This window comes from Panthera onca, chromosome B4 (assembly GCF_046562875.1).
Source record: "Panthera onca isolate mPanOnc1 chromosome B4, mPanOnc1 haplotype 2, whole genome shotgun sequence".
Lineage (NCBI taxonomy): Eukaryota > Metazoa > Chordata > Mammalia > Carnivora > Felidae > Panthera > Panthera onca.
The window spans coordinates 42,316,376-42,424,871 of NC_138345.1; the positions used below are offsets into that span (position 1 = coordinate 42,316,376).

At 43.4% G+C, this 108,496-nt stretch overlaps 1 protein-coding gene across 10 annotated transcripts; it reads left to right on the forward strand.

Annotated features, from left to right (window-relative positions):
- The first annotated feature begins 3,514 nt into the window (after nt 1-3,514).
- On the forward strand, nt 3,515-92,266 carry SLC2A3 (solute carrier family 2 member 3). Of its 10 annotated transcripts, none has more exons than XM_060658479.3 (12): nt 3,523-3,644; nt 5,539-5,616; nt 26,995-27,093; nt 78,208-78,300; nt 78,821-78,981; nt 80,882-81,122; nt 81,378-81,540; nt 82,239-82,426; nt 86,786-86,890; nt 87,263-87,364; nt 87,826-88,029; nt 89,729-92,266. In XM_060658479.3, the coding sequence occupies exons 2-12, from the start codon at nt 5,596-5,598 to the stop codon at nt 89,945-89,947; spliced, it is 1,596 nt and encodes a 531-aa protein (XP_060514462.1). In that variant the 5' UTR covers nt 3,523-3,644; nt 5,539-5,595; the 3' UTR covers nt 89,948-92,266. The 10 variants fall into 10 exon arrangements, with proteins under 10 accessions (XP_078306245.1, XP_060514462.1, XP_060514465.1 ...); XM_060658476.3 differs by lacking the exon at nt 3,523-3,644 and adding an exon at nt 3,820-4,083; XM_060658477.3 differs by lacking the exon at nt 3,523-3,644 and adding an exon at nt 3,820-4,077.
- The last annotated feature ends 16,230 nt before the right edge of the window (nt 92,267-108,496 follow it).

The window sequence follows — 108,496 nt, forward strand, 5'->3', positions numbered from 1 at the left end:
AAAGGACTCTGAGCCAGAACCAGCAAAAGAAGGAAGCAAAGTGTGTTTCACACTTTTTTATTTTATAAACCAATCGGGATATAATGGGGAACAGAGAACTTTTGATATAGTGACATAAAGACATTACCAGGGTGCCTGGGTGGCTCAGTCTGTTGAGCGTCCAACTTTGGCTCAGGTCATGATCTCACGGTTCGTGGGTTCGAGACCCATGTCGGGCTCTGTGCTGGCAGCTTAGAGCCTGGAGCCTGCTTTGGATTCTGTGTCTCCCTCTCTCTCTGCTCCTCCCTTGCTTTCTCTCTCTCTCTCTCTCTCTCTCTGTCTCTCTGTCTCTCTGTCTCTCCCAAAAATAAAAAAATAAATAAATAAAAAAAACATTACCAACTATCTTCTACCATAACCATCATTTCACAAGAGAATTAACATCTTTAATTTTTTTTTTTTTTTTTTTTTTTTTATGAAATGAAAGAGAGACAGAGTGCGAGTGGGGGAGGGTCAGAAACAGAGGGAGACACAGAGTCCTAAGTAGGCTCCCGGCTCTGAGCTGTCAGCACAGAGCCTGACGCAGGGGTCGAACTCATGAGCCTCGAAAATCATGCCCTGAGCTGAAATCAGTCGCCTAACCAACTGAGCCAGCCAGGCCCCTGAGAATTTACATTTTTAATACAAAAAAGACGGGAAGGCTATACTCTCAGAATTTAAGAACTGGATAAATTTCACTTCCCCCAAAAAAGAAATACTACCTCGTTCCTTCCTTTCTCAAGAAACATCTTGTTTCAGTGTGACAGAGCTGCGAAGCCACTGAAGTAGTATAAGGTCACTGCCAGTGCAGAGAAGAAACTTAGCTTCTCGTCCAGTCTGTTCCAAGACTTACCGAACAACCTTAGGGCGTCTGGGTGGCTCAGTTAGTTAAGCCTCCAACTCTTGATTTTGGCTCAGGTCATGATCTCACATTTCATGAGGAGTCTGGAGCTGGGCTCTGTGCTGTCAGCACAGAGCCTGCTTGGGATTCTCTCTCTCTCCCTCGCTCTGCCCCTTCCCCCTCAAAATAAATAAACCTTTTTTTTTTTTTAAGTTAAAAAAAAAAAGACTTAGAAAAAATGTGGAAGGAGCAGTTTCTAAAAGGAACATATTCTAGGAAAAAATTGTTAATTAAAAAATTAAAAAGGCATTAGACTAATGGAACCCTTAGTTCCCTTACAGTTCTAAAAGTCCATTATTCAACTTTTTTCTGGACTCCTAATTACCCTCTCCCTGGACTTCAGCTTGTAGACTCTACTAAGGCCAACTCATCCCCTTCAGTGACCTAGATTTAATAAAGAAAAGCACAGATTTTTTTTTCCATGTCATTCTTTTTGTTCAAAAGCTACCAACTGTCAATAAAACATAATCCAAACTATTCAGCTTGGCATTCAAGGCCTTCCTCAACCTGATCCTAATCCCTACCTGATCCATAATTCCCTAACTTTCAGAGAAGAGCTGGTATCGCCTGACTAGGTGCTTTTGCTACTATTTTCCCTCATTTTATTTCAACTAATACTCATTGAGCTTACTGTGCATCTTCCACGCACCAGACTGTGTTAGAAGCTTCAAGTTTAACAATGAATCAGGCCTAGCCCCTGTTGGGGTGACCACCCATCCCAGGTTGCCCAGGACTATCCTGGGATAACTGGGACACTTGATCACCCTAGCCCCTGTCCACAAGAAATTATAAGGCTCTTAAGACCCCTTCCAACTCAGACACTCTGCCTAGATGCATATTCTTTCCCCCAACTTTCTTCCAGAGTAATTATTTGGGATTTCCTTAACAATTAGCATAGTATCAAAGACTATTCCTAAGCAATGACTTTTATGTCTGTAGCACCGCCTAGATTATAAACTCCTGGAAGGCACAGACATCCTTCCCGGACTCCACAGTGCCTACTAGTGCCTTTAGATAGTGACAATAAAAGGGATGCATGTTGAATTGAACAGAGAAGTTGGACAAAGTAATTTGTCAGGCTTTTTTGTTCTTTGTGTTTTAGCAGCAGCCATTTTTTTTTAATGTTTTATTTTTTGGGGGGGGGCTGTGCACGCAAACGGGGGAGGGGCAGAGAGAAGGGGACAGAGGATTGAAAGGGAGCTCTGTGCTGACAGCAGCGAGCCCGATGTGGGTCTCGAATTCAGGAGCCAAGAGATCGTGACCTGAGCTGGAAGTCAGGAGGCTCAACCCACTGAGCCACCCAAGCACCCCAGGCTTTTTTGTTGTTGTTGTTCTCCTTTGAAAACTTCTACAAGTGAAGCAGGTAAGGAAACATTTTTCATTGGATGGTTGTTTTTATAAAGTTAACAGCACTCAGACCAAGTGACAGAACATACTCCAAAAGCCCTTCCAGTCCAAATCCCCCAAAGGGTAACCACGATCTAGATTTATGACACCAGAGATGAGTTTTGCTGTTTTTGACCTTTATATACACACAACCGTTGACTACATTCTTTGCACCCCGATTTCTTTTACTTAACTTTGCGAGACTCATCCATATGGCTGCGTGCCACTGTAGGACATTTGCTCTCAGGGCTTTATTACACTCTCATTGAGTGACTATACCACCATGTACTTATCCATTCTTCTCTCAATGACGTTTGGATTATTCCCAGTTTTGAAGCTATTAGGGACACTGCTGAGATGAACACTTTGGTACCTGGTTTTTTTTTTTTTTGGTGAACATGTATATGCATTTATGTCAAAATACCTTGCAATGAAACTGTTGGGTCATAGGCTAGGCCTAGGTTCTGTTTTAATAAATACTGCTAAATAGTTTCCCCAAGTGATTGCACCCAACTGATCAATGTATACTCCCCTGGACAGTGTATGAGTTCCTGATTCCTCATCCTCCCTCCCACGACTGACATTCCCTCTTTGTTCTCTTTTCCTCCACCTTCATTTTAACCCTTCTGGTGGGTGTGCAGTGGTCTCTCAAGCAGTTTTAATCTGGGGTCCCCTGAGGACCAACTCAGCTGCACACTTTTCACGCGTTTATTGTTCATTAGGACGGTCTCTTTTGAGAAGGGCAGTATAGATCTGTAAAAAAAACCCAAAGCCAAAAAAACCACCTTGTCACTGTTGCCTCGCCTCTTTACTAAAGGCCAAACCACCATGGGGAGGCTCCAAATAATTCCAGGTTAGGTTCGGGGAAGAATAATGTCTCTAAAACTTTTGTGTATCTGTCTCTTGGCCCCTCCCCTCCCCTGGGGAGCACCCAGAAAAAGGCAGCAGGGGACGACCTTTATTACTCCTAAGCCCCAAACTCTGAAGAGTCCTTTCTGGGAAGCGGCAAGGTAGACAGTTGGACTTCCCATCAGAAGACAGCTAATGGGGCCAAAAGAACTACCAGGAATTGCCGCCCCCCCCCCCCAACCCCGCCTTCTCGGCAAGCACTCAGGCCCGCCCCGCAGGGATATCTGGGGGCATCATCTCCGGGGCGAGGGGGCGGTGAGGGGGAACGGGTATCTCTTAAAGCAGAAATGTTAACACCCTCTTAACGGCGACATTGAGGATGGCGGGGCCCAGCGCCGTTTCCCCGTAAAGGGTCGCCCCTGCTGCCTCCGTCCTAAGACGCGGGATGGGGCTTGCGGCGGAGGCCCGGGCTGGTCAGTTTGATGCGGAGGTGAGAAGCAGGGCTGGGGCGGGCCAGGCTGGGGCTCGGGAGCGGGGCCCCTGCGCCGCCCGCGGGGGGGGGTGGGGGGGGGAGCATGCGTCTTCCTTCCGGAGGGAGCCGGATAAACGAGTCACGTTTTACTACCACATCAACGGATCCGTCCAAAAAGAATCCTTAGCATTTGGTAGCAGCGCGGGCCTCCTAACGGCCGCTCAGCGAGCGCGGCGGAAGCGCGGTGGCGCCGTCGCCGTCGCTGCCACTCCCGGGCGCGGCGGCCTGGGACCAGCGGGAAAGCGTGGCGGGCCCTGAAGATGGGCGGTTGAGCCGAGCCGCAGGGCCCAACTGCAGTTGCCGGGTCCGGGTGGTGGGCGCGCTGCGCTGTCCCAGTGGCCCTGCTCCCGTGGCCCGCAGGTGGGAGGACCGGCCCGCGAGCTGGGACCAGGTGAAGGTGGGTGGTGACCCAGAGTTGGGGTGGGCTGAAGGAGAAGGGGTCCTGCGGCACTGCAGAAACTGGCAAGTCGTCTCAGAGCATTGGAAAGAATACTGATTATTTCCTGAGCGCCTATTATGTCCCAGTCCCTGCTCTAAGTGCTAGGAAGCCTACCGGGAACCAGGTGGGAACAATGGCCCTGGCCTCCTGGAGCTTATATTCTAATGAAGGGACAGACACGAAAACACAGAGAGACGATGATAAATCTTATGAAGAAAATGCACAGTGAGGAATGGGGAGGGGACTGGTGTATTAACCTGGGCGAGGGAGAAGGGGTCGCATGTCAAGTCAGAGGAAGGTGATGGGGTGGGTCTGGGAAGTCTTTTCCAAGGAAGTGTCTTTTGACCAGAGACCAGAAAGAAGTGAGGAAGCCTCCAAGAATGATTCAGGCCGAGGGGACTGTGTTGACCTTGAACGGTGTCTACCAGGAGTTTAACTGCTATGCAGATGAGATTAGCTTTGTAGGTGAAATCTGGAATTTTCTTAGAAAATTATGGGTCATCCATTCATTTAGTGCTTTATTCCTTAAGTGTGAGAGAAGGAGAGTAAGGCCTGGTGCCTTGGCAATACACTCTTAATAATTTTGTTCCAGTGGAATGCATAGACTAAATTTAGAACTTCCATTTGTTTTCCGGAAGAGATCACCTGAATGAATTTTGTTCGCGTTCCTCTGTTTCTGGTTTTGTTCCCACTTCCTCCCCTGCGCCCCATTCCCCAAAAGAGATAAGTAGCAAAGGGAAGGGAGAGAGAAGAGGCTGGGGTAAGAAGTCTGAAGAGCAAAATGGGAAGGAGAAGTCACAAGAAGGCTGTGGGAGAGTCAAGGGAATGATCTGTCCTAATAATTCTCTGCCTCCTAAGCTCAGGAAATACTGGTGCTCCAACATCCCAGCCAATCCCCACAAGTATACACCCGCCACAGGAGAGGAAGGAACAGACTCAGACATGACTCCACCGCAGCTCACTGGAGCAGTTTAGGCCAAAGGTGGCTCATTTCAAATATTTTACATTAAGTGGCAAAATAAGCCACGTTAAATCAAGGAATTTTGTAACAGCAAGATTACCTAACCCCCGCTTATTTTGCTGATGGAGAAACTGCTGGTTGGTGACAGAGCAATGACTCAAAATGTAGAGGTTCCATTTTTACCACATCCACGTCTGTCCCTTTTCTCTCCCCTGGAACCCTTAACTTGATAAAATTCTTCCCACTGGCTGCCGAACCAGTGGAAAGAGCTTTGTTTGAAGACCCCAGAGTGGAGTTCATCTAACACATCGTTAGAATCACATGAGGTTTCACTTTCTTCCACAACTATTTATTGGTATGCCCGATGGCCAGCGGGCTAAGTCATACTTTTAGCTCTCAAGGAGTTTTAAGTTGATAGAGCGAATAAATAACTAGCCAATTGCAATTTACAGGAAGCAGTACCTTGAAGAGGAAGTGGAGGGAGAGTCAATTCTTAGTATAGCAGAGAGATGGAGAGCAGCAAACAGGATGTGAGTATTGAGAATGTATTTCAGATTGGTGTCCAACTGTTTTGTCGTGGTTATGTTAATACCGATCATCTCCCTAAACTTTTGTTGTCTTGATCATGTATGACATACCCGAGTGGTGGTGGGAGAGACGATTGCAGCCCATAGACTTGGTCCGTTCCCACATTCTCTCTACTCAACAATCAATGAGCATTTGCCACTTGGGGTGTTTTGTGCTTTGATGTCACCGAGAACAATTAGAAGGACAAAATATCCGTTTCAGCACTGTAATGGCAAATAGGCCTTGGTAAAATTATACGCAAGCGGTCTTAGAGGAATGTCCTTGCAAAGAGCTGTGGCTGTGTAGATGTGAAGACTGATACGATATATGAATGTACAATAATAGGAACTCTTCTTATAGAGCAGGCTCTAGAGTGTAACTGAAGCCTGTCAGTTACAAAGCATCGCGGTAAAAATCCCCAAAAAGGTACTAAGTCACGTTTGACCCTTTGGAATGAGATGGGGGTAGGGTAGACATCATTTGGTGGCTAAAATTACATACTGCCTGAAGTGAGTGGTTTACCGCATGTGATCACATCTAGAAAGACTAAATAAGGTCGCTTCTGGGAATTCTTTGGTACCTTGCATGGCTGGCATTTCAACCTGCCAGATTTTCTCCTGAACTTTTTAATAGTCTCGCTGAGGGAAGAAAACCCGGGGAAGCAATTGCTCTTCCTTAGCATACTTTCCAAAAGATGAACATTTTGGAAAATTTTTAAAGTCAACCCATTTTATTTATTTTTTTTATTTTATTTTTTAATGTTGATTTATTTTTGACAAAGAGAGAGACAGAGCATGAGCGGGGGAGGAGCAGAGAGAGAGGGAGACACAGAATCCAAAGCAGGCTCCAGGCTCTGAGCTGTCAGCACAGAGCCCGACATGGGGCTCGAACCCACAGACCGCGAGATCATGACCTGAGCCGAAGTCGGACGCTCAACCGACTAAGCCACCCAGGCACCCCAGTCAACCCATTTTAAAAGATGATGCATTTATATGACAATTATTAAGACTATCTTTTTAAGTTTATTTTTATTTATTTTGAGAGAGAGAGAGAGAGAGCAAGTGGGAGAGGGGCAGAGAGAGAGGGAGACAGAATCCCAAACAGGCTCTGTGCTACCAGCACAGAGCCCAGTGGGGGGCTTGAACCCACGAACTGAGAGATCATGACCTGAGCCAAAGTCGAGCTGGACCCTTAACCGACTGAGCCACCCAGAGGTCCCTGTTAGGACTATTTTAGAAAGACATTAGAGGAAGCTCTGTAAGAGCAAGATATGAAACACAGAAATTAGAATGATTATTTTTTTTAAATTATTTTTAAAAAACCTCTATACCTATCAAGAGCAAAGCCAGTGTGCCCCTGCCATCCCAGACCCCTACCCAGCTCCCCCTGCCACGTATTTATTTAATTTAATAATTAGATTTGACTCCTTACTTTGTTTTCCATTTCAAAAATCACAGGACTGTCTACCTCTGTTAATTGTGGGCTTCTATTTATGCTGACCTTGTCATTATTAACATACCATATATCACGGGAACGCCTGGGTGGCTCAGTTGGTTAGCGTCCGACTTTGGCTCAGGTCCTGATCTCACGGTTCATGGGCTCAAGCCCCGTGTCGGGCTCTGTGCTGACAGTTCAGAGCCTGGAGCCTGCTTCCGATTCTGTGTCTCCCCCTCTCACTGCCCCTCGCCTGCTTGTGCTCTGTCTCTCAATAATAAATAAACGTTAAAAAAAAATTAAAAAAGATACCATATATCATGGTTGTTGTTTTAATTTAAAAGAAGTACATGCCCACAAAACCTCGCAACAATACGGAAATCAAAGGACAAAGTCTCTTAAGTTTTGGTGGTAAATAAGGATAAGCAAAGGTTTAGATGGTTGTTTGTGTTGTTACTGGCATTAAAAACAGTGACTTTTCTTTTGACATGGTCATTTTGACATAGCCAGATATAAATGGCTCTGAAAGTTTGTCCTATTTCATATCTATTAGCTACACTACAGTTAGCTCTTTGCATGACATCTCTCTTTGCCAATTATTGTGACAGTTAAATTAGATCATATGTTCTAAGCTCTCGGCAAGGCATTGGGCTATGGAGGGAAACATCCAGTTCTTCCCTACTATGATTGTCTCCTGTGGGTCTCATTACTACTCACATAAAACACTTCAGTTCTGGTCACATGTGTAGAGGTTTTTCCTCACACCAAACAATTTTCTGTGACACCACTTGGTTGTCCTACAGTTTAATTCAATGCGGACACTATACCTGGAGATAGTGTCAGATTCTACAGGTTAGGGACTCAGTCCCATTAGACCTCCCCATCACACACACACACGCTTCAGAAACCAGTGAAGCCCTGGTTATACCTGTACTTTTTTTTTTTTAATGTTTATTTATTTTTGAGAGAGAGAGAGACAAGAGTGCGAGCAGGGGAGGAGCAGAGAGAGAGGGAGACACAGAATCCAAAGCAGGCTCCAGGCTCTGAGCCATCAGCACAGAGCCCGACTCGGCACTCGAACTCACGAACCATGAAATCATGACCTGAGCTGAAGTCCGACTCAACCAGCTGAGCCACCCAGGCGCCCCTATACCTGTACTTCTGGCCAGTTGACTGTAGATCAGAATTCCAAAGTCCCCCTCTTTGGGTTTGACTAATTTTCTGGAGCAGCTCACAGAAGTCAGGGAAACGCTTGTGTTTACCAGTTTATTAAAGAATATGATAAAGGATACAGATGAACAGTCAGATGAAAAGATACATAGGGCAGGTCTGGGGGGTTCCTGAGCGTAGGAGTTTCTATCCCCCTGGAATTGGGGTGAGTCACCCTCCCAGTGGACATGTATTCACCAGCCCGAAAGCTCTCTGAACCCCCTACTATGGGGATTGTGTGGAGCTTCCTCACGTAGGTGTGATCAATTATTAACTCCATTTCTAGCCCCTCGCCCTGCTCTGGAGGGTGAGGGGGTAGGGGTGAAAATTCCAAGCTTTTAACCATGGCTTGGTCTTTCTGGTGACTAGCCCCCATCCGGAATCCACTCATTAACCTGAAGAGTCACCTCTTTAGAACAAAGGATGTTCCGAGTGCTCTCACCACTCAGGAATTTATAAGGGTTTTAAGATCTCCGTGTCAGGGACAGGGTCAAAGACAAATATTAGAACAATAGGTGCTCGTAATGTTCTTATCACCTGGGAAATCACAAAGGTTTTAGGAACTCTGTGCCAGGGACTGGGCATATAGGAAATATTAAATAATTGGGAACTTGCCGTTATTGAAATACATTGATTTGTGGGGCAGATGTTATTATCTAGAGATAAGTTTTCTAGGTCACACAACTAGACAACTAGAGCATGCTACAGCTGGCCTATGATCGGTGTCTTTATACCATAACCCTCTTTCTTTCCTTTTGTTTTACATTGTTCTAGTAGACAGATCAAGAGGTTCAGAATTCAAAAGCAATTAGGAGAAACCAATCACAGTGTTAAAAAGATAACCTACATTATTATTCACCCACTGGGTTTTAGTTTAGGCTCAAGAGGAGATCGAGAAGGAATATGGAGTTAGAAAACTAAACCTAGGGGCGCCTGGGTGGCTCAGGCGGTTGAGTAACCGACTCCTGATTTCAGCTCAGGTCACGATCTCATGGGTTTGTGAGTTCGAGCCCTGCGTTGGGCTCCGCGCTGACAGTGAGGAGCCTGCTTGGGATTCTCTCTGGGTCCCTTTCTCTCTGTTCCTCCCCCGCTTGTGCTCGCTCGCACTCTCTCCAAAATAAATAAATAAACTTAAAAAACAAAACAAAACCTAAATCTAAAGACTGTCAAACATCCTTGCCCTCTAGCCCTATGTAACTCTTCAGCTTGTTATGTTAGGAAATGCCATGAAGGTATGGAGGTACATAAACATCACTTATACAAACTATGATGGGAATGAGATATATAGTTCTTTTTTTTTTTTTTCATGTTTTATTTATTTTACGAGAGAGAGAATGCAAGCAGGGGAGGGGCAGAGGGAGAGGGAGAATCCAAGGCAGGCTCCACACTGTCAGCACAGAATCCGATGCAGGCTCAATCGTCAGACACTTAACCGACTGAGCCACCCAGGCACCCTGGAAGTGATACATTCTGTGAGGGAAAATGAGCAAGGGCACCCGGGTGGCTCAGTCGGTTACGTGTTGGACTTCAGCTCCAGCGGTTCGTGAGTTCGAGCCCCAAGTGGGGCTCTGTGCTGACAGCTCAGAGCCTGGAGCCTACTTCTGATTCTGTGTCTCCCTCTCTCTCTGCCCCTCCCCTGCTCATGCTCTGTCTCTCTCTCTCTTCTCTCTCTCTCTCAAAAATAAATACACATTCAAAATTTTAAAACAAATTAAAAGAAAACAAGGTAAAGACATAGATGTTGGAATAAGAGGGTAGGGTTGCATATTCTAAATACTGTGGTCAGGGAAGGGCTGTCCAGCATGAATTCAAGCAGAAACCAGAAGGACAATAAGGAGCGAACCATGAGAAGATCTGAAGAAAGCGTTTCAGATAGAGGGAAGACTAGATGTAAAGGTCCTGGAGTAAAAAGGCTTAGCAGATTAGAGCAGGGGGTCCATAAAGTTTTTGTAAAGAGCCAGATAGCAAATATTTTAGGCTTCGTAGGCCCTTTGTCTCTTTTACAACTATTCAACTCTGCTGTCATATGTTAAAGCAGCCAGAGACATTATATAAACAGCAAGGTTGTGTTATAATGAAACTTCGTCTTTATAAATCTTTTTTTTTTAATTTTTTTAATGTTTATTTATTTTTTTTTAACGTTTATTTATTTTTGAGACAGAGAGAGACAGAGCATGAACAGGGGAGGGTCAGAGAGAGGGAGACACAGAATCTGAAACAGGCTCCAGGCTCCGAGCTGTCAGCACAGAGCCCGACGCGGGGCTCGAACTCGCAGACCGCGAGATCATGACCTGAGCCGAAGTCGGCCGCCCAACCGACTGAGCCACCCAGGCGCCCCAATGTTTATTTATTTTTGAGAGAGAGAGACTGAGCGTGAGTGGGGGAGGGGCGGGGGGGGCCCGGGGAGGACACAGAATCCGAAGCGGGCTCCAGGCTCTGAGCTGTCAGCACAGAGCCCGATGCGGGGCTCAAACTTACGAACTGTGAAATCATGACCTGAGCCAAAGTTGGACACTTAGCTAACTGAGCCACCCAGGTGCCCCAGCAAGAATTTTTTTTTTCAATGTTTATTTATTTATTTGGAGAGAGACAGAGAGCACGAGTGGAGAAGGGGCAGAGAGAGTGAGAGAGAAAATCCCAAGCAGGCTCCAGGCTGAGCATGGAGCCCAATGCAGGGGTCAGTCTCACAACCTTGAGATCATGACCTGAGCTGAAATCAAGAGCTGGATGCTTAACTGACTGAGCCACCCAGGTGCCCCCAAAAGGCAAGAATTTTTTAAAATGAACATCTTGAGAACCATCTCCCTGCTTGCGAAATAGAACCTTATAGGTAATGTAAGAGTCTCCTCTAGCTTCTTACCATGCTAGACGTCTCCATGTTTCTGAATTTTTGTCTGTCTAAGTGAAAGTCTTATTAAGAGATATGATGGTATGGATATAGTAGAAAGGGAAAATTTGATGATATAAGGGAAATACTTTCCGGTCAGAATTCTTGAGTAAGGTAAGAGGGAAAGGGATCCAGGTCTCTAGCCGAGAGGCTGGCCTCACCAGATGGGAGCAGGAGACACAAGCATTTCAACAGGGAGTGGAGGGGAAGAGGGGGGGCTGAGTGTTTGGATTCAGACACGGTCAAGTTAGTAGACTTCGTAGTGAAGTAGAAAGATGAGGAATTTCTCGTCTCCAGTTTTCAGTGAAATTAGAAAGGAGATTATCACTTGAAGAGTGAGGAAAAGGTGTGAACTTGTTTTCTTACAGAGTAGGGAGTGAACTGATTTCAGACAAGAAAGCTTTGTGGGGCGCCTGGGTGGCTCAGTTGGTTAAGCCTCCGGACTGGATTTTGGCTCAGGTCATGATCTCATGGTCTGTGAGTTTCAGGCCGGAGTCTGGCTCTGCTCTGGCAGCACGGAGCCTGCTGGGGATTCTCTCTGTCTCTCTGCCCCTCCCCTGCTCGTGTTCTCTCTCTCTCAAAATAAATAAGCTTAAAAAAAGAAAGAAAAAAGAAAGCTTTGCAGAACAGTGCTGAGAGCCCACTTAAGATCATCACCTAATCTAAATTAATCCCCTAAGCAGGGTTGTGGATTTTTCCCCAGCCATTTGTTTAGTTAGTGAGTGCAAGCAAGCAGAGTAAGTACAGTTGGAATTAACCAAGGGCTGGGATCTTACCAAGGAATACAACGGGAGGGGAAGGAGTGCCAGAGTCGCAGGTTGTGCAAAGGAGCCTGTAGAGGGACGAATGAAATGATTCAAGCTGGGTGATGTCGCAAATAAAAACCGAAAAGTGCTCATCAGTGAAAAGTTGATGGGGTCGATGGCTTAGAGATCCTACTTGTATTATGAATTGTTAGGGGCGCCTGGGTGGCTCAGTCGGTTAAGCATCCAACTTCAGCTCAGGTCATGATTTCACACTCTGTGAGTTCGAGCCCCGCGTCAAGCTCTTTGCTGACAGCTCAGACCCTGGAACCATCTTCAGATTCTGTGTCTCCCTCTCTCTCTGCCCCTCCCCTGCTCATGCTCTGTCTCTCTCTGTCTCAAAAATAAATTAAAAAAAAATATTAAAAAATTTATGGGGCACCTGGATGGCTCAGTCGGTTGAGCATCCGACTTCAGCTCAGGTCATGATCTCACGGTTTGTGGGTTCGAGCCCCGCGTCGGGCTCTGTGCTGACAGCATGGAGCCTGGAGCCTGCTTTGGATTCTGTGTCTCTCTCTCTCTGTTCCTCCCCTGCTCTCACTGTCTCTCTCTGTCTCAAAAATAAATAAAATTAAAAAAAAAAAGAATGCAGAGGAGGTGATGGACAGTGTGAGATGCAAGAAAGAGGTTTTGGAAGGAATACGTCTATCATTAATGGCCAGGCCTGGGGTGTCACCATGGGATTAAGTGACTGAGGTGGGTTGGAAAATAAAATGACTGGAAATGAGTAGACAAGGAACTGAGAGCCCAGCACATTGTTTCCAGGGATGACAGAGTGCCTAGGAATGATGATGGTAGGAGGGGTGTAACCAAGAGAGTGAATCAGGTTTTAAAATGTCCAGGGAATGAGGGGAAGTAAGCCAGGAGATCAGCAGATGATTACAGTATCCTGATGGCATGTACCTCAAAGGATCCGAGTCTTGAGAAACTAGACGATAGAAGTTGTTTGGAAGTGACACTGTAGAGCTTCGTTAAGAATTACAAATGAAATGCTAACCCGGGCCGTAGTACTTTGACGGGAGTGAGAAACTCTGACTCGAAAGTTCAGAAAGGGGCTCATGGAAAAAATGGCATTTACGGGGGACTTTGAAAGGTGAAATGAATTTTGACAGAAATCGCTTTGGAAAGATATCGCCAGCCAGAGAAAATATTATTACGAAAGAAGAGGGAGTTAACACCGACTGTTCCGCCCATGACTGGTGTTTCTGCCATCGGGCCTGTTGCCGTGTTGTTAACTGCGGTAGGGTGTCAGTAGGCCACTAGGTGGCAGTGCATATCCTTGAGGATGTACAGCCCTCCTTGGGACTGTGGGTTTTTGTGAAGGCTGGAAATGAAAATCTAGCCCCAGCACTGCCGAGGGGAGGCAAGTGATGTGTGGATTGGTGTATTTAGTAAGGCTTCAAAGTGTTGTCATGGTCTTAGCATTAAAGGGGCAAAGCCGTCAAGAGAATAAACTTGAGAACATTTAGGCAAAAGATCAGGAAGAAGATGAAAGGAAGCTGTCTCAAGACAAAGGTATGATGTGTCAGAAGTAAAGGCCGCACTTTCTTATACCATACACAAAAATAAACTCAGTGAATGAAAGACCTGAATGTGGAAACTGAAGCCATAAAAACTTCTAGAGGAGAGCATAAGCAGTCATGTCTTTGACATCAGTCAGCCTTAGCAACATTTTCCTAGATCCGTCTCCTCCGGCAAGGGGAACCAAAGCAAAAATAAACTCTCGGGACTACACCAAAACAAAAAGATTTCCACAGAGAAGAAAATCACCAACAAAACGAGAAGGCAACCTACTGACTGGGAGAGGATGTTTGCAAATGGAGATGTGGTGTCTATATACAATGAAATAGTACTCTGCCATGAGAAAAGAAAGATCTTGCCATTTGCGAAAACACGGATGGACCTAGTGGGTATTATGCTAAGTGAAATAAGTCAGAGACAAACAAATACCATATGATTTCACTTCTACGTGGAACCTAAAACACAAATGAACAAACAAAGCGAAAGTGGACACACAGCGACAGAGAACACACTTCCGGTTTCCAGAAGGGAGGAGAGCACGAGGATGGGCAAAACGGGTGAAGGAGAGTGGCAGGGACAGGCTTCCAGTGATGGAATGAATCCATCATGGGGATGAAAGGCACAGCTTGGGGAATAGAGTCAACGGTATGATAACAGTGTCATATGGTGACAGATGAACTTCACTTCCTGTGGTGAGTGTAGCTTGTCATTCAGACTTGTGGAATCACTTTGTTGTATACCTGAAACTAGTGTAACACTGTGTGTCAACTCTACTTAAAAAAAAAAAAAAAAAAAGAAGTAAAGTCCCAAAGAAGGAAGCACAGAGAAGGGAAGAGACTTGCAGACCTGTGGTAACAGGGCGGGAAGTGGGTACCAGAGCAATACTGAAAGACAGAAGCAGTGGTCTCCTCCTCCTCCTAATTTTTTTTTTTTTTTTTTTTTTTTTACTTATTTACTCACAATTTGGAGAAGTTTTGAAAAACTACATACCCTTCTTACACATTTTTAAGTTAACAGCTAAGAAAAATTTTCGATGTTTAAATAGCTTCCGGGGATTAATTTTTCTGCTGTCTAGTATATGAAATACGTGCTTTCAGGGCCAATGCTGGACTTTCCAGTGCCTTTGTGCAAATTTGGAAATGAATTCCCTGGGGAAAAAAAAAAAGAATGGGCAGATTTTCTAGGGATGGGGCCCTGTGCAAAGAAAAAAGGCGCATCCCCTGTTGGCCAAGGAGCAGGGCCTGGCCAGTGGGATGCAGACTATATTTCAGCCTCTACTTACCCCAGGAAACTGCACAACTGGGTTTCACCCTCCACCTGCCGCTCAACCACACAGCCATCCACACGGCCTTGTAGATTTTTTTGGCGTATAAAAACCTTTGCAGAAATACAGACTAAATGGAAAAGCCAGGAAGCCCATTCACACTTATGTTCTGTCAAAAAAAGTCTTAAGTTGTTTCATTTCAAATAAAAATGCTAATTTATATCCCTGTGTCAACCATCATACTTAGTTCTAAGACAAACAGATGCTGTGGAACTTTGCTTCGGGTTTCTTTGCCAGTTGCTGCTTCTAAAACGTCAGCACACTTAAGACTCACTTGGAAGAGTCACTTGTTAATACAAATTTCGTGGTCCCACCCTACTGGCATTCTGAGACTCGGCAGGTCTAGGGAGGAGCTGGACATTTGCTTGTCTTCCAAGCTCCCAGGAGATGCCCACGTGGTCCCTCCATGGATGATCACACTTTGAATAACACTGGATGAAATAAGGCATTGGCTGCTTTAATATTTCCCGTCAATGCCATAATGACTGTCACAGTGCTGTCCCTGAGGAGCGATGTGCTCTCAGATTTTGCCTGTTGCACCACTGTAAAAATTTAAGATAGGTTAGAGATTAGCTTTTCTCTTGCCGAGTAGGTGAAAGTAGTGACAAGTGGGAAAGAAAAAAGAGCAAACCTTTTTTTTTTAAGTTTATGTATTTATTTTGAGAGAGAGAGACAGAGAGAGCCTGTGTGTGAGCAGGGGAGGGGCATAAAGAGAGGGAGAGACAGAATACAAAGCAGGCTCCATGCTGTCAGCATAGAGCCCAACTCGAGGCTCGAACCCATGAACCATCAGCTCATGACCCGAGCCAAAGTCAGATGCTTAACAGGCTGAGCCACCCAGGTGCACCAAACTAGGCACACATTCTTAAGAAAAGCAGTCTTATGAAAGAAAACACATGAAAGTTGGAGATCAGGAAAATTTTTCATTAAAAATGGGTTGGAAGGGCTAAGTGAAATAAGCCATACAGAGAAAGACAGATACCATATGTTTTCACTCTTATGTGGATCCTGAGAAATTTAACAGAAACCCATGGGGGAGGGGAAGGGAAAAAAAGAGGTTAGAGTGGGAGAGAGCCAAAGCATAAGAGACTCTTAAAAACTGAGAACAAACTGAGGGTTGATGGGAGGTGGGAGGGAGGGGAAGGTGGGTGATGGGTATTGAAGAGGGCATCTTTTGGGATGAGCACTGGGTGTTGTATGGAAACCAATTTGACAATAAATTTCATATATTGGGAAAAAAAATGGGTTGGAAGGGAAGGAAGGGGTGAGTAGGTCCTGCGTAGGGGATTTTGGAGGCAGTGAAACCATGCTGTATGATACAGAGGGGAGATACAAGTCATTATACATTTATCCAAACACCAAGAGTAAACCCTAATGTAAACTGTGGACGTTGACTGATAATGATGTGCCACTATAGGTTCATCAACTGTAACAAATGTAACATTCTGGGGAGGGATGTTGGTAATGGATCTTGAAACAAACAAACCAAAAAACAATAGGGGCGCCTGGGTGGCTCAGTCGGTTAAGCCTCGGACTTCAGCTCAGGTCACGATCTCATGGTTCATGGATTCAGCCCCTCATCAGGCACTGCGCTAACAACTGAAACCTGCTTCCTGAACCCTGTTTTGTATCCTGTGTCTCCTTCGCTCTGTGTCCCTCCCCCACTCGCGCTCTGCCTCTCTCTCTCTCTCTCAGAAATAAATAAACATTAAAAAAGAAAATTAAAAAAAACAAACCAAAAGCCCTGTCATCAGAAAATAAATAAGCACTGCAATTGACATAACTATCTTAAAAGGGTGTAACTCATGTTGGGTTGCCTAATGTCCAGAGTGGGAGGTAAGGGGTTACCCAAGGAAGTGATGAAGTCATTTTACTGAGCAAATGACACTCTTCGATTTCCAACACTACAAACAAAGAGAAAGGCCTCTGAGGGAAAGTCCACCTGTGGGATGAACTGTCTACTGACCTCTGGCAAGTAACCTTCACTTCCGGGGCTTTGTGGCCCTCGGCACCAACAGCTCAGAACTTTACGATTTCCAAAGCACTTTAATGTAGGTTATTTAATCCTCTCAATAACTCCATGCCTAGCTCTGATGCTACAGAACTAATCCATAAAGCACAAATCAGCCAAGGTATACAGGTTTATAATAGGCCCTTTCACTTTATACAATAAATTCTTTCAAACATCTGAAGCTGCAAAGTATAAAACGAATTCTTTGTCATAATGGAAGCTATTGTATGCTTAAAACATAACAATTTATGACTTTTTCGATATCCACTAGCAGATTTTCTTTTATAATTATGTTTCATTCACTACCAAGTATTTTTTCCTATTTTTCATTGCTATAGCTGAGAGAGATGGACGGGGGCAGGGAATGACCCAGAAGTATGGTGGGTGACTGGGATAATGTACACGTGTAATCGACACAGATAATTGAAAATTAATAGCATCATATTCCTCAGCCTAAGAAGGCACGGAGAGCTTTTATTTACTGATAATTGCATTAGGTACTTTGCCACTTTTTCCGATTTAATCCTCTTGACAATGTATGAGATGGAATAGAACTTCAGCTCCCTGGTTACGGTTGTTGCCAGAGAAAATAGTTTTTCCGTGTAGGTATGTCTCAAACATTGCATGGGCACATTAACACTATAAAAAGTATTCATTATTCATTTGAAATTCAAACGTAACAGCATTCTGTTTGGTTTTTGCTAAATCTGGCAACTCTTCCTGTTTCTGTTACCCCTCATGCTTAGAATGAATTACTTTTCTTCAAAAAACACATTGCAAAAAAAAACCCACTTTGCAACACATTACAGTCCTTCAACGAATTGCCTACCTAATAAAGGCCTATCTCAGAGATACTGCAGGTGCAGTTCCAGCCAGCACAGTAAAGCGTATATCACAATCAGCTAAGTCGGATGAATTTTATGGTTTCCCGGTGCATATAAAAGTTATACGTACACGATACTATAGTCTATTAAGTGTGCGCTAGCTTCATGGCTGAAAAACACAATGTACATTCCTTAATTAGAAAAATACTTCAGGGGGCTCCTGGGTGGCTCAGTTGTCAAGCATCCAACTCTTTCAGTTCCGGTCATGATCTCACAGTTCATGAGTTCCAGTCCCACGTGGGGCTGACAGGCAGAGCCTGTTTGGGATTCTCTGTCTCCCTTTCTCTGCCCCTCCCCGGCTCATGCACTCTTGCTTGCTTGCTCTTTCTCTCAAAACTAAATAAACATTTTTTTTTTTTTTAATACCGTAGGGGCACCTGGGTGGCTCAGTTGGTTAAGTGTCCGAATTGTGATATTGGCTCAGGTCATGATCCCGGGGTCATGGGATCGAGCCCTGCATTGGGCTCTTCACTGAGTGTGGAGCCTGCTTGAGATTCTCTCTCTTCCTTCTCCTCTCCACCCCGCTAAAATAAATTTTAAGAAAAAAAGTTCTTTAGGGGTACCTGGGTGGCTCAGTCTGTTGGGTGTCTGACTTCCGTTCAGGTCATGATCTCACGGTTTGTGAGTTCAAGCCCCGCATCGGGCTCTGTGCTGACAGCTCGGAGCCTGGAGCCTGCTTCGGATTCTGTGTCTCCCCCTCTCTCTGCTCCTCCCCTGCTCATGCTCTGTCTCTCTCTATCTCTCAATAATGAATAAACGTTTAAAAAAATTATTAAAAAAAGAAAAAAAAGTACTTTATGGCTTAGAAATGCTAACCATTCTCTGAACTTTTTGCTGGTGGAGGGTGTTGCCTTGATGTTGATGACTGATCAGGGTGGTGGTTGCTAAAGAATGGGGTAGTTATGGCTCTTTCTTTCTTTCTTTCTTTCTTTCTTTCTTTCTTTCTTTCTTTCTTTCAATAAGTTGTAGGCCCAATGTGGGGCTTGAACTTAAGAATCCTAGATCAAGAGTTTCATGCTCAGGGTGCCTGGTGGCTCAGTTGGTTAAGCGTCTGACTCTTGACTTCAGCTTAGCTCATATCTCAGTGTTTGTGAGATCAAGCCCCACATCAAGCCTTGTGCTGACAGCATGGAGCCTGCTTGGGATTCTCGCCCTCTCCGACTCTCTCTGCCCCTCCCCTTCTAGATCTCTCTCTCTCTCTCTCTTTCTCTCTCTAAAAATAAACTTGGGGAAAAAAAGAGTTGCATAGTCTACCAACTGCCAGATGGGCACCCGTGGCATTTTCTTAAAATAAGAAAACAGTGAAGTTGGCCCCATTGATTGACTCCTTTCACAAATGATTGCTCTGTAGCATGCGATGCCGTTTGATAACATTTCACCCACAGTACAACTTCTTTCAAAATTGGAACCAGTCCTCTCACACCCTGCTGCTGCTCTATCAGCTCAGATATATGTAATGTTCGAAATCGGTTGTGGTCATTTCAACAGGCTTCACAGCGTCTTCAACAGGAGTAGATGCCATCTTGAGAAACCACTTTCTTTGCTCATCCGCGAGAGGCAACTCCTCATCTGTTCAAGGTTTATCTTGAGATTCCAGAAACTCGGTCGCAGCTTCAGGCTCCACTTCCGATGTAGTTCTCTTGCTGTTTCTACCACACCTGCAGGTCCTTCTCCACCGAGGGCTTGAACTTCTCAAAGTCATCAAAGAGATTTGGAATCACCATCTTCCAAACTCCTGTTCACGTTGATACTTCAACCCTTTCCCACGAATCACAGATGTTCTTAATGGCATCTAAAATGGTAAATCCCTTCCAGAAGGTTTTCAATTTACTTTGCCAAGATCCATTGGAGGAATCACTGTCTCTGCTAGCTAAAGCCTCACAAAATGTATTTCTTTTTTCTTTTTTTCTTTTACTTTTTTTAATGTTTATTCATTTTTGAAAGACAGAGAGAGACAGAGCACAGGCAGGGGTGGGCGGAGAGAGAGGGGGACACAGAATCTGAAGCAGGCTCCAGGCTCTGAGCTGCCAGCACAGAGCCTGACGCGGGGCTCAAACCCAAAAGCCATGAGATCATGACCTGAGCCGAAGTCGGACGCTTAACCGACTGAGCCACCAGGTGCCCCACAAAATGCATTTCTTAAATAAGACTTGAAGTAGACTTATTCTTCGATATGCGCCCTGCAGAATGGCTGTTGTGCTAGCAGGCGTGAAAACAGCAGGAATCTCATCGGACATCTCCATCGGAGCTCCTGGGTGACCAGGTGCGTTGTCAATGAACAGTCGTGTTTGGAAAGAAGTCTTTTCTTCTGAGGAGTAGGTCTCAGCGGTGGGTAAGATATTCAGTAAACCATGTTGTAAATAGATGTGCTGTCTTCCAGGCTTTGCTCTTCCAGTTACAGAGCACAGGCAGAGTCGAGTTAGAATTCTTGAGGCCCTGGGACTTCCAGAATGTGCACGAGCACTGGCTTCAGCTTAGTCACCAGCCGCATTACCCCTTGCAAGAGAGTCAGCCTGTCCTCTGAAACTTCGAGGCCAGGCACCGACTTCTCCTCTGTAGCTATGAAAGTCCTAGGTGTCATCTTCTCTCCGTAGAAGGCCGTCTGTCTACACTGAAGTTCGGTTGGCTGTTTAGCGTGGCCGCCTTCATTAATTATCCGAGCTAGGTCTTCTGGACAAGTTGCTGCAGCTTCTACGTTAGCACTTGCTGCCTCACCGTGCACTTTTATGTTATAGAGATGACTTCTTCCCTCAAACCCCCTGAACCAACCTCTGTTAGCTTCAGACTTTTCTTCTGCGGCTTCCTCGTCTCTCTCAGCCTTCATTGGATTGAAGAGACTTAAGGCCTTGCTCTGGATTAGGCTTCGGCTTAAGGAAATATGATGGCTGGTTTGATCCTCTATCCAGACCTCTAAAACTTTTTCCATTATCAGCAATAAGGCTGTTTCATTTCCTTATCATTTCTGCGTTCACTGGAGTAGCACTTTTCATTTCCTTTTCATTTCCGAGAATTTTTCCTCTGCATTTATAACCCTTTGATGCAAGAAGCCTGTCTGAACTTTGAACATGCCTTCCTCACTAAGCTTCATCATTGCTAGCTTTTGATTTAAAGTGAGAGATGTGCAACTCTTCCTTTCACTTGAACAGTTAGAGACTATTGTAGGGTTATTAAGTGGCCTAATTTCAATATTGTCGTGTCTTGGGGAATTTGTGTCTTGGGGAGTAGGGAGGCCCAAGGAGAAGGAGAGAGTTGGGGGAATGGTCAGTCAGTGGAGCAAGTCAGGACGCACACATTTATCCATTAAGTTCACCATCTTATATGGCACGGCTTGGGGCACCCCAGAACAATTACAGTAGTAATATCAAAGATCACCGATCACAGGTCACCAAAAGAAGTATGATAATAACGACAAATTTTGAAATATTGTGAGAATTACCAAATGTGACAGAGATATAAAGTGAGCAAATGCTGTTGGAAAAATGGTGCCAATAGACTTGTTCAACACACTGTTGCCACAAACCGTCAGTTTATAAAAAACACAGTATCTTCAAAGCACAATAAAGCAAAATGCAATTAAAAAAAAAAAAGGTATGCCTGTAATTTTGTCCTACTGACGATTATATTGGCAGAGGAGCCAAAAGTTAGAGGCAGAGGGTTGTTAATGCTTTAGATAACTTTTACAGGACTCTACTGCGGGAACTGTAGGAAATCCCAGAAATTTACTTCTACTATTCCAAGATTTTTCTGAGGCTCGAGTCCTCAGTCCTAACTTCAGTGGAGAATGATTTATTTCTCTTTATGGATCAACCTGATGAATAGACATGTTGGTGAAATCTTACAATGAGAATTGTAAATTTTTTAAATTGGAAGAGACTTTACAGATCATGTAATTTTTGCAGTTTCCAGAACCGGGCTCTGACTCTCTCTTTATTTTTTTTTTATTTTGTTAAGTTTATGTATTTTGGGAGAGTATGAGAGCAAGCACAAGTGGCAGAGGAGCAGAGAGAGAGGGAGAGGGGATCCCAAGCAGGCCCAGTGCTGTCAGTACGGAGCCTGACATGGGGTTCAAACTCAGGAACCATGAGATCATGGCCCGAGCCAAATCAAGCCTCAGACATTTAACCGGCTGAGCCACCCACGCGCCCCTGACTCTGATTCTTAAGCAAGAGCCATTGTCTCCAGGACTTTGCAGGTGGGGTTTCCCATGCCTACTGCCAGGGAGTGTCAGCACACCTTACCTTTCCCCTCTTCTTGCCTATGCTCCCTCCCAGACACCTCTCCCTGTCTGAGTACCAAACATTCCAAATGTTTTTTGTTCTTAGGTTGTAATATGTTATCTATGGCTCCAAAGTGGCGGTGATAAAGGAGAAGGAAAGTGATATGGAACAATCAGAGATGAAAATAAACATGCCCCAGACATGAGACAATCCCCTTGGTGAAACTGTGACAGGCCTGAAGAAGTCTAGTTCTTCCCAGTGAGGGAGAGAGAGACAGGAGAAGGTCAGTCTGCACAGGCTCCTTGTAGTGGCTAAACGTGAGGTTATTCTTCCAAAACCAATAGGATTCAAGGCTGTGAATGCTAAAGGACAGTAAATGTCAAGTTAGTCAGCACCTGATCTCTAATGAATATGTAACCTTGCCTTTGTTGTGGAGAAACGAACTGAGATTAGCTGAAATATTTTCTAAAAGACTTTCTTCTACAAGGAGGGTCACCAGCTCTCAGAAAGGGTTTTCTCCATGATCAGATAGGACATGTCTAGAAGCTTACAGTGGCTTTAATCCATAATACATCTCTATGGGTATACAGAGATTAGTGCCAAAGACTCAATATATAATAGTTGATCAGTAAATGTTTATTGAATAAACACCCCCAGGTCAGGTTCTGTATTATTTTTCCTGCTTTGTCACAACTATTTCTATGGATTATTTTTGTTGTCTGTAGTTTAGGAAAAACAAAATCAAACAAGTAATCATACCATCTGCCTCTCAGGGAAATTTACTTGAAAATAGAGGTTTACATCAGATGTACGTATTAAGTCCTTTCATGCCTGATATTCTTTTTTTTTTTTAGATTTCATTTATTTAAAAAAATATATTTAAAAAAATTTTTTTTAATGTTTATTTATTTTTGAGACAGAGAGAGACACAGCATGAGCAGGGAAGGGGCAGAGAGAGAGGGAGACACAGAATGTGAAGCAGGCTCCAGGCTCTGAGCTGTCAGCACAGAGCCCGACGCAGGGCTCGAACTCACGAACTGTGAGATCATGACCTGAGCCGAAGTCGGATGCTTAACCAACTGAGCCACCCAGGCGCCCCTAAAAAAAAATTTTTTTTAATGTTTATTCATTTTTGAGAGACAGAGAGAGAGACAGAGCATGGGTGGGGGAGAAGCAGAGAGAGAGGGAGACACAGAATCTGAAGCAGGCTCTAGGCTCTGAGCTGTCAGCACAGAGCCCGACTCAGGGCTTGAATTCACTAACCTGATCATGACCTGAGCTGAAGTTGGACGCTTGACTGACTGAGCCACCCAGGCGCCCATGTAAGATTTATTTAAGTAATCTCTACATCGAGTGTGGGGCTTGAACCACAACCCCGAGATCAAGAGTCGCGTGCTCCTTTGACCAAGCCAGCCAGGCCCCCAATCTTTACCTGATATTCTGAGCCCACCTTCCAGTCATCACCCTCTGTTAGTATGAAAGCCCCTAACTAGTTTTAGTAATCTTAGTAATCTTGCTAAAATTTGTGCTCATGTTATTAGAGTGCTGAACCTGCTAGCTGTCTCTGGTACTCAGAATAAAGTCCAAACTCCTTCACCTAGCATATTAAGCCTTTTGTGATATGATCCCTACTTAACTTCCCGGCCTCTTCTCATCCCTTGGCCCTCTACACTTCAGCCATGCAGACATTTTGGCAGGTTCACAAACATACCATACTCTATCCTTCGAGATCTTTCTCACACGGTACCCTCAACCTAGAACACTATTTTCTCCTATCTCTCTCCCTCCTAAATTGTCAGGCCTTCAGGTCTTTCTCAACTTATCTTCTCAAAGAGGAAACCTTCCTGGTCACTACCACACCCTTCCTTCTGCCTGAATTTTGTATCTCTTCCCCAAGTCCCCCATGCAAGACCGGAAGTCATGCACTGCTGAGGGTGGGGGGGGCGGTTTATTCACATAACTCTGTCGTGCATGGTGACATGGGGTGTGCAGACACGATCTGCACAGTCATGTGGGGTCATCATGGGAGTTGATGAGTCTTTTAAGTCTCCCGTGTTTCCATCTCTCATAAGTCTGATAATTCAGTACTGACACGGCCTATTGCCATTCTGCCCCACACGAGGGCTCCTTTACAATTCTAGGCCCTGTACTGAGTGCTGGGAGAAAACGAAGGGAAACTAAAGAAATTAATGTGTATATTCAATTTTAAAACATAACAAGGTTGTGGATAGTCCCATAATGGAACTGTAAATGTCAAAAAAAAAAAAAAAAGTTCTGTGTAAGTACTCCAGAGAGATTATTGTTTCTGGGCATTGGAAAGAGCACAAGTGGAGGGACATTTGAGCTGGGCCTTGAAGGGATGGCCACTGGCAGATACAGTAAATAACCATGTTTCAGACAGAGAAAATATAACACAAAGAGTATAAAGGTAGTCTGTGTGACCCGATTAGATAGGAGTGAATGAGGAGGCTGGAAATAAAGTCAGTGGTGGAGGGTTTTGAGTGCTTCATTAATCAATATGAATTTTATATTGTAGGCAGCAGTCATTGAAGAGGTTTGGTACAACCAGTGATATAATTAGTTCTGTTTAAAAATATTTTTCACTATTATTTTTTACTACCAAACAAAGCACACCTATTCTTTTTTTTCTCTCTTCATTTGTTCCACAAAAATATATATCAGATAAAGCAAATAATCCCACTCACTAGAGTTAACCATTTCGTATAATGCTCCATATTTTTCCTGTGCACATGTGCATGTGTTTATGTATAACTTATTCATTCCTAAGAATGAGATCATTCTCGTCTTTTATGTTTATTTATTTATTTATTTATTTATTAACGTTTATTTATTTTTGAGACAGAGAGAGATAGAGCATGAACGGGGGAGGGTCAGAGAGAGAGAGGGAGACACAGAACCTGAACCAGGCTCCAGGCTCTGAGCTGTCAGCACGGAGCCCGACACCGGGCTTGAACTCACGGACCTCGAGTTTGTGACCTGAGCTGAAGTCGGCCACCTAACCGACTGAGCCACCCAGGAGCCCCTATGTTTATTTATTTTGAAAGAGAGAGAGCACATGCACACACGAACAGGGTATGGGCAGAAGAGAGGGAGTGAGAGAATCCCAGGCAGGCTCTGTGCTGTCAACGCAGAGGTTGATGCAGGGCTCAGTCTCACAAACCTTGAGATCATAATCTGAGCCACGATCAAGAATCCCGATGCTCCACTGACTGAGCCACCCAGGCACCCCAGAAAGGAGATCATTCCAACCATGCTTTTGGCCACTGCCTTTTTGGAAGTAATAAGTATCTTCTATGAGGAGGCAGATCACACAAACATGATCAACTGCAACAAAAACGTGAGCATATGTAACTATATCCTACTTCACTAATAACATTCAACATAGAAATGATACCCTATTTTTACCTATGAGACGAGACAAATTTAAAAGAATGATCAATATTTAGTTTTGGCAGGGATATAACAAGACACTCTTTATGGATGTGGTGGGAATAAGAATCAGGACTTTAGGAAAGGGAAACCTAGCAATTCTATTCAGAATTTAAAGTATATCTACCTTTGAGGGACACCTGGGTGGCTCAGTCAGTTAAGCATCTGACTCTTGATTCCGGCTCAGGTCATGATCTGGCGGTTTGTGGGCTCAAGCCCTCCACCGGGCTCTGTGCTAACAGCGCAGATCTCTGCTTGGCATCTTCTCTGTCACCCTTTCTCTCTGCTCCTCTCCCACTCCCAAGCATATGTGCGTGCTCTACCTCTCTCTCAAAATAAATATGCTTCAAAACTTTTAAAAAAATCTGTATCTACCTTTGAAATAACAATGTCGTATCTGTAAACTTTTCCTATAAGATTCTCTGAGAGACGTTCATAGTATAAATGCACAAAGACGTTTATTGCAGACTTATTTGCGATAGAAGTGCATCCTAAAGGAACGATAAATTGTGGTGTCCCCTACCATATTATGGGCTACTGTGTAGCATATCGAAATGTACTGATACAAAAAGAATGTAGAAACCGTTCTACAAATCGTACATCTAGACAAGCAGAAAGCATGGGTATGCATTCGTCTATAACGTGTGTATGTATATGTGTGCTCATGTGTTGTGTATTACACCCCCAAAGTTGAACCCTTGTTAATGTCTATAACGTCTGTATGTATATGTGTTGTGTATTACACCCCCAAAGTTTAACCCTTGTTAATCTTGAAATTGAACAGGAATGCAGTGAGTCTTTCACTTTTTACTTTTCATATTTTTAAGTAAAAAAATACATTTACAAAAATGAACATACGTTATTTTAAAAATACACAGTGAAGAAGGGCACCTGGCTGGCTCAGTCAGTAGAGCATGTGATCTTGATCTCAGAGCTGTGAATTTGAGCCCTGTGTTGGGCATAGAGCTTACCTGGAAAAAAAAAGAAAAAAAGGTAAAATATACAGTGGAGAGAGGCGCCTGGGTGGCTTAGTTGGTTAAGCGTCCGACTCTTGATTTCGGCTTACGTGATGATCTCACGGTTTGCAGGTCGGAGTCCTGCGATGGGCTCTATGCTGACAGCGTGGAACCTGCTTGGGATTCTGTCTCTCTGCCCCTCCCCCACTTGTGCTCCGGTGCACGAGTATGTGCATGCTCTCTCTCAAAATAAATAAATAAAACATTAAAATATATATATACAGGGAAGAAGCATATACCTAGACATGTTTCCTTTTTTCTTTTTTTAAAACCATTTTTTTTTTAATGTTTATTTTCGAGAGAGAGAGAGACAGAGTGCAAGCAGGAGAGGGGCAGAGGGAGAGGGAGACACAGAATCCCAAGCAGGTTCCCAGCTCCAAGCTGTCAGCACAGAGCTGCACTCTGGGCTTGAACTCATGAACCACTAGATCATGACCTGGGCTGAAGCTGGATGCTTAACCAACTGAGCCACCCAGGCGCCCCTACCTAGACATGTTTTCAAGTCCATATATATACTTATATTTTATTATTTTTAATAAGGACATAGTATTTTATTGATACCTATACTATTTATTCCTTCTGCAGTTATTGAGAGCCTATTCTACGGCAGATACCAAGCCGGGCATTGAAGGAAACAACAAGCACTTAAAACAGATTAACAGAGAAGGGTCTTCTTTAGGAAGAGTGAGTAGGGAAGTCCTTTCTCAGTAGTGACATGGAAGCTGGGACCTAAAAAAAATATGCTAGCCATGGGAGAAAAAAGCATTCTTGGCAGAGGGAACATATATAGACAGCCCTAAGGTGCAAGAGAGCTTGGTGTTTCCTGGGGAATTGAAAATAGTATCGATGTAGTTGTGACTGGTATGTTAGGGAGAATATATAGTGCAAGGTGAGATTATAGGTAACATTTTTTTTTTAAGGTGGCTCCACGCCCAGTGTAGGGCTTGAACTCAGGACCCTGAGATTAAGAGTTGTGTGCTCTACTGTGCTGACAGCTCAGAGCCTGGAGCCTGCTTCAGATTCTGTGTCTCCCTCTCTCCCTGCCTCTCCCCTACTCACACTCTGTCTCTCTCTCTCAAAAATAAATAACGTATACAGGGGCGCTTCGGTGGTTTAGTTGGTAAAGCGTCCGACTTTGGCTCAGGTCATGATCTTACAGTTCATGAGTTCAAGCCCCCCATCGGGATTTGCACTAACAGTGCAGAGGCCGCTTCAGATCTTCTGTCTCCCTCTCTCTCCTCCCCTCCCCGGCTCCCACACACGTTCTCCTTCTCTTTCTCGAAATAATAAATAAACACTTAAAAAAAATAATAAAATGAATGTTTACAAACTTTACATGTATTGCAAGTGTCTATTTTCTTTTTTTTTTTTTTTTTTTAATTTTTTAAATGTTTATTGTTTTTTGAGAGAGAGAGAGAGAGCACGGGTAGGGGAGGGGCAGAGAGAGGGAGACAGAATCCCAAGCAGGCTTCATGCTGTCAGCACAGACAGGCACCCTGCAAGTGTCTATTCTCCAAAACCTTAGCCAGGCCTGGGGATTGTCAGTCATCATACTTTTTAACAATCTCGGTAGGGAGAACAAAAGCAAAAACAAAACCCTTTTTCTTTTCATTTGTTTTGTTCCTAAGTTTGGATGTCTTTTTGTTTTGGCCATTACTGAATCTTCCTGTACACGTGCTTGTTCCTGTGCTTGGCCTGTTATTGTCTTTCATTGTTCACTTTCTTTTATTGCTATGAAAGAGCTCTTTGTATATTATGAAAATTAAGCCTTTGTCATATGAGTTGCACACTTCTTTGCCAATTTTTTTAAATTTTATTTATTTATTTATTTAGTTTTAATTTTTTTATGTTTATTCATTTTTGAGAGAGAGAGATAGAGTGCGAGCAGGGGAGGGGCAGAGAGAGAGAGAGAGAGAGAGAGAGGGAGACACAGAATCAGAAGCAGGCTCCAGGCTCTGAGCTGTCAGCACAGAGCTCGATACGGGGGCTCGAACTCCTGAACGGTGAGATCATGACCTGAGCCGAAGTCGGACGCTTAACCGACTGAGCCATCCAGGGGCCCCTTAATTTATTTTAATTAATTAATTTATTTATTTTGAGAGAGAGAGAAAGAGCAAGTCAGGGAGGGGCAGAGAGAGGGGAGAGAGAATCCCAAACAGGGTGTGCACTGACCCTATGCAGGCTGATGCAAGGCTCAAAGCCGCCAGCCATGAGGTCATGATCTGAGACAAGTCGGATGCTTAACTAACTGAGCCACCCAGGTGCCCCAGTTTTTTGTTTTTTTTTTTTAATTTGATCATGTTTTATCACATAGAGAGTTTTAATTTTACGGGCACCTGGGTGGCTCAGGTGGTTGAGCACCCAACTCTTGATTTTGGCTCAGGTTATGATCTCACGGTTCTTGGGCTCAGGCCCCACACCGGGCTACCTGCTGGCAGTGCGGAGCCCGCTTGGGATTGTCTCTCTTTCTCTCTGTCTGCTACTCTCCAGCTTTCACCCCCTCCCAAAATAAATCAATAAACTTAAAAAAATGGAAAGTTTTCATTTTCTGTGGTCATGTTTATAAGGTTTACTCTTTATAACTTGCATGTTACAGGTTTTGCTGAGAACAGATCTGTATTTTAAAAAGGCGATTATAGTGATAATGAAGTATATGATTATACCTGGGGAAATTGAAGAAAATGGGACCAGTTGGTATTCACTGCAAATTGAAGCAGTGACTGACTATGAGCATGGGGAATAGAAGACAGATTTGAGGGACTTTTTTTTTTTTTAAATATAACAGCTTGATTGAGATACAGTTCATAGCATATAATTCACCTACTTAAAAAAAAAGTGTTACAATTCAAGGGTTTTTAGTATGTTCCCAGAGATTCACAACCATTAATCAATCTGAGAACATTTCATCACCCCCAAAGGGGCCCCACAACCATTAGCAGTCTTTCTGCATTCTTCCTTAACCTCTCCCAGCCCTTGGCAACCACTAAGGTACTTTCTGTCTCTCTAGATTTGCCCATACTGGACATTTCATGAATGGAACCATAAAGTACAAGACCTTTTGGGACTGGCCTCTTTGACTTAGCATATTTCAAGGCTCATCCATGTTGTAACATGTACTTCTTTCCTTTCTGTGGACAAATAATATTTAATTATACGATGATAATCCTGCATGTGTTTATCCATTGATCGCTTAATGAACACTTGGGGTTTTTTTTCCATTTTTGACTCTTATGAATGATACTGTTACGAACATTATTATATATTTTTTTATTTTGAGAGAGAGAGAGAGAGAGTATATGGCAAGCAGGGAATGGGGCAGAGGGGGAGAGGGAGAATCCCAAGTAGGCTCTGGGCTGTCAGCACAGAGCCTGATGCGGGGCTCAATCTCACAAACCATGAGATCATGGCTGAGCTGAGATCCAGAGTCAGACACTTAACCAACTGAGCCATTCAGGCGCCCCTGTTATGAACATTCATGTGCAAGTTTTTATGTGGACATAAGTTTTCAATTCCCTTGGGTATTTACATTGGAGTGAAATTGCTAGGTCATACAGTAATTCTGCGTTTAATTATTTTCCAAAGCACTGCACCATTTTACATATACACCAGCCATATGCGAGGATCCTCATTTCTCCATATCCTTGGAACAATTCTTATTTTGTCATTTTTATTATAGCTGTTCTAGTGCATATAAATTGGCATCTCAATATGAGTTTAATTTGCATTCCCTCAAAGACTGAAGATGTTTCTTGCTTATTGGCCATTGGTGCATCTTCTTTGAAGGCATGTCTGTTCAAGTCCTTTGCACATTTTTAATTGGATTATCTTTTGTTGAGTTGTAAATTCTTTTTTTTCTTTTTCTTTCTTTTTCTTTTTTGTGAGCTCTGTGCCCAATGTGGGACTTGAACTCACAACCCCAAGAGATCACAAGTCGCATGGTCTACTGACTGAGCCTGCCAGGTGCCCCGAGTTGTAATCTCTTGTATATTCTGTTTATGTTCTTTATCAGATATATGAATTATATTTTCTCATTGTATAGGTTGTTCTTTCACTTTCTTGATGGTATTCTTTGGTGTTTTGTTTTTGATGGTATTCTTTGAAACACAAAAGTTTTATGTTGATGCAGTTCACTTTATCAAATTTTTCTTTCCTTACTTGTACTTCTGATATTATAACACAAAAAGCTTTGTGTCTAACCCAAGTCAAAAGTGTTTATATTTAGATTTGTGAACCATTTTGAATTAATTTTTAAGTGAGGAAGGGATTCAACTTCATTTTTATGTTCATGGATATCCAGTTGTAATGGCACCATTTTCAAAATAAACTTTGATCTTATCAATAACTAAGCCAGTATTGAGGGACATTTTTTTTAAACTTTTTCTTTCTTTTTTTTTTTTTTTTTAATATTTCCAAGAGAGAGAGAAACAGAACATGAGCAGGGGAAGGGTAGAGAGAGAGGGGGACACAGAATCCGAAGCAGGCTCCAGGCTCTGTGCTGACAGCTCAGACGTGGCGCTCGAACTCATGAACCGCAAGATCATGACTTGAGTGGAAATTAGGTGTTTAACAAACTGAGCCACCCAGGCGCCCCTAGGGACATTTTTTTAAAGCAGACTTAAAAGTACTTGACAGTTGGAAAGTGAAGGAGACAGAAACATCAGAAATTTTAGTTTAAGAACTAAAATTAACTTCATTAACCATTAATGGTAACTTCATTAATCAAAGTGGAGAAATCAGTTGGGGGAGGAAAAGCAGAAGCAGATTTGGAAGATCTGTTTTGAGCATACTGAACTTGAGGTATTTATAGGGTATCCAGGTGGAGATTCACAGCAGGCAATTATAAATTTGCTATGGAAATCAAAAGAATGTTTGGAGTAAAAGCCAAATTTTGAAGTCCCTTCTGTGAGTGAGGTTGAGACCACTTGAGAATCGGTTCAAAGATGAACCTGATGTTTAAGAGTCATTGAAGAAGAGCCCAATGGAGAAAGAAAAAAAGTAGAAATTAGAAAAGTTGAAGACTACCTAGAAAATGGTGTGGGAGCTGAGAGAGATTGAGGTTGGGGAGGGGGGGGGCTCATTAACAGTTTAAATGATGAAAAGAAGGAGGCACCTGGGTGGCTCAGTCAGTGGAGCATCGGACTTTGGCTCAGGTCATGATCTCACGGTTTGTGAGTTTGAGCCCCGTGTTGGGCTCTGAACTGACAGTGTAGAGCCTGCTTCATATCCTCTGTCTCCCTCTCTCTCTGCCCCTCCCCAGCTTGTGCACTCTCTCTCTCTCTCAAAAATAAATAGACATTAGGGGCGCCTGGGTGGCTCAGTCAGTTAAACGTCTGACTCTTGGTTTCTGCTTTCTGCTCGGGTCATGATCTCACGATTTGTGAGTTCAAGCCCCACATGAGGCTCTGCGCTAACAGTGTGGAGCCTGCTTGGGATTTCTTCTCTCTCTCTCTCTCTCTCTCTGCCCCTCCTGTCCTCTCTCTAAATAAATAAACCTAAAAATAAAATTAAATAAATAATCTTTTTTTTTTTTTTAATGATGAAAAGAGTATGCATTGGACGATAGCTAGGAAGGCCACTGGTTTTACATTAGGTTATTCGTGTCTTTTGCATCCGAAGCTTCAACAGAGAGGTTGCAGTGGAATGTGGGGAAGAGTGCTTGAACCTTCAAGCAAAAAAAGTTTTTTCCTTTGGAAATTATTGCTAAAGACTGTACCTACCACAAGGAGGGCAGAGTGCTTTTCTTTTGCTCTAATCCTGTCCCTATACTCCAAAACTTAAAACAGCTCAGATAAGCCTTGGAAAGCAAGACTTTCCAAAGACTAGGAACGAAAAAAAGAAAAAAAGAAGATTGCAACTTACGATTAATAGATATTTCTCTCGGGGTGCCTGGGTGGCTCAGTGAGTTAAGCGGCTGACTTGGGCTCAGGTCATGTTCTCTTGACTAGTGGGTTCGAGCCCCGCATCAGGCTCTGTGCTGACAGTTCAGAGCCTGGAGCCTGCTTCCGATTCGGGGTCTCCCTCTCTCTCTGCCCCTCCCCCACTCACGCTCTGTCTCTCTCTCTCTCTCTCTCAAAAAATAAACCTTAAAAAAATTTTTTTAATACATACTTCTCTTTCAGTGAAGTGGTTCACTGAAGACTTATCTTCCTGAGAAGCTCTTGGCCTCGTTCCATTTATCAGAGGCCAACTGTCCCTTGTACCTCTTGGGAGGGTCCTCAAACACATCAAACTCAAAGTCTCAGGGAATGAGGTCCAGTTTCCTTGTACATATGTGTAAGAGCTCTGGTTTCCTTTTTCTGGACTTAACCTCTTTTCTCCAGATAAAAGAACGTCTACTTCTTTGAAGGAAACCATACCTTCTCACAAGTATGTCACCATAGGCACAGGCCGTAGCCTATTTCCATAAAATAAATAAAAGTTTCAGTCATACCAAAGATATCGCTAAGTAGCAGGTGTGTAATTTCATACAGAGGTCCGAACTTCTATGCAGACCACTAGCTATTCTGATATATGTTGATGCTGAATAGGAGAGAAAGAAATAGAAACAGGAAGTATAGAGTCCTCTTTGGAGGAATTTGACAATGGAGAGTACCTTTACAGAGTCCGCTAGAGAAGTTGAGGTATAGGAAGGATGAGAGTATTTCAGGATGTGGGTACTTTAGAATTTCATTGGTAATGGGGCGCCTGGTGGCTCCGTCGTTTGGGCGTCCGACTTCAGCTCAGGTCATGATCTCACGGTTTGGGAGTTCGAGCCCCGCGTCGGGCTCTGTGCTGGCAGCTCGGAGCCTGGAGACTGCTTCGGATTCTGCCTCTCCCTCTCTCTTTGCTCCTCCCATGCTCATGCTCTGACTCTCCCTGTCTCTCAATAATAAATAAACGTTAAAATAAAAGAATTTTTAGACTTTCATTGGTAGTAGGAAAGGACATGCAGAAGGTGAGAAATTTAAGGCAGAAAGGGGAATAATGGATGGAACAGTGTCCTGGATCATGGACGATAAGTTTGAGCCCCACATTAGGTGTAGAGATTACTTTTAAAAAGTAAATAAAATCTTTATTTATTTATTTTTAATTTTTTTTAACGTTTATTTATTTTTGAGACAGAGAGAGACAGAGCATGAACGGGGGAGGGTCAGAGAGAGGGAGACACAGAATCTGAAACAGGCTCCAGGCTCTGAGCTGTCAGCACAGAGCCCGACGCGGGGCTCGAACTCACGGACCATGAGATCATGACCTGAGCTGAAGTCAGACGCTTAACCGACCGAGCCACCCAGGCGCCCCTAAATAAAATCTTTAAAAAAGGAGAAGGACTTATTGCAATAGAGCAAGTGACAAATTATGATGGTTTTCACAAGGGTGGTGCAGTGGAGATGGGAGAGTAGAAGAAATCTGGGATATTTGGGAGGTAAAGCTGACAATACTTGCCATTGTATGAAACGTGGAAGGTGTGAGAAGGAGAGAAATCCTGAATAGCCCCTAGCAATTTGGCTTTTGCCATAGGGCAATGGTGATCATGTTTACTAAGATGGAGAAGGCTAAGGAAGGAAAACATTTGGAGATTTGGAAGAGGAATCAGTACTCCTATTTTGGCTACGCTTAGCTCAAGTTGCCTTTTAGCCACTCAGGTAAGAGAGGTAAGACAGGCAATAGATTCATGACTTTGGAAATCAGGAGGCAAGTCAGTAATGAGAAATTTACTGCCTTACAGTTACAAAGCAGCTCATTATATTTTCAATAGCTCTAATTACTAGAAAGTTCTTTCTATGATATTTGTAGTATAAATGTGATGCCTACTTCTCTCAGGATACTGAAAAGTACATATTTGGGGAAGCACACCAAATATTTGGAGAAGACGTTCATGTTCTACCCATCGTCTTCATCTCTAAGCTAAATAACCCTAGTTCCCTCAGCTTCTCTTCATTACCTTGTTTCCAAATACTTCATCATCCTGGTCACACCTTTTGTGAAGTAGGATGCCAAGGGACTTAAAGTGACCTGGATAACATATCCCAAACATAGGACCAATAGCTTTCTGACTTGCTATTCTTTCAAAACTACGTTTGGGGCCCCTGGCTAGCTCAGTTGGAAGGGCCCGCAACTCTTGATCTAGGGGTTGTGAATCCAAGCCCCATGTTGGGTAGAGAGATTACTTAAAAATAAAATCTTTTTTTTTTAATTAAAAAAAAAATGTTTTTATTTAGTTTTGAGACTGAGAGAGACAGAGCATGAGCAGGGGATGGGCAGAGAGAGAGGGAGACACAGAATCTGAAGCAGGCTCCAGGCTCTGAGCTGCCAGCACAGAGCCCGATGCGGGGCTCGAACTCCCAAACCGTGAGATCATGACCTGAGCTGAAGTAGGACGCTCAACCGACTGAGCCACCCAGGCGCCCCCCAAATAAAATCTTTTTAAAAATACGTTTATGGGGCACCTGGGTGGCTCCATTGGTTGATCATCCAACTTCGGCTCAGGTCGTGATCTCACGGTTCGTGAGTTTGAGCCCCACACTAAGCTCGCCGCTGTTAACACAGAACCCACTTCGGTTCCTCCGTCCACCTTTCTGTCTGCCCCTCCCCTCTCAACAAATAAACATTAAAAAATTTTTTAAATATGTTTGTTCACTTTTTATAATTTGTCTCTTTCTTTTCTTGCTGTCATTAGTGTGTTAGGGTCCCCTCCTGTGGCATAAGACATCTCTTCTAATTTTCTTCTAATATGTTGCCGCTTTGGACATCAGGTAAAAAAACTTACGCTCTGTATCAGATATTAACATTTTGCATTGTATGTTTGCAATGTTTTCTAGTAATCTAAAAAGAGAGAGGGGTGCCTGGGTGGCACAGGCTTAAGGTTAAGCATCCGACTTCAGCTTGGGTCATGATCTCATGGTTCCTGAGTTTGAGCCCTGCATTGGCTCTGTGCTGATAGCTCAGAGCCTGGAGCCTGCTTCTGATTCTGTGCCTCCTTCTCTCTCTGCCCCACCCCTGCTTGTGCTCTGTCTCTCTCTCGAAAAAGAAACATTAAAAAGTAATAATAAAATAAAATAAGTTAGTATTCCAAATAATTGAGTTCCAGATAGGTGAGGTCTTTCACCCAAGGATCTCATTAGAGATTTTCCAAGGGAATGGTTCTCACTCATCAGTGACTTTGCTCCCCAGGGACATTTGGTATTTTCTGCAGACATATTTGGTTGCTGTTACTGTGGCAAAGAGAATGTTACCGGTATCTAGTGGGCAGAAACCAAGGATTCTAGTAAACATCATACAATGCACAGAACTGCCCCAAAGACAAAGCCCAGAATAGTACCTAGATTTAGAAACGCTGGTCTGTGGTATTTCTCTGAATTTTTTTAAATAACCTTATTGGAAAAAAGGTTAGGAAAACCTTCGGTAAAAAAACTGACACAATGTACTTAAACTTAAATTAATTCTGCATCCAATTAATTAGTACTCCTTCCTTTTGTTGCATGCAACTATCTGTTAGTAATCTTTCTAGAATTGAAGGGGAAAATAATGAAGCCCCACGCTTTTTCACTGAAAAAAAAATTCATAACTCCAATTTCTTTTGTTTTTTAAGTTTACTTTTTCATTTTTTTAGTAATCTCTACTCCCAATGTGGGGCTCGAACTCACGACCCCGAGATCAAGAGTCACGTGCTCTTCCCACTGTGCCAGCCAGGCGCCCCTCCAATTTTTTTTGGCACCTCTCTCAGTCTCCACAATTGTTAGAATATTAACAGGTGGTCAGTGATCAAATCTGGGCATTTCTATGTGCATTTATTTAAGGCAAAATTACACTCTCACTTTTCTCCTTGCCCTTTCTAGCCTTTACTTTCTCTGGTCCATACTTTGTTCATTTTTTCCGGGAGAAAGGTCGTGTTTCTTGAGAAGAGGAATCACCCTGCTTTTCTTCTGTCATCTCTTAATATTAGATAAATAGAATACAACTTGAACTAGAGGCTTTGTTCTCCTTATCTTTCGGGTGCCCCAGTGAGGCATGCAGCTATTTTGGGATGTGGCTTTACTACTTACTACTCACTAGTTTGTTACCAGCGAGTCAGACGGCGGCAGAAGTCAGTGTCCTGTCACTGGTTGTACTTAGAGGTAGAGGTGTGGGAGACAGAAGAATGCAGTTGGGTGCACGTCCTCCGCCGTGGGAACATGCCAGTCTTCCTGGGGCTGTTTTGTTTCTTGGTATTGACTGCAGGTGTCAAGATCAAAGGGGAAATAATGAGACAAGAGTAAATTCTTCATTCTCTGAGTACCTGAAAGGAGCAGGGCTGAATCGAAACTAAAAAGTCAAAGGGAAGGGATGCCTGGGTGGCTCAGTCGATTAAGCGTCCGACTTCAGCTCAGGTCGTGATCTCACGGTCTGTGAGTTCCAACTCTATGTCGGGCTCTGTGCTGACAGCTCGGAGGCTGGAGCCTGCCTCAGATTCTGTGTCTCTCTCTCTCTGCCCCTTCCCCGCTCACACTCTGTCTCTGTCTCTCTCTCTCTGTCTCTCTCTCAGAAATAAACATTTAAAAACAATTTTTTTAAGTCAAAGGGAAGAAATAAATTCTTTCCTCAGCCATACCCTAAGACAACAGCCAGGTAGTTCTTTTTGGATGCTTCTAAATTTTCAAATTACACCTGTGTTACCACTCAGAATCTAGTGGCAAAAGTCATCCTTCCCCAGTATCTTTGTGTTTAGAGCTGGAAGTTCATTCATTCATTCATTCAGATATTTATTGAATGTGTCTATATGTACCAGGTACCTAAATGAACCAAGGAAGCTTCCAAAAATATGGAAATTTCAAGTGTATATTTGAAAGAGGAATGATAAGTGAATACCCCATTAATAGTCAAAATAGTCCTATAACTTACCACCTTTCTTCCATGGTAATAAGCCACTAAATATTTGTATAGGCTGTCTATTTGTGGAACTCTTGAGATTGCAGAGAATAAAACAGTTTGGACCATCTTTTAGAATGAGAGGCCCAAGACACAGGTTGAATGACTTTATTAATTCCTAGATGGTGGGAGCACAGCAGGTCACTACCGTAGTCTGAACTACTACCTGGATTTTCTAATGTTCAACCTTGTCTTTGCTCTGACAATAGCACTGAGAGAAGATTGTTTACAGAAAATGCAAAACCACCCCAGGTTGGTTTCTATCCAGAAAGCCTTCTGATTGCAACAATGGACAGGAAAGTGAAATGAAACAACGGAATTTGGAGTTCAGGGGTGGGGTTGAGAGAAGCAATGGAAAGAAGAGATTAGAAAAAGCAACAGAATGAGGAGACCATATTTTAGTTGGGACAAAGCATATAAGATAAAAGTGACAAGTGGGGCGCCTGGGTGGCTCAGTCGGTGAAGCGTCTGACTTCGGCTCGGGTCATGATCTCCCCGTCCGTGAATTCATCCCGCGTTGGGCTTTGTGCTGACAGCTTGGACCCTGGAGTCTGCTTCGGATTCTGTGTCTCCCTTTCTCTAACCCTCCCCCGTTCATGCTCTGTCTCTCTCTGTCTCAAAAATAAACATTGAAAAAAAAATTTTTTTTAAATAAATAAAAAAAAAAGGTGATAAGTCTGGTATCTCCGGAGTACAGGTAGTGTTGTAAAAAAAAAAAAAAAAAAAAAAGGAAAAAATGCAATAAGATTTTCCTTCATTCCACACCCAAGGGCTTACAGTCAAAATAGCATGTCTGGTATTCAAAGACTCCAGCAGTGTAGCCTGAACTTGCTTTTCCAGCATTCTCTCTCACTAGACTCCTATAGGCATCCTGCTCTTCAGCTCAACTGGTCGAAGCACTATTACCCAACCTTCCACACCAGCTTCCTACCACCATACCTCTGCCAAGGCCATTCCATTTTCCCAAAACGCCCTTCTCTCATGTCTACCTGTCTCTTACCTTACTCGTCTTTCAAGATCTACTCCAAATTCTGACTCCATGAAGACTTTCTCGATTCTTCCCGCACAAACAGAATCCTTTGGCTTCCTTCAGAACTTTTTTTATCTTGTCCCCTCCGTGGCCAGATCGTAATCAACTTCTGGGGGGAAGGGGGGCACTTTGGGTCTTCTGCATTACTCAGCCGTGCATTTTGTAGGCTCTCTCAATACATGTTTATGTGTATATCTTCATTTTTCTCAACATTGCATTTAAAAAAAAAAAACTCATTGAAATTTTTCTGTATTTAGAAACCCATTGTTTCTTACTGTTTTTATTAGATGTTGTCTTATCCAAAGATGGAGAGGTCCAAGTAAGAATGCAGCTAATGGGCAAAAAAGTAGAGTGAAATTGGAAGAGGCCAAGTTTCTGGCTAGGGAGTGGGGACAAGTCTGACTTTAGGTGAAGGGAGATATTGGAAAAGAGGGTGGGCTAGACAAAAGGAGCATTAAGAAGATGGCTTATAACCTGGGATAAATGCAAAGAAAAGAAAAGAGAGCAAGAAAGAGAAGGAATTGTAGAAAATTTGAGGTCCAAATATTTGAGATCCAAATATTGAAAAGATGGGAGGAAGAATAGTCAAGAGACTAAAAGGGTTATGTCTAAGAGAAAGAGCCCAGCCTTTGGTTGTCTTTGGGAGGTCCTTTCTGTGTGCAGGCAAGAAAAGGAAGTGAAAAACAACATAGAAGTAAGGGTGTCCTCTGTATAACCTCCCACTGGTCCCTTCGTTGGAAATAGGAATGACTCAAAGAGGTTACATATAAGGATAAATAAACGTTTTCTTGGAATTGTTGCTGTTCACGGCAAAGTTCTGTGCGAAGCTGTTTTCACCAGAATCCTGTATGATCTGGTTCAACCCCTGACTGTGTGTCTCCTCCCCTCCTGTGTGTCTATGTATATTTCAGGTCCCTGGGTTTGCTTATGTCTGTTGCCTTAGAACCTCCACTGTGTGCCTTTTACTGGGCAGTATGTCTCCACCCATTTCCATAAGTAAGTTGTTTATGGCATCTTATCACCTGTGCAGTTCCTCCTTGGACGGTATCAGGTCTTATCTGTGCCTATGTCTTTTCCTTTTGCCTTAATCTTTTATTTTTCTCTATGCACTCTCTCCTATTCCGCTTCTGTCACTGCCTTTCTTACCAACTGGCTTACTATGATTTCATCTCCATGGCAACCCCTCCCTGGGGAAGAATGAGGGGAAAGGGAAGTAAGAGAGAGCCTAGAATAAATGGACAATGAGAAGCTGGATTGGAGTTGAGGGCAACCTTCTGTCCTGGAACAGAATAGAAACAAACCATGTAGATGGATTGCAGCCAAGTCACACAAAACCTTAAGGGAACACAAATTGGGGGGGCCTGACCCCAGCCCCTGTTAGCATACTCATTCAGCAGATTCCTCCTATTTATGCCAAGCTGTCATCTGTTTTTCCTTCTCCTGTGATCCAGATGAACTATTCTTTCTTTCTCTGTTTCTAGGCTTCATAATTCTTATACAGTTATAGTGTCTGATACGTTATAACTTGACAAGTGATTTTCTTAAAGATTCACGAGTATTCACGTTGGAACTGCAAGGTGATTCTTTTGAGGTCCTACAGCTTTTGACAAGGATTCCTTCTGGACATTAAGTGATCGTTAAGTGATAATAAAGAACACTTGGAGTGGCCTTAGAAAAGGACAGAAAAATATATTTAATGATACTGTGCACTCTCGTGTAGGACCAGAATGTTAGACAAGAGGTTTATTAAGTAAGAAAGAAGATTTCACAAACCACGGGATTTGTTTTCCATAAGGAAAGTGAAGTAATGGAGTCCTTCTTTCCAGTGATCTTTAAAACCGAGTAGTTATCTGTGTATCTGTAAAGGAAATTGGCTAGATCGGTGTATCTCAAACTTTAAGCTCCTTTTTCCCACTTGCTTCCCTTGACCTTAACCTGGAGAGCTTGTTAAAAGATAAAAGTGACACCTGTGGTGACAAATTTTTGAGCCCCACCCTTAGAGACTGGGATGGTGTTGTCCTGGGGCTGGAGGGAGGGATGGTGGAAGGGGTATGAAGTTGTATTTCTAACAGGCTCCCTGGAGACGATGTAGCCGATCCCTTGATCACCTGTGAGTAGCACTGGTGTAGATGGATTCCAAAGTCAAAGAATACAGTTGACATACAGAGTACATAAACGTGTGGATATCGCCTTACTCTTGGATTAAAAGTATCTTTTTCTTGGGGAATGGAAAAGCACAGATGAGCTAACTCAGGTTTTGTTTTTTCCTGCCCATTTATTTGCAAGCTGTGATACCCATTTGACAGCTTTCTTTGCTCTGTAGAGTGACGGACAATCCCCGTTTGCTCATGGCCTTTCAGTGCCAAAACTGGGACAGTCCAGGGCAGAGTGGACATTGGGGTGATCTCTCTGTTTACACGAGGCTAGTGAAATAAGAGGACTATAAAAAGAAAAATGAATTTGACTAAGAAAATGTGGTTTCTAGTCCTAATTTACAATGTATTAATTTTATGACTTTAAATTGGATGTTTAAATTTTCCCTATTTCCGGGCGCCTGGGTGGCTCAGTCGGTTAAGTGTCTGACTTCAGCTCAGGTCATGATCTCACAGTCCGTGGGTTTGAGCCCTGTGTTGGGCTCAGTGCTGACAGCTCAGAGCCCGGAGCCTGCTTTGGATTCTGTGTCTCCCTCTCTCTCTGCCCCTCCTCCACTCTCTCTCTCTCTTTCTCTTTCAAAAATAAACATTAAAAAAATTTTTTTAATAAATTAAAAAAAGAACAACAAAATGAATTGATGATGGTAGAAGTAAGTATAGTGGTTACCTCCGGAAAGGGAGACTATAGACTGGAAGAGATGCAAGGAAACATGGGGAGCTAGAAGTGGTCTAGAATCTAGATCTCGATCTGGACAGCGGTTATACAGGTGAATATGGACGTAAATATTCACCCAGCTGTACTGGGTGTAATGTACTTAACATTAGTGCATTTTTACCTGCTTTATTATATGTAAAAAAGAAAAAAAGAAGGCATAAAGAAAGAACTCACCCTCAGTTCTGACCCCACTAGAAAACACATTCTTGTTCTTGAAATTTTTCTAACAGCCCCAACACTATCAGGCTTGGCTTTGTGACTTGAACACCTAATATGTGGATTTAGAGGTCATCTCCTTGTTCAGATATCTTGCTTTCTAGACTTGAGTAATATATGACAGTAAAGGGAAGTGGAAACCCTTTGTCACTTGGTCAGGAAGAGGGCCAGGTTTACATCAACATTGCAACAAATCTTTGTTTTTATTGTTCCTTTTCTTATTTTTCATCTTGGTGCCGGTAGGCCTACTTTTCTTAGATTGGCTTTCCCCCTACCCGCCCCCCCCCCCCCCCCCCCGGCCCCCAGCACACCCCTCATGTGTGCTGCAGGGGGAGGGGAGGAGTGGTCTTCACTTTTTCTTTGTGTCTGTCCCATCAGTAGCCTACTTTGGCATCTTTTCTCATGTGTCTCATTAAACTGAATGGTCCATGCTGACGCTTCCTTTTAAGAGTCTATTCCAGGGACTCACATCCGGTGCCCCTTGCCAAGGAGACTTCCAGTAGCTTTTACAGCTGTATTCCCAGACTTGACTTGTTTTTGAAATGTGCCTGTGGCATTCCCACTTCTGGGGAAATCTCCCTTGCATAGTCCTCTCCCGCCCTCCTTTCCTCAGCAACGATTCTGCTGTGTTTCATTCACCCTCAGCCTAGCTTAGGTAAAAAGAAAACTTTCAAAAAAAAGAAATCTATTTCTCAGAGGATTAATCAGGTGACCAAGTTGTCTGCGGGTCTAAAAAGGAGAGATTATCAGAAATATATGAGTGGAGAGATAACAGAAACCATGAGTTGTATGATATGTCCTTTCCCTTTAAAACTGTGTTGCTCTAGTTTCTTTCTTTTTTTTTTCTGTAACATCAGTGTCTGTTTCATAGAAGTTACTTAATAAATGTAATGCATGGGGAGAAATATAAGGTGCGTCTGAAAAATGACACAGTAACCACACCCAGAATCAGGATGCTAAGGGAACTTTCTGAGATACAAATCTGTGGATCAGTGTTTGCATGGGTGTGTATATCTGTCAGAAGTCATGATCTGTGCACCTAAAGTGTATGAATTGTATATATTTTATACGTAAAACTGACTTTTAAACATAGAATCAAAATGCTGCAGGGGCATTAAGAAGAATCTGTAAAGATCCGAGATCAGGAGAAGTGTGAAATGTGGAACCTACATAGAGAAGAGGGGATCAGAGGTGAGAAAAGAGCAGAAAAAATGAAAAGACCAAACCAGACATGGGGCTAAACAGACATGGTTGTCGGGGCAAAACGGAGGAATGGGGGCTTGCAGACTGACCCTGCTCAGTGATGCCGAAAGGGATGTTTGGGGATTAGTTGTGCAGAACAGAAACACCTGCCCTCGAGTTCCTGGAAATTGCAACTTTGGCCAGTGGGGTGGGCAGGCCTGCGTGCCCCTCGGGGCTTCGCGCAGCTGCGCGGCGGAGCGGAAGGGCGGGCGCGGCGGGTGGCGGGCTCGGAGCTCAGCGTCACCTTCTCGTCACTGCAGGGGACGTGCGGGGTGGCACGGCGCCCGCGGCGCGCTCTCGGCGCGCGCTCATCCTGTCCCCGCCCAAGACCTGGGAATCCCGGCGGAGGGGCCCGGCCCCAGAATCCCCCGTACACAGGGCTTGCCTCGGTGTCTGCTCTTGGGCCAGTTTTGGTCAAGGAGGGAATGCAATGAAAAGAATGAAAGTGGAAAGGGGCAGGGAGAGCTCAGGAGAAAAAAGACTGAGCAGAGTGCAAGGCTGGGGCAAGAGGCGACCTGGAAACCGGGCAGCCCAATGTGTGTGAGAAGGAGGGAGAAAGAGCAGTTAGGGGAGGAGGGGGACTGAGTTGCCATGAGAAGAGTCCGTCCGAGGAGAGCAATGATTTTGAACTGATGAAGATGCTGAGTCGTGGGGTCGCCTGGGTGGCTCAGTCGGTTAAGCGTCTGACTGGATCTTAGGTCAGGTCATGATCTCAGGGTTTGTGAGTTCGAGGGGGCAGCCAGCGTCTGGCTCAGGGCTGACAGTGCACAGCCTGGTTGGGATTCCCTCTCTCTGCCTCTCCCCTGCTCATGCTCTCTCTCTTTGCAAATAAATAAATAAACTTTAAAAAGGGCGGGGGGGGGGGGGGGTAGATGCTGGGAAGGTGTGGCATGATTGGGAGTGGAAAGCATCAAAGAAGAGAATAAACTTTTATAAGGAAATGGAGGAAACGCAAGTTGCAGGTATAAGGGCCAAGGGCAGGTTGCCCCCAAACGTGTCACTTCAACATATTGATTATTTTAAATAAAAGTGACTTAAGGGAAAAAAAACGAAACCTTACTTAAGAAAGCCTATGCAAGAAGGACACTCAGACATTCCTCTGTCTCCCTGAAAGCAGAAAATAAATCTCCCATGTCAAAGGTAGCTTCCCTGTACCAGGAGGTAAGGAGACATCCTTATCGCCAGAGGTAGGAAATTTAGAGCCCAGAAGACTGTATAAACAACCTTTGTTACTTTGTACTAATTTACTACCCCCCTCCCCCCACCCCAATTCTGTTTAAAATTCCTTACTAATTGAAGCTCCCAGTTTGCCCTGTCAATTCCTCAGATTTTTTGTCTCTTTGTCTAAACAGTGTAAAAACTGCCTACCTTTGTTATTGTTTGAGGTCTCAGTTTCATCATGGGGCCTCTGTGTGCACCTAAGAAAACTTTGGAGTTTTTTTCCCTCTGGTTAATCTGTCTCCTGTAAATTTAACTCTTAGTCCAGCTGGAAGACCTTGAAGGGTAAAGGAAGCATTTCCTTCCCTTCACAGGCAAATAGGAGAGGTTTTGCATGCTGCTTGCTCTGGACCTAGAAGTTGCCTGAGAGGAGAGCAAGTAGAAACCAGGAAAAAGAAAGAAATCGAAATCAAGGTCTCCCCTTTTCCTGCCTCAGTTGCCTTACTCTTGAGGTGTAAGTTCCTCTGTGTTTATCTTTCTTTCCCTTCATGTACTATGGAGAAAAACAAGCACCATGTTTTCAAAACGAGGTGATTGGCTCAGTTGGTTAAGTGTCAGACGCTTGATTTCGGGTCAGGTCATGATCTCATGGTCGTGGGACTGAGCCCCACGTTGGGCTCTGAAAAAAAATTAAAAATTAAAATAAATAAATAAAAACGAAGTGATTTACGTATCATGACATTCTATTTGTGAACTGTATTTTAGTTATGCACTTGGTAGTATCCTTTCATGCCACTTGATGTAAACTTTTTATGACTATGGGTAGACACATACAGCCTCTATGTGTCTTCAAAACAGTATCTATCGGGGGCGCCTGGGTGGCTCAGTCGGTTGGGCGTCCGACTTCGGCTCAGGTCATGATCTCGCGGTCCATGAGTTCGAGCCCCGCGTCGGGCTCTGTGCTGACAGCTCAGAGCCTGGAGCCTGTTTCAGATTCTGTGTCTCCCTCTCTCTCTGACCTTCCCCCACTCATGCTCTGTCTCTCTCTGTCTCAAAAATGAATAAACGTTAAAAAAATTTTAAAAAAGAGAGAAAAAACAAAACAGTATCTATCGTATTGTAGAAATTCAGTCATTAGCAAATTCAGTTCTGGGGGTGCCGGGTGCCTCAGTCGGTTAAGCATCGGACTCTTGATCTTGGCTCAGGTCATGATCTTGGAGTATGTGAGTTCAAGCCCCACATCGGGCACAGATGGCCCTGATGGCACAGAGCCTGCTTGGCATTCTGTCTCCTCCTCTCCCCCCCTCACCTGCTTGTGTTCTCTCTGTCTCTCAAAATAAATAAACTTGAAAAGAAAAAAGAAAATCCAATTCCGTTCCACCGGAGACGCATTGATTGTGCCACATTAAAATCTGAATTTGCAAAGAAATGAATTAGAATAGTCATTTGTATTACAGAATTATGCAGGGCTTCAAAAAATTATTAGAGTTTTACTTTTTCTTTATAACAAGCTCCCATAGTATATTTAAAAATATGACTCAGGGGTCTCCTGGGCGGCTCAGTCGGTTGGGCGGCTGACTTCGGCTCAGGTCATGATCTCGCAGCTCTTGAGTTCAAGCCCCGTGTCGGGCTCTGTTGTGACAGCTCGGAGCCTGGAGCCTGCTTCAGATTCTGTGTCTCCCTCTCTCTGCCCCTCCCCTGCTCGCGCTCTGTCTCTCTCTCAAAAATAAATAAACATTAAAAAAAATTTTTTTAACTGTTTAAAAAAATATGACTCAGCATCTAGCAGTGACAGAAACCAGTAAGTATAGGATCGACAGATTAATGATCTGTATTTAATAACGTGTTCTTTTTATAATGATTTACTCAGAGACCTAATTCCCCTAAGGTCCTTATTCCTCTGCTATTCACATCCCATTTCTCACCCATCACTTCATTGAATAAACGGGCAACGGCGGTGGTAACATTTTGGCTCCGGTTTCCATCCCCAACTTTTGCAACTTGCACTTCACTGGAATAAGGGGTATTAGAAGCTGGGGAAACCTCTGGCAACAGTTTAGCGCTCAGTACATTACTGTACACTCCAGCCATCCTTCCATCCTTCTCGCCTGCCCCATCTTCAGTGGTTGTGTAAAACTCAATGTGTCTGCTCCCCTTTTTGGGTGGTGTGAAGCGACCATGCAGCTAAGAAGGACAGGGACACAGGACTTGAAGATTAGCCACCAACCCATCTTTCATTAGCTGCTTTCTCTAATCCAGACCTTAGTTTTCCTCTCCCTAATAATTCGGAGGTCGCTATGTTCAAAATGGCCACTAGGCTCTGGAAAACAGTGTGGAGGTTCCTCAAAAAATTAAAACTAGACCTACCCTATGACCCAGCAGTAGCACTGCTAGGAATTTGCCCAAGGGATACAGGAGTGCTAATGCACAGGGGCACTTGTACCCCAGTGTTTATAGCAGCACTCTCAACAATAGCCAAATTGTGGAAAGAGCCTAAATGTCCATCAACTGATGAATGGATAAAGAAATTGTGGTTTATATACACAATGGAGTACTACTACGTGGCAACGAGAAAGAATGAAATAGGGCCCTTTGTAGCAACGTGGATGGAACTGGAGAGTGTGATGCTAAGTGAAATAAGCCATACAGAGAAAGACAGATACCATATGTGTTCACTCTTACGTGGATCCTGAGAAACTTAACAGAAACCCATGGGGGAGGGGAAAGAAAAAAAAAAAAAAGAGGTTAGAGTGGGAGAGAGCCAAAGCATAAGAGACTCTTAAAAACTGAGAATAAACTGAGGGTTGATAAGGGGTGGGAGGGAGGGGAGGGGAGGTGAAGGCATTGAAGAGGGCATCTTTTGGGATGAGCACTGGGTGTTGTATGGAAACCAATTTGACAATAAATTTCATATATTAAAAAAAAGAAAGAAAAAAAGAAATATTAAATGTAAAAAAAAAAAAGCAAAAAACAAAAACAAAAAACCAAAATGGCCACTAGGGATTTAAGCATTATGGTATACACTGTGTTTCTAAATAAATAAAAAGAACCAGGTGAACCTATCAGCCCCCCCCGTGAAGCAAGGGAACCCGTTTGAGAAGGCACTTTCAACACTGGTAATGTTCCTCCCATGCCCTGTTAGAAAGCATGAGAGAAAGGTGGAGAATGAATCCCTATTTCCTTTTGCATCTCCAACTTGGTAGGCCCACTTTGTTTGCATTCCCTAACAAGAAATCCCCAGGGGGTTTTTGCTACTCAAGCTGTCTGTATCCCACCCGGGTGTATTCTATTTTCCCCTTACTCTAATCCAGCTGCACTGTCCTTTGCACTCCTTCCCCTGACCTGGACCTATGTAACCCTGGGTTCTCCCGATTTAGGAACTATTTCACTTGATTCCTCCATTGTCTAACTCAGGAGCTGGCAAATTTGACCTAAAGGGTCAGATCCTAAATATTTTAGGCTTGCTGGGGCCCCGTGGTCCGTGTCATAACTATTCACCTCTGACATTGTAGTGCAAAAGCAGCCACTGACAATATGTAAATGAATGAGGGTGGCTGTGTACCCGCAAAACTTTACTTATGGATGCTGGAATTTGAATTTCATATAATTTTTTACAGTGATCTCTATGGCCAACATGGGGCGCGGACTCATGACCCCGAGATCAAGAGTCACAGGCTCCACCAACTGAGCCAGCCAAATGCCCCTGAATTTCATGTGATTTTTACAAGTCACAAAACATTATTCTTTTTAATTTTTTCCAACCATGGAAAAATGTCAAAAGTATTCTTGCTTTATAGGTGGTACAAGAACCGGCTCCCCAAATCCATTACTCCTGAAGGAGATGCTGCCTTTTTGCCCTTTGGTATTTTTTGTTGTCAGAGCCAACGCTGATGAGGAACAGGAGCTTTCTGTCCCTCACGTCGCCTCCTTTCCTGCTCTCCTCATCTCCTCTCCATCTATGAGGATCTTCTTGCTATAGCCTGAGAATAAAGACCCTTACTGCACCACTAAGGGGGGATGGCTCCCTTTTCCCACAACTCTTGAATAACCACATATCGTCAGCCTCCAGATTTATTGCACCCCAGCCATGCTTCCTGTTTATGACCAGCGGCTTAAGAAGGGATCAAGAACAAGCTCTATTTCTAGGAGGAAAGAGATGGGGGTGGGGATGGGGAAACACTGGCTATCCCAGATACTTTGCTGTAAACCTACATGGACTGTATCTTTCTTGTAATATACAGCAATATAGTGTAGAAGTACAGTCAGGCAATTAGCTTTGCCCTGAACTGTGGTCCTTAAGCAAATTACTTCTAGATTTCTCACGGGAAATCAGGATGGTAATACTAAATTTAAACTATTGTTGTGAATTGTAAACGAAGTAACATGGTAAGAACCTGGCACTCAATAAATACAGCTTCAATTACTACAGAGAAGAAAATTTGTGAGCTTCTCACATGTAATTAGAGAATCTTTGGAAAGTGTTTAGGTTCTTTTTTTTTTTTTAATATGCATACCTGTATTTTTTTTTAATGTTTATTTATCCCTGAGAGAGAGAGAGAGAGAGAGGGAGAGAGAGTGCAAGCAAGGGAGGGGCAGAAAGAGAGGGAGACCCAGAATCGGAAGCAGGCTCCAGGCTCTGAGCTGTAAGCACAGAGCCTGACGCGGGGCTCGAACTCACGAGCTGCGAGATCATGACCTGAGCCGAAGTCGGATGCTTAACTGACTGAGTCACCCAAGGCGCCCTGAAACTGTTTAGGTTCTTAAAAGTAATGAAGATCGAGACTTTCGTTTGTGATTTGCAGTAATTTCTTTATCTCTGAGCATATATATGTTCGACTCTTAAGTAGATATGTCTGTTTCTTTTTTCTTTTCTTTGTGGATGCTTACATGACAGTATATACTGGGCACTGTTGTGTGTGACTGATTTAATCTAATCCTCATAACCAATCTTGAGAAGTAGACTATTATTGCCTTCATTTTACATATGAGGAAATAGAAGCACAGTGGAGCTAACTGACTTTCCCAAGATCACACCATATAAGTAGCAGAGCTAGAGTTCAAACCCAAGATGTCTGGCCCCAGAATCCATGGTCTTAGCTACTGTTGTTTTAAAATAATTTTTTAGGGGCATCTGGCTGGCTCAGTCGGTTGGGTGTCTGACTTCAGCTCAGGTCATGATCTCACGGTTCGTGGGTTCCAGCCCCACGTAGGGCTCTGTGCTGACAGTGTGGAGCTTGCTTGGGGTTCTCTCTGTCCCTCTCTCTGGCCCTCCCCACTCACGCTCTCTCTGTCTCTCAAAAAATAAGCATTAAAAGCCTAAAGAAAGAAAAGAAAGAAATTTTTAAAGCAGAAATAAAAAGTAAAAATGTACTAAATCATATTAAAGCTAATTTGTCAACCAAATAAAAAAAAAAAAAAAAGTAAAAATGTGTGCATAACCCCAATACACATTTAAGCTCCATGCAAGCAGAGAATGGAGTTCTCCTACCACCTTGACCACAATACCCTTAGTATCTAAAACTGGGCCTGGCAACCTACAGATCCGTATGAACGAATAGATGAATTAGCCCTGACCTATATCCCATCATGGATTTTCCAGGCCATTTGTCTTTCTTCCTTATTCTTAGTATAGTATTAATTAGTTAACTAATTGATACCTCTTCCCTCTAATAGTATTAAGAGGGAGAAAGCCAAAGAATATCAATAGAAGGCCCCGAACCCTTAAAGGACCACTGAACAAGGGTCCATGAATTTAATGGACTACCTTTTTCCTTTAATTTTGCAAAAACGTGTAAACTTGTTTATTTCCAATTATCTGAAATTACCCATTTATATGTAACCGGAATTAAACTGGATTTAAAAAGCCCACCTGGAACCTAATATTTAAAGAACTGAGATTGTGATTTTAATCAGAGTAACTCTCCCACATTTGAACATTCATACGGTTACAGGATCGTAGGGACAGGCTATCAAAGTCACATTTTTTTCCACACATTTTTTAAATAGGTACATAATCATGCAATAAGTTCACATCCAACCATTCAAGAAGAACTCGGGTTTTACACACCCAGGAGATTGTACAGATTCGTGTCAAATAGGGAAGAACCAGAAAGGATGAAAAACAGCCAAAAAAGGGAGATAAAGATATTGCCTACATCCCTGGTAGCATCAGCACGAAAATACATTCCGTGGGAGGAGGGGAGAAGCAGAAGAGTAAAAAAAAACGACAGGAACCTTTGGTCACCCTTGAGTGATGGAACTGGTCGCTTAGGAGATTTGGCAGACGGTCTGCAAAGCACGTCTGCACCAGCTTACTTAGCCTCAAAACGCAAGCAGGCGGGGCTAACCTACAGGGTAGCACAGCCGAGAAGAGATTCTTGGGTTTCTGGGCCCGCCTCATCCAAATATTCCAGTGACTTCTGCTTCAATTCGGGGCTGAAAACAAGAAGGCTGGTGGCCTCAGCTATTTGAAAAGAAGATGTGTAAATTAGGGAAGCTGATTTTTCACTGCCTAGAAAGATTGCATGGCACTTGTAAATGAAGCACGTATGGGAGACATAAAATTATTATAAGTACAGTGGCTAGAACACTGCCTGGCACATCATAAACACTGGATGAAATTTGTTGAGTGCATGTAGTATGGACAGTTCTGATAAGGAGAATCCACTGTTCTCAGTTCAGCTCAAGCCCCCAGTGCCTCACACATCTCTTCCGTGATGAGTTGCTGAAGGCCAAAGCTAAAATATGTGGCTGTTTGGAGGAGTGAAGGTGGAGGTTTTTTAGTCTCTTCCCACTATGTCTGTCCTGTTAGGAGGGTTGATCATACTTCTCGCTCAAGTACCCTAATAATAAATGGCGCTGTGACTGCTTTCTCTTAACCTACCCCCTGCTAGGAGGGAATTAGAGCCTCTGGCTTGAAAAAGATCTTGTTCTTTGTGATCCCACCTGGAGCTCAGACCATCTTGGAGTGGGAGGGGAACTAACTTGAAAGCAGACAATGCCTGCGGTTTCCACACTGCAATTCCACCGATGACCCAGAAACCCCCAGATTCCTCCCCTCCCCCTTCCTACCATAGCCAATGCTTGGCAGCTCCTTCAGCTGTTTTCTGGGTCTTGTACTCCCTTTTTGAGACTGTCATAAAAGCTTATGGTCAGAAAAGTACACTGAAATGCAACTTTTGCATTGACTTTCAGGGGGATTGTGTCCATCTCAGAACCCCATATTAATAAATGCCACCCCAGAGCTTCAAACAGCCTTTTTCTTCCTAGAGAACTTGATGGATTTTTTTTTTTTTTTTTTTTTTTTCCTGAGGACCTGGCCTGTGCTGGGCAGGAGGGTCACCAAAGTTGGGGAAGTAAGTGTCCTGCTGAAAGAAGGCAGAAACTTAATTATGAAACACTGCATCAAACTGTAGTGGCATTGCTCCTTACGCCATCCACAGATTGGCCCTTGGTTATGGTTTTTTGAAAGGGTGGATATGAGTCAGTGTGAACACTTCACTTATCAGTGTTTAGTAGCTGTCTTCCTGTAAATGAGCCAGGCAGGGGTATCCTGGTGATAGTGTCAGACTAATAGCCACAAAGAGAACAAAAGACATTTATGGTTTTAGAGCATTGCCGGAGTAAACTTAAGGAACTTAAACAAAGCTCTTTGCTTCTTGCAAGCAGAAGTCTATGTTTTCTATTAGCGATTGTACAGAAGTTGACATTTAAAATACTTGTTTGTGATCCATCAGTCACACTCCTTGGTATTCACCCAAATGAATTGAAAATCTACATCCACTTGATAGAGAACTGAGGGTTGTTGGAGGGGAGGTAGAGGGGGGGATGGGCTAAGTGGGGATGGGCATGAAGGAGGGCACTTGTTGTGATGAGCCCTGGGTGTTGTATGTAAGTGATGAATCACTAAATTCTGCAACGGAAACCAGTATTATACTCTGTGTTAACTAACTAGAATTTAAATTCAAATTTGGAAATAAAATCTACGTCCACACACAAACTTGTGCATGAATATTTATAGCAGCTTTGTTTATAATTGCCAAAACTTGGAAGCAACCAAGATGCCCTTCAGTAGGTAAACAGATAACAAGCTGTGGTACATCCAATGGAATATTATACAGGGTAAAAAAGATATGACCTATAGAAGAAGAGGTAAAGAGATAAAGATAAAGATAAAGAGATAGCTCATAAAAATGAGCTATCATGGGGTGACTGGGTGGCTCAGTCGGTTAAACATCTGACTTCGGCTCAGGGTGTGATCTCATGGTTCGTGGGTTCAAGCCTTGCATCGGGCTCTGTGCTGACAGCTCAGAGCCTGGAGCCTGCTTCCGATTCTGTGTCTCCCTCTCTCTGCCCCTTCCCCACTCACACTCTGTTTCTCTCTGTCTCAAAAATAAATGTACATTAAAAAAAATTACGAAAAAAAAAGCTAGAAATGATTATGGTTAGTGAGGAAGGCATGTCAAAAACCAAGCGAGCATGAAAGCCGGGTCTCTTGTACCCGTTAGTCAAGTTACGAGTGCAAAGGAAAACTTATGAAGGAAACGAAAGCACTATGCCAGTGAACACAGAAATGATAAGAAAATGAAACAGCCTAATTACTTATATGGAAAACTTTTCAGTGGTCTGGATAGATGATCAAACCAGCCACAACATTCCTTGAGCCAAAGTCTAACCCCGAGCAAGGCTCTAAGTCTTTTCAATTCTATGAAGCTGAGGGGCACCTGGGTGGCTCAGTTGGTTAAGCCTCCGACTCTTGGTTTTGCCTCAGGTCACGATCTCACGGTTTGTGGGTTTGAGCCCCGCGTCAGGCTGTGCCGGCCTGCTTGGGATTCTCCCTCTCTCCCTCTGTCTGCCCCTCTCCCACTCTCTCTTCCCCTTTCCCTCAAAATAAATAAATAAACTTTATTTTAAAAATAAAATAAAAATCTGATGAAGGCTGAGAAAGGCGAGGAAGCCGCAGGAGAAAAGTCTGAAGCTAACAGAGGTTGGTTCAGGGGGTTTGAGGGAAGAAGTCATCTCTATAACATAAAAGTGCACGGTGAGGCAGCAAGTGCTAACGTAGAAGCTGCAGCAACTTGTCCAGAAGACCTAGCTCGGATAATTAATGAAGGCGGCCATGCTAAACAGCCAACCGAACTTCAGTGTAGACAGACGGCCTTCTACGGAGAGAAGATGACACCTAGGACTTTCATAGCTACAGAGGAGAAGTCGGTGCCTGGCCTCGAAGTTTCAGAGGACAGGCTGACTCTCTTGCAAGGGGTAATGCGGCTGGTGACTAAGCTGAAGCCAGTGCTCGTGCACATTCTGGAAGTCCCAGGGCCTTAAGAATTCTGCTAACTCGACTCTGTCTGTGCTCTGTAACTGGAAGAGCAAAGCCTGGAAGACAGCACATCTGTTTACAACATGGTTTACTGAATATCTTACCCACCGCTGAGACCTACTCCTCAGAAGAAAAGACTTCTTTCCAAACACGACTGCTCATTGACAACGCACCTGGTCACCCAGGAGCTCCGATGGAGATGTCTGACGAGATTCCTGCTGTTTTCAAGCCTGCTAGCACAACAGCCATTCTGCAGGGCGTGGACTGAAGAAGTCTACTTCAAGTCTTATTTAAGAAATACATTTTGTGGGGCACCTGGGTGGCTCAGCCGAAGCATCCGACTTCGGCTCAGGTCATGATCTCATGGTTTTTGGGTTCGAGCCCCACGTCAGGCTCTGTGCTGGCAGCTCAGAGCCTGGAGTCTGCTTCAGATTCTGTGTCCCCCTCTCTCTCCGCCCCACCCCTGCCTGTGCTCTGTCTCTGTCTTTCAAAAATGAATAAACATTAAAAAAAGTAAAAGAAAAAAAGAAAAAAGAAATACATTTTGTGAGGCTTTAGCTAGCAGAGACAGTAATTCCTCCGATGGATCTTGGCAAAGTAAATTGAAAACCTTCTGGAAGGGATTTACCATTTTAGATGCCATTAAGAACATCTGTGATTCGTGGGAAAGGGTTGAAGTATCAACGTGAACAGGAGTTTGGAAGATGGTGATTCCAAATCTCTTTGATGACTTTGAGAAGTTCAAGCCCTCGGTGGAGAAGGACCTGCAGGTGTGGTAGAAACAGCAAGAGAACTACATCGGAAGTGGAGCCTGAAGCTGCGACCGAGTTGCTGGAATCTCAAGATAAACCTTGAACAGATGAGGAGTTGCCTCTCGCGGATGAGCAAAGAAAGTGGTTTCTCGAGATGGCATCTACTCCTGTTGAAGACGCTGTGAAGCCTGTTGAAATGACCACAACCGATTTCGAACATTACATATATCTGAGCTGATAGAGCAGCAGCAGGGTGTGAGAGGACTGGTTCCAATTTTGAAAGAAGTAAGGGGCGCCTGGGTGGCTCAGTCGGTTAAGCGTCCGACTTCAGCCAGGTCACGATCTCGCGGTCCGTGAGTTCGAGCCCCGAGTCAGGCTCTGGGCTGATGGCTCAGAGCCTGGAGCCTGTTTCCGATTCTGTGTCTCCCTCTCTCTCTGCCCCTCCCCCGTTCATGCTCTGTCTCTCTCTGTCCCAAAAAATAAATTAAAAAAAGAAAAAAAAAAACGTTGAAAAAAAAAAAAACGTTGAAAGAAGTTGTACTGTGGGTGAAATGTTATCAAATGGCATCGCATGCTACAGAGCAATCATTTGTGAAAGGAATCAATCAATGGGGCCAACTTCACTGTTTTCTTATTTTAAGAAATTGCCATGGGTCATGGGGGGCGCCTGGGTGGCTCAGGTGATGATCTCGCAGTTTATGAGTTCAAGCCCCGCGTGGGGCTCTGTGCTGACAGCTCAGAGCCCGGAGCCTGCTTCGGATTCTGTGTTTCCCCCTCTCTCTACCCCTCCCCTGCTCACTCTCTGTGTCTCTCTGTCTCTCAATAATAGATAAACGTTAAAAAAAAAAAATTTAAGAAATTGCCACGGGTGCCCAGCTGGCACGGTTGCTAGAGCATGAAACTCTTGATCTGGGGTTTTCAAGCTCAAGGCCCACGTTGGGCCTACAACTTACTTAAGAGGAGAAGGCGAAGGCGAAGAGAAGAGAAGAGAAGAGAAGAGAAGAGAAGAGAAGAGAAGAGAAGAGAAGAGAAGAGAAGGAGAAGGAGAAGGCGAAGAGAAGAGAAGAGAAGAGAAGAGAAGAGAAGAGAAGAGAAGAGAAGAGAAGGAGAAGGAGAAGGCGAAGAGAAGAGAAGAGAAGAGAAGAGAAGAGAAGAGAAGGAGAAGGAGAAGGAGAAGGAAGGAGGAGAAGGAGAAGGAGGGAGGAGAAGAAGAAGAAGAAGAAGAAGAAGAAGAAGAAGAAGAAGAAGAAGTTGCCACTATCACTCCATTCCTTAGCAACCACCACCCTGATCAGTCATCAGTCATCAACATCAAGGCAACACTCTCCATCAACAAAAAGATTGCCACTTGCTGAAAGCTCACATGATGGTCAGCATTTTTAAGCAATAAGATAATTTTTTAATGCTTTTATTATGTGCTCTGTCAGCACAGAGCCCGACGCGGGGCCTGAACTCATGAACTGCAAGACCATGACATGAGCCAAAGTCGATTGCTCAACTGACTGAGCCACCCAGGTGCCCAAGCAATAAAATACTTTAAATTAATGTATGTACATTGTTTTTTTTTTTTTTTATCAGACACAGTGTTATTGCACATTCGATAGACTGTAGTATAGTGTGCATATAACTTTTTGTGCCCTGGGAAACCAAAAAAAAAAAAAAAAAAATCATTTGACTTGATTTATTATGATATTTGCTTTATTGCAGTGGTCTGGAACCGAACCTGCAACCTCACCGAGGAATACCTATGTATGACATTCTACAAAAGGCACTACTATGGAAGCAGTCAAAACCCTGGTTGCCAGGGGATGGGGTGTTGAGGGGAGGAGGGATGAATAGGCAGAACACAGGTGTTTTAGGGCAGCGAAACTATTCACTATGATATTGTAACGACGGATACATGTCATTACATGTTTGTCCAAGCCCACAAAACGCACAAGACCCAGAGCGAACCCCCGTGTAAAGTGTGGACTTTGGGTGACTCTGATGTTTCAAGGTAGGTTCATCAGTTGTACAAATATACCCCACTAATGTAAGATGTTAATAATAAGAAAGTCGGGATGGTATATGGGAACTCTCTGTACCTTCTGCTCTGTTTATCTGCAAATTTAAATTTGCTCTCCCTAAAATAAAGTACTAATAATAAGAATAATAAAACCCCCGAACACTGGTTTATATGTTTCTCTTCATCCCCTTCCATGAGACCTTGAAGACAGAAACCAAATCCTTTGCATCTTTAGAATCACAGAATCTAAGGATGGAAGAGGAGGAGAGTGTCCTATTGTTAGCACAGATCCTAAAGTATTCACATGTCTAAAACAAAACTCTTGTTTTTTTTTAATTTTGTAAGTTTATTTATTTGGAGAGAGACAGAGACAGTGTTGGTAGGGAGGGGCAGAGAGCGAGAATCCCAAGCAGGTTCTTCACTGTCAGCACGTACGCCACACGGGACTCGAACTCACGAAACCGTGAGATCATGACCTGAGCCCAAACCGAGAGTCTGACACTTAACCGGCTGAGTCACCTGGGTGCCCCCACAACAAAATTCTTGATTTGACCCCTCAAACCTGCTCCTCTCTCTGCTTTCCTAATTGAAGTAAATAGCAACCCAAGGCCTGCAGCTGCTCAGACCAAAACCCTGAGGATCATTTTCTACTCCTTTTCTTCGCTCGCACCCACCATCTAGACTCTCGGTTAACCCTATAGGTTCTATATTGAAAATATCTTTTCGAATCCAACCACTTACTGCTCCCACTACTACTACTCTCATTCAGGTCAAGTCGCCATCATTTCTTACCTGGACCAGCAGCTTCCTAATTGGTCTCTGTGTTTCCACACTTGCTCTCCTCCAGCATCTTCTCCACTGGACAGCAAAGACCTTTTGGAAAACATAAGTCAACTAATGTCACTGGTTTGCCTTAAAACCTAAAATGGCCCGGTAGCTTCCTGGCTTTCTGTCACCTCTAAAATAGAATCCAGGGGCGCCTGGGTGGCGCAGTCGGTTAAGCGTCCGACTTCAGCCAGGTCACGATCTCGCGGTCCGTGAGTTCGAGCCCCGCGTCAGGCTCTGGGCTGATGGCTCGGAGCCTGGAACCTGTTTCCGATTCTGTGTCTCCCTCTCTCTCTGCCCCTCCCCCGTTCATGCTCTGTCTCTCTCTGTCCCAAAAATAAATAAAAAACGTTGAAAAAAAAAATAAATAAATAAATAAATAAATAAAATAAAAATAAAAATAAAATAGAATCCAGAACCCTTGCCACAGCTTACAATGGCCTAGATGATCAGAATCCTGCTTAACCTCCAACATCATTTTTCCTCCCTCTTTGCTCCTGGTTCACAACACTCCTGCAGAGCAGGCTTTTGGCCCCATGCCAAGCACACATCTTCCCCTCCTCTTGGCGTCTTTGTACTTCAATTGCCTTCTGTTTGAAATGCTGTTCTCGAAAATGCTCCCTAGACTTGCTCCCTCCTGACACTCCGATTTCTGTTCAGATGCCATCTCTGCTAAGATCAATCCTAACTCCCCCATTGTATATACCCCCCAATTCTTTATTACCTTACCTTGCTCCACTGTTCTTCAAAGTGCTCCCTTATCATTCCCTGACATTATATATTTACTTGTTTGCTTGTTATCTGCCGCATTAGCCTGCTGCTATAACAAAATGCCACAGACTGGGTTGTATTAAATAACAGAAATTTGCTTTCTCACAGTTCTGGGGGCTGCAAGTCCAAGGGCAGGGTGCCGGCAGGGTTGGTTTCTCCTAAGACCTCTTTCCTTGCGGTAAACTGCCGTCTCATGGTGTTCTCACAGAGCCTTTTCTCCGTGCGTACATCCCCAGCGTCTCTTTCACTTTCTACAAGGACACCAGTCATTTGGGATTAGGGCCCCATTCTTACGACCTCATTTAAACTTTATGACCTTGTTTAAACTTAATAACTTCTGGGGCGCCTGGGTGGCTCAGTCGGTTGGGCATCCGGCTTTGGCTCAGGTCATGATCTCGCAGCTTGTGAGTTCGAGCCCCACGTTGGGCTCTGTGTGGACAGCTCAGAGCTTGGAGCCTGCTTAGGATTCTGCACCTCCCTCTCTCTCTGCTCCTCCTCCTCCTCTCTCTCTCTCTCTCTCTCTCCAAATTAAACATTAAAGAAAAATTTTTTTAACTTAATAACTTCAGGGCTTCTGCATGGCTCACCCAGTTATGCGTCGACTCTTGATCTCCACTCAGGTCATGATCTCGTAGTTTGGGAGATCAAGCCCCGCATCAGGCTCTGCACTGACAGTGCTGAGCCTGCTTGGGATCCTCTCTAACCCTTTCTGCCCCTTCCCCCCACTCTCTCTCTCTCTCCCTCTCTCTCTCAAAATAAATAAACATTAAAAATAATTAATAACCTCTTTAAAGGCACTGTCTCCAGCTATACTTACACTCTAAGGTATTATAGGTTAGGGCTTCAACATACACATTTTAGGAAGGCACAGTTCAATCCATAACACCCACCCCCAGATTTATGTCCTTCTCACATGCAAAATACATTCATTTCCATCCCAGGAGCCTCAAAAGTCTTTCTTATCCCATTCTAGCATCTGGTCTACATCCAGAGTCTCACCTGAGTATCATCTGGATCAGATATGGGTGAGACTGGAGGTATGATTCATCCTAAGGGAACATTTCTCTCCAGCTATGAACCTGTGAAAGCAAACAAGTTACGTGCCTCCAAAATACAGTAGTGGGACAGGCGTAAGACAGACACTCTGTTTCCAAAAGGGAGAAACTGGAAAGAAAAAAGGGCTGATGAGTTACCAAACAAATCTAAAATCTAGCAAGGTGAACTCCATTAGTTCTTTCTTTTTCTTTCTTTCTTTCTTTCTTTCTTTCTTTCTTTCTTTCTTTCCTTCTTTCTTCTTTCCTTCCTTCCTTCCTTCCTTCCTTCCTTTCCTTCCTTCCTTCCTTCCTTCCTTCCTTCCTTCCTTCCTTCTTCCCTCCCTTTCTTTCTTTCTTTCTTTCTTTCTTTCTTTCTTTCTTATTGCGGTTAAAAGCACATAACATAAAATTTACCATCTTAGAGCACCTGGATGGCTCAGTTGGTTAAGCATCTGACTTTGGCTCAGGTCATGATCTCACAGTTCGTGAGTTCGAGGCCGCATCGGGCTCTCTGAAACCTGCTTCAGATCTTCTTTTCCCCTCTCTCTGCCCCTCTCCTGCTCACGCTTGCACATGCACATGTGCTCTCTCTCTCAAAAATAAACATTAAAAAGGTTTTTTACCATCTTAATCATCCATAAGTGTACATCAGACGTGTTAAGTGTATTCACATTGTTACGAAACAGATATCCAGAACTTTTCATCTTGCAAACACTTTATACTCATTAAAGGACAACTCCCCTTTTCTCTTTCCCTCCAGCTGCAGGTAACCATTCTACTGTCTGTTTCCATGAGTGTGACTACTTAGTTTATTTATTTGTTTATTATTTGAGAGAGAGAGAGAGAGCGTGCGCGATTGGGGGAGAGGGGCAGAGACACAGAGCGAGAGAGAATCTCAGTCGGGCTCAATGCTCAGCCTCTAATACCTTAGAATGTAACTGTAGTTGGAGACAGGGCCTTTAAAGAGATTGTTAAGGTTTTTATTTTTTTTAATGTTTATTTATTTTGAGAGAGAGAGAGTCAGGGGAGGGGCAGAGAGAGAGGGAGAGAGAGACTCCCAAGCAAGCTCAGCACGGTCAGCACAGAGCCCAAAACGGGACCCGATCCCACAACCTTGGGATCATGACCTGAGCCGAAATCAAGAGTCAGATGGACACTCAACCAACGGAGGCACCCAGGCGCCCCTGACTGTGATTACTTTAGATACCTGCTATAAGTAGAATCCTACAGTGTTTATCTCTTTATGACTGGTTTATTTCACATAGCATTATGGCCTCAAGGTCAATTCATGTTGTAAGATGTGACAGGATTTCCTTTCTTTTTGAGGATGAATAATATTCCCTTGGATATATATATATTCCTTGGATATTTATCTGTTCATCTCTTGATGGACACTTGGATTGCTTCCACCTTTGGCGATAGTGAATAGTCCTGGGTGTGCTACATGAATGTGCAGATATTTCTGTTTAAGACTTTGCTTTCCATTCTTTTGGACATATACCTAGAAGGGAGCTTGCTGGATCATAGGGTAGTTCTATTTTTAATTTTTTTGAGCAACCACTATGCTGTTCTCCATGACAATGGTACTACTCTACAATTCAACCAACAGTGCCCAAGAGTATCAATTTCTTCATACCCTCACCAACACTTGTTATTTTCTGTCGTTGTCGTTTTTGATAATGGCCGTTGTAATGGGCATGAAGAGATTTCTCATTGTTGTCTTGATTTGCATTTCTCTGATGATTATCGATGTTGAGCATCTTGTCACGTGCCTGTTGGTCACCGGTATATCATGCTTGGAAAAATGTCTATTCAAATCCTTTGCCCATTTTTGATCAGGTTATTTGAATTATTTTGTTGTTAAGCTGTTCATATATTCTGAATATTAACCCCTTATCTGATACATGATTTGCAAAATTTTCTTTGGTTCCATAGGTTGCCTTTTCACCTTGTTCATTGTATCCTTTGATGAACAAAGGTTTTTAAGGTTGATGGAGACACATTTGCCTTTTTTTTTTTTTTTTTTTTTTTTTACTTTTGTTGCCTGTGCTTTTGGTGTCCTAGCCAAGAAATCTGTTTCATTAGATTTAAGTCTCAAGATAACCCTCCTTGGCTGAGTACTCTGCCCTCGGGGCCCCCTGCGGTGACAGCCTTTCCTTGAGGGCCCTTGTGCTCTGGCCTGTGGTAGGAGAGGCAACCCTGCTGATCTCTGAATCAACTTCAGTGTCATTCTTATCTCTTATTGAAAGACAGCACATGACGATAGTTCTGTTGTCCCGTCCTGTAGAATCCTAGCAGGCTTCACCTTCCTTCATTTTATCTTCTCTCTGTGCCCATAGTCCAAGCTGACTGTGTGTCTACTGACATAACACCATTTCCCTTCCTAGATTCTGCTAAGGTGGCAGATTAAAGCCATGCGTTCTGCTCATGATCTATCAAGTGAACTTTCAGCCATACCCTTGGTGTCCTCTCCAGAGCAAGCATTCTTGTTTTGTAATATGGATAGGCTAAGAATTTTCCAAATCTTCATCTTCTGGTTCCTTTTTGCTTGACGGTTCCTCCTTCAATGTATCTCTTTCTTCTGCTGTGTTACTATCGGCAGCAACGAGAAACCAAGTCATACTTTTTACACGGTACTTAGAAATCTCCTCAACTAGATATCCTATTTCATTACAAACAAGTTCTCCTTTCCACAAAACACTAGAACACAATTCCTCCAAGTTCTTTGCCACTTTACAACAAGGACCAACTTTCTTCCAGTTTCCGATAACATGTTCCTCATTTTCGTCCGAGACCTCACCAGAATCACCTTTCCCATTCGTATTCCTAGCAATAATTTCTTCAAGACAATCTCGGCTTTTACTAGCATGTACCTCCAAATGCTTCCAGCCTCTACCCATTACTCAGCTCCAAAGCCACTTCTAGGTTTTTAGGTATCTGCTATAGCAGCATTCGATTTCTTGGTAACAAAATTTGTCAGGGCCCTGCAGAGAAACAGAACCAATAGGATGTGTATATATAGAAAAAGATTTTTGTTTTAAGGAATTTACTTATGGAGGCTGGCAAGTCCAAGCAGGGTGGGCTGGCAGGTTGGAGACTCTCTAAAGGCCATCGCCTGCAGAATTCTTTCTTGCTTGGAGGCGGAGCAGGGGATATTAGTCTTTGTTCTCTTCAAGCCTTCAACTGATTGGATGAAGTCCACCAACATTATGGAGGGCAATCTGCTTCATTCAAAGTCCCCCAATTTAAATGTAAATCTCACTTGAAAACTCCCCCAGAGAAACATCTAGAATAATATTTGACCAAATTTCTAGGCACTGTGGCCCAGGCAATTTGACTTATAAAATTAACCATCACAGGGGTACCTGGGTGGTTCAGTCAGGAGAGCATGCAACTCATTTTTTTTTTTTTCAGAAGGGGCAGAGAGAGAGGGAAGAGAGGGAGAGAGAGATTCCCGAGCACTGACAGTGCAGAGCCCCACATGGGGCTTGAACTCATGAACTGTGAGATCATGAACTAAGCCAAGATCAAGAGCTGGATGCTTAACCAACTGAGCCACCCAGGCGCCTCGAGCATGCAGCTCTTGATCTCAGGGTTGTAAGTTCGAGCCCCATGTTGGGTGTAGAGATTAGTTAAAAATAAAATCTTAAAGGGGCACACCATCAGTGTGGAGCTCGCTTGGGATTCTCTCTCTCTCCCTCTCTCTCTGTGCTTCTCCCCAACCAATGCGTGTACATGTGCATGCTCTGTCTGTCTCAAAAATACACTAAAATAAATATATAAATAAAATCGTTTTAAAAAATTAACCATCACATATGCCTTCCATATTGAAATTTAAGGTTAGGGTATGGACTTTGAGGGTAGGGACTTGTCTTAGTGACATTTGTATTACCTGCACCTAGAACTGTGCCTAGCGTGTAGTAGGCAATGAACAGTTGAGGGAAACTGCATAAATGATTGACTGAATGAATGAATGTATACATTTGCCAGAGCTTTAGAGTTTGAGGGTTTTTTTCTTTTCTTTTCTCTTTTCTTTTCTTTCTTTCTTTCTTTCTTTCTTTCTTTCTTTCTTTCTTTCTTTTTCTTTCTTTCTCCCTCCCCCCTCCCTCCCTCTTTCTTTCTTTCTTTCTTTCTTTCTTTCTTTCTTTCTCTCCCTCCCCCCTCCCTCTTTCTTTCTTTCTTTCTTTCTTTCTTTCTTTCTCTCTCTCTCTCCCTCCCCCCTCCCTCCCTCTTTCTTTCTTTCTTTCTTTCTTTCTTTCTTTCTTTCTTTTCTTTCACATTATCTCATTTCTCTCAATAATCCCATGAGCTGAGTATTATGGCCTTCAACTAAAATACTGAGGTTGAGACAGAGAAGTTACGTGACCTGTTCAAATGTCTAAACTCTAGTTCATGTTTCAGAGCTGGGACTCAGATTCTGCTCTTTTGACCCCCAATCCTCTGCTTGGTCAATTATAGTAAGCTGTGATTATTCTGTCTCTCCTACCTATTCTTCCTAGTGTTGATAATAAGGACAGTGGATAACATAATAATGCCAAGTCTCTGCTAGGTGTTAAAAAGGGTGTTTAAGGGGCGCCTGGGTGGCTCAGTCGGTTGAGCGTCCGACTTCGGCTCAAGTCATGATCTCACAGCTCGTGAGTTCGAGCCCCACGTCGGGCTCTGTGCTGACAGCCCAGAGCCTGGAGCCTGCTTCAGATTCTGTGTCTCCCTCTGTCTCTGCCCCTAACCCACTTGCATTCTCTCTCTGTCTCTCTCAAAAATAAACATTATTTTTTTTAAATAATAAATAAATAAATAAAAAGGGTGTTTAATGAGTGAAGAGGATATTTATGCCCCACTCAAGGCAGCTGTAATCAGTGAAGGGAGGTGTCAGAGGAGGAACTTCTGCTTTAGTGGTAAGTGATCATTTCAGGGAAGCACTGAGATGCTCTGCAAGGAGAGAGTGTCACTTGCTCTCTAACCCCGAAAGACCAGTTAAGAAAACACTAGAGAGTATCTATAAATCTAAACCCCGATATTTTTTTTGCATGCTGCTTATCTTTCAGAATTAGGTTGGCATATGGGAGGGGTTAGTATGGGGCTGCTTGTGGGCAGCTATTGTATAAGGCAGTGGTATTTTTTAGTTTGAATTGTGACATAGACACTCACTTCCTTTCCTTCCTGAACCAGTAACCTGGTTCTTCCTTTTTCTTCAGATCTTCCTTTGTCTACTATGATGACCTACTTATCTGTCTAGATATTGTGTCAAGAATATTCTGACAATATTATTTGTTATGTTTATTTCTTCATTTTGAGAGAGAGAGTGAGAATGTGTATGAACGGGGGACAGAGAGACAGAGACAGAGAATCCCAAGCAGGCTCCATCACTGTCAGTGCAGAGCCTGACACAGGGCTCGATCTCACAAACCGTGAGATCATGACCTGAGCTGAAATCAAGAGTTGGACACTTACCCAGCTGAGCCACCCAGGTGCCCCCTGACAATATTATTATTGATTATTAACAATAAGTATAATATACATGATGTTATGGCATGGTAAAATCACTTTAATCTCTGCTAAATATTAAAAAAAATACTTGATCAAAAAAAATAACTACTTGGTATTGACAAGCAGACTTAAAAGCATGAAATGAAGTTTTTAAGGACATGAGCACCAAATAAGGGTATATATTCAAAGAAATTTAGGGGTATGGTGTTCACTGTTCTTTTCATGAGACGTTCTTACCCAATGATTGTTCAATTGAAATTAATCATTTGATTTCATTAAAGAGGCGACAAGGAACAAGCCTAGTTGACTGATTAGGCAGGGCTTAAAGGGCAAGTTGTGCTAGTGAAATTGCAAAGAAACAGATCATAAAATTTTAAGTGGCATTCTGGTTTACCAGTGGAATGAAGAGTTCATGTCCAGTCAATACATTCACTCCCACAGAGCACAGTCTCCAAAACGAAACTATTTAATCCCCCCGAATACTTATCTAGTGTCTCCTCTAAATAATGTATCGTACCAAGTGTGGAGAGGGTGATGGAAATGATGTTGGAGGAAGAGACACGGAAATGAAATGGACACAGCCACTGTTTTTAAAATTGGAGTAGATTTCTTTCACTTGGTAATATGCATTTAAGAGACTTCCATGTCTTTTCATAGCTCAAGAGCTCATTTCTTTTTAGTACTGAATAATATTCCATTGTTTGCATATACCACAATTTGTTTATACATTCAAGGATATCTTGGTTACTTCCAAGTTTGGGCAATTATGAATAAACCTTCTGTAAACATGCGTATGCATGTTTTTGTGTGGACATAAATTTTCAACTCCTCTGAGTAAATATTTACCAAGGAGCAGGATCACCGGATTGTATGGTAGATGTATGCTTAGTTTTGTAAGAAAGCACCCGTCTTCCCAAGTGGCTGTACCATTTTGCAATCGCAGCAGCAATGTATGAGATTTCTGATTGCACCACGTTCTCGTCAGCATTTGGTATTGTCAGTGTTCCAGATTTTGGCCCTTCTAATAGGTGGTACTGGTATCTCGTTGTTTTATTTTGCATTTCTCTTATGACATATAATGTGCAGCATCTTTTCATATGCTTATTTGCCATCTGTATATCTTCTTTCTGCTGAGGTCTTTGGCCTATTTTTAATCAGGTTGGTTTTTTTTTGTTGTTGAATTTTAACTGTTCTTTGCATATTTTGGATATTGGTCCTTTATCAGATGTGTCTTTTGCAAATATTTTCTTCCAGTGTGTGGTTTGTCTTCTTATTCTCTTGAAAGTGTCTGTGGCCCCTGGGTGACTCAGTGAGTTAAGCGTCCAGCTCTTGGTTTCGGCTCTGATCATGATCTCATGGTTGGTTCATGAGTTTGAGCCCCATGTAAGGCTCTGCGCTTGACAGCATGGAGCCTGCTTGGGATTCTCTGTCTCCCTCTCTCTCTGCCCTTGGCCTACTCACACTCACTCTCTCAAAAGTAAATAAATAACCATTTTGAAAAAGTGTCTTTTGCAGAGCAGAAGTTTCCATTTTAACACAGTCCAACTTACCAAATATTGTTTCCGTGAATTGTGCCTTTAGTGTTGTGTCTAAAAAGTCATTGCCATAGCCAAGGTCATCTAGGTTTTTTTCCCCATGTTATCTTCTGGGAGTTTATTAACTTTGTGTTTTAAATTTGGATTTGTGATCCATTTTGAGTTAATTTTGTGAAAAGTGTAAGATCTGTCTGTTACTAGATTGTTGTGGGGTTTTTTTTTTTTGCCTGTCGATGTACCATTGTTCCAGTACGATGTGTTGAGAAGGAGACTATCTCTGCTCCACTATGTTGCCTTTGTTTCTTTGTAAAAAATCAGTCAGCTGTATTCATGTGGGTCTTTCTGGGCTCCCTATTTTGTTCCATTGATCTGTTTGTCTATTGTTTTCACCAATACCACAATGTCTTGATTACTGTGGCTTTATAGTAACTCTTGAAGTCAAGTAGGTAACATCGGTTACACAACTTTGTTCTCCTTCAATATTGTTTTGGCTATTCTGGGTCTTAGGCCGCTTCATATAAAATTGAGAATCATGGGGTGTCTGGGTGGCTCAGCTTACTCAACATTTTGAAGATGTCGGGTCTTCCTAACTTGAACTGTGGATCCAGTGCAATCCCATTCAGTGTCCCAGTAAGTTATTTGATGGAAATCAAAAAAACTGATTCTAAAGTTTATTTATTTATTTATTTATTCATTCATTCATTCATTCATTCATTTACTTATCTATCTATCTATCTATTTATTTACTTATTGAGAGAGTGAAAGAGAAAGAGTGGGAGAGGGGCAGAAAGAGAGGGAGAAAGAAAATCCCAAGCAGACTCTGAGCTGTCAGCTCAGAGCCCAGTGTGTGACTCCATCTCATGAACCTGTGAAATCATGACCTGAGCCAAAGTCCAGCGTCAAACGCTTAACCAACTGAGCTATCCAGGCATCTCAGGATTTTATTCTTTGTGTTTGTTTGTTTTATTAAGTTCTTTTTTTTTTAATGTTTTTTCTTTTTTTTTTTTTTTTTTTTTTTTTTTTGAGAGAGAGACACAGAGTACAAGTAGGGGAAAGGCAGAGAGAGAGGGAGACACAGAATCTGAAGCAGGCTCTGGGCTCTGAGCTCTCAGCACAGAGCTGATGCAGGGCTCAAACTAGTGAACCACGAGATCATGACCTGAGCTGAAGTTGAACACTTAACCAACTGAGCCACCCAGGCAGCCCAGTATTTTACTCTTTATAGACAATCCTGTCATGTTCAAACAGAATTTTAGGTCTTTCCTTTCTTTTCTTGTCTTGTTATATTAGCTAGTATTTCTAGTTAATATTGCAAAGGAGTAGTGAGAGGGAACATTTCTACCTTGTTTCTGATCTTAGTGGGAAAGCTTTGGGTTTTTCGACATTTCAGTATGTTGTTAGTCGTGGGTTTTTTGGTAGACATTTTTTATCAAGTTAAGGAAGTTCTTCTGTATTCCTAGTTTACTGAAAGTTTTTAAATCATGAAAAACTGTTGGATTTGGTCAAATGATTTTTTTGCATTTATTGACATGACCATGGGAGTTTTTTTTTTTTTTTTTTTTTTAACGTTTTTATTTATTTTTGAGACAGAGAGAGACAGAGCATGAACAGGGGAGGGTCAGCGAGAGGGAGACACAGAATCTGAAACAGGCTCCAGGCTCTGAGCTGTCAGCACAGAGCCTGACGCGGGGCTCGAACTCACGGACCGCGAGATCATGACCTGAGCCGAAGTCGGCCGCTTAACCGACTGAGCCACCCAGGCGCCCCTTTTTTTTTTTTTTTTTTTTTTTTTTAACGTTTTTATTTAGACCATGGGAGTTTTCATTTCTAACCTGTTGGTATGATGGATTAAATTAATTGATTTTCAATTGATTATTATTATTATTATAAAAATATAATTATTATTAACACTCCTTGCATGTCTGTAATAAATCCTAATTGGTCATGATAGATAAAAATTCTTTTTATTAATGTTTGTATTAAATTTACTAATATATCCTTAAGCATTTTTGTATCTATATTTATGAGAGATGTTGGTCTATAGTTGTCTTTTTTGTAATATCTTTGTCTGGTTTTGGTATAAGGGTATAATGCTGTACTTACAGAATGAGTTAAAAGGGAATTAGTCATCTTAATGGTAGATGATATCAAATTTTAACCATCAAATGAATATTTTTGTTTTCGAAATACAGACCACTATTCTTTTGTTTGTTAACACATTCTTTTTAGAGACAGCCAAGATATAAATACAATTAAAACTATGTTCAGGGACACCTGGCTGGCTCTGTTGATGGAGCATATGACTCTTGATCTCAAGGTTGTGAATTCAAGCCCCACATTGAGTGTAAAGATTACTTTTTCTTTCTTTCTTTCTTTCTTTCTTTCTTTTTCTTTCTTTCTTTCTTTCCTTCTTTCTTTCTTTCTGTTCATTTGAGAGAGAGAACACTCTCACACACTAGCGAGGAAGGGGCAGAGAGAGAGGGAGAGAGAGAGAATCCTAAGCAGAGTGTAGAGCCTGATGCCGGGCTCACTTTCATGACTGTGAGATCACGACCTGAGGGGAAATCAAGAGCCCACTGCTTAACCAACTGAGCCACCCAGGTGCCCCCAAAATAAAATCTTAAAAACAAACAAACAAACAAAAAACAAAACCAAGAAACTGTTCAGTTCTATTTGAATCCTTAGCAATTACTGCCTGATCAGCACTCATTTATGCAGTTCTCTCAACAAACATTTATTTATCATTTACAATGTATCAGATAATCAGAATATTGAGCCAAATAAGGTGTACTCACGGTTTTCAGGAAGCTCACAATGTATTTGGGGAGATAAATTTGTAAACCAATAATAGCAAAGCGTTTTTAAAGTAATATACACAATAATATGGGATGATAATAGAGTTGTCTATGCTAAATACATTTAGAAAGTGTCCACTTTGAAACTGGTGACAGACTTAAACATAAAATTAGAAGTCCTAACAGATATTTACCAAAAACACACATTTCAAGACACTTACTTAGGAGTATAGCCTATAGCATTAAAGAGTATGGATAACAAGTCCTCAAAAGTACGTGCTTACAAATTAAGTGGTAATAGCCTAGGCTATTACTATAGGTGTTTTTGTTTTATTTTGTTTTGTTTTAATGTCAGAGGGTTTGGTTGACTGATTAGATGGAGCTTCAGAGATGGGTGGTGCCAGTGAAACAGACACAAGACTGATTGTACACTTCTTCAATTGGCTTTATGCTTTACCAATAAAAAATAAAGCTTCAGGAATGCTAGTATACTTGTGAACTTTGAATACATTAAGGAATGATTCTTGGGAAATAAAGGAAACTGTATTACCTTAATCAAGTTAATCAAGCCACATCCATGTATATCCGTAAAAGAAGTTTCTTTTCTAGGGATAGTTTTTGAAACATCTATGAATCACTACCTTCATTAACAAAGCGCTTCTATAATCATGTTGTAGAATTTACTAATTAAGGCGGTACCTGCCTGGCTGCATCCGGTGGAGCATACAACTATTGATCTCAGGGTTGTGAGTTTGAGCCCCACATTGAGCACAGAGATTACTTAGAAATAAATAAGGGCGCCTGAGTGGTTTTGTCCGCTAAGCATCTGACTTCAGCTCAGGTCATGATCTCACGGTTTGTGAGTTTAAGCCCCACACTGGACTCTGTGCTGACAGCTCAGAGCCTGGAGCCCACTTCAGATTCTGTGTCTCCCCCTCTCTCTGCCCCTCCCCTGCTTGTGCTCTGTCTCTCTCTCTCTCTCTCTCTCAAAACTAAAAACAAACAGAAAAAAATACTAAAAAAATAAAAAACATTCTTTGTTCACCTATTTGATAGGCATTGTGGACATAAAGGTAAATAAAATCTCTGCCCTCAGAGTGCTCACAAATTAGAAGGGTAAGCAAATACGTAAACAACTAATTGCTATGGGATTTTAGTAAGTACTATAATATAGGTATGTTTGAGATAGATTGTGACCCGAAGGAAACCTTATCTTCCTTGGTTTGTCTGTGAAGGTTTCACAAGGGGGAAGAGATACTGGTTATTGTATGCATGACCACTAGTTAGCCAGTTGGGAAGGATATTCAAGATGAAAGAGTACAGAAGAATGAGTCTCCGATAACATAGTATTATGGGCCGAATTGTGTTACCCCAAAATTCATACAGAAGTCCGAACCCCCAGTACCTCAGAGTGTGATCGTATTAGGAGACAGGGCCTTGAAAGAAGTGAGGAAGTTAAAATGAGGCCTTTAGGGTCAGGCCTAATCTAATCCTACTGATGTCCTTATAAGAACAGGAAATGTGGGCATTCAGGAGCCACCAGGAATGTATACACATAGAGAAAAGGGCCATCTACAAGTCAAGGAGAGAGTCCATAGGAGAAACGCAACCTGTCAACCCCTTGACGTTGGACACCCAGCCTCCAGAAGTGTAAAAATAAATTTCTGTTGCTCAAGCCATCCAGTCTGTGGTGAATAGTTACGGCAGCCTTTGATGTGTGTATTTTCACACCACCAAGCAACTCCTCAATTCTCAGCTGAGGATAACAGAATGCCCTTCCCAATTCAACTTAGCTCTGATACAATCCAGCCGAGATAGCAGCAGATGTCACAGATTAAAGGCTCAGCCTCCCTCTCCCTCCGCTTCAGACACCAGTGGCAAAGCCAGGTCTTCAACTGCCGTAGATTAGAGGTTCCAACAGCCCCCTCCTTGGATTTGATTAACTTGCTAGAGCAGCTCACAGACCTCAAAGAAACATTTAGTCACATTTACCAGTTTATTATAAAGGATATAATAAAGCATACCGATGAAAAGGTACACGGGGCCTGTTCAAACCCTGACAGTTGGTTCAGGTTGGCCTGGGCAAGGAGGAGATATACTTACCGTGCAGCTAGTGTGACTGAGGAGTTTAATTATTAATTTCATCCCATTTTAATAAATTTAAGTTTGTATTTAAAATCTGAAGAAGCGTTGGGGCACCTGGCTGGCTCAGTCAGTAAAGCATGCAACTCGTGATCTGGGGGTGTTGATTTCAAGTCCTATGTTGGGCGGAGATTACATTAAGAAAGAAAGGGAAGGAAGGAAGGAAGGAAGGAAGGAAGGAAGGAAGGAAGGAAGGAAGAAAGAAAGAAAGGAAGGAAGAAAGAAAGAAGCAATTTTTAAAAAGAGGAGCAGTGTAAAAATATTAGAAGTACTACAAAATGTTTTTGTTAAACGCAACTTCATCATTTCACCTCAGTCGTTGAAAATTTAGTGTCCCAATTAAGATATGCTGTAAATGCAAAATACAGATTGCATTTTAAAGATCTAGTACCAGGGGCGCCTGGGTGGCTCAGTCAGTTAGGCGGCTGACTTTGGCCCAGGTCATGATCTCACAGCTCGAAGGCTCATGGGTTCAAGCCCCGCGTCTGGCTCTGTGCTGACAGCTCAGGGCCTGGAACCTGCTTCCGATTCTGTGTCTCCCTCTGTCTCTGCCCTCCCCAGCTCACGCTCTGTCTCTCTCAAAAATAAATAAACATTAAAAGATAAAAAATAAACAAAGATCTAGTACCAAAAAAAGAGAGAGAAAGTACCTCATTAATAACTTTTATATTAATTACAGGTTGCAATGGTAGTATTTGGCATATGTATATATTAGGTTAAATAAAATATAGTATTGAAATTAACTCATTTCTTTTCACTTTTTGTAAACGTGACTACTGGAAATTTTTAAATTTCATATGTGGCTCACATGTTTCTCTTGGACAGCAGTGATCTAGACTTTATTCAATAAGCATTGAAGATATTTGAGTAGGAGAATGATCCGCTTAAGATTTCGATTTAGTGTAATTCATCTCAGCACTGGTGTAGGATGGAGTGATTTTTAAAGGAAATCTGAGGAGGGGAGAGTGGTAAGGGTCTGAGGGCTGGGATTAGGTGCTTCAGGTTCAGCTAGAGTGATGAATGGTTGCAACCCAGTTTAGACAAGAAAATCAACATTTCTCAAATTTTTTCTTTCTTTACCCTGTGTTTTCTTGGGTGCTTTTGGATTCCAAATGAATTCTGACTGCACTTAACGTGGTAGAGGAAGATTAGAAAATAACATGTTGCAACAAAAGTTGTTCTTTATGAGGAAAATTACAAATACAAAGCAAAGAGTAGAATTAACTCTGGCAATCTTTAGCCTTTAGCTATTTGGTGAGCCTTGAAATGCCATTTACACTGGCCTGTGGAAGAAGCAGTTTTTTTCTCTGTCTTTAACTCTACGTGTTTCAAACCCGTATTTCTCGATTTCAGGATTTTTTGGTTTGTTTTCCCACTGAGTTATCGCAGTAGCAAACAGCCTCCCACAGACTAGCAAGAAGCTAAGATTGAGATTTGTGGTCTGCAGATAGCTGTATTTGGATTTAGGAGACTTCAGGCCATTATTTCGTTCATTACTTCTTAGCAGACCTGCATTAAACTATGAGGTGGGAATTTAGTAACATTTCTCCCCAGTCTATTCCATTTTCACATGTATCCACCACATTTCCTCTTTTGTTTTCAGTAAAGGTGGAAGAACGTCCCACAGCAATCGAATGATACAGGATACATGTTTTATTTACCTTGGTGGCCTTCCCTAGCTTAATCACCAAATTAATCACCAGAGCTTGTAACTCCTAACTAGAGATGGGAATCTAGTGGGACCTACTCTCAAAGTGCATCGAAGACCCCAATCAACCAACCAATCTCCCCAAAACATACCAACGCAGAGATGTATTGAGCAACTGTTATCTATTGCCCAGGGTGTGGATTACCTAATGGATGTCTGTTACTCTGGGGGACAAGCCCAGCACTGACTGGTTTCGGGTCAGGAGTTTATTAGGTCCCTCGTCCCCAAGAAGCATGTGTCTCAATATGTCAGCACACTTTTACATTCTTGAGATTCAGTTGAATTCCAGTTGTAACCTTTAAAAAAAAAAAAGTACATATATTGCCAGAAGTAGAATGCTCTCTGTTCCTGTGGCTTAACTTTTTTTAAGGTAATTTTCTCAGACTGAGTTAGCCAGACAAAATATGTTTCACATCTCTCTCCCTTTCTCCCTCCTTTTTCCCCAAGAAGGAAATATTCTACAAAATTATTTCCAAAACTTAACCTGCAGTCTTATCTTTCTCCATAGCTGTTTTACACACGTTTATTTGGGACACATAAATCCTGCGCCTTCACGATTACATTTATTTCATTAACCATTGGGCAAATAATTACTGGGGCAAAAACTGTGTTCTGAAATTATGCCGGAGCCTGCTCTGAGTAAATGAAGGGGGTAATACGGACCTACCTTTTACTTTCATTTGTGCCATTTGCCCTTGCAAAACATCGAAGAATAATCATGCTAAGCCTAAGGAGAAGGAGAAAGAAAAGATAAAGTGATTTAGAGCCAAGAGTGACACTGTGAGACAAATAATAAATAAAAGCAAAGATAAGAAATAAGATAAATGGGAATGCAAACTGCTGCAGCCATTCTGGAGAACAGTATAGAGGTTCTTCAAAAAAGTAAAAATAGAACTACCCTACGACCCCGCAATTACACTACTAGGTATTTATCTAAGGTGTGCTGTTTCGAAGGGGCACGGGCACCCCCGTGTTTATAGCAGCACTATCAACAATAGCCAAAGTATGGAAAGAGCCCAAGTGTCCATCGATGGATGAATGGATAGATGTGGTATATATATACAATGGAGTATTACTCGGCAATCAAAAAGAATGAAATCTTGCCATTCGCAACTACATGGATAGAACTAGAGGGTATTAGGGGCGCCTGGGTGGCTCAGTCGGTTGAGCATTTGACTTCGGCTCAGGTCATGATCTCACAGTCCGTTGAGTTCTAGCCCCGTGTCAGGCTCTGTGCTGACAGCTCAGAGCCTGGAGCCTGCTTTGGATTCTGTGTCTCACTCTCTCTCTCTCTGCCCCTCCCCTGCTCATGCTCTGTCTCTCTCTGTCTCAAAAATAAATGAAAACATAAAAAAAAAGATGTGGTATATATATACAATGGAGTTATTACTCAGCCATCAAAAAGAATGAAATCTTGCTGTTTGCAACTACGTGGATGGAACTAGAGGGTATTACGCTAAGCAAAATTAGTCAGAGAGAGACAAATATCATATGACTTCACTCATATGAGGACGTTAAGATGCACATAAGGGAAGGAAAGCAAAAATAATATAAAAACAAGGAGGGGGATAAAACATAAGAGAGTCTTAAATATGGAGAACAAACAGAGGGTTGCTGGAGGGGTTGTGGGAGGGGGGATGGGGTAAATGGGTAAGGGGCATTGAGGAATCTATCCTGAAATCGTTGTTGCACTATATGCTAACTAACTTGGATGTAAATTTAAAAATAAATAAATTTTAAAAAAAGAAGAAGCAGCAACGTAATTTTTCAAAACCAATAATAATAATAATAATAATAATAACATAAAAACGCAGAGGGAGGCAAAACCATAAGAGACTCTTAAATGCAGAGAACAAACTGAGGGCTGATGGGGGGGGTTGGGGGGTAGGGAAAATGGGTGATGGACATTGAGGAGGGCACTTGTTTGGATGAGCACTGGGTGTTGTACATAAGTGATGAATTACTGGGTTCTACTCCTGAAACCAATACTACACTGTATGTTAACTAACTTGAATTTAAATGAATAAATTTAAGAAAGAAAGAACGAAAGAAAGAAAGAAAGAAAGAAAAGAAGGAAGGAAGGAAGGAAGGAAGGAAGGAAGGAAGGAAGAAAGAACGCAGAAAAGACCAGAGGAAAACAGGGCATCATGGTCCTCTTAACTCTAAGTTGCAAGGTCCAGCCATGAGCCTCATGTAGCTGTTGAGTATTTACGTGTAGCTCATGCACCTGAAGAGCTGAATTGTTCATTTTTATTCATTTAAAATATTTTCCGATCAAACACAACTTTGTTGTTTTGATAGACACCATATTACTTTAACTATAGAACATTTAGAGCCTAAAATGGAGATGTATGCTAAATGTGAAATATACACTGAATTTCAAAGACTTCTTAGGGGAAAAAAAAGTAAACTACCTTAGTAATAATTGTTAGATGGACGTCATACTGAAATGATATTATTTTGGCTATAGTGGGTCAAATAAAATAATTATTTTTAAATTAATCCCTCTCGTTTCTCTAAAAATTTTTAATGTGGCTACTGGCAAATTTTATATTACATAAGTGCTTGGACTCTATTTCCATTGGACCTCGCTGCCATACAGGATATTCTTTGTCCTTTGGCTGCTCAATTCAGTTGCTGTGGTAACTAAAGGGGCCTCTAGGCTCAGTGTTTCCTGGAAGGACCCGGAGTGAGTGGGGGGAAGGGAGGTGTGACCTCAGGGAAGGTTTTCTTGGATGTCACGTTTCACTCATACTCGGTTCTCTCAGCTAACAGTCGGATTTAGAAAATAACCTCGCTGTAAAAAAGAGAGAGACATCATAATCTGGTTTGTTTCAGGTCCAGTAGCATCAGTTTGAATTCTAGGCCCTCAACCAAAACCCCAAAGAGAGATGCACTTTCCCTGGTTTACCAACTAGAAACATTATGTCCATTTACTGCTCTATCACTGCCGCACCCTCTTCCCCCACAGTGAAGGGGTTGCTAGGCTACAAATTAATGGGCATTAGGAATTTGACCAGTGTTATCCACCCCCCAACACACACACCACCAGCAAAGCCTCGATACTATCTCTCCCCCAACTCTTTAATCAGAACTAAATTGTCTTCTTTGTTTACTCTCACCCTGGAGCCTCTTCTCTCTCTCTCCTCTTATTATCCTTCCATCTTCCTCTGTTCACATTTTTCTTATCTGTTTTTCCTAGTCATCTTGGTCAATTGTCTCCTATGGCTTAGAAATCGGATACTTATCTCAGTCTTTTCTTTCAAGAAATTCACAGTCCGTAATTAATAGGCTATTGGTCATTCTCTCCAGTGTGTAAGAATCAGTTGGGCTTGTCCCTTTTTAACAAACATGGTAAGTGGAAGAAGGGAAATGCTATAAATTCCTTAAAAGCCAGGAAGTTTTTTGCCCTACATACTGATGAGTCCCCAACTTCTTGGAGAGCATCTGACGTGTAGTGCGTGTGCAGCAAATACGTGTTTAACTGAATTTGGTAATTGTTCCATCTGTAGAGGCAAAACATTGTAGAATGGGTAGGATTCAGAATGGGTGGTATGGTGAATGCCATATTAAGGAGTTTGGATCCTATCCCATAGGCAGTTGATTTTTTCCTTCCTGCACCCCAGGGAAGTTGGTCTGGCTCCCAGATACTCAGGTTTTCTTCCTCCTGGGAGAGATTGTACTAATCCGAGGACAAGGAGAGCCAAAACCTGGTCCAATTCTTCCCTTGTTTGCGTTTCTTCTCTCAAACTGCCCTTCCTTCCCCTTCAAGATTGTAGACCTAGCCTGTAATCAAAAAGCAGCTGATAAATTCATAGCATTATGAATCTCTCTGCTTACACTCCTTCAAGCAACCTTAACTCTCAGATAGTAGCACTCAGTCAACTTTGCCTTATATAAATAGCGTTTATTCTCTCTTTATAGATTAATTTAATTCCCAGCAGATGCGAGAGCAAAAATTAAAGTGTATTTGCCCTCCCTCCAGCCTTTTCTGGTAGCATTTTGTCTGTGAAACTAAGAGGCTATATAGCGGCTATTAGAAGAGGGAAGGAGGACGAGCTTAAAAAACGGAGTGGGGAGGGTGAAGGATGTGGTTTTGAAACAAGGGGAGGGAGGGAGTTGTCGTCTAGGGTGGGGGTAGAATTTGAGGTCACAAAATTCCGAGAGGTCACGGGATCACTAGAGGCGGGTGTGGGGTGGGGCTGGGGGGGGCGGGGGGGCTTGTCTCCCTTGCAGGCTCCACCCTTTGCAGAGATTATAAATAAGTAAGCCGGCGAGCTCTAACGGTGAGAGTGAGGGGGACATGTGGAGCGGTCCTGGGGACCTGGAGAAAAACTTGCTGCCCAGAAGGACATTTTGGAGGTTTTGCTGACTGCAAGAGGTGGCTCTGGGATCCCACTCCTAGATCTTTATTGAAGACTGGAAAAGAATTAAATTAGGGCCATGGGGACACATAAGGTAAGAGATGATACGATTATCAATTATTTTTGCGCCTGCGGGGCACACTCAGAAAGGCCGAACTCAGTGGTGATGACTGTGCTGGGTTTTATTCTAAGTCATCTAGCCATCTTCAGGCCTTTTCGCTTCTCCAGCCTGCAGTGCCACAATTTGGCCACTACTCTGGATGTTAGAGCCTATCAAGGATTCATCCCCGTCCCGCTCACCTTTCCGTCGTAGGGAGAGACACCGGGAGAAGTTGTGTGTGTTTCTCAGGGGGTTTTTTGTGTGTGTTTTTGTTTTGTTACATAATCACATGCACTGAGGATGCGAGGGTGAGATGGTTGAGTGTTAAGGCTGCCTGGCTGTGTTGATGACAAGCGTGGGTCTCTGAGCGAGCGCAAAGATTCCTCTGGAAGCATTAGACCTTGAAAAGACCTGGGATTGGTTTGGGGGCCTGGGTCAGTGTTCAGCCATCTGCTCTGTAACCTATAGGAGTTCCTGGATACTAAGGAGATAGAATTCCCGTGGCCCTTATTGTGATTGCGATTGTGAGTGCACGATACATTAATAGGTCATCGTGTGTTGTGTATGCAATATTTGCAAGGAGAAAAGCATCATCACCAAGGTAAACTTATTTGAAAATAAATGAAAATAAGAGAAGGGATGAAGATGGGGGGTGGGGCGGGGAGGAAAAGGCCCTCAGGATAGTAAATGATGAGGTGAGGCAGAAAAGAAGAGGTGCTTACTGATGGGAAAAGGATTAAGCAGAAAGAGCTGTGTACGGGGCGGGCGGGGGCACTCGGGTACTTAGGCCTAGTTGCCTAGGGTACAAGGTCAGCTTGGAGAACGGAAACTCCTAGCCAGCCACTTGGTCTAATCGGACAGGGAGGGGGTTCAAGGAAAGGAAGGACTGGGAGAGCGCTGCAGAAGATGTCTTCAGGCTTAACAATTAGGCTTCCCTCGAGCTGGTAATTTCAGATAACACTTGAATTACTCCAGCAAGGTGAAAGACGACTCCCTCCTCCCCACCTTGTCTCCCCAGTGTTTAGGATGGAAGGGAGCTAGTGCACGCCCCCTGCTGGGTGGGGGCAGCGGTACGTTATCAAGTAAACAGGAAAAATTTCAAATCGGACCTGGATACCTGTGGGTAGATGCTGTAGATTACATTATCTCGAGAGATAAGAACAGCCCAGTGATGAGGACACCACCACCACAACTCTGGGCTTCAGTGGGAGCTGGGGTACAGGAGAGACACTGTTTCCAAAATAATCCACTTCCAGGAAGCCCCAGGTCTATGCTTGCTTTTATCTGGGGCAATTTTTTTTTAATACTCTAAAACCAATTAACCCAGGTCCCCTTAACTTTCTTCCCATAATATCTTGCCACTTCTCCCAGGTTTACGTAATGGTCTGCACATCTCTGGATAAGTTCTTCAGTACAACCTGTTGTTTTGTGTTCCCCATTCATTACCTAAATTTCATTAAGGTTTTGTTCTTTGCATACTGCTCATAGCCAAGTGCTCCTAGTACTCAATCGAGAGTTTTAAGGACTGTTTTTTTTCCCTTCTCTCCCTCCCCACCCCAGGTCACGGCGCCGCTGATCTTTGCCATCTCCATCGCTACGATAGGCTCTTTCCAGTTTGGCTACAACACGGGAGTCATCAATGCTCCCGAGATGGTGAGTGCCGGAAACTAGAGTTAAGGGTTAGAATTTGGAATAGGGAAATTATTCCTTGAAGTAGGGTTTCAAGAGTGAAGAATTTCAGTCAAACTTGGTGCCTAGCTCGGCTAAGGCTGAAGAGGCAGAATAACGGTGGGGAAGTCTATAGCTGAATCATTAAAGCAAAAAACTCAGTTGCTCCTTAAACCCGTGACTGGACCCGTTCTCCTCTCACCCTGTCGTGATGGTAGGAAAATGGGGAGGTGGGGGATTCTTGGGAGGACTGGGGTAGTCACTGAATAACGGTGCTACTACCTACTGGGATTTTCAGGACAAATCCAGCTTGTTCTTTTCGGAGCTGCCATTAACTCCAGTATGTTCTGGGTCTCTTCCAATCCCATCTGTTCACTCACTGGATTCTCCACCTATAAAGTAATCGTAATGCTGTTTTCTTAGGGAGGAGAAGATCGCCCATATTTGTCCCTTCTCTCATTCAAGTGTAACAGTCTGTCTGCCCACCAACCATTTTAATTTGCAGATCATAAAGGACTTTCTCAACAACACTTTGAATAACACACACAACAACCCTCGCGATGAGGTGTTACTCACTTCCCTCTGGTCTTTGGCTGTGGCCATCTTCTCCGTCGGTGGTATGATTGGCTCCTTCTCCGTTGGACTCTTTGTCAACCGCTTTGGCAGGTATTGACTAGAAACTGGGCAAAGAAGGAGGCTATGCTGGTTGCATTGAGAACAGGTATTGAGAATCAGGATGGAGAGGCTGTGGGGCGCCTGGGTGGCCCATTAAGCATCTGTCTCAGGTTAAGATCTCATGGTTCCTGAGTTTGAGCCCCACGTCCGGGCTTCCTGCTGCTGTCAGCACAGTGCCTGCTTTGGGAGGACCCTCTGTCCTTCTCTCTCTGCCCTTCCCCCTCTCGTTCTCTCTCTCTCTCTCTCTAATAAGTAAATAAAAACTTAAAAAAAAAAAAAAAAAAAGGAGGCGGAGGAGGTGAGGATGTATTTGAATGAGAGCATTCCCCAATCTGATCAAGGCAAGCTTAGTCCAACAGGCACTGAATAGGACTGCCCTTGCTTGAAGCCGTGTTGCCCGTCAAGAGATTAGCCTTTGGCAGTCCAGCATAAGCTAATTCAGGATTCCCTAATAAAGTACACTGTGGAATTTCCCAGAAACCTGTTTATATTCACAAGGTCAGAAGTTGTTTGCTTTTCTTAAAAACTTTGCGGTCTCGTGCAGATGTTTGCATTATTTTACAAAGCCGGATCGGGAGGAAACATTTTCTAATCCTTGGTCTGTGGCACGTGTGGACAATGGCCAAATAACTGAACTGACATTCCCCCCTCCCCCAAAAGAAAATTGAATCTCCTCATTCTGTGCTAACTTGATTAGAATGTCTTAGCAGAATACTTCCAGTATTCTGGTGAAGGAACCATTTTGTCTGCTAATGAAATGTCCTGGAAACACAAATGGAATTCAACTTTTTAAAAAATTAAAGCAATCTGTTTCATTTGATCATTGTTTGGCTTGCATTGTTGAGGGCACCTTGTGTCAACTAAAGTCACTGAAATTTTAATGTGGACCTCCCAATTCACGTGACTTTCTTCCAGTTGTTCTTTTCTTGAGAGAAAGAACCTCTCTCCTAGAGAGAGGTGGGGACCCAGGGAAAGGAATGCAGAGAAAGGCAAAAGAGAGAATGAGGGATGGTTTGGGATGTACCTTTAAGATCTCCCCAGGATTTCAAAGCTCCCCTGGGTAATTCCAGTGGGCCTTCCAAGGGGAGAATCTAGATTTGGTTCTTCCCAACATCTGCAGTAATTTTTCAGTGTTAACCTCTTACCTTGTCATCCTTTAGCTGTTCCAGTGGCTTTGCCTCCCACATCTAACACACAAATGCGGCCATTTATTATTTTATTCTGGCTCTCAATACTAATTGTCGACGACCTCCCCACAGGTTAGCCTTAGAGAAGGCGAGCTGCAAGGCGGTCTGCTTTTTACAAATAGAAAAACGTGTGTCTGAACTCTATCTTTGTTACTTGTTGGTGACATCTAAGCAGTTACGTTATAACAAGACTCCGTAAGAAGCATACAGAGATCAGTACTGGTCCAAAAATTTCTCTAGAATGTGTTGGACCAGCTGTAGCAGAATTGCCCAGGGCGGTGGTTCTCAAACCTTCTCTTTGAATGAAATCACCTGGACTGCTTTGGGGATCAGATTGCTGGGCTCCACCCTAATGATGCAATAAATTGGGTGGATGGGACAATTTTAATTTGTTGCAGATCTCTAGCTGATGCTGTTAGTCTGTGGCCAACTTTGGGAACTACTGGCCTTTGTGGTTACTGCGATTCTGGCTACAGCTGGGGCTTAGGAGAATCTTAAACAAGTTCTCTAGGTGATTTTATGCACACAGAGGCGCCGATCCTGGTTATCCCAGCTAGAAATGTTCTGATAACAGAAAAAGGAAAAGTTAGACCAAAAAGAGAAGGTACATAATAAGGCTGGAGAAGGGTGAAAAGACAAGGAAAGAAGGAGAGAGACTGGGCCTATTTTGCTAATTTCTCTTGTGTTTTCATTTAACCTTTCAGGCGCAATTCGATGCTCATCGTCAACCTGTTGGCTGTCGCTGGTGGCTGCCTTATGGGGTTCTGCAAAATAGCCAAGTCGGTTGAAATGCTGATCCTGGGCCGATTGATTATCGGCCTCTTCTGCGGCCTCTGCACAGGTTTTGTGCCCATGTACATTGGCGAGATCTCGCCTACCGCCCTGCGGGGGGCCTTTGGCACTCTCAACCAGCTGGGCATCGTCGTCGGGATTCTCGTGGCTCAGGTATTTCCTGAATGTCAGTTTCATGGCTCCCTAAATTAGTTAACATAAAGTAGTCCTGAACCTCTGGCATGTATTCAACTACGTAAGTTTCAGGTATCATTACTACAACTCACAGACAGCTTCGGGAGAAAGGGGAAGAAACAGAGTTTTTCTTTTCCTGTGGTAAAAGCACGGAGGGTTTTCCGAATTTCGTTTTTAATCCACCGTGGCTTGGAAAGGATGAGATTTATGGTAGCCTCTTTCCCTGGCTTCCAGATCTTTGGCCTGAAAGTCATCCTGGGGACAGAAGAGCTTTGGCCCCTGCTGTTGGGCTTCACCATCATTCCCGCAATCCTACAAAGCGCAGCCCTTCCCTTCTGCCCGGAGAGTCCTCGATTCTTGCTCATTAACAGAAAGGAAGAGGAGAACGCCAAGGACAGTGAGTATCCCTCACACCCTCACTGTAGGAATTTTAGGGCTGTGGTTTGTTTCAAGACGAGGGTGTTGGGTCTGTCCTCTCCTTTCCCTTGCCCCTCAGAACCCAAGTGAAGGGTTTCCTGATGGCTCTCATGTCAGAAACTTTCTTTCTTCTCTCTTTCTTTTTTTGTTTTTTAAATTCTTTTTAATGTTTATTTTTAAGAGAGAGCGCACGCACAATCAGGGGAGGGGCAGAGGGAGAGGGAGACACAGAATCCGAAGCAGGCTGTCAGCACAGAACCCGACGCCGGGCTCAAACTCATGAGCTGTGAGTTCATGTATGGCCTGAGCCTAAGTCGGACGCTCAGCTGGCTGAGCCACCCAGGCACCCCTCAATTCGACCCCTAAAGAATTATGTGAGAATTAAAAAGGGGGAGGGCTGAGTGTCCGACTGCATGTCATGATCTCGTGGTTTGTGAGTTCAAGCCCCACATCGGCTCGCTGCTGTCAGCCTGTCAGTGCAGAGCCTCTGTCCCCCCTCTCTCTGCCCCACCGCCCCCTCAAAAATAAATAAACACTTTAAAAAAAATTAAGAGAGAAGCCGATTAAGGCACAGATGCTAGCCCAGGCTTGTCTCGCATGGCCTCTTCCCAGCTGTTACGGGGAAAATGACCTTGGGTCAGCACCTTAACCTTATCCTTGGTTTGCTTGTTTTACCAGTCCTCCAGCGATTGTGGGGCACCCCGGATGTGACTCAGGACATCCAGGAGATGAAAGATGAGAGTGCTAGGATGGCACAAGAAAAGCAACCCACAGTGCTGGAGCTCTTCAGATCGCCCAGCTACCAGCAGCCCATTATCATTTCCATCATGCTCCAGCTCTCCCAGCAGCTCTCTGGAATCAACGCGGTGAGTATCTGCTCCACGTCTGAGGGGGCAGGCCCACGTTGCACTTAACTCCCCTGACCGCGGTGCCAGGTGCTGGCGTGGTCACCCCACGATGCTCGCCACATGGCGGCCACTCCAAAATGTTGATTATCCAGGCTCTGACTTAGTGTTGGTTTTTATTTCCTTATTACTAGAGTTCATTGATTTAAGTAATCTCTACACCCGACGTGGGGCTCGAACTTACAACTCTGAGATCAAGAGTCCAAACGCTCCCCTGACTGAGCCAGCCAGGCGCCCCTGTTTTATTGCTTTAAGATTCTGTCTGCAGCACATGTTTTCCATGTGGAAAAATAAGATAAATTAAAACAAAAAATTCATCACCTTTAGTCTTGGAACTTGTGGTTCACATTTGTCCTCTTCCCAATTTTTTTCAGTATATAAGACATTACAAATTTATCTACTTTTCATTAATCCTCTTTCTGACCCACTCATTTTTTATTGCCGGTTGTCTTTAACTTTGGTCAATCTTTTTTTAAATTTTTATTTATTTTGAGAGAGAGAGAGAGAGAGAGAGAGAGAGAGAGAGAGTGCATGAAGGGCAAAGAAGAAGGAGACAGAATCCCAATCAGGCTCTGCGAGGTCAGCGCAGAGCCCGATGCAGGGCTCGAACCCACAAACCATGAGATCATGACCCAAGCTGAAATCAAGAGTCAGACACTTAACTAGCTGTGCCACCCAGGTGCCCCTAACTCTGCTCAATCTTATCTCGTGTCATCAAAGATAATGTAAGCCATACAACTAAAGTAGATCCAAGAATTTACTGCTGTGGCTTTTTTTCCCAGGACTTTACAGTCTAGAAAGTATGGTAAAGCCCAGGGGAATAATGAGGCAATCCATTCATGATGTATACATATACTATTCTATATGTATATTTACAACTAGAATAGTGACTGATCGTTTAAAGTGGGGAGCAAAATGGAAGGTGACAGTTGGCAGGTAACTTATATTCTATGCATATAATCACCTTTCAGCATTTGAGTCTTCGATGTGGTAAGAGAGGGTATTCCCCTACCTTCTATCCATTTGCAGATAAAATATTTGTAATTGAGACATACTGCTGTTCTGCCTCTTTAAATTTCAGATGAATGCCTTGAGAGCTTCTGACCAGTCTTTTCTTTCTTTCTTTTTTTTAATGTGTATTTATTTTTGAGAGAGAGAGCTAGGGAGGGGCGGTGGGGGTGGGGGGGGTTACTTAGAGCCGAAGCAGGCTCCACGCTGACAGCAGAGGGCCCTGCGCTGGGCTCGAACTTACAAACTATGATCACGACCTGAGCCAAAGTCAGACGCTCAATCAACTGAGGCCCCCCCCCCCCCCCTGCCCCGCCCGGGTGCCCCTCTCATCACTCTCTGATCAATATGATTAGATCATTTTGTAGCAAGTTGGCCTTTGGCCTTTTCTCCGCAACACGCCAAGAAGGTTGCTTGTATCTGAAATAGCAGTGCTTCTCATGCAGGGTTGGAGGATGTAATATCAGAAATTGGGAGGAAAGATAGTTCAATGAATCTCGTTCTCAAATTTTGTCGCTTTAAAAATCACTGCAGGGGCACCTGGCTGGCTCAGTTGTATAACATGCAACTCTTGATCTTGGGGTTGTAAGTTCAAGCCCCACGCTGGTTATAGAGGTTACTTAAAAAAATATATATAGGGGCGCCTGGGTGGCTCAGTCGGTTAAGCGGCTGACTTCGGCTCAGGTCATGATCTCGCGGTCCGTGAGTTCGAGCCCCACGTCAGGCTCTGTGCTGACGGCTCAGAGCCTGGAGCCTGTTTCAGATTCTGTGTCTCCCTCTCTCTGACCCTCCCCCGTTCATGCTCTGTCTCTCTCTGTCTCAAAAATAAATAAATGTAAATAAAAAAAAATTAAAAAATATATATATGTATATTTGTGTATATATATGTATATTTGTATGTATGTACACACATATATATATATATATATATATTTTTTTTTTTTTAATTAAAAAAAAAAATCACTGTAGTAAAATACACTCTGAAGACTTTCCAGAGCAGCAGGGCTGGGACTAGAGTGAGGCATCGAGGTGCAAGCCAGTGGTCCTAAACATGAGCGCCTCCTTAAATTGTGCACCTCACTCGCACCCAGCATGCATAATTTAGACTCCAATGCGGGCCCTGTGAAGCAGGATCAGAAAAAGCCCACTCTTGGAAAATTACGAATGATGAATTAGCACTCTGCAGTACAGACTCCTCCCACTTCAGGAAATGATGTGTGAAAACACTTTTTCAACCCACATTTGAGTAAACGGTGTTTTCTAATTTCCTTAGAAAAGGCAGAGGGTCAGAGGTTGGGTAGTGTTTACCTAGCAGAGTAAAACTGCTTGAGGGTGAGATGATGTACGAGTTAGCTTGAATCCCACTTGATAGCAGCAAATAGCAAAGTAATTTGAGTGTAAGAACTTTCCTTGAGATGTGTACGTATGCATTAGGTTTTTGTTGTATAGGCTTTTAGATAAGAGAGAGTATTGCCATAACTATTCATTGCTAGGTTTAATTGTTCAAATGTCTTTTCTCACAAGCTTTATAATATTAAGTATTATTGGAATTTTTTTTAACAGTCTTAGCTCCCCCTTCTCTTCTAGAGCAGCAATTTTTGATTGGGATGATACTACAAATCTTTTTTCCTTCCTCCCTCCCTTCCTTCCTTCCTGCCTGCCTGCCTGCCTTGTTTGAAGATTTTATTTTTAACTAATCTCTACACCCAAAATGGGACTTGAACTCAGAATCCCGAGATCAAGATCTGCATTCTCTACTGACTGAGCCAGCTAGTCGCCCTAGTTTCTTTTTTTTTTTTTTTTTAAAGTAAACTACACCCAACGTGGGTCTTGAACTCTAAGCCTGAGATCAAGAGTCGCATGTTCTACCGACTAAACCAAGAGCCCGCAGATCTGCTTCCAAAAGCACAGCCTTGTGGCACCTGTCTGGCTTAGTCGGTTGAACATCTTGCTCTTGATTTTAGCTCATGATCTCATGGTTTGTGGGTTCGAGCCCCACACTGGTCTCCATGCTGACAGCACAGAGTCTGGTAGGGATTCTTTGTCCCTCCCTCTCTGCCCCTCCCCCACATGCACTCTCAAAATAAATAAACTTTAAGAAAAAAAATTTATTAAGAGCACAGCCTTGGGTGTGCTCAGTCGGTTAAGCATCCGGCTTTAGCTCAGGTCATGATCTTCCAGGTCACGAGTTCGAGCCCCGCGTCAGGCTCTGTGCTGACAACTCAGAGCCTGGAGCCTGCTTCGGATTCTGTGTCTCCCTCTCTCTCTCCCCCTCCCCTGCTTGCGCTCTATCTCTATCTCTCAAGAATAAATACACTTAAAAAAAATAAAAAATTTGAAAAGCACAGCCTTAGTCTTATTTTAGAAAATACAAATATACGTGGTTTCTATCTGAGGTGGTAAGAGTTGTTTCTTGAAAGGTAAATCCCAGTATAGATGCATATATTCATGAAAAAGTCTGACGAATTTTGCTGTAGAGACAAACACTCTGGATGAAATCATAAACTCGTGACTCAAACCTGAGGGACTGAGCCTAGATGATCTAGACACTGCCAGGCACTGTTCCCTTATTACCTTGAAGTCTGAGTCCAATATTTTGACATCTCTTTAACCGTGGTAGTTGTAGCAGCCATACATAACCGTACACGTTAAATAGCAGCTTATTGAATAGTATAAAGTTAAAATGATAGGAGGTATTACTTCCTGAAACACTTAGGATGGACCCAGAGCTAGGAATTCTAGCCCGAGTTCTGCTTCCAATTACATATACAGGCTTGAGGTTACTCCTCAATTGCTTCACCATCAAATTAGAATATCAGTGTACCTATCACTGTTTTCAGGGCTAGGGTAGTTATCTATTGAAGAAGCTTACTTAAGGGGCTTGCTGCTGGTTGGCTCAGTTGGAAAGGCATTTGACTCTTGATCTTGGGGTCACAAGTTCGAGGCCCACACTGCGTGTAGATCTTACCAAAAAAAAAAAAAAAAACTTTAAAACACACAAGGCTCAGTTGAAAAAATTAATATGACTTAAACCTTTAAATCTAAGTTGGTAAAAAAGATGTTAAGGAAGAGACTTAAATGGAGCAGAAGGAGTAAGCGTACAAGAAAAAATGGAGACAAGCAGCTAGAATTGACAAGAACTAAGAAGAGAATAGGGGTAAGATTCAGAAGATAATCCATTTGCAGAAAAGATATCGTGATTGAACAAGAAAACCCCAGAAAGGACCCCCTTAACCTCCTGGGACGGTCGAGTCTACTTTTTGAGGGTTCCCTGTTTGCGGTTTCAGAGCTGCATCTTTTGTTTCCCACTAGGTGTTCTATTACTCAACAGGCATCTTCAAAGATGCGGGCGTCGAGGAGCCAATCTACGCCACCATTGGCGCGGGTGTGGTTAATACCATCTTCACTGTCGTTTCTGTAAGTTGGGTGCTTTGGTAGTTTGCAGGGCCGGGCCGGCGGGGGGCAGTTCTTACTACACATGTTCAAAGATGGGTTTCACGGCCTTCCACCTCCCCACCATCACCTAAACCTTGTTGGCCTGTTCTTCGGGGAAAGAAAAGCTATGGAGTGATGGGTGTAAGCAGACTTCGCTCCCTCCAAGCAAACAGGAAGTGCATGAGAAGGAGGGAGGTGTGCGGGGACTACAGAGTATGCTTTCAGCTTGGAACTAAAATGGGCAGGGTGACCATAACAAGTATCCCGCCATTGGGAAGGCAGATTCGGGTAACTCATGCAGCGTTTTCACGAAAGGGAAAGCAGAAATTTCATGTTCTGTTATTCTCCTTATAGCTGTTTCTGGTGGAAAGGGCAGGGAGGAGGACCCTGCATATGATTGGCCTTGGAGGGATGGCTTTTTGTTCCATCCTCATGACCATCTCCTTGTTACTAAAGGTGAGTGTTCTTGGAGGAAAAGAAGGGGGGCGGGGGGAGGCGGGTAGAAGAGGTTACAGGTGACACAGGTGGGAAGATCCGTAAGGTCACATGCCCAGAGTTTTAAGAAAAGTGGATCATCAGCGATAGGTAGTTAAACTGTTACAATTCTTGTATCCGGATAACATGTGGCTTGTAAAATACCCTATGTAATTTAATTCTTAAAGTAATCTTGAAGTAATAATGACTCCCATTTTACGGACAGTGAAATGATCTCAATGTGAAAATGACCTGTGTGTGAGGTGAGCACAAGGTTAGGATTCAAAAACCCAAGGCTTTTGGCTAGATAGTCCAGTAACCCCATTGGACCCCAGCACAGGGAGCTTTTCGTGCTCAGTAGGTCCTCATCTCTGGGAGGCTAGATCCTAGCCAGGTTGTGCTGTCTTTTAGTACTCACTTGCCTTTGTTCCTTTCTCATATAGGATAACTATAATTGGATGAGTTTTGTCTGTATTGCTGCTATCTTGGTCTTCGTGGCCTTCTTTGAAATTGGCCCAGGCCCCATTCCCTGGTTTATTGTGGCCGAACTCTTCAGCCAGGGACCCCGCCCAGCTGCCATGGCAGTGGCTGGTTGTTCGAACTGGACCTCCAACTTTCTGGTGGGGCTACTCTTCCCTTCAGCTGCAGTAAGTAAATTACAACGAAACTCCCCTAGGGGCGCCTGGGTGGCTCCGTCGTTTAAGCATCGGGTCATGATCTCATGGTTCATGAGTTCCATTCCGACGTCAGGTGAGCTCAGCTCGAGCCCCACTTTGGGTGAGCCCCGCTTCTCTCTCCCTCTTTCTCTGCCCCTTGTAGGGGTTCGCTGTCTGCCCCTCACTCACTTGTGCCCTCTCCCTCTCCCTCTCTCTCAAAAAAGAAAGAAAGAAAACGAAATTCACCTAGCCAGTCTCAAAACCAGCTCACTTAAGCCAACAGGTTTAAAATCTGTTTCCTGACACCACAGAGGATTAGATATCAAGTGTTTTAAAACAGATTTTCTTTCTCATTTTCAATGGCATATAGAAAAAGAAGGAATGATGGCAAAAAAGGATTGAAGCAGGAGGGTAAGACTGGGAACCCACCCCTCCCCGCCCCCCAGAGAGAGAACACGTGCATGGGTGAGGGGGTGCTGAGAGAGAGAGAATCCCAAGCAGGCTTCGTGCTGTCAGCACAGAGCCCGATGCGGGGCTCAAGTCCACAAACGATGAGATCATGACCTGAGCTGAGATCAAGAATCAGACACTTAACCAACTGAGCCACCCAGGCACCCTAAAACTGGGAACTTTTATTAAAAGACCACTAGTCCGAGGTGATTACAGGCATAGTTCTGCCTAGAAACAATGATAGTTTTAAGCCTCCAAGGATTCCAAACCAACACTTAAATCCATAATTTGAATTCGCATTCATGACTTCGTGACCTTAAAGGCTCACTACACAAAGGGATGTCAATGAATGGATGAGACAGCTCCTATTCTAAAATGACTTGGAGGGGCGCCTGGGTGGCTCAGTCGGTTGAGCGGCCGACTTCGGCTCAGGTCATGATCTCGCGGTCCGTGAGTTCAAGCCCCGCATCGGGCTGTGTGCTGACAGCTCAGAGCCTGGAGCCTGTTTCAGATTCTGTGTCTCCCTCTTTCTCACCCTTCCCCATTCATGCTCTGTCTCTCTCTGTCTCAAAAAAAAATAAACGTTAAAAAATTTAAAAAAAAAATAAATAAAAATTAAAAAAATAAAAAAAATAAATAAATAAAATGACCTGGAGTTGGTTCCTTAAATAAAGGAACTTGCAGTGGACTTCTGGAAAGCAGTTCCTATTTCTGTGAGTCTTTCAGAAACCCAGATTTGATCTGATTTTGTTTTATTTAAATTGTACTTAACAGAGAGTGACAGAGAGAGAGCACACACAGGGGAGGGACAGAGGGAAAGAGCAAGAATCTTGAGCAGACTCTATCCTAAGTACAGAGCCTGATGTGGGGCTCAGTCCCATGACTCTGGGACCAGGACCTGAACCAAAATCAAAAGTCGGACGTCGAACCACCTGAGCCGTGCAGGCGCCCCAGAAACCCGGATTTTAAAAATCATCTTCAACAGTCCTAAACTACTCCGTAGGTGTTTAGAAGCAGGGAACTTTAGTGAAGAGGAAAAAGAACGGCTCAAAATTGCAGAGAAATCTAGTAAGTTAGCAAGGGCATCGGAAATCTCTGAGGAAGCCTTGATGTTCTTGTTAAATGTGGAGAGGTTATGTCTTGGAGCCTACTAGAAATGGACGGCACGGAAACGAGTTTGGCCACGACCAGATTTGACCCTGATGCTCCTTTTTTTTTTTTTTTTTTATCTTTTCACTAGTTCTATTTAGGAGCCTATGTTTTTATCATCTTTACCGGCTTCCTTGTCATCTTCCTGATCTTCACCTTCTTCAAAGTCCCTGAGACCCGTGGCAGGACTTTTGAGGAAATCACACGAGCCTTCGAAGGGCAGGCGAGGGAGGCTGTCAGAGGTGAGAAAGGCCCCATCGTGGAGATGAACAGCATCCAGCCTGAGAAGGAGACCGCCACCAGCGTCTAAGCCGTGCCTCCTCCCCGCCTCCCTCCCAACACGGAAAAGCAACCTCTCCCCAGAGGAGGGAGAGACCTCATCAGGTTGTAACCCAGGACTGTTTCCGAATGCTGCTACTTGATTCCTTTCTCTTCCCTCACACACCATGAGCACTCAGAGGAGCCCAATGCTGGACTTGGTCGTATCTTCAATGGCTTTCGAAACATTTCAGTTCTTGGACGTTTCTCTTCCGTGTAGAAGAGACCAAGTGAACCTAGCTTCATCTCCGGAGGGACTGGCCACTTGGCTTATGACAACATTGCCAGCTCTTCCTCCCTTGGCTTCTACTGTGGCCCCACAAGGGCCTACAGGGGAGTAAGAGTGAGGTACAGTTTCCCTGACCCCAGACTTACCAGGAAGCAGATCTACAGGAGTGTGGAGGGCAGAGAGGGATTAAATACGAGCACCTTCCTCGCTTCCATACAGCTCTCTGCAGAGCAGATTAACTTGAGTTTTATTTATTTTTACCTTCTGGTTTTATTGCATAAATATTTATTTTTTTAAGTGTGAAGTAATTTTACCAAATAATGGAAACGTAAGGAAATTGAGGTTAAAGGGAGGCGCTTAAAGAGAGGTTTATAGGGTAGAAGATTCGATACTGGCGAGGTCAAGGTGCAATAAGGGAAGATTTGCAGAGAAAAGTAATGTGTTATCGGAGGGGGTACGACGGGGTGCGTGAATGTTGCGCGTTGCCTCTCAGCGATTTCTGTCCTTCAGGTGGAAACTCTCAAGTTAAATTTCTCAGAGAAGTCATGTGCCTGTATTAAGCTACTGGTTACCTTTGGAACTTTTTTCTTTGTTTAAGATTTTATGTAGTGTTACTTGAAATCTCGGGTTATTATTGAGATGGGCATTGTAGTTAATGGTGGTTAACGGGTTCTAATTTTGGTTGGAGTCCGAAGAAGGGAAGGCGGTTTCTAGCAATCCTGTCTCCCCTCGCTGGACCAAACAACTCCCTCCCCTTGTAGTGGACTCACTTTTTTGTATTTTGTTTTTTTAATGAGCTCCTACCACCTGCCTGGTGGGAGAGCCTTCCCAATGAGCATCCCAAAATATTGGTTCTTGGTAGAGGTTCAGTATTTCTAAATGCTATTCTTTAGGAGATTTTAGTTGTTGATTTTTATTTTGTTTTAAGCCATAGCTTTAAAAGAATTCAGAGGAGAATGTTGGTAACTACCTTGAATTTGTAACCTCAGCTCTGGGGGTGGGTCTTTTCCTGAACGATTATTATCCAGTTGAACTATATGTTGTCGCTTTAAGGTCATTGCATGTGTGTTCATCTGTTGCCATATTTCCATAGTGTTACGTCAAGTGCCCTTCGGGGCCGTACATTTGAGACAGTTATGAGTAAGTGTGCAGTGTAACCCACACTTGAGAGAGTATGAATGTATGTGCACTGACACTTTGCTCTGGGTAAGGTAGTTTATTGGTAACTTGTTTCCTTGGTGTTCTACAGCCCCCCCTTTCGAACAGAATGTGTTAAAACTCATCTCTCTATATACAGAGAACACTGCCTCTTCTGGGTGGAATTTGCATCTATGGTTTTCTTCCAGACTTTATACAGTTCAGTCTCATCTGGCTACCTTTCCCTGTTGGAGAGATGGGGGAGAATTCCTTAAGGAGACTGCTGGTGGTAGATTCCATCTCACCCTAGACCCAGACAGTGGGAGTAGGAAAGAAGTGTGAGATCAGGACATGTGGCCTCTGGAGGTCGTTGGAGGGGAGTCATGGGGTAGTGGGAGGCCTTTCTTTTAAGAGGACAAAGAAACAAACTGAAGACTTCTAACTCTGGAGCATTTCAGAGAATTAGATGAGATGGAGGGGTTTCTGTTCGCCCCAGCTCACAGACACCTCCACAAATCTCTAGTTTCCCAGTATTTGAATAAATGGAGATTGGACCCCATGACATTTACTCTGTCTTCCCTCTTTCATATGTTGCTTGATCACCCTCTCTCTCCTTGGTGCTTACACAGTTCAGGCCCTTTAGCCAAACCCTTGCCTATGACAGTATTTTACTTCCCAGTTCTCACTGTCCCCTCTGGTCGTTGAGCCGCTGGAAAGAAAAACAAAACAAAACTCACAGAGCTTTTGGAATGGGGCTTTGAACAGGTGACTTCCTCTAACCGCCCTTCTACTTCTGGCTCCTCAAAAACAGTGGGTTGGCAGTTAGCAGGTGGAAGTCTTCCCATTTCGCAGCGACCGGATTGTGAATATTTCCAAATGGATTTTCTATTACTAATGTTACGGTGGTTCTTTGTTTTGAAATAAAAATTCTGAATGTACATATGACATCACAGGCTTGTCTTTTTTCATTTATGCTTTGCTGTGTTTTTGTCCTTCCTGGAACACAAAATCAGCTTTAAGTCCTGGTTTGGCCACACAGTGCCTGTCGCTGTCTTGAGTAAGTTTCTTTATGAGAGTCTAGTACACATAAAAATAGCGATACATGTTTATCACACAGATGAAGTGAAAAGCCTTAGAGCGTTGCTTTGCACACTCAATAAATTACCGTTGCTTCCTTTCCTGAATGAGAATTCTGCTTTTCTCTCTTGTGCTTTCTTCCTTCCTTTCCCCTCTAGTCTTTGCTCTCTGAAATTCATCCTACACCGATTAAGACGTCCATACTGTATTTATATCGCCATCCTACTCAAAATCCTTCAGTAGCTTCCAGTCAACTACAGAAAAAACAAAAAACAAAACTTAAGCCCCCTACGGATCACTCCCCCACCCACCCAGGGCAAGGTTTGATTTACCATATTGTAGCTCCTATTTATACAGGAAAACACCCACACCCACTTCATCACTCATTAACACTTTTTTTTTTTTTTTTAATGTTTATTATTTTTGACAGAGAGACACAGAATCTGAAGCAGGCTCCAGGCTCTGAGCTGTCAGCACAGAGCCCGACCTGGGGCTCACACGCATGGACCGCCAGATCATGACCTGAGCTGCAGACTGAGCCACTCAGGCACCCCTCTCATTAACCCTTTCATGCCTTCATTTATTACTTTAACACTCCCCTACATTTCCAATCACTTCCTAAAGACACGTGAACAGCTACTTATCTCTATTTAGTCCAGGCGTGAGCTCCATAAAGCCTTCCTTACTGGCAACATAATCCCTCCACTGGTACTCTGTGTGAGAGGTGATGAGGATGAAACCCTGACCTGAAAGAGCCCTGGGAGAGCACCATATTCTCCACGATTGTGGGGATCGCAGCTCCCTTTTTCTATTTTTGCTTCCTTGTAATTCATTCTCCAGCAACCAGACTGATCTTAAAGACTTCCAATTACATCTTGTAAACTGGCTTGCAGGCTCCTTTCCTGTGGCCTGTTAATTCAGGGACCACACATCCCAGTTTACTGCGATCGCCCTGGTGTAACTTCCAGCATACTGCTTTCATTCATTTTCAAAACTGCCCTCAAAATGTGTTCGGGGGAAAAGGTCTGCTTCTTCAACTTCATCTCTTGACACTCTGCTCACAGACTAGCCACACTGGGCCTTCTAGTTTTCAAAGACATCAAGTTCATTATCAGTAGGTTCTTTACACTTGGCCCCTTGTACTTAGAATATTCGGCCTCGACATTTTTTTTTTTTAATTTTTTTTTTAACCTTCATTTATTTTTGAGACAGAGACAGAGCATGAACAGGGGAGGGTCAGAGAGAGAGGAAGACGCAGAATCTGAAGCAGGCTCCAGGCTCTGAGCCATCAGCCCAGAGCCTGACGCGGGGCTCGAACTCACGGACCGCGAGATCATGACCTGAGCTGAAGTCGGACGCTTAACCGACTGAGCCACCCAGGCGCCCCTCGGCCTCGACATTTTGTGCGGCTCAATCTACCTTGTGAGTTAGGTCTTAGTAAACAACCTCTAGAATATAAGCCCCATAAAAGCAAGGACCTGGTCTGTCTCACTCATACGTGCACACTGTTGAACAGCTAACATGTTTAAGTGTTATCAGTCTGGTTCCAATCAGAAAACAGAAACCACACAGTGATTGGTTGATTGATTGATTGGGGTGGGGGGAGGACAAATAATTTTTAATTTTTTTAAACAAATACACCGAAGAAACCGCACAAGTATTTAAGCAGGGAAAATGTAATATAAAGAATATCAAGGGAGGCCTGGCTGTTTCAGTCAGTACAGCATGCGACTCTTGATCATGAGGCTGGGGGGGAAAAAGATACCAAGGTATAATAAGAGTAAGTAAAAGATAATAGATAGGACGGGTCAATATGGTATCCTAGAGCTGAGGGAGAGTATCCAAAGAGAGACTTGGAAGAGAGGGCATCTCCCCAAAGCTGAGGTTCAGATCTTACTGGAAAAGGCACGGTTGCAGTCTACTGGATAGCAGAGAAATGTGCTGGGTTGCACAGGCCAGAGCCAGTGTGGCCAGGGAAGCAGGGAACAACTGCAGGTGAGCCACAGCTAGTGGCGGGACAATCGAGGGTACCCAGGGAGTCAGTCGGGACACCAACATGGTTGGGGGGGCGGGGCAGGGCGGGGAAAGGCGGCGCTTTGGGCCTTGTGGAAAGTGATTGCCAGACAGAGGCGGAGGCTGTGAGGTGACTGAAGAAGCCTGCATTCTGGGTGTGTGGCTGGGGCAGGGTGCCACCAAATGTCCTGTCACCTGTGGTGCGGCCACCGGAATCCGCAGCACCATCTACTGAGAAAACTTCACTGTGCTTAACGCTCTCAAGAAGAAATGATTTCAAGTAATTCTATCCCTTACCAACAGGTACTGAAGGATGAATTTGGAGCTGTGGAGCAATAAATCGGTAAGCGGCACAACTGTTAGATGGCTGGCCGTCCGAAGCGATCCTTGGCTGAATCTACCATTTCCACACCTCCCAAAGCCTACCTGTGCTTCGATGAAATTCAAGTTGAATGAATGAATGAATGAATGAATGAATTTATGTATGTATGTATGTATAACCGAAAGCGTTTGTTGCAGTTATTTGGCTGAAGTTCCCACTGTGCGGCTGCCGCTGAGGTTGGGCTGGCGGTCCCTGCCCAGGGTTTTGGCAAGTGAAAAAGAGGAAAGGGAGAAGGTGGCCCCTGAGCTTGGAGTGGGTGCTGCCGGATGAGGCGGGGGGCCAGGCTGCTGGTGAGGCCCCAGCCCTCTAGCTAGCTCTGGCTCTGCGTTCCCGGTCTTCCCCACGCCGGCCCATCACCACAGAGAACCTCCCGGGTGTCGATCCCCAAAGAGTGACGCCAACGAATCACCCAGTGTTACATCTGTGTCCTTGATCCGGGCCCTGGTTGCCGGCGCGGCTGCAACCCGCCGTCCGCCAAGGCACCCAGCCACCTTCCTCCTTCCGGTCGCCGCCCTGCTCTCTCCGCGACCCCTGCTGCAGGTCGCACCGAGCGCGGGGGGGGGTCCCAGGCCGCGGAGCCCCGCCAGCCCTGCGGCCTCGACCAGCCACTTCCTCCGCCCTCCGCGGCGTCGCTGGAAGCTGGTCTGGCGCCTGGGAAACCGCAGACCCTGCGAGAGGCGGGGCTTCGGCGGCGCCCTCACTGCGCAGGCGTGGGCGGCCGCAAACCAGTCATCCTGAGTCCGTTTTGTTCGAGAGCGTTAGAACGATTACTGACTGGCTCTGGTCCAGGTCATAACCCAGCAAACCTTGCAATGCAGGTGTTTCCCACCTGTCTCCTTATAAAGCGACTTTACCCTTCCTGGATTGCCCTAGGCTTAGTGACTTAATTGATGGGACTGAATCACGTGAGTTAGGATAGATTTCAGAAATTAATTCCGGGGGCACCAAGGTGGCTCAGTGGGTTGAGCTTCCAACTGGATTTGGGCATCGGGTCATAATCTCACAGTTCCGTGGGTTCAAGCCTCGCATCGGACTCTGTGCTGGCAGCGTGGAGCCTTGTTTGGAATGCTCCATCCCTCTCTGTCCCTCCCCCTCGTGCGCTGTCTCTGCCTCTCTTATTTCTATTTTTTTAATATTGATTTATTTTTGAGAGAGAGAGAGACAGAGTGTGAGTGGGGGAGGGGAAGAGAGAGAGGGAGACACAGAATCTGAAGCAGGCTCCAGGCTCTGAGCTGTCAGCACAGAGCCCCACCTGGGGCTCGAACCCACGAACCATGCGTGATCTCATGACCTGAGATGAAGTTGGATGCTTAACCAACTGAGCCATCCAGGCGTCCCTGAAGCACAACGTTTTTAATTTTCTTGGTGGTTTTGTAAAATAGTATAGCCATTATGGAAAATAGTATGGAGGTTCCTCAAAAATTTTTAAATAGAACACCTTAAGGGGCCCCGGTGTGGCTCAGTCCCTTAAGGATCCGACTTCAGTTCAGTTCATGATCTCACAGTTCCTGGGTTCGAGCCCCACATTGGGCTCTGTGCTAACAGCTCAGTGCCTAGAGTCTGCTTCAGATTCTGTGTCTCCCTCTCTCTCTCTCTCTGCCCCTTTCCCACTCATGCTGTCTCTCTCAAAAACGAATAAATGTTAAAAAAAATTTTTTTTAATAGAACACTAGATGATTCAGCAATCCCAGTTATGGATATATATCCGAAAGAATTGCAAACAGGTTCTTGAAGAGATTTTTCATACCCATGTTTATAGCAGCACTATTCACAACAGTCAATAAGTGAAAGTAACCCCAAAATCCATCAATGGATCATAGATAAACAGAATGCTGTATGTTTATCTGAGGGAATATTATTTAACCCTAAAAAGGAAGGAAATCCTGTCATATCCTACAACATGGATGAACTGTGAGGTCATTAGGCTAAGTGAAATAAGCCAGTCAAAAAAGACAAATACTGCGTGATCCTACTTGTATGAGGTATCTAACGTAGTCCAGATAAATAAATAGATAAGTAAGTAAGTAAATAAATTCATGTAGTTAAAGTCGCAGGAAGAGAAAGTAGAACACTTGTTGTCAGGAACCAGGGAAAGAGGAAAAGGGGAGCTTTTTGTTTAATGGGTATAGAGTTTCATATTTGCAAGATGAAAAGTTCTAGATCTCTGTTTCACGGGAGCATGACTATACGTAACACTACTTTATCGGTACATTTTTTTTAATATTTATTTATTTTGAGAGAGAGAGGGAGAGAGAACTCTCATGAATGGGGGAAGGGCAGAGAGAAAGAATCCCAAGCAGCCTCCCCCTCTGTGCTGTCAGCACAGAGCCCTCCGAGGGGTCCATCTTAGGAGCTGTGAGATCATGACCTGAGTCAAATTGATGTATACATTTTTGTTTTAATTTTTTAAATGTGTATTCATTTTTGAGAGAGAGAGAGACAGCTGGGAGACACAGAATCGGAAGCAGGCTCCAGGCTCCGAGCTATCAGCACAGAGCCTGACGCGGGGCTCGAACTCACAGACCGTGAGATCATGACCTGAGCTGAAGTCGGACGCCCAACCGACTGAGCCACCCAGGCGCCCCAAATTGATCTATACATTTAAAAAATGCTTAATGTCTTAGTCTCTTCAGGCTGCTTTAACAAAATACCACAGACCAGGTAGCTCATAAACAACAGAAATTTTTTTCTCATAGTTCTGGCCTGGAGCCTGATGTCCAAGATCAGTGTGCCAGTTTGCTTTGGTGAGGGCCACCTTCTGGGTTGCACACTTCAGGTTGTATCCTTAGGTGGTGGAAGGGAAAGGGGAGCCCTCTTGGACCCCTTTTATAACAGCATTAATCTCATTCATGAGCGCTCTACCCTCGAGACCTTATCACCTCCCAAAGACCCCACCAACTAATACCATCACATTGAGTATTAGGACTTCAACTGGATCAACTTTAAGTCATTTGTTGTCATTGTTCGTGCCGTGGCGAAACTTCGTAACTGTAAACATCAGCTGTGGGCAAGTGTGCAAACACGGGAACTGTTTTTACTGCTAAGTAAGAGTGTAAAATCGTACCACCACTTGAGGAAGCGGTGGCTTTCTGGGAAAAATTGAAAATGCATCGCCCCAGTTCTTCACCCACCCCATCCCACCCCCAATTCCATGCTCTCTACTAAGTGTTTTGTAGTTTTGTTATGGTCTGAATGTTTGGGTCCCCCCCAACCCCAAATTCACACGGTGAACTCCTTCCTAACCCTCAAGGCGATGGTATTAGATGGTGTGGCCTTTGGGAAATGATTAGATCATGAGGGTGGGGCTCTCATAAATGGGATTAATGCCCTTACAGAAGCTCTCCACCCACCCCCGAAGCTTCCTCTCTCTTTCCCTCATGTGAGATTACAGCAAAAAGATGGCAGTCAATGAACCAGGAAGCAGGCTCTCATCAGACACCGAACCTGCTGGTGGCTTGATCTTGGGCTTCTTAGCCTCCAGAACCATGAGAAATAAACTTTTGTTGTTTATAAGCCACCTAGTATGGTATTTTTGTTATAGCCACCCTAACAGACTAAGACAAGTTCCTTCTACTATAAGAGAGGAGTGTGCTTCCATTTTCCTTGTTTGTTTGTTTGTTTATTTGTATTTTCGACACCCAACATGGGACTTGAACTCAGGACCTTGAGATCAAGAGTTGCATGCACCTCCAAATGAGCCAGTTAGGGGCCCCTTTTTTTTTTTTATTTTGTTATGCTTTCCTTTAACTTCAGTCTCAGTCATATGACTTGATTTGACCAATAAAATAAGGCAGAAGAAATAGCTATGTCAGTTCTGCCTTAAGAGATCATGCCTTACTATCATTTGCCCTCTTTCATATCTGCCATTGCCAAGGGCAGAGCTTCCCTGGGTAACTGCTGCAAACTTAGACTGGCCTCCAAAATAAACAGGTAGAGATATCTTAGTCCAAGCCTCAGGGAGAAGCCTCACTCAACTCGATCTGTGGCTTGAAGCTTAGCCAAACCCAGCCTGGATCTGCTGACCACTCCTAGCCTATTTGCAGATTCATGAGGGATAAGAAAAATTTGTTATTTTAAGCTACTGTATTCGGGGGCTGTACGAGCAAAAGGTAACTGATAAAATACAACTACCTGATGCCCCAATAATTCCATCCTTAGTCATATACCTAAAAGAAATTTTGCACTAAATTTAGGCAAGGATAGATGCAGAGGGACAGTTAGAAGCCACTGTAATTATCCTGGTAAGAGGTGACTATGGCTTGGGACCAGTGGAGCTGGAAGAATTGGCAAACAGGTATGTGGCTTTAATGAGAGCCTAGAAGTCTGGAAACCCAAAAGGAAAAGAATAAAAGAAGACGTGTCACGGGGCGCCTGGGTGGCTCAGTCGGTTAAGCGGCCGACTTCAGCTCAGGTCACGATCTCGCGGTCCGTGAGTTCGAGCCCCACGTCGGGCTCTGGGCTGATGGCTCAGAGCCTGGAGCCTGCTTCCGATTCTGTGTCTCCCTCTCTCTCTGACCCTCCCCTGTTCATGCTCTGTCTCTCTCTGTGTCAAAAATAAATAAACTTAAATTAAAAAAAAAAAAGAAGAAGAAGACATGCCAGGCAAACTTTAATTAAAAGAGTTAATTTAGGGCACCAGGGTGGCTCAGTCGGTTAAGCAGCTGACTTCAGCTCAGGGCATGATCTCAAGGTTCCTGAGTTCAAGCCCCGCATCAGGTAAGCTCGAGCCCTGCTTCTCTCTCTCTCTCTCTCTCTCTCTTTCTGTCTGCCCCATTGTGGGATTCTCTCTCTCTTTCCACACCCTCGCTCACTTGTGCCCTCTATCTCTCAATAAAAAAAAAAAAGAAAGAAAGAAAACAAAAACTGTCAACCCAGACATTAACAAAATAATAATAATAATAATAAGAGAGAGTTATTTAGGGGAACTTGCTGGCTTAGTCAGTAGAGCATGTGACTCTTGATCTAGGGGTTGTTAAGTTTGAGCTCCACATTGGGCGTAGTGATTACTTTAAAATAAAATGTTTAGGAGCACCTGGGTTAACTGGCTGAGTCAGTTAAGTGTCCAACTTTAGCTCAGGTCATGATCTCACAGCTCAGGTTCATAGGTTTGAGCCCTGCATTGGGCTCTGTGCTGATGGCTCAGAGCCTGGAGCCTGCTTGAGAATCTGTGTCTCCCTCTCTCTCTGCGCCCCCCCCCCCCCCCGCCCCTTACACTCTCTCAAAAATAGGTAAACATTTAAAAAAATTATTTTTTTTGCATATGTACTTGGGGATATTTTGGATCATCTTTGTCCCATTGATCTATTTTTTTCTGCAGCACCAAATTGCTTACATATTTTAAGGGCTGCAGGGCTACTCCCTCCTCATTTTCCTTTGGAATTTTTCAGGATTAATTTCTTCAACTTCCAGTGAAAATCCTTCTGGTATTTTAACTGGGATAACATTGAATATGAATTCATTTGAGAAGCATTACTATCTTTACAATATTGGGGGCACCTGAGTGGGTGATTCAGTTGGTTAAACAACCAACTCTTGGTTTCAGCTAAGGTCATAGTCTCACAGTTCATGAGATCTAGTCCTGCTTCAGGGTCTGTGCTGACAGTGTGGAGCCTGCTTGGAATTCTCTTTCGTCTCTCTCTCTCTCTCTCTCTCTCTGCCCCTCCCCCACTTGTGCTCTGTCTGTCTCTCAAAAATAAATAAACATTAAAAATTTTTTTTAAAAATTACTTGAGGTGCTGAGGAGCATGCGACTCTGGATCTAAGGGTTATGAGTTCGAGCCCCATCTTGGGTATAGAGATTACTTAAAAATAAAATCTTAAAAAAATTATTTAGGAATACATGAAGTAGGGGCACCTGGGTGGCTCAGCTGGTTGGGTGTCTGCCTTTGGCTCATGTCATGATCTCATGTTTCTGTGAGTTCGAGCCCCACATCAGACTCTCTGCTGTTAGTGGGGAGCCTGCTTCAGATCCTCTGGCCCCCTCTCTCTGCCCTTCCCCTACTCACGCACATGTGTGCTCTCTCTCTCTCTCAAAAATAAACATTAAAAATTTTTTAAAAAAATACGTGAAGTAAAAACAGGCAGACTAAAGAGACAAATAAAAAATATTGGAGTTTAATCACCACCTCTCACTAACGAGCAGGGTACTCAAAAGTCAGCATGTATATAGAAGATGTGAACATTACCAACCACTTTTATCTCAATGACATTTAACGAATGTTACACCCACCCAGTGACTAAAAAATACACATCATTTTCAAATGCACACGGAATGTTGACCAAGGTAAACAACATGCTGGGCCATAAAATAAGTCTTAATAAAATTTAAAACACTGAGATTTACAGAGTATATTCTCTGTCCACAACAGAACTGAATTAGAAATCAGTAATAACATTACAACTAGAAAATCACAAAGCTTGGGAATTAAAAACAAACTTTAGGGGCCTCTGGTTGGTTCAGTCGGTGAAGCATGTGACTCTCAATCTTGGGGTTGTAAGTACAAGCCCCATGTTGGGGGTGGAGACTATTTAAAAGTAAAGACTTGGGGGGCACCTGGGTGGATCAGTCGGTTAAGCATCCGACTTCGGCTCAGGTCATGATCTCACAGTCCGTGAGTTCGAGCCCCGTGTCGGGGCTCTGTGCTGACAGCTCAGAGCCTGGAGCCCGTTTCAGATTCTGTGTCTCCCTCTCTCTCTGCCCCTCCCCTGCTCATGCTCTGTCTCTCTCTGTCTCAAAAATAAATAAACGTTAAATAAATAAATAAAATAAAATAAAATAAAATAAATAAAAGTAAAGACTTGGAAAGAAAGAAAGAAAAAGAAAGAAAGAAAGAAAACTTGTGAGTAAGTAATCCATGGACCAAAAAATAAATCACAAGGAACACTGGAAAATATTCTTAAATAAATTATAAAATACAACTTATCAACATTTGTGGGCTGCAGCTGAATCAGAGCTTTGACAGAAATTTATAGCTGAAAGTGATTATATTGAAAAATATGTGGAGCGCCTGGGTGGCTGAGTCAGTTGCCCAGGCTGAGGTCATGATCTCACGGTTTGTGAGTTCAAGTCCTGAATAGGGCTCCCTGCTGTCTGTGGCAGAGCCTGCCTGGGATCTTCTGTCTCCCTCTCTCTGCTCCTCCCTGGCTGATGGGCGCACGCCCCCTCACCCCATGCTCACGCATTCTCTTTGTCTCTCAAAAATAAACATTAAAATTATAAATAAATAAATAAATAAATAAATAAATAAAATAAAACCCAAATATCATTTTCTTCTTATAAAGCTAAAAAAGACAAGCAAATTAAACCCAAAGTTAGTAAGAAAGAAAATAATAATGCAAATAGTGGAGGGGGGCCTGGGTGGCTCAGTCGGTTGGGTTGAGAATCTGACTTCAGCTCAGGTCATGATCTCCCCATTCGTGGGTTCGAGGCCTGCATCGGGCTCTGTGCTGACAGGTTAGAGCCTGGAGCCTGCTTCGGATTCTGTGTCTCCCTCTCTCTCTGCCCCTCCCCTGCTTGCGCTCTCTTTCTGCCTCTCAAAAAATAAAATAAAACGTTAAAAAAAATTCTTTAGGAAAAATAAACAGTGGAAATTAGTGAAATAGAAAGCAGACAGGCTAGAGAAAAAAATTAACATTTAAAAATTAGTTCTTTGAAGATTAATGTAATTGATAAATCAGTAACAAAGGGAGACTAAGAAACAAAGGGAGAAAATACAATTTACCATCAGAAAATTTTTGTTAAATATTTATTTATTTATTTAAGTAATCTCTACACCCAACATGGGCTCGAACTCACGACGTGGGTATCAAAAGTTGCATCTTTGGGGCTCCTGGGTGGCTCAGTCAGTTAAGCGTCCGACTTCAGCTCAGGTCATGATCTCACAGTCCATGAGTTCGAGCCCCACGTAAGGCTGTGTGCTGACAGCTCAGAGCCTGGAGCCTGCTTCGGATTCTGTGTGTGCCTCTCTCTCTCTCTGCCCCTCCTCTGCTCATGCTCTGTCTCTCTCCGTCTCAAAAATAAACATTAAAAAAAAAATTTTTTTTAAAGTTGCATCTTCTACTGACTGAGCCAGTCAGACACCCCTTATTTGCTTTTAATGGCTGTAAAAATACTCCAGTATATGGATTTATCAGGACATATTTAAGCGAAGTCCTATTGATGGACATTTAGACTTTCTTTCTTTTTTTTTTTTTTTGTGGCTACTCCCAACACTCATGCAATGAGTTTCTTTATGTAGTTGGCTGAATAATGACTCAGCATACATTCGCAGGAGTGTTAGAAAGCTATTCACATTTTGTATTTCTATGCCAATAACTGACATTATTTATTGCCTATAGTCCATGACCTAAAAAAAAAAAATCATATTAGATGAATGTCTCATTCAATCTTCACAGGAACCTTTTGAAATAGCTTCAAGCATGACCTACAAGAAAACTGAAACACAAAAGATTGCAGAGTAACTTGCTCAAGGTCACAAATGGTAGGGGATTTTAATTGGAGTGGATTTTAATTGGAGAGAACCTGGTTTGGGTCTTTTTATCTGACTGCATTTCAGAAGGGCCATACCAAATATCAAATCAGTCTCCCTTCAATCTGTAATGTTTTTTTAAAGTTCTTAATTTTTATATTAAGTAGTCTACAACCGACAGGGAGAGGGAGAGAGAGTATCCCAAGCAGGCTCTGCATTGTCAGCGCGGAGCCTGATTCAGGGCTCGAACTCACAAACCGTGAGATCATGACCTGAGCCGAAACCAAGAGTTGGACGCTTTACTGACTGAACTGCCCAGGTGCACCACGATATCCTCTTTAAATGAATATTCAAGGGAGTATTAAAAAAAACTCTTACACAGTTGGTGCTCAATATTAGTAGCTAATATGGAAACCTGCCGGGTGGTTTGGAATATAATAATAAGGTAGACTTGACTAGGAACTATTTGGATATGGTAGATGAAGGAAAGTAAATATCCTGGGATAACTGCCAGGATCTGGCTATGATAATAGGATGGATTATCTTGCCATGAACCTGCACAGAAAATCCTGAAAGAGGAGTGTGGGAAGAAGATAATGGGTTTGATTTTGGACGTGCTAGATTTGCAATGCCAGTGAAATGTCCATAAGAAGTATGGTTACCATTCACTGAGTGCCTACCTGGGGGGTTTTGCCTACGTTAGCGCCAATCCTCACCACAAAGTAAGAAAAGTATTACACTTATTCTTTTTTTTAATTTTTTTTAATGTTTATTTATTTTTGAGACAGAGAGAGACAGAGCATGAGCAGGGGAGGGGCAGAGAGAGAGGGAGACACAGAATCTGAAACAGGCTCCAGGCTCTGAGCTGTCAGCACAGAGCCCGACGCGGGGCTCGAACCCACGAACTGTGAGATCATGACCTGAGCCGAAGTCGGACGCTTAACCGACTGAGCCACCCAGGCGCCCCTTACTCATGCTTATTCTACAGATGAGGAAACTGAGTGGCAGAATCAGGTTAGTGTAAATGGAGATACCAAGTAGGCAGACATGTCTGAGATCTGGGCGCTGCAGAGTCGTAAACTGAAGATCCAGACTTGAGAACAATTAGCCTAGAGGTGTAGGGGTGCCAGTGACAAAGAAGGGTAAAGCATGAAGACTGGTAATAGAACAGGTCTGAGGGCGGACTCCCGTGGAATACTTCCATTAGCAGAGGAGAAGCCCTACAAGGTCTGCAAGGTAACGGTGGGAAAGGCATTTACGAGAATAAGGGTTATTAGCAGAGATAAATTTTATTTTTATTGCCTTATCTGTATGGCAAGGCAAACATCTAATTAACAGACATCTGTTCTTACTGCCCTATGAGTTGCATTCCTTCCCTTCAAAGTCCCCTATCCCAGTCTCCCTAGCTCAGTTAGACATATATACCTCATTTTGCCTGACTGCCTTTGGAATTTCCATGCCTGTGTGGATTCCCCGTATGTATGCTATTAAATTTGGTTTTCTCTTGTTAATCTGTCTCATGTCAATTTGACTCTTATCAAAAGGACTCTGGAAGGGGACAGAATTCTTGCTCCCGGACACCAGCATTCTGAAATGGAAACAAATGTGTATAGGAGTATAGCTGAGGTTATGGGTTTTAGACTCAGCTCTACTTAGATGTGTGTCCATAGGGAAGTTATTATTCATGTTCCAACCCTCATCATCTGTAATGGGACAATCATACCTCATCTTGTTTTATGAAAATTAAATAAGAGATGCATTTAAAGTAGTTATCACAATACTGGGCACATAGTTGCTATAAATGTTAGAGTCAGGTAAGGTAATATCCAAGGTCAAAGCATTTAACTGTCTGTCTTATCTCCAAGAAGACAGGCATAACCTCCAACACCTAGCAAAATACCTGATACCTAGGAAGTATTAACCAATATTCCTTGACTGAGCTAATGAAGGGTGAATTTTATGATGTTTTTTACATTTTAGTTTGATTTATGACAATGGCTCATTGAGAACAGAAAATGAATTGCAGTGGATTGAAGAGGTATTGGGGGGTGCAGTTTCTCAGTGGAGACAGGGGTTGTAGTCAACTCAGACGGAAGAGAAGGCCCTACACCATTGGCTGGGTTCTGTAAACTTCCAGAACTTCCGTTTCGTTTACATAGAAATGGTAGTTAACTTCAGAGTGTGGCTTAAGGATCACGTGAAATCAAATTTATAAATCTATTCCCATGTAAAAGAAATGCTGTCTACATGTACTCATACATAGTTATTTTCCTCCAAGTTGAAACTGGCTTTATTTTCCACTATTCTTTTGGAAAATGCACGTGGCATGAGGAAAGACAAAGTAAAAAGCTGCTGATGGAGTTAAGAATAATAATCATGTTTCTCTCATCCTGATGGGGATTGTAGTGCAGAGTCTCAACAGATAAAAAAAAAAACCCCTTTTTTATATGAATAAGAATTGATCAGAGAACCAGTGGAAATTAACATAATTGTGCTGAATGGGTCAAAGGGCAGCACCAGAGGAACCTTTAAAGCCTACACAGTTTGGGGAATGTTAAGTATGATCCTAGGGTTTAAGTGGCTGAGGAAGGATTTAGACTTAAGAAATGAGACCTGGAAAAAAAAAAAAAAAAATGAGATCTGGGATCGAGGGCAGGCTAAGAATCAGGGGCGATCTATGGTTGCAAAAACGACAGGAACTGCGTGGCTTATACAGTTTAATGCGCACTTACTATATTGTCTGAGAATGTTCACTTCCACTATGGAACAGAACCGAAATTTTTGTAACACATACGGCACATTAATTACAGAGAAATTAGCAGCCAGTAGGACATATTAGATTTAGGTGGGCAGAGTATATGTGCACAGAGCACCGAAAGGAATGGAAGGAGCCAGAGAAGCCTTATTTAGCACCTCTTATTTAGCAAGCGGGGCAGGGGCAGAGAGAGAGAGAGAGAGAGGGAGAATCTCAAGCAGGCTCTGCACTGTCAGCATAGAACCCCAAATGGGGCTCGAACTCCTGAAACCGAGATATCCTGACGCGAGCCAAAATAGAGTCAGACGCTCAACCAACTGAGCCACTCAGGCAGCCCGGCAGCATCTGTTAAGTCTTCACTTAAATTGGCCATCCATCCTTGACCCCATTCCAGCCCCACATGTATAATGCTCAGGTAGTGAAAATAAATTCCACAGCGGTTCATCAAGCTAAGGAGAGCTGCTCTTGCGGCCAGGAATACTTGCCACAGTGTCTGCAATAGAGCATGCCTGTGTGACTGTGTCCAGGGACATTCCTTCTGCACGACCCCAGCCCTTCGATCTCAGGTTCTGCTCCTCAGTCTTTGCAGTCACATCAGGCACCAGAGACATATATGAACATCGCTACCCTTTCTATCCTCCTTGCGCCCTGTCCCTATGTGAGCGTGACCCATCTCATTCCCCATACTTTGTGGCGTGAGAGTGTGATTAGATTGATTTCATATGTTTCTAGCACCTTTATATCTTGAATATATATATTTAAATACATATGTATATTTAATGGATGTATTTAAATGTATATGTATATTTAATGTTCATTTATTTTGAGAGACGGGGAGAGCCGAAGTATGGGAGGGGCATAGAGAGAAAGACAATCCGCACTGTGAGCCCCGGAGCCCCAGGCGGGGCTCGAACCATGAGATCATGACCTGCGCTGAAATCAAGGCTCCAACGTTCAGCCGACTGAGCCGCCCACGGGCCTCTGATTCTAGCGTCTTAACCTGATCTTTTCTGATAGCTTGCTTGGTAGTATACCTGGAGGTAATGCTACCATTGGCGAAGTAATTTCTTAGCTTAACCTTTTCAAGTTCTCAAGAAACGCTTTCTTCTAGGACCACAGTTTTACATCAACCACCCACAACCCGGGAATCCTTCAAGGAAAAACTTGCCAGCAGCTGCTGCTTCTTTTAAATCAGGTTTCGCTTCAACCTCACGCAGAGGAACCTATTCAAATGCCTACATTTCAGCATCCTCACTCGAACTAACTTCCTGTGCCAGAAGCTTTTGTCTGCCCCAATTGGCTTCTTTATTTAACAAATTGTCTTTATCTCCCGCTTGAGGCAAAGCTCACCGCGGCCCCCAGGAGGCATGCAATATTTACTAAAGTTCCTCCCCCACTTGCCTGCCCCTGTCTGGCAGTTATCTGCTCTTTCCTTTAGGTTTGCAGTCGTGGCCTGTTTTTTTCCCTGTAGACACCCAGTTTTCTGAATAGTAGGATTATTCAGAACAGAATTAAACTTGTCCTTTACCCCCGAGAACCGGGTGCTTGAAATTCAGTAAGCAAGGCTCCTAATCCTACCGCACCAAAAGCTTTGAATCTAGGCTGTGAAATTCAGACGACCCAGGCAAACCGACCCGGTGCGCTTCTTCCTTTCAGGTCCAAACCGAAAGGGAAATGGAAGCTGAAAACGAAGAAAAAGTGAATTTTAAAAACTGAAATATGAGAAAGTAACTTAAATATGACACCGGAGGTAACAACCACCTCCTCTCGGAGGATGGAGAGAGCAAGATTTTCAAAAGAAAGGGATGTAAAAAGATGGAGGGGCTTGGCAGGTGCACTTATAATTAATTTCCTTTCTGCCTTATCTCTATCATACTAGTTTATATTCCTGGCGATTCTGTGACCAAAAGGGTAAGTGAAAGGTTTTAAAATTGAGTTTGCACCTCTCCTCATTCTTCTTGGCAACTTTGTCAAGCTTTTATAGGGCTTACTTAAGAAGATAGTGAATTTTGCTTTTATTAACTTTATTCTCAAAGAGCAATCTTTTACCTTCTTAGGTATTGTGTGTGTATATATCTATACATATATATGTATATATATGTTAATAGCAACATAATATATATAATAACATTATATATATTATATATTATAATATATAATAGCATATATATGTTAATAGCAACATAATTTGTAGTGGTAAATCACCAAAACAGAAGCAATTTTAAATAACTTACAGTGCATCTGTAATGTGTAATATAACAATTGAGTCAGTTCTAAATTTACTGGTATGAAGAAACAACAAATTTACTGGTGTGGAAAGATCTGTATGATATATTCTCTCTTTTTTTTAACATCATTATTATTATTTTAGAGAGAAAGAGAGGGCAAGCAGGGGAGAGGGGCAGAGAGAGAGGGATAGAATCTTAAGCAGAATCTCCTGACTCAGCATGGAGCCCCAATGCTGGATCCCAGACCCAGGG

Bases quoted from the DNA above. Each gene is read 5' to 3' on its own strand.
- SLC2A3 (XM_060658479.3), top strand. From the start codon at position 5,596: ATGGAGAGCAGCAAACAGGAT. The intron at 5,617-26,994 runs GTGAGTATTGAG...TTCCTTCTGCAG, and splicing joins TGGAGAGCAGCAAACAGGAT to TTATTGAGAGCCTATTCTAC. The intron at 81,541-82,238 runs GTGAGTATCCCT...TTGTTTTACCAG, and splicing joins AGAGGAGAACGCCAAGGACA to TCCTCCAGCGATTGTGGGGC.